Source organism: Talpa occidentalis, unplaced genomic scaffold (genome assembly GCF_014898055.3).
Source record: "Talpa occidentalis isolate TD23 unplaced genomic scaffold, MPIMG_talOcc4v2.1 talOcc4.9, whole genome shotgun sequence".
Taxonomy (NCBI): domain Eukaryota; kingdom Metazoa; phylum Chordata; class Mammalia; order Eulipotyphla; family Talpidae; genus Talpa; species Talpa occidentalis.
Window position 1 is genome coordinate 42,177,297 of NW_023605305.1, and position 144,179 is coordinate 42,321,475.

The window sequence follows — 144,179 nt, forward strand, 5'->3', positions numbered from 1 at the left end:
ATTTCATACTTGAGCTATCTTAGGGGTCAACTACTGTAAAGTTATTGATGGAGTAGAATTTGAATTGAGCAGCACCCTCATCAAAGGCTCTCCCGTGTGTGCCTCCCTTTTTCCCTCCCTCTCACCAAGTTCCTGCTAGATTTTCCTTTTTTTAAAAAATTTATTTATTTATACAAGAACTGGGGTACAGTCCAGATGTGCAAGAGGGTGAGAGGATTCACCAGAGGCAGAGCAGGGAACAGAACAGGCAGATGGACCAAAAACACTGCTGAGAGGAGCAGCGGGCGAGACACCAGAGGTCGGCCACGCCATGTGGGTATCTCCCTGGCTTGTTGGGAATTGCACCCATGCTGCAGAGGCTGTGGACAGCTTCACAGCGCTTCCCTAGATTTTCCTTCTTGTGCCCACCCCCCTTCTTGTCCCCACACTTCATGTGCCTGCACCAAATCCAGGCCTGGAAAATCATCCAGTTAATACCATTACAGTTTGTAAATGAGTGACTTGTGTCTACACACAGAATACTTTGCTAAAATTATCATTTTCATTAACTTCATTTCTTAATTTAATTGGTGCTTCAACAGTCATGTGCATAACTCCAGAATCAGGTATGCAATTAGGGCTCTTATTCACTTCTGCCTAGTCCCCCAGTGCTTAAGTTTGTCTCTGAATAGAATTGCTATTAAAGCATTTTGCATGCCCTGCAGCTGTGACTACCACTGGAAAAGAAGATTAATGATGGTCTTCCACACTCATGTTTTTTTTTTTATTGGTTTTCACGTTCATTTTATTTCTTTTTCCTCTAGCCGACAAAGCACTGTCAGGAAGAAAGATTCTGTTCCAAGGTTACCCACATACCATGTATCTGTGGAAACATTGTTTTATCACATTTTAATAATTTCAAACCATTATCATTTTACCAACTGCATGATCTGTTTAGATTTTATTGAACATTGTTGTTCTTATAACTGTTAATAGACTTGCCTGGGACACCTGTTTTCTCTCCTATCCTTGGTCTCTACTCGGGAAGTTCAGACTCATCCATTCTGTCTATTGGTTTCATGCTGGAATGTCCAACTCATCTAGAATATGCCTCCTTGAGTTACAGCGACACCCTCAAAGCCAGATGCAAAACCCTTAAGCTGGTTGGCTTGGGACAGTAGAAAAGAGCATGCGTTTAGGAGACATCTCCACAGAATTGAGTCAAAATCCCAGCTTACCTGCAGCTCTATGGTACAGAGTTTTTGGTACAAGTTACTGTGTACTTGCAAGTGATGATACTAAACCTCAAAAAACTGGGATTTAAGTTACATAACTCATGCAGATTCTGGCATTGATTGAAACCTGAGCTGTTCTTTCATTTTGGTTTTCTGTGAAGTTTGTAAATAGGTTCCATGGGGCCAGGAATTGAAAAGGTGAAGACCTTTAGTCTGCAGTCTGTCTGCACTAAGAGGGCAGACAGACTGTGTCTCCTTGGACAGCTCGCACTGGGCCTTGAGTTTCTTATCTATAAAATGGGTATTGAGAGGATTAAATATTGGAAAGTGTGCACCAGGAAAGTCATGAGTGTTCCCTGATATTAGGTGATCAAAAAGCTTTTATTTTATGGCCTCCAAGTGTGGAGACCTCGCACTGGGCCAGCCAGGGAGATCTTTATTTTGTAGTGAGTTTTCCCAAGCACTTGGTGGATTCTTTTCCTGTTTGGACTTTCAGTATGCAAACGTCACACATGCAACCCTGTCCTTGAGGCAATGATCAATTCAGGCAGGGCTGATATCAAAAGTTTACCTTTAACTGAGGTCGACTGGCCTGGGTAGCAGCCTAAATGCCCTGCCATTTGGAGAAGTCGTCAGTCCTGATGGGAGGATAATGGTCCCCAAGATGCACAAACTGTCACAGTCCCCAGTCCTTCACTCTGGGCCCTCTCTCCCTATTAGGAACCCACTGCCTCCACCAAATGTGTCAGAATGTGCAAAGTAAGTGTCATCTTGCTTCTTGCCCATTGCTAATCCAAAGTGGCAAGTGCAGAAGGGTGAAAGAAGGTATTTAGGAAAAACTCTTCAGGAGAGTCCAGTCACTACCTCCAACACCTGCTGAGGCCATTATGGCAACAGTGCTGGGCGGGTGAACTGCACAGTGGAGGCCTGGGCTCAAATGAAGCAGTACAGACTTCTGACCTAGAGGCACATACCAGTCACCTTCTAGTGCCTGAGGGCTTCCCTGTAAAGTTAAACTGTCCCGGGGGCACCGGTCACTGTTTCCAAGTTGCATATGCTTTTTGGCTGTTGGTCTCCTCACCTTTCCTCTCATGTCTTGCTCCCCAGCAATGAAGAGCTCATTTTCTGACTTTCCATTTAATGTTTGCTCCAGAGATACTGTTTAAAGTGGTTCATCCTTTAAACTCAAGTATGTTTGTCCCCTTGGCATGTGACCTCCAGCCTTACTCCATGAAGCTCTTGGCTCCTGCTACACATGCTAGACTTTCAAGCACTGCTCTCGGCAGCCATCAGCTTTCGTAGGAAGGGCCTACCTTTGAAGGGGAACCTTTAGACTTGTTGGACATGCTTTGTAGTGGAGTAATAACATATTAGCATGAAAAAGACTTCAAGGTGAACCAGAACCTGGAGAAAAGACATTTATGATAGTAGGGAAAACTTTACCTCTTGGCAGTTCTACCGTGGGCTCTTTGACAGCAAATGCTGCTGCAAATTCGTGAGTCAAAATGATGGTCAATGTTTCTCTAGGCATCTGTCTCTGCCAGAGGGCCAGAGTGAATGAAAAGCTAAATGAGTTACATAGGAACATTTCTACACCAACTTACATAACAAGGACAGTAAAATTCTGACTTCTTAAAGACCCTTGGGAGCTATTGGCAGTGGTGAATGGGAGAGACAATTTATTAGCATGATGTATGTTTCTTAGTTTCTAATGATACATAAATTATCCCATGAGCCATGATACATATGGCTTAAAGAGAATTTTAAATGAAAGCATTTTTTTTTCCCAGCAACACTAATTGCCTAGCAGCAGTAAATTACTCACCCCCTGCTGCCTGTGGGCCATGGTCATTACTCTCTCCTTGAAGTTGAGTGGATGTCCCCCAAGAGGAATGTTTTCTCTGACAAAGTGAATTTACATCCACCCTTGTGAGCATGCCATGCTAGGTCTACAGAGGAGCATGTATTAATAACACCTTTTGGACCCAGCACAGAGCATTTGTGCCATCTTGCTACCAATGATAATAGAACATCCAGTTGGGTCTTAGTAATAGGTTGCTTTGGGGGAAAAATCTGGAAGCTGCTATCAATAGTTAATCTTCCCCAGCAGGGGAGTTTGAGGGGTAGCCTTCACTGTAAGCATGGAAGTTTCCTAGGTGACAAGTTAAGCAAGATAAGCACCACTGATTTTGGGACAACACTAGATACCGACATGACGTAAGGAAGGAAAATGAAGATGCTCATGAACACCATTAACTCAATGAACATTTGTTGATTTCCAATACTGTGCTAGGTACAAAGGGTGCATGACATGCTTCCTGCCCTCAAGAAGTGCCCAGTGGGGGAGACAACTATGGAAGAAACAAGGATAATGCAAGATGCCTGAGCTCCTATCTGAAAGCAGAGTGGTGGTAGCTCCTGCCTCCCTGAACACTAAATTAAGGCCTCCTGAGGAGAACTAGACAATGTGACAACTGAGAATTGAACTATACATTGTGTTTGACCATGTGGTCAGGTGCGGGGTAGGAGAAGGACTTTCTGGATAAAGAAAAGAGTGTGGTATCTGAGAGAGAAGCCAATCAGTTAGGAAAATGACACTCTCAGGTGGTCAGAATATAGGTGATCTATTTTATCACAGGGGGATGATAGATGATAAGACTAGAGGAGTGACAAGGCATGGCCCAGGGACAGTTACCAGTGGGGGTTGGGGGAGAGCAAAGGGAATTCACACGTAGGAGCTACAGGGCCAGACAAGGACTGGGGTAAATTGGCATGAGTGGGGACTGCAACCTTCCAGATTTAAGACAGAGAAAGAGAGAGGGGAGAGTGAAGTAGTTGCCACTGCCTGTAATTTAAAAGAATAGCAAATACATGACAAATTTTCTTGAAACCTGTGTCCCTAAGGAATATATACCAGATTTCATATGTGTATTTTACCAATATATGTTTTCTCTTTCTCAAAAGATTTTTATGCTAAATATCCTGTCATTTTCATAGGACTTACGCTTTTGGATTATGCATTTTGAGATGAGGATCTCCTTTTGTAACTTCTATTACTGAAAAATATGTGACTATTTTAATACACACACACACACACACACACACATATCTTTAAATGGCACAGCAAAAGGGAATGCAATTCCACAAGTGCACGGCCTCAAGAGGAAGCACATTGTGATAAATTCCTTCATTAGAAAGGTTATCTTGGGGCCTCCCTGGTGGTGTAGGTGTTAAGTCTCAGTGCTATCACAGCTGTGGTCTGAGTTCGATCCCCAGCCAGGAAGCTAACCTACACATGGCACAGCAGACCTCTCCTGTCTCACCCGCTGCTCCCCTTAGCAGTGTATTTCAGTCAACCTACCTGTTCTGTTCCCCACTCTGTCTCTAGTGAATCCTCTCACCCTCCCTCTGCACCTCTGGCCTATACCCCAGTTCTTCTATGCATAAATAAATAAATAAATATTTAAAAAAAAGAAAAGAAAGGTTATCTTTTTTCTCACTGATATCACAGGCTAAATTATATATCATGTCATCAAATACAGTTGAGGCAATAGAATAAGTGTAGGGGCATCACAATGAATCCCACTCAATACAAGTAATTCACACAGACCAACACTTGTCTATAAATTAAGTTCTTTGACTGCCTATTAAATACAGTTTTAACTTTCAGAGTTTGACAGCTCAGAGTTTCTGAGTTATTTCATGCACATAGCTGAACTCAATGACAAGGTAATGCCTAACAAATCCTAGGGGCAATTTTTTAAAAGTAGTTTTAAACTTCCTCTTGCATGCCGAAGGTATTAAACTTCCTCTTGCATGCTGAAGTCATAGTACATAGAGGGCAAAGTTGGCGCTTTCATATTTGAGTTTATTCTTCAGTTAACTTGAAAACACTACTATGGTTGAATATTAAAACAAAAACAATTGCAAGTCGTGAGCATATTGATTATAGTCCTTCACCCATTCACTACTGTGTACTCATTCATACTGTGTAATGAGGTAAGAATTTTTTTTTTTCCCAGTGCACTTTTAAAATTTTGTTTACATTCTTAATTCTCTGGGAATTTTCATTTTTCGGTAGAAAATGACTTTTCTTTTATGGCTTATTTGCAGCTTTAGACTCAAAGCTCTTCTCAACTTCTTGGATCAGATTACTATTCATCTGTGTATAAAATGCAGCTGTGAGTGGTACTCACTGGCCCATGAAGAGGTCTGTCACTGAACACTGACTGCCCTGGGATGATGGTCATCGTTCTCGTAAGCTTCTCTATTAAAATGGCATCGTCTTTGCTGGTTTGGATCAAAATCCACCAGTTCTACCTGGTCCATTTCATCAGTCACTTTTATTTCCTTCCTCTCAGGTAGGAGTTTTTCCAGCAAAGAGAGTTCATCAAGAGACAGAAAGCTAATCTCGGGAAAGTTTACCTTAAATTCAGTGATTAGTCTACCTTTTTTATTTGGTGCATGATAAATTGGCATGCCTTCATTTAGCACATGCTTGATACCTCCATGCCTGCCAGTCTGACCTGGATGAGAGTTGATTACTATAGTTTGGATGTCAAGAGTAGAAATTGGCTTTGAAGCCATGTGATGTTTCAACCAGTTGTTTGTCCTTACCCAAGGTCTTCTCCTGGCCTAGTAAAAACAGTGTGGTCTGTCTGATCTAAAACAATTGTAATATCTACTGGCTCCATCCCTGGCTCTTGGCTTCCTTCACTGTGGAATGTTATTTTCTGGCCATCTTTCATGCCTTTGTCAATATGAACTTCAAGAATCTTCTTCTCTCAAACTATCTTCCTTTCCATTGTAGCTTTTACAACTATCTTTAGGACTGATCTGTTCCCCATAGCCCTGGCATTCCATGCACACAGATTGAATTTGCTGAACCATTTCCAGCCCTGTCTGATGAATTCTTATTTGCATCCCAGTACCTTGGCAATTGGGATAGCACTCTGCTGTTCCTTTCTTACCACCTAGGTCTTCACAATTGTCACAAATTATATTTTTTCCAGAGCTAGCTTTCGTGTACCATTTTATAAGTCTTCTAAGGTTACTGAAAGTTGACACACAGCATTTCTACTCTTCTGTCTCTTTACACCCTTCCCCCTCCTCCAAAAACATATCAAAGATGTCCATGGGGAAGCCAAAGCTGCCACCTGTTCCACTTTCTTTAATGGCTTGTTCTCTGCTTTTGTCATATAAATATTTTTTAAACTATTTTAATTTTTTAATTCTTTCAAGTATTTTATTTTATTAATGAAGAACCATTTTTTTTTTTTTTACATCTTTGTTAATACTTTGACAATGTAGGATTTCTCCCCTCAGGTGTGGCCATCAGAGCTCTTCTATCGCCAAAGCACTCAAGGGGTATATTTTAGTATGTGGTGTAGGAAAGTGGGCCCAAATATATTTTTCCTCCAGAAGGATGACCACCTGTAATATTACCTCTTGATCCTTGACATACCAATTTGAAATTCCTTTGCTTTGCATTGAAGAGTACTTCATAAGTTTGAGAAACCTGCTTAAACCTCTTTCTATTTGGATTCTTATCAAGGTGGTACTTCAAGGCCAGCTTCCTATAAGCCTTTTTCAGTCCTTCCTGGGTGCCATTGAGTGTGACCCCAAAACATCATGGTAAGTGGTTTCTTTTATCACTTTCTACAGTCAGCTCCACCAGCTTGTCCATCCCACAACCCATGGTTTGTGTCATTAGCCAAATAGTATATATATATTTAAAGATTTATCTATTTATGCATACAAGAGCTGGGGTGTCGGCCAGAGGCCAGGGGCGGGGAGGTGAGAATTCACCAGAGACAGAGTGGGAAGCAGAACAGGCAGATTGACTGAAATACACTGCTGAGGGGAGCAGCGGGCAAGTAAGCAGAGGTCTGCTGGGCCTTGTGGGTAGCTCCCTGGCCGGAGATAGAACTCTTGCTACGGTGGCTACTGATAGCTTCATAGTGCTGAGACTGAACCCTTTGTGCCGCCAGGGAGGCCCACCAAATAATATATTTTTAAAGTTGTATTTGGTTAAAAGCTTACTCTGTAAATATTACTAATATTCATCCCTACAGATTTAAATGGTATGTTTCAGGAGTTCCATTTTACAAAAGAGAAAACTGAGCACAGAGTAGGTAGTACAACTTGACTTTGAATACAAAATTTCTGCCCCCCAGGCTTTCTCCAGTCTTCCCTTTGTGTTGCCTGTCTTCAAAGTAAATGATTATTGAATAGAATTGAATGGCAGAAAAAAAAAATGTTTAGCTTAATGAGAAATGTGACTTTTTCTAAACAATACCTTGTCAGGCAACATTCCTTAAACTCATACAATGCTGGAGCTAATGGAAAACCATCTGCATCTTTGTGGATAGTTGTAAACACCACAGAAGGTCCTTGTTCTATCACTAAATTGCCAAGTGCTTTAGACAAGTTGTTAAGTTGTTCTAAGCCTTATCTGTAATATGGGGAGAATAAAACTGGAAGTACAGGGAGTTTAGGTATCTATTCTGGTGGGGAGTTGTTGCAGTTTTGGTGGTGGCATGGTGTGGTAATGTATACTTGAAGAGGTAAACCGAAACCTTCAAAACATATACAGTGTTGTAAATCAGCATTGTCTCAATAAAACACATTTAATTGAAAAAAGTATTTTGGGGGCCTCCCTGGTGGCGCGAGGGGTTGGGATGCAACCTATGAAGCTCTCCGCAGCAGCTGCAGCACAAGTTTGATCCCCTGCAAGGGAGGTGACCCACATGGCGCAGCAGACCTCTTCTGACTCGCCTGCCACTCCCCTCAGCAGTGTATTTCAGTCAATCCTCCTGTTCTGTCCCCTACTCTGTCTCTGGTGAATCCTCTCACCCCACCCCTGCACCTCTGGCCTGTATCCCAGTTCTTGTATGCATAAATAAATTATAAAAATTAAAAAAAAATATTTTGCCTAAGGCCACACACTAGTAACCAGCAGATTTGAGACTCAGACCCAGGAGCCCATCTTTAGAACTAGGTGACTCACAAGGTTGCTGCAAGGTCAAATATATTTTGGATATAAGCAAGATTTGAAAAGGTCAGGGTGGACACACTGGATGAATAGAGATAAACCTTAGAGTTATAAGCCTGTTTTTTGTGTATGTAAGAATTGTGAAAATCAGAGCTTGCTAGAAAACATCTCAATTATCTGAATGTGTGCTTCTTAAAGTAGTATCTAGTTTAAATTTCTATACCTTAAAATATATTCTGGCAAAAAAGATCATCCCTTCCCTTCCACTCCTTTATGTAAACAGTGCACAAGTTCACAGTTAGAATCTTAACCAACTTGCTCCTTAAAAAAGGAAGGTGAAAATGAAAAGATGACATAATTGCATCACTGGTGTGGAGTTACTGGTATGTGTAATAACAAATCACCAAATAGTCCATAAAACCTTGACTCAGCACCTCTTTCTTCTCACTGGCTGGAAGCCAAGAGAATTGGTGTTAATAATGTGTTTTAATGTCATTCATGTACTTTTCATGCCTCGGTGAAGTATTTGATCATTGACAAGTCAACAGCTGTACGTGCATCTCAATTAGCACACCTTTCAGAAAATGCCCTTCATATTCTCTCTCTTTAATTTATATAGTTTGTTTTTCTGAACCATTTGAGAGGAAGTTGCATATATTATGCTCCCTTATGACTTAAGACCTCAGTGTGTACCTCCTAAGATCATTGAATAGAATCATAGAATCATAGTATTATGATCAAATTCAGGAAATTTAGCATTGATATAATGCTTTTATCAAATCTGCATTCTGTAATCCAGTTTTATCAATTGTCCCAATAGTGCTCTTTGTAGCAGACTTCCCCTCCAGTAAAGGACCCACTCCAGAGCCACTGTGAAATTTAATTGTCATCCTTCCTACGTTTCCTTTCACTGCAACACTTCCTCAGATGACCCTGAGATTTTTGAAGAACACTGGTCATTATTTTACAAAGGGGCCCTTAGTTTAGATTAGTTCTCTTGACTAGATTCAAGCTATACATTTGGGCAGGAATATTACAGCAGCATTGTGGGCTCCTGCTCTGGGTATAACATCCACAGGCACAAAATTCTCATGGGTGATATTTAGTTTGGTCACCCTGTCAATATGTTGTCTGGTTTGTCCACATCCCGCTGGAAGGAGCAGAATGGGTGCCTGCCCTTACTGCTGATCTGCTGCCCATCTTCAAGGAGACCATGTTTTCCACTGAGTGCTCCCAGCCAGCGAGCCACCCCAACAGTGATCCTCAGGCAGCCCTGCTCCTGCCAGACAGGTTGCGCCTCGGCTGGGCTCCTCACCAGCCTGGCTGAACGCCCCTTAGAACTTTGCTGCATCTGAGACTCTCTGACCCAACGTTACATCTTTTACTTTCTCCTTCAGTGGCCCAAACCCCCATCACAGTTGGACAGCCCCCATTTTTTCACACAGAGGCAGTCTCCTCCAAATCTTCCTGCATGTCCAACTTTATCTTGGCATCTGCCTTCAGAGGGTCTGAACGAACACAAAGTTAACTGAAAGAGGCGGCTGAAAAAACGGGTAGTAAGTGGGAGATTTGGGATGGGTTACTGATCGCTGGAGGGCAAAGCGGATGCCATTGCGAGTGGCAGATGGCACAGAGAGTCCTTCACATAACATGGTGGCTCCGTTGCCTAACTTTCCACTGGTTGTGACTGGGGAGTATCCTGATGGTGGGGATGCAGCTATGATGACTCAGAATGATGCAGGCTTTTAAAAGATATGAGGAAAGGCTTGCTTACAAAGAAAATTGAGTTGACTCATTACTCATAAAATCACTTCTAAGGTGATTGACACTTTGCTGAGGGATGAGAAAGTGAGGCTCGAGAACAAGCAGTTAATGATGAAGTGTAAGCATTAGAGGTCTCATGGCAGCTTATACAGACCAAGCAGTAGAGAGGAGGCCCTGTTTAGCAGGAAAGACCCTATTAGGGAAGACCCTAATAGACCCCTATTTTATACCTGAACAAATGGAGATCAGAAAAATGAAGCAATTTGCCTTTATTCACACAGGTTCTTCGTAGATCTGCATACCTCCAGAGCCCTTATGATTTCTGCAGATATACTCTTTGGATCCCTGATTTCAACAAAAGAGAAGGCCATGTGTGGCCCTGGGGAAACATTACTTTACCACATCCACACTATTACATCTTATCTCCTCTCCACTACCAGTTTGACTGCATTCTTTTCTTTTCAGACCTGCCAGATTCATGCTCTGTATTCAAGGTTATCTAATAAAATTCAGGGTTATCTAATAAGAATTCAGGGTTATCTAATAAAAATAATGATCAAAATCTAGTAAGGCATGGCAGGACATTCTAGCACGCTCACGAGAGCTACAAAACCTATTATTAAAGAAAACATTTCTTTACACTAACCATGGAATGGAGTTTTCCTTATCTTTGGAAGAAACTCCAGTTATGTGTCCATCTAGTGAGAGGAAGGTGAATAATGAGGTCTGTTTTTACTGAACTGTACTTTGCTTATATTTGTGTAACTATGTAAATGGCAATCATCTTACTTTTAAAGATTAAATGAAGCACAATAACAGATCATTGAGATTTTACAGACAAGTTCAAGAAATAGTAGGTAAAACTTTTTAGTACTAACAATCCATCCCAGGACCATAGATTCATAATAATATCTTACATTTACACAGCACTAAAAGGTTGGCAAAGGGCTAACCTTATAATTTCATTTTATCCTCATAATAACCCTGCACTAGTTAGAGCAAATCTTATAATACTTATTTTATGTGGGAATTATATTCTTTCACAAACAGAAAAACTAAAGAAAGTTAATTGAAATGTTCATGCATTATAAGAAATGTATCTGAAACCTGGCATAAGAGGAACTCAGTTTCTGAAACTACCTACTGTTCTGCCTGGAAATTTTCATTTCTTTTACAATATTTAATATTTAATATAATTGCTAATATATTAGAGTCAGTGTTCCCAACCTGCAGAGAAGCCTCACTTAAATCCATAATTCCTTTCCTGCTCTTTGCAATCAGGATTTAATAAATCAAATTATATGAGCACTCAACTTGAATCCTTTTCCTTTGACGTTGCTGAAAATTTTAAATGTCTTTAAACCTTTTAAAATGCCATGGAGTTAATTAATAAGGAGAGAGAAAAGAAACAAACTTAGTAATTTTAGATCTGATTCATTTGGGAGGTGAAGGAGGAAGGTGTAATTTTTTTTTCCCCAGTAAGAAAGATTGCAATGGAAGTTGTTATAGAAGTTTTAAATGCAAAACTTCACTTTCTAGCAAAAAAGTTTCTTGGAGAATTATTTCCTTTTGTATGTGATGATCTTTTTTATCCCAAATAACATTTTGCCCTCAGGTCTCTTTTGTCTGATTTTACTACAATTACGCAGGCTTTCTTTGGTTCAGTATTATTATTTTTTTATCATTATGACAAATGCATTGCATTCAAATAGCTTATGACTGGATTTGTTAGGTAAATTGAAGTCTCTCTATTTACACTGAATAGCTTTTTTTGTTCACATTGTTGTGATAATGGGTATAATGGGACTTATTTCTAGAATCCATTTTTTGTATTTTCTATAAATCATGCTCTTTTTTTCTTTCTTCCTTATCTCTTTTTGCTTCTTAGTGGGTTCATAGTCTTTCTTTATTCCCCTCTACTTCTTTTCTTTAATATTTACTCTTACTTTTTACCTTATTTAGAAAAAAATCTAATACTAGTAGCATATAATCAATAATATAATAAACTTAGATCTCTGGCCTCAGATTGCCCTCATTCTCCATTTACTGTCTTACGTATTTTGCTTGTCTAGTACTTTAGTTCCTTTTTCCATCTCCCTTCCTTCATTTACTATTCTTTTTACTTATTGTCTGGTACAGGCAATGTTTTTTCAGATTTACTCATGTTTTTAGCACTTAGTAAAATGTTTTTTTGTAGACCACTTCTTATTTCTGAGTTCAATTTCCTTCTTTCTTTAGTCAATCTTTTACTGAGCCTCAGTCTTGTGAAAAACAACTTTGTTTTAGCACTGGTTTTCTATAATTCTTTAGTTGCAAAATATCTTTCCATTGCCCACCATTTTCTTTTGACACTTGGTTAATGGTAAGTTATTTTCTATTGGTCTCTGTTGTTGTTGAGACCTGTTGTCAGTCTAGTAAACTGTCTTTCTCATTGGTTGCTTTTAAGATTTAGTTTTTAATAGTCCATTGTGTAGGTGTGTGTGTTTAAAGTTTAATTGTTTGCAGTAGTTCTGTTCCCTGCATTATAAAATTCATGTCTTTTATTCTGAAACATACCAAGTTATTCATTCTTTTAAAAAATATATATAACTTCCTTTAGCTCAGTCTCATCTTGCTTTCTGAAACTTACTAGAAAAATGTGGACCTTCTCATTCTCTATCCTATCTCTTAAGTTCTCTTTCACATATAAATCCTCCTTTCTCTTTCTGCTAGTCTAATGAATTTCTTTAGACATATCTAGCAGTTCATGAATTCTCCAGTTATTTTGACATTTTTGTTTGTGGTTCATTGAGGTTTTCATTTTAAAGTTTCAATTTTTCATTTCCTGAAGTTCTTTTTGTTCTTTTCTTTTAAAAGTAACTTGCTATACATTTTTTTCTTTCTTTTTCTCTCCCCCGCCACCCCCCCCCAATCCCTATGATGATCTGGACTTAGTAAGATGTGAACAGTATATCAATTTAATCTTACCCCAACTTCTCATTTATTTATTTATTTATTTATTTATTTGAAGATTTATTTATTTATTTATACAAGCACTGGGTACAGTCAGAAGTGCGGGAGGGTGAGAGGATTCACCAGAGCCAGAGGGAGGAGCAGAACAGGCAGACTGACAAGTACACTGCTGAGGGGACCAGTGGGCGGCAGGAGAGGTCTGTGCACCATGTGGGACCCTCGCTGGCAGCCGGGGATCGAACCGGCACTGTAGAGGCTGTGGGCAGCTTCACAACCCAGCGCTCAACTGCTGCGCCACCGGGGAGGCCCCCCAACTTCTCATTTAAACCTGATATATGATCTGTTTTTTTTCCTTCCCTTTGGGTAAAATCTTAGGCAAGCCCCATAGATGTTCTGGTTACTAAAAGTAATGAGGCATCTTGGGATTACTTTTAGAACAAGAATAGCCTTGCTGCAGTAATTATAATGTCCTACCTGGTATAATAATTAAATTTCTGAATTACAATCAAAATTAAAATTTCTCTCCTTCCAAGGCTTGAGTTTTTCCACTGGGGAAGCCTGAAATGGGATTGGTTTTCTTGTTCCTTTTTATGCCTTAGTTTCCAGACTTTCAGGATCTAGTGCAAGAGCTAGTGGAATGGAAGAAAAGTCACACTTTTCCACGGCTGGTGTTTTCTTGATCTGACTTTGGGACTTTCAGAGTAGCAAATATTCAGTACCATCTCTTTCTTTCACAGTAATATTTTTTTTTCTGGGTTTCTCAGACATTATACCACCACCACCACCTCCATCACCACCTTGAGGATACTCCCCTGTGAGTGGGTAGAGACTTGTTTGTAGCCAATTGCTACTTCCTTGGTCTTGGCCTAGACCCGCTTGTTTGACCTCTTCCTCTCTCACCCTTTTGGAGGCTGTAGAGGACAGATTGCCTGTACTGGAAGAAACTGCTTCACAATCACTTATCACATGTGGCACAAGTTAGTATGTCATCTTAGAATACAAGGTCCTTGTATTTGTTTTATTCTAGACCTTTTTGGGACTTTAGTTTAATCTGAGATGCAGAGAAAACCATTAAAACAACTTAGTAGAGTCATTTCAATTTTTAGTAAATTAATAATTATAATATGGAAACTTTAAAATATACTCCAGTGTACGGGAAAAAACCATAATGAACGTAGACATTCAGTGTGAATATCAATGGCTTTTGAAAAATTTGGATACAGATTATTTCCATCATCTCAGGAAGCTCCTTCCATGCCTCCTTTGATGAAAACCTGTCCCTCTCATTTTTATCACTGTACTTGATTTCTTTGTTCTAGAACTTAATATAAATAGAATCCTATGTTATGTCTGACTTCTTTCATTACTTTTTGTTTTATTGCTGATTTGTATTCCATTGTGTAGACATACACTATTTGTCCATTCATCTATTAGTGGATGTTTATGTTGTTACCAAGTTTTAACTATTATAAATATAATTGCTCTGAATACTGTTGAACAAACCTTTTTCTGAACACATGCTCTCATTTCTCTTGAGCAAATAACTACAAGTGGAGTTGCTGAGTCATAGGGCAGGTGTATGTTTAAACATATAAGAAATTGCCAAATAGGTTTTCAACATAGTTGTGCCATTTTATACTCTTTGCAATGTTTGAGACTCCCAGCTGCTCAGCTTTTTGCCAACATTTGGTATTCTTAGTCTTTTTAAATTTTAGTCACTACAGTATGTGTAAGGAGGTATCTCATGGAAGTTTTAATTTGTGTTTTCCTGATGAATTTTGATCATCTTCTCATATACTTCTTAGCCATCTATTTATATACTTTTGTGAAGTATCTGTTCAAATATTTTGTCCACATTAAAATTGGGTTGTCTTTTTATTATTAATTTGTAGGAGATCTCTGTATATTGCTGTCACAAGTCATTTGTCAAACAAGGGAACATATATTTTTTTCCCAGTCTATGGATAGCACTTTCACTATCTGAGCAATGTCTTTTGAAGGGGCAGAGTTTATAATTTTAAAGTCTAATTTATTAATTTTTCCTGTTAGAGTATTTTTTTTTTGTTTGTTTCTTTTCTAATGAAACTTGTATAACCCCCTATATTTTTTCTAGAAGTGTTATAATTTTAGCGTAACATATCGGTCTATGATTAATTTCAAAATAATTTTTGGTATAAAGTTGAGGTGAAGACTGATAGTGATGTCCTTCTTTCATTCTTGATATTGGCAGTTTGTTTTTTTCTTTCTTACTTTAACCAATCTACTCAGCACATTTCAATTATTATATTTTTCCAGTGGATCAACTTATATTTTCTCTACTGTTTGTTTTCTATTTTACTGACTTCCATTCTGTGTGGCTTATCTTTTCTACCAAATTTAGGTTATTTTGCTCTTTTTTCTAGTTTCTTAAAGTAGAAGTTTAGATCATTGCTTTTTAAATTTGATATCCAACAAAAGCATTTTAAGGGCCTCCCCGGTGGCGCAGCGGTTGAGCGCTGGGTTGTGAAGCTGCCCGCAGCCTCTGCGGCGCCGGTTGGATCCCTGGCTGCTCCCCGGCCACTGGAGGAGGGTCCCACATGGCGCGCAGACCTCTCCTGCCGCCCGCTGCTCCCCTCAGCAGTGTACTTCGGTCCTTCTGCCTGCTCTGCTCCCTGCTCTGGCGCTGGTGAATTCTCTCACCCTCCCGTGCTTCTGACTGTACTCAGTGCATGTATAAACAAACAAACAAACAAATAATTAAATAAATAAATAAAAACATGCCTCTATAAAAAAAATTAAAAAAAAAGCATTTTAAAGCTCTACACACCCCTCTAAATACTCCTTTGGCTGCACCCTAGTATGTTTAGATATATAGTGCTTTTTATTCCTTCAGTTCAAAATATTTTCTAAATTTTCTTGTGATTTCTTCTTTGACTCATAGGTTATCTGTGTGTATGTTACTTAATTTTCAAATATTTGGCAACTTTCTAGATATCTTTTGCTTTTCAATTCTAATTTATTACCATTTTTTCCCAGAGAATAATTTCAATCCTTTTAGATTTTTTGAAGCTTATTTCATAATTCGGAATATGGTCTATTTAAAGACTGTTACATGTGCACTTGAAAACATGTATACACACATATATATTATCAATATTTATTTATTTATTTATTTATTGAGTAGAAGAGTTAGAGTGTAGGCCAGAGGTGCAGGGGATAAGAGGATTCATCAGAGACAGAGTGTGGAGCAGAACAGGCAGATTGCTGAAATATACTGCTAAATGGAACAGTGAGTGAGACAGGAGCCTTCTGCTGCACTACATGTGGGCCAGGGATCTAACTCAGGCTATAGCAGTGACAGTGCTGAGAATTAACCCCTAGGCCACCATGGGGGCCCTATATGTATTATAGTTGGTGGATACAATTTTCATAAATGCCAATTAAGTCTAACTGATTGGTAGTGTTATTCAAATTATCTATAACCTATTTATTTCCCTAGCTATACTATCAATTATTAAGAAACAAATATTAAAATCTTTTAACTGGCTGTCTAGTTCTCCCTTTATTTCTGTTAATTTTTTTCCTGTATTTGAGGTTCTGTTGTTTGAGGAGTTGATTCTTAACATGAAATAATCTTTTTTTTTTCCTTAGTTATAAACTCATTTTAAAATCACAATGTAGTATATAATTCTTATTGCATTTGTAGATAAATATTTTTCTTTTTTTTTCTTTTTTCTTTTTTTTTAAAGATTATTTATTTATTTATTTATACAAGCACTGGGTACAGTCAGAAGCGCAGGAGGGTGAGAGAATTCACCAGAGCCAGAGCGGGGAGCAGAGCAGGCAGAAGGACCGAAGCACACTGCTGAGGGGAGCAGCGGGCGGCAGGAGAGGTCTGCGCGCCATGTGGGACCCTCCTCCGGTGGCCGGGGAGCAGCCGGGAATAGAACAGGCGCCGCAGAGGCTGCGGGCAGCTTCGCAACCCAGCGCTCAACCGCTGCGCCACCGGGGAGGCCCAGATAAATACTTTTCATCCATTTAGAGTTGTAAAGAAGAAGTGAAACTGTTCATGGGTGTGTAATTAGCAAAATGGTCAAGTTTAGCATGCTCAAGTTTTTGAACTTAAATCTTAGAAATTATAGTTACTTTAATTAATACCATCTTCTATGAGAAAGCTCTATAGCTTGCCTTCTTTATTTATCTATTTGGTAATCACAAACTTTACTTGTATGCTTATTCTGACACACATGGGTCATTTACTCTTCTTACTAATTCTCATATTTTCTTCCCCTCATTGTTACTTGCCTCTGCTATATATGTTCCCATGCTTAACAATAAAATCAAAGTAAATCCTACTCCCACGATTAAAAGGAAATAGATTTGAACCTCGTAGAAAATCTCCTATTACAACAAGAAAATCATGTTTTCTTATTTGTAAGTAAAATATTTGTGATTACCAAGCTAGATACAAAGTTGTGTGAGTTAGAACACTATAATTATTATAGTGTTCTTTTATAAAATTACAGAATCCTATTTCATTTTATAATATATATTTTGGTTTCAATGATGTGTTAAAAAGAAGACTGAAAACTTCTTAGCTCTTGATATTACATTCTAAATTAATCCTCTGTTTTAAATGGACAAAAGGTTAATAGTTCAGATTGTTTTATAGTGCACCCTTGCCTTAGTCTACTGTCTCATTATTCAAATTATACAAAACATTCAATATTAATCTAGCCAGAATCCATCAAATCCAACTGAAAAAAAATCAATCCTTGAAATGAGAATGTTAGTGTAATATTTCAGTTTTCTTTTGCAAAACAAGGAAAAAAGTTTAGTGCATAGAATGCAGAAAATTCTAACAAGATTTATTTACAACTTCCTTTTTCTTTTTCAGGTTTACCAGAATAAATATTTGTGCAGCTGAAAGTGTTGCTAATAGCATGTTCTTGGTGACTGCCTCAGGGAAGGCAAATATCCAGTCATAGCTGGAGCATCAGGTTTGGGGGCAGAAGTTCCCTTATTATGTAAGGGGCTAGCTAGCATTGTCACACATGGCTTCAGCTCTTCCTATGTGGACCAGCAACACCCCATAGTTGTCAAATATATGCTACCTTCATGATGCTTATGTATGTATGTATGTATGTATGTATGTATGTATGTAGAAGAACTGGGGTGTAGGCCAGAGGTGTGGGGGGTGGGCAGTGAAGGAGGGTGTGACAGGATTCACCAGAGACACAGTGAGAAGCAGAACAGGCAGATCTACTGAAATACACTGCTGAGGGGAGCAGCAGGCAAGGCAGGAGAGGTCTGCTGCACCATGTGGGAAGCTCCCTGGCCAGGGATCCAACTGGTGCTGCAGTGGCTTTGGATAGCTTCATAGTGTTGCCACTTAACCCCTTGTGACACTGTAGAGAGGCCCAGCTTATGTTTTTAAGTAACACAAAGTACGAACCATTCCTGGTTTTTACCTTCAGAGAGGTTCTACTGTTATTATAACTGAGTCTGGGGTGTGGTGAGGAGTCAGAAACCTCCTGCCTGGAGCTCTCAGTTCCAGTTCCCCCTTCCCTGTCAGGAGGCCTTATCCAGTCCTCAGCAAGGATGGTCTGGGTCTTCCCCAATACCTTTTATTTGATAATTATTGAAAAAATTTTCTGCACTTATGTAAGCATATAATCAGTTTATATTTTATTCTTGTGTATCCATAAAACACAGACAAAAACCCTGGCTAAGATGTCCACACATAAACCTCCTTTTTCTTTAGTGTCACTTTTCAACTCTGTTGGTCCTTAGCCCATGTGCCATCAGAAGCATTGGGATGCAACATTTTAAACAAAATGCCACAATCTTTACTGCAGGATTTCCTCCAAGAGTTAATATCCATTCCCCAAAATGTGGTACACAGGTACAGGAAATGGCAATTAAGTCACAACTGCTGCCTTGCTGAGAGTGATCATAAAATACGCCTCAATTTAGAGATATTAAAATGTGAAACAATGTAGAGAATGAATGAAATATGCTGTGTTAGAAATTATCCACCAAACCCAGCAGATGAGCGATGGGCTGCGAAGCTGCCCACAGCCTCTGCAGCGCCGGTTTGATCCCCTGCCACTGGCGAGGGTCCCACATGGCACTACAGACCTCTCCTGCCGCCTGCTGCTCCCCTCAGCAGTGTATTTCTTCGTCAGCCTGCCTGTTCTGTTCCCCACTCTGGCTCTGAATTCTCTCACCCTCCCGCGCTTCTGACTGTACCCAGTGCTTGTATAAATAAATAAATAAATCTTTAAAAAAAAAAAAAAAAGAAATTATCCACCAAAAAAGTATTACCAATTTGTATTTCCACCAGCAGTACATGAAGTTATCCATTTTCCTTAAACCTTAGTATTGGCAATCTCTATAATCAAAAACTTTTACCAATTTGATAGGTGATAAGTAGTATCTTATTTTAATTTATATTTGTTTTCTTACTAGACCAGTTGAAATTTATTTTCATATATTTTTGTTCATTTGTATTTCTTCTTATGCCAATTTTTTATATATTTGGATTATTATATATTTTGATATTAATCTTTTAACTCTTAATGTTACAGGCATTAAGAGTTCTTTATGTGTTTCTCAATAAGTAATGTAAGAAAGGAAGGGTGTTAATCTTTCATCTACCATATGTTGCAAATAGCTTTCTCCCCTAGTTTTTTGTTTTTTATTAAATTTATGAGATAATTTTATTATGTGGAGATGTATCTAATTTGCATGCAGTCAAGTTAATTAATGTTTTCCCCTGCAATAAGTTCCTCCATTATTTGCTCTTACGTTTAAGTGAGTTTTCTCCAAACTTGAAATCAAATAAATATTAATCTTTATTTTCTTCTAATTGTTTAATGGTTCTTTCTGCTTTTAAACAAATTAACTCTTCAATTGCATGTAAAAATTACTTTGATAAACATCTAATTTTATTTCTCTCCCAAAGTCAATGAATTGTACCAGTGCCACCAAAGGAATTTAAAATGCCAACTTCTTTAAATATAAGCATTTTTATATTTACTATGATCTATATATAGGATAATTATTCTAGTCTAATGTTAATGTCTACTTTTGTACCAATGCCATATTGTTTTAATTATTAATTAAAGTCACCATATAATTTAACAACCAAAGTAGGATGTTTTGCAAGTGAATTACACCTGTATGACAGACACAAATCTTGGTCCTTGGCCATTCTAGCTACCTTATGGTTTTTTATTTGTTTTATATATATATATATATATATATATATATATATATATATAGTTTTTAGTTATGTCTTTTTGATGTATTTTCATATCTGGTGGAACAAGATTCCCCTCAAAACTTCTATTTACAAAATTGGTCACTCTCTTCTCAAGTATAAAAATATGCAGACTTAAATAGTGATGGGATGGATATCTAAGATGTATTTTTGGAATGATTCACACTCTTGAACCATGACTTGCTCAATTTCAATGAACTTAAGTTGATTTTGATGTTTAATTTTTTTGCATTTATGGACTATTTCTGTGACTTTCTAATGCTTTCCACTTGAAGTTATATGCAGTTGAGAACTAGTCCACAGAGTCATCAACTTATTCATGACATCTCTATTTTCCTTTTGTAACAGGGTGGTCCCCAGGAAAAGGGGAGGTTCCAGGTTTCCTGCCCCACCCAAAGGAGGGTGGAGCTGAGCAAGGAGGAGAAGAAGCTGGAGAGGAGACTGGAGAAGAAAGAAAACAGGATAGAAAACGAGGAGACCTGGAGGAGGCACATGGAGCAGAGAGGCATATGAAGAATTGTACTTGGTCCTGGGCTGTTTAAAACAGATGTGGGTGAGAGACCCATGGGGAGGTTAACAATGGCAGCTTTTATCTTTTGATTTTGCTTTTTTCCTCCCAGACTTGTCTGGCTGACCCTTTTCTATGGGCCCCAGCCTGAAGGTACTTTAGTCTTGTGGCAGACTTTTGGGCCTTGCTCTGGGCCAATCCCATTTGGGTGGACTTTCACCCACGAGGGTGACTTTGGGTGCTTGATTTAGAAACTATATTCTTTGTCTTTTCTGTATTGTTACTAATTGTATTAAATTTCCTTTCCATTAAAGGTCTTATATGTTTTATCTTGATGCAGCAGATGGCAGAACCTATTTAGAGAGGGCAGGTTTGGGGGCTCTAGCGTACCCCTCTCCCTGTCCTGTAACACCTTAGTTTCTATAGAGTTAACCCTTTGTTCAGTCTTTCCTCAGAACCTTCTGGCTGTTTTTTCAGATACCACTTCTATCTCTCACTTTAAAGCTACCATTCCACTGTCTCACAACATTCATTTGCTGTAGGTATCCTCTTTGCTAAATGAGCAAAATGTAACAGAAATTTGGTTTAGATAGTTAAGAATAACCAATATATGAATTCCTGCCCATTATCACTAGAGGTTGGGGACCAAGAAACATAGACCGATGGGCCTAGAAACTTGAATAGGCTTACCTTTGTGACAGAAATCCAGAGAGGGAGAGGTATTGCCTGAGTCCTGCCTTGCTTCTCACTGTGGCAGAGGCCAGCCTGTTTTTAGTTTTATCTGTTTATTTATTTATTTTGCAGCGTTTATTCCCTGCCAAGTAAATGCTGACTGACACAGTTTCTTCAAGGTCATAATTGTTCCTTTAGCAATCACAATTTCTTTCCATCTGGCACTGGTAGTGTCCTTTTTTCTCTCTTGCAGAAACAGTGTTACAGATCTTTGTGTCTCCGGGATCACAAAACACAACACTGTGTGTACAGGAAGCTGATCAGCAAATGTTTATTAAAAGTTTTGAATGACTTTCCAGCCAGTGACGTTTAAGGAGAGTATACTCTCAGGGTTCAGGTTTGTCACTTTTGATGATAATTTTAATTTGGTTTTACTAATAAAAAAAATAACATTTTGGTAGAAAAGTGAGACACATGGGCCCTGCAGGGAGATAAAGAAGGTTTTGTTTCTCTATATTCTTCAGATAAATGAAACCATTTGTTGTTTCTTCTCCTTTTCACTTCGCTTAGCATAATCCCCTCCATTTCCATCCAAGTTGTCACACATGGCAAGAGTTCATCTTTTTTTTTCAATCTTTATAACTAAGTAGTATTCAACCACCAACAAACCTAGAAGTCTGACTGTAGAATTGAGGTTACCAGAGGGGGACAGTGGAGGGTGGACACCGGGTATGGAAGCCCAAAGGACCCTGGTGGAGGACTGTGGATGCCTTGTTCGTGGGTGTGGGGTGGCAATATGCATATGAAGATCTGGCATTCTATACCTCTCAATCATACTCAGTGTCGTAAATCAATAAAAAATAAAAAAGGTTTTGGTAAATAATCGCTGAATTTCTTTCCAAAACTTAGTCTTGGACCATAACTTTCTTTTGCTTGTTCTTTGCCCCTTGTCCCTCTTCACTCTTCTTTTTAAAAAAAAAAAAAAATTATTTATGCATACAAGAAGTGGGGTACAGGCCAGAGGTGTGGGGGGTGAGAGGACTCACCAGAGACAGAGTGGGGAACAGAACAGGCAGATTGACTGAAATACACTGCTGAGGGGAGCAGCGGGCAACTCAGGAGAGGTCTGCTGCACCATGTGGGTTGCTCCCTGGCCAGGGATCTAACTCATGCTGCAAGTGGCTGCGGAACTTCATAGGTTGTGTCTTAGCCCCTGCGCCACCAGGGAGGCCTCTTCACTCTTCTTGCCCATTGGTCCATAGCTGGATGTTCTCCTGTTCCCTTGCTTCTGAACCTTTTCCCTAGAGCTCTTCTGTGTCTTCCCATCACATCTCACATTTGTTAAAAATCATCTGGCTAGAATTCATTTTTCCTCTTGCAACACAACTCACCATCTTCCCTTCTTCTTTCTCCTTCTTCTAGGACTCACATTAATGGTAGTCACATCTGGCTTAACAGAATCCCTGTTTTCCTCTGCAATGCTCAAGTTCAGGAAGTTTCCAAGTTACAACATAACTTTTCCAAAGCACTTTTGTTAGTAAGTTGTTTGGAGCTTGGGACAAATTTTCCATCAAAAGAAGACTCTAACTGATGTTTACAGTTTCTAATCCAGCCCACAATAACTTACTCACTCATTATACCACACATTTCTTGAGTCAAGCGTTGCTAAGTGCTAGTGGTTGTGAATCTGTGTTCACCAGGTTGCCCAATAGCACTGTACTGTTTGGCTTGAGCTGTTCATTCCCCAGACCTACTTCTGCATTACCATTTGCAAGGTTTTTGCTACAGCTTTACAGTTGTAGCCATTTCTACACAGCTTATTCATAAGATGTCACAGAAATTCTCTGAACACCCAGATAAAGCAATAATAATTTGCACATGTTGGCACATCCTTGTGAAGATCTGAGGCACAGCATTGCCTACCGAGCAAGATCCATTGCACAAGGAATCCATTGCACATTATTAAAACATTGTCTTTGGAAAGAGCAGAATTTCTTTGATGATGGGGATAGCTTATCTGACAGATTGTTCCTGGGATAACACTCCTAGTTGCCACCTAGAGGGGCCCAATATCAACACTGAATGAGCAATGAATGAATGAACTAAGGAATAAATGGCAAAGGACTACAGTAAGACATCTTGGCACTTGCTTTTAATGTTTCCCAAGGTTTGCAGGATGAATAGGAAGGACATTACCTAATTGTGTGAACACACCAAGCAGATTCAACTTTTAGTGTGACCCTAATCTCCTTTTTGGATAGTTCAGAAAGAACAAAGCCTTAATGGTATTGCTTTACTTTGTACCTTGACCAAAGATGGGTCAGCAGAGGCTTTTTATTTCACATTTGAACAACAAAGTACCTAAGTCTATTTAACCCAGAAGAAGCCTCTTACAAGAAGTCTCCTCCCAGAATTTTAATTATTTTTTAATTAATTATTTATTTATGCATACAAAAGCTAGGGTACAGGCCAGAGATGTGGGGGGAGGTGTGTGTGAGAGGATTCACCAGAGACAGAGTGGGGAACAAAACAGGCAGAATGACTGAAATACACTGCTGAGGGGAGCAGCAGGCGAGACAGGAGGGGTCTGCTGCATCATGTGGGTTGCTCCCTGGCCCGCGGGGGATCAAACTCGTGCTGCAGAGGCTGAGAATTGCTTCATAGTGCGGTGCTTAACCCCTTGCGCCACCAAGGAGGCCCTTGATTATTATTTTTGTTTGTTTCCTCTTTTAATAAAAAGATGTCTAGGAAAAGACTCAGGCCAGGTGTACATGAATATCCTTGGCTTCTCACCCGCTCTGCATCCTCGGGTCGATTTGGGGTTTAAATGTTACAACCCCTAGATCTGGTAGTGCGCCAGCCTCCTCAGGTGGTGGGTGAGCCACTTCAAACAACTCTCTTCCAGCAGAGTGAAGAGGTAGGGGATCGCGCTTTAATAGGGTGCTGGGCACTATGCTCTGTAAAGTCTGGGGGTGCTAGAAGTCACTTACTGGGCCCCCTCTCCAGGCGATCCGCTACCCTCACCGGCGATACTGCCTCTCCGGTGGGGGGCGCTCTCCCGTGGGAACTGACGGGCGGCCAGGGCTGGGCCAGGCAGGGCGGGACCAGCTCCTCCGCCTCCTGGGCACCCGCCCTCTCTCTTCAAACTTTCTTCGGGCTCTGGAGCTTCGCAGCAGCGGCTGGAGAGGAGGCGCACTGCAGCCCTCGCGTCTGCGCGTCCTCCGCTGCTCCTTGCGCCTGGCCGGAGCCCGACCCCCGGTCGCCCCGTCGCGCTCGGCCCGAGGGCATGCGGCAGCCGCGCGGGCCCCCGGCTCCCGGGCTCGGCGGCGCGGGCAAGTGCGAGCGGTGAGTGGGACGCCCGGCGCGGGGACGGCTCTGGAGCCCAGCGCGCGTGGGGAGGCCGGGGCGCACGAGTCTCCGCCGGGTCCAGCCCGCGGCTTCCCGGGTTTTTCAGGCGTCCAGACCGGGATGCATACTCACTCGGGCAAGACTCATTGGGGCAGGTGTGTGGCACATCTTGCCCTTGCAGTTTTTTCCTAGGAGTAAAAACAATCGGGATGCAAAATCCACGTTGCGTCCGCCCTCGCTGTGGGCAGGTAGGCGGGGCGCAGGGGCGCAGAGGGCGCCGGCTCCGGCTGCGCTCTGCTTTTGTGCAGGTGCTGCTTTTCCAAACTCTTGAGAGTTTTTCAAACTGTAAGAGCTCACAGCCGTCGATGCTGAACTGGGGTTGTCTACTGGTTATAGCATTTTCGCTTCCAATTACGCCCGGTGCAATGGGGTGTCAGGGAACAGTTTGAACTATGCCAGGCTCTAATGATCCCGGAAATAGTTGTTATTAACTAACTAGTAACACTTTTGGGGGTTGTGCTTTGTGAGTAAGTGAAGGTCCCCGCGATCCTTCTACCCCTGGGTAGACAAAAGTTCTTTGTTCTATAGTAATGTTACTTTATTGCTTTCCCTAGGCAAGTTGCGACTACCAAAACTGCTTAGAAATTTCTCAAGCATGTAATTTGAAGAGTGACTAAATATTGGAAACAATTTAGTCTTCTTGAGGTAATTATTAAAACGGCCCTCAAAAGCGTTTGTAGGTCAATTTTTAACTGAGTAATTTCCATGAAGTGCCCTTCTCCCCTGCCCCCTAATTTATTATTATCATTGTCATTTTTTCCCCCTCTTTTTTGCTTTATTGCCCAGAGTACGTTTTACCTGGCCTTAAAAATGTTGCTCTAGGGCAACATTAGTTTCTGACAGTTCCTATGTGTGTTTAAATTTGGAGAAGAACGTAAATGTTAATCACAAACAGAGCATTCCTTCTTTATAAGCAGGTTATCATTCCATGCAGGTCTCTGAATTTTATTAATGCACATTTGCCAAGGAGAGTTCTTGGGTTTTCTAGCAAACTGTCGATTAGATACTATTTTGTGTGATATAAGTCACAGAGACTTTTCTTTTGGTTTTTTTTTTAATATTTATTTATTTATTATTTATACATGCACTGGGCACAGTCAGAAGCGCGGGAGGGTGAGAGGATTTACCAGAGCCAGAGCGGGGAGCAGAGCAGGCAGAAGGACCGAAGTACACTGCTGAGGGGAGCAGTGGGCGGCAGGAGAGGTCTGCGCGCCATGTGGGACCCTCCTCTGGTGGCCGGGGAGCAGCCGGGATCGAACCCGCGGTGCAGAGACTGCGGGCAGCTTCGCAACCCAGTGCTCAACCGCTGCGCCACTGGGGAGGCCCTAGAGACTTTTCTTTTGTTGACCAGAAGTGACACAGTTTGAAACACAGAGGCTTGACTCTATTAAAACCATTCTTGTCAAAAGGTGGGCTGCTCTGAAAAAGACCAACAAGCAAAGCCTACAGTGGGGGTGATGTACTTGAGTCAGGCTCCTGGGGTGTCTCTTTTGCCTTGAGGTTGTGTGGACCTTGTAGCTAGGGATCTGGACACCTGACTGACTGGATGTCACTTATAGTAACTGTCGATATATAACTAGGGAAACAAATCATTTGGGCTTATTTTTCTTGTTTTCCTTTTCATCATTAGAATTCAGAATTTCACAACTTTGATTTACCAACAAATGACACACCCTCTTTCCTCAATCTGGCAAATACATATATCAACTACCAGACTTTTTATATTAGACTGGATCTATTTTAGGTATCTGGCTATTTTACAAAATGTTTGATACAACAGGTCTGCATACATTTATTATGAATGAAAACTAAGATGAAAACATTAAAACATGTCATCATTTTTCATGTGTTCTTCAAAATGTTTTTAGAATGTACAACATGTTCATTTGTTTTTCCAAAACACACATGCACAGAGAAACAAATACACATACAACTTGGTAGCCAGGTAGCAATCAAGACACACAGTCTTGAAGTCCTGCACTTGCGCCTCAGGCTGACTGCTTCTCCCTGAAGTTTTCTAACTTCCTGTTCAGAAGCAGTAATCCGCCGGAGCTTCAGTGCAACCTCTTATTTCTTTGGGCTGGGGTAAGGGGAATCACTGTAACTCAAACGGGAATAACTATTACTCAAATTACCCATTAGCCATTCTCCTTGGTGTATACATTAATCCAAAATGCTTTCTGACTTGTGATTATACTCAACAGTGTGGTTAAGTCTGATTGCAAGCTTCTAAATGGCAGAGCCCGGGCCCAGAGCATCAATAATGTGGTGTAAGGAGAAGAGCAGGGCTTTGCTGTCACCAGCCTTTCTTCCAGGCCAGACCTTGTGACTTGATACGTTACTTTACCTCTCTAAGCTTCATTTTCTCGTCTGTAAAAATGAAGATCATACCCACCTCCCAGGCTGAGAACAGAAAGCACTTAGTAGGGTCTCTGGTATTAGGAAGTACTCCTTAAAGACTGGTTGCCCTTTTTTGGTTATCCTCCTAAATAAACATTAAAATGTTGACAGTTTTATAAACATGGGTACAAATGCACATTGTTCCAGTGAGTGTGCAAAGACAGATTCCCAAACAGTAGGTGACAGAGATTTCTGCACCTTTTTAACTTGATTTCTGCTTTCCTGGCCTCGGTCCATTTGCTCTTTCCTCCATCAGTCCTCCTGCAGGTAGTGAGCTGACTCCTCTTTGGCCTTGCTTTTTCTTTGCCCCTCATCCTGGATTCTGTGTGTATGTGGTGGAATCCTTTGAAACAGTAATGCTGTGGATGGTAGGGGTGAAGGTAAGGGTTGGGGAACTGTCTGTTTTATTTTTTTGCAGTGCTGATTCAGACAGGCAACTAGAGTACAGGGGTTGGTCCTAATCCCAGGCCCCCTTTTGTGACTTCTTATGACCTTGAATAAATCATGGGTCACCCTTGAATCACTTTTCTCATTTATACAACAAAGATACTAACTCCTTTTCTAGTTGCCCCTCTGGGTTCTTGAAAGAACTTTGTACACAGTGAAAATCATATAAACCTTGGAATTAGAGTAGCAGGGCCTCCAGATTTGGGACACTCCAGGCTGGTGATACGGGGGTGGTAGGATCTTCATGTGGCTTCTGGCGTGCAAGATGGACCTTACTGCAGTCCCTCCAACCCCCTGTCTCCTGCCTTCTTATATGCAACAGGAGACTTCACGAAGGAAGTGCTGCCAATGGTGGAGAAACTGTTCTGGAGGGAGTATGAGGGGAAGGTACATTTCAGGACTGAGATTACCTGTCACTGTGTGATTGAAGGTGCTGGGCAAAGTTCCAAAGAAGCTTTAATTCCCTCTAGAATTATCTGTATTGTGTGTTCATCTCAATTCTTAGTGGACAAAAACAAAATCCCAGCTAACCAGCTAACCAGCGAGTCAGAGGAGTATGGAGATGGCAGTTATTGGGGAACACTGTACTGTCTTCACTACCCTGGGCCTTCCTGCTAACTTGGGTCTCTAAGATTCACTCTGCAAAGCACCAGGCTGATGCAGAACATTAAGCTGGTTATTTCATTGGGTCTAAAAGATGTGTGTTGCTCTCTGTCTGACCTGGTGAGTCAGAAGAGTGGAAACTGGTGAGAGGATGATTCTGACTTTCTGGATGTAACCATCTCCTTAGCACTCCCCAGGCTGATCTCCTTTCTATTCATCTTCCCTCATCATCTCCTACTTTTCTGTGCACCATCTGACCCCTGGCCTCCTGACCTGTCTGCCTGTAGTCTGAACTCTTCCCTTGCCTTTGACCTTGGCACTACCCCACTCCCATGGACCTTTGCCCCTGTCCTAAGATGTGAATTATTCATACACCTTAGGCTGGGCCAGAATGGGTGTCACACTGGAAAACAATCTGCCTGGTACAATCTGCCCCACCCTGACCTAAAGATGTTAGTCAGCCCCTCCAATTACTCATCAACCAGTCTTACATCTTCATTTTCTTGGAGACATTAGGCTGGAGGTCTGCTAGCCCTCGCCTTGACTCAACCATATACAGATTCAGATATTATCAAGGGATGGCTTTGTAAGTGACAGGGCTTGATTGGAGGGCTTGTCAGCCCCTGCATCTGTGCCACCAGTTTTTCTGAAGGTCAAATCAACTTGCAATCTGAGTAAGAACAATGTGCTTGCTTTGTGAATGCAGCTTTAAGTCAAGCACCCCCCTATCCTATCCTTCTCTTTCAGCTAAACAGCCCCCAAGGCATCTATTCTATAAAATCCTGGAGCTGCCCCTAGACAGATTTGGATCTTCTAAGTCAGAGATAGGCTTTGGAGTTAGTCAGAGGCATTCACTCTCCAAGAAAAACTAGAAATCCAACGTAAAGGCTCAGAGCTACTGGGAATAACTAATAATTGAAAACAAAAGCAAGGCATGTCACAGTTTATCAAGAGAACATCAGTGAACCATTTGCATCCTGCCCTGGTTGGTTATTAAGTGAACAATATAGGGACTCTTTCCGTGGACTAACCTGTGAGGTGGATCTTGTGCAGAGAAAATAAGTGTAATATTTTTCTGTGTCCTCAAGGAATTACTATTTGTCAGGGTTCTCCACAGCATCAAATCACTGGGTTAGGCAGAGCTAAAAATATAGTGATACATAGATTTAGATGCAGTTAGGGGATTTATTGTAGAAATTGACCTATGGGATCAAGCAGATTAATAGGTCCCATAATCTACTATCTGCAAACTGGAGAACTAGGAAAGCTGGTGGTAATTCAAGCTGAGTCTGAAGACCTGAGAACCAGGACCACTGATGTTTTGAGGGCAGGAGAGATGCCTGGCCCAGCTCAGGTAACGGCAAATTCATTTCTGCCCTTTTTGCTCAAATCAGGCCCTAGTGGGTTGGATGTTGCCTACCCACGTTGATGAGGGTAAACTGCTTTACTGAGTCTACTGATTCAAAGGCTAATCTTTTTTTTTTAAGGTTTATTTTATTTATTTATTTTTAAGTTTTATTATTCATGCATACAAGAACTGGGGTATAGGCCAGATATGCAGGAGGGTGAGAGTATTCACCAGAAACAGAGTTGGAAACAGAACAGGCAGACTGATCGAAATACATTGCTGAGGGGCGCAGCAGGCGAGATAGGTGAGGTCTATCATGCCATGTGGGGTATCTCCCTGGCCGGCCGGAATTGAACCCGTGCTGCAGAGGCTGTGGACTGCTTCACAGCGCTGCACTCAATCCCCTGTGCCACCAGGGAGGCCCTCAAAGGCTAATCTTTTCCAAAAACATCCTCATGGGCACACCCAGAAACATTGTTTTACCAGCTGTCTAGGCATTCTTTAATCCTGTCAAGCTGATATGAAAAATTGATCACAGCACCATCAAATCAGGAAATGGACATTGGTACAATGCTACCATCCAATCTACAGGGTCCCTTCATAATTCATCCATTGTCCCCCAAATGCTTTTTTTCTTGCCTGATCTAGGGTCCTTGGAGATGTATAAGCTGCAGAATACAGGTCTCAAATCCTATAGGGATACTCTCAATCTGGGTTGAGCAGGTGTTTTGTTACAGAACCAAATCCAGATCCTGTGTTCTGGGCTAGAATATTCTATCCTTCTTATTGTACCACACCAGCACACTGTACACTGTGCAAACCTATCCACCACTGGAATAAAGGCCTTAATCTCCAGGTTATATTAATGCCTGCCAGATCTCCTCCCCATCCCTTAAATTCATCATTTTCCCCTTTTGAATTTATTGGTGCTTATGGGGAAATAATCTGCGGTTATGTTAATAGCTGTTCCTCATTAAACCTCTCCCTGTAACCTCACCATTCATGGATGACTTTTGCCTGAATCAGCACCTCTGTGCATGTTGCCAAATGGTGATTCTTGATTTCCATAACTTCTTCTACATTCATTAGCAGAATTCTGCTATAAGGTCTAAGGAAAAATGAATTTTCTCTCTCATGTATTTATTCACTTATATTAGGAGGTATACTTGGATTCCTTTGTAGTTTATATATTGAATGTGTTACTTTCATTATTTACTGATGTGAAAATTGTCCTCAGTTTGGTCCGTGGGATAAGATATTCCGGGCTCATCTTGTATTTTCCCTGTCCTACTTAGCTCTCCCTTTTAGTCGGAAATGACATTTGCAAACCAATATATGGAAGGTTGATTCTTACCAGAGTTTTACGGCTCGATCTCCCTGAGGACAGAGCTTGGAATATATCTACACAAACATATACATTTAAACTTTTTCCTATATTCAACCAAGTATCATAAAATCATGAGTTCATACTTATTCCTCAAATCCCAGTCTGACACCCAGACACCTTTCTGTTCTTCCCCATAATCTGTTTGTACATATATTCTCTGACAGTTAAAAACTTGACTCCCATTATCTTCAGTATTTTCACTTATTTGCTCAAAGTAGCCCATCTTCCAACCACAAGGCATTCTGCCTCTTCTGTGCCTACCTCCCATCCCAATGTTTCTTGTCCTTGGCTGCTAGGCCTGCTGTCATGCCTCTCAGCAGCTACTTTGTCAGTGTCCAGTCCCTCTAGCTCGTGTTCTTTGTGACTGCCAAACTTGCCTCTGTTACTCTCCAGATTCCCTCTCATCCTGCTGTATTAGCCACATGCTGACCCTCAGTTCTGGGAGCAAAGAAAAGAGAAGGCAGAGGGAGATAGAAGAAGATGGGAATGGAAAGAAAGCAATGATAGAAATAGTATGTACATTTTTATTTTTTTAAAGATTTATTTTATTTATTTTATGTTTATTTATTTATTTGTGCGTACAAGAACTGGGGTACAGGCCAGAGGTTTGGGAGGTGAGAGGATTCACCAGATACAGAGCAGGGAACAGAACAGGCAGATAGACTGAAGTACACTGCTGAGGGGAGCATTGGGTGAGTCAGGAGAGGTCTGCTGCACCATATGGCTATCTCCCTGGCTGGCTGGGGATCGAACTGGCCCTATAGAGGCTGCAGACAGCTTCACAGTGCTGTGCCCAACATGCTGCGCCACCAGGGAAGCACCAAAGATTTATTTTATTTATTTATGCATACAAGAGCTGGGGTGTAGGCCAGAGGTGCAGGGTGTTGGGGGGGTAGGGGGTTGCGAGGATTCACCAGAGACAGAGTAGGGAACAGAACAGGCAGGCTGATTGAAATACACTGCTGAGGGGAGCAGCGGGCAAGACAGGAGAGGTCTGCTGCACCATGTGGGTAGCTCCCTGCAGATAGCTTCATAGTGCTGAGACTTAACCCCTTATGCCACCAGGGAGGCCCATTTGCATTTTTAAAGCTTTTAATGTGTATGGTAAAATTACCCCCCCCCAAAAAAAAAGTTATATTGATTTACATTTCCACCTGTATTTTATGGGAGTGCCATTTTCCCTGTACCCTTGCCAACACCAAGTTTTATTTACCTGTTGAAATGTTGTCAGTCTGATAGTACATCACTTTTGTCTCTATGTCAATACATACCATTCCCAATCCTGTATCATACAGCATCTCAGCTTCCCCTGAGAACAATCAGGGTTTCTCAAACTCAGCACCACTGAGTTTGATAAGTTTGGCTAAGTCTTCACTGTGGAGGTCTGTCTGTGCCTTGTGACGGGTGTAGAAGAATCCCTGACCTTGGCCTATGAGTTGCCTGCAGCAGCCCCAGTCAGATCTGTCACTAATGTCTCCAAATACTGAGATGTGGAGTGGGGAGTGGAGGATTAGCCTTGACCGAGATCCCACTGTGATATATTATGAGCTTCCTTAAGGCAATTTACATCTTTATACATTTTTTTATGGAGGGTGGGGAGGAACATCTCTTGTTTTTCTCCTGCCTATCATGAACAGTGAGGAAATGTTAACTGCACAAGATGCGAGGAATCAGTGTTTGGGTAGATCCACTGTGACGGGACCAATGAGATTTGCCCATTATGTATGTGACTTTCCACATGTGTGAAGTCCACACACATCCATGGAGGGACATGTCAGCAAGGTCAGATTTCCATGGATTGCTGCTGCATCATTACCAATCTCCCCCATTATCACACCGTGTCCACCTAAATTTATAGTCCAGTAATTGAAGCCTATGACCCAGTTCAACTAGTAGACTCCATTTTGTTGATTGGGAAAGAAGAATGCTTGAGGAAAAGATATTTCTTCAATTGCACCCTCCACTGTGCTAGAAGTAAACCAGGTTGCTTGCTCGTCTGAGCTTTCTCCGCAACAGGCAAGCTGATTCTAGCTTGTACTGCTCTTTTCAATCATGTCTTTAGAGTTTTATTCTGTCATTTTCATTTGATTATATAATTTTTCCCCATCAACTTTTCTCAAAAAGTCTAAGGAGAGAAGCACTTACAACTTAAAAAAAAAAAAATGACCACAATCATATTATATTTCTTCTAGAGTCAGTAATTGTTTGCAAGAGGCATTAATGTCATTATGCAGAACAAATCTGCATGTTTCATACTCGTGAGGGCACAGTTAACTACCAGAGAGAGACTCCAGTGGTTAGTGTGGTGAAAACACCCTGGCCAGAGGATGCCAGCTGGTCAGAGTAGATGAATCTCTCCAGTTTTAGTTTTCTTCTCTGTGAAATGAAGACAGCTGCACCGTCTCACCACTCAATCAAAGGGGAAAAGAAATGTGAAATTGCTTTCAAACCTCTTCTGTGGTATATCAGTGAATGTATTCTGTTGGATTACTCTAAGATCCAGTATTTATAAGAAGCAGAACAATATAGTTAGGTTAAACATCAGGTTTCAAACTAGTTGTCTAAACTCCTCTTAGGCATATTCATCCGGGGCTAAAAGTTTTCGATGGAAACACAAATTTTTTAAATTATTTCAAACAACTCAAACATCAGCTAGTAACTCTGGACAGGGCAGTAAAGGATAGAAGACCCTGGCTTTTGGATTGTTATGCCAGTGAGGCACCCAATCTGAGGTAGGAGTTTTCTCCTTTGATCTCCCCTCCCTCATAAAGTTAGGTCCCACTCTCCAACACCCATGGGGAACAGGCTTGCCTTGAAGGTAACTGGTCCTGTCTAACTCCTCTGTACCTGGAAGCGGGCTGAGGGCTTTACTTTGGCTATTTCATTTACTTTTTCCCAGTAACCTGATCATGCAACAAGTTAGAGCTTGTTGCTCTTTTATGATAAATGAAATTGAGGTCTGAAGATGTTAAGTACCTTTCCTCTGGATCCACTAGTGATAACAGCAATAACACTCTGTGTCAGAGACTGTTCTAAGCTTCTCATTTAAATTTCCCAAAAGAGATTAAGAGTCCCATTTACTGATGAGGGAAGTAAGTCACAGAGAAGTCAATTGACTTGCTGGTAAGTAGGGCTTCAAATTCCGGCCAGCTGTCTCCAGAGGCCAGGCTATCAGTTTCCCAATAGCTTTTGTTGAAGAAACTCTTTCTCCATTGTGTAATTTTGTTGAAGGTCAGTTGATCATATATTCATTGTCTTATTTCTGGGTACTATATTCTGTTCTACTGGCCCATATGTCTATCTTTATGCCAGCATCATACTGTTTTAATTACTATTGCTTTGTAAGATGTTTGGAAATCAGGAGTATGAGGTCTCCAATTTCTTTCTTTGTTTTGATTATTTGGGATCTTTTGTGGTTCTTAATGAATTTTAGGATTGTTTTTCTATTTGTATAAAAAATCCCACTGGGAATTTCTTAGAGATTGCTCTGAAGCTGTAAATCACTTTGAATAGTTTAGGTATTCAAACAATATTTAGTTTTCTGATCCATGAACAAGGCATGTCTTTCTATTTATGTCTTCCTTGTGCTTTGCAATTTTCAGTATATAAGTCTTTTGTTTCCTTGATTGAGTTCATTTCTAAGAATCTTATTCTCTTTGATGCTATTATAAATGGGATTTTCTTAATTTCTTAATTTTCTTTCTGGAGTATTTTGTTAATGTACAGAAATGTGGTTGGTTTTTGTATATTAATTTTGTATCCTGCAACTTTACTGAGTTCATTTATTAGTTGTAATAGGTGTGTGTGTGTGTGTGTGTGTGTGTGTGTAGTCTTTAGAATATATTACATGAAAGTTCATACCACTTGCAACCAGATGTCATTTGTCATCTTTTCTGAGTTGATGCCTTTTATATGTTTTTTTTTTTTGCCTAGTTTCTTTGCCTAGGACTTCTATTACTATGTGGAATAGAAATGGCCAGAGTGGGTACTGTGGGAGCCACGCTCTTTAACTGTTCTGCCCTCCCTCTTATCTGCCAGTATTTAAACCAGAACTTGAAGCCTGTGTTCCTCTACCATACCCTCTGGTCTCTCTGCTGCCTCCTCCTTACCCTCTTCTGTCTCTCCATTTTGTTTCAAGCAGCAGAAGAGGGAAGTAGAGTCTTTGGCTAAGTTGCTGTGGCATGTACTCTCAGGCAGTGAGAAAGTCCTTCCAGGAATGTAGTTATTTTAGTGTAGGTATAGGGTGATTTTGTCATCTGTCCTTGCTAAATTGAGGTGTTAAAGTTCAAGCAGTTAAACTTCCAATTGCCAGCCAAATGTTCTAGAAACTGAGTTACCTGGCTTTCTGGGGAAGCGCTATTTAACATTTATTATTTCCTATGTGCCAAGCATATTCAGCAGTTTAAAAACATTGCTTAAATTCAGTCCCTTCAATGAGCCTCTATGGTTGCCGTCGTCAGTGTCCCTAGAGAGGAAAGGAAAGGCTCTGGGAGATCAGCCATGTGTCGGTCAGAGCCATTGCTGAAAGACATGAGCCAGCACTTGGCAGGTCCAGCAGATTCCAGAGCTTCTGCTCCTTTGTCCTGGCCACCCTGCCCCTCCCGTGTGTCACAGCCTGCCTGCTTTCCTTGACAGGGTTTGATCTTCTCTTCACTAGCCTCTGTTTTAAACACCCTGCTAAAATGTTTGATTCTTTCTTTGTTCTGACTGACAAACATCCACTCTACAATGGAGGGATGGAGACAGGACACCATAGAACAAAACAGAGGGAAAAAAAAATTCAAAAGAATGAGAGATGTGAAGCAGTGACAGGTGCATACAAGTGATGAAATCCTGCTGGGCTGGAATTATGAAGGCCTTTCTACCCTGGCATAGAGTAAGTTCTGTGCTTGTTCTCTGCTTCTGCACTCTGGGAGAGGCCTCCCAGGGGCCTCTGTCCCCTGGAATGTTTATCCTTGTCCATTAAATCCCTCTGTGGCTACATAGGAAATGGGTGTTAGAAAGTGTGTGCTCCTTGGGGCGAGAATGAACATAGACCTTTCTAGGCCAGCTGTGGCTTCCATGGCAGTGCGTAGAATTACTTAAAAACATCATAAAGCTGCTGGTGTCTGCATCTAGTTGGTTCCACCTGCCAGTTACCACATCCACATTCTGTGCTGGACCAAGCTCTTGAGATTGCCTTATTTCCCAATGTCTGTGGCTGGCCCACTTCTCTTTTCCTCTCTGCATGGTCTCTACTTTGAGGTCCTCTAAAACATGAGCGTGAGCAGGAAGATGCACTCTTATGGCTATCTTTACCATAGATGTGTCTTCCTTCCTGTAACATTTTATTGAGGGGACTTTGAGAAAGGTTGGATCCTTAGTATGATGTTCTGCTCTTTGAGGTCACACAAGCAGCTAAGTTTTCTAATCCTCCCCAGTCTGTGGGTATTCTCTGTTCTCTTCTATCTTTGCTTATAAACTTCAAACAGCTATTTTTTAAAATATTTATTTATGCATACAAGAACTGGGGTGTAGGCCAGAGGTGCGGAGGAGTGAGAGGATTCACTGGAGACAGAGTGGGGAGCAGAACAGGAGGACTGACAGCAATACACTGCTGTGGGGAGCAGCGGGTAAGACAGGAGAGGTCTGCTGCGCCATGTGGGTCACCTCCCTGGCCAGGGATCAAACTTGTGCTTTAGTGGCTGCTGATAGCTTGATAGTGCTGACTTTAGCCACTGCACCCCAGGGAGACCCTACAAACAGTTCTTGCCTGAGCTCATCTTTTCTTGCAGTGCCCGGAGCAGCCAGTACCTGCTCACGGTTCTGTTTCTTCCCAGTACCTTCCCCTGGAGCCACAGACCTCTTAGGCAAAGAAGCCCCCAAACATGGTGGCTGGAAGAAAACCGAAGTTTATTTTTCTCTCTTATGAACAGTCCTGAAGTGAGAGGTTAAAGTTCAATGGCTTTCTTCCATCTCATTTCTCTGCCCTTTGCTAGGACTCCGCTTCTCCAGCTCCCTTTGTTGAAAGACTGGTTTTCCTTATTTCCAACCTGCCAAAGACCAACACTTTTGGTTTACACTCTGTTCAGAGGTAAATCCACTGGTCATGCACTTGTCTTTCACAGCGGTGTCAGGGAGTTGTAAACATGTCTAAATGTCTATTGGAGTTTCTGCACCTTATCACCTCCTCGATGGAACTTCCTTGAACTGTGCGTCTCTAAGAAACTTCCCTGATCTGAACACTCGATTCTGCCTCACAGGCCTGTTTGTGTTCTAACTTGCAGGAAGATGAAAGAACATGAGGCGCACACACTTGTGGTTTAGGGCTAACCTGGAAGGAACACACTTCATTTATGCTCACATCCCTTTGGCAAGAACTTCCTTACGTGGCCACCCTAACTACAAGGAGACTGGAAATTGGAGTTCATTGCTTTGTAAGAAAAGATAAATACAATTTAACAGTCTGTGCTATAGAACTTTAAGATGAATAATGATACTGGGGAATAATTGGGAGAGAAGTCCCAGGGCAATAAACAGTTATAGGCCCGTGAGCTAGAGGAACGGCTGTGAATTTGGTCTCATAGCACAATGAATAGGACTTTTTAGAAATGCCATCTGGGCATCTGGGTCCCTGCTTTGATGCAGCCTAAGTCAAATATTTGTTAGGTACCTAGTACTGGGCATCAATGCACAAACATGGGGAAAAATCTGCTCTAGCACTTAAGAAGCTCACAATCTGGTGGTAAAGACTTACAGCACGGCAGAGAATGTCTATAAGACAATCTTAGGGGATTTTCCCTCCAGTGGCTAAAAGGGAATTAAATGTAGTCAATGAAAAATCTATTTTAGGAAAAATCACTGTATGTTTTAACATTCCCATTGTATAGATTTGTATAGGTTCCCAAGTCAAAAATTGCTTCTGATTTCCCCCAAACTTGTTTGTATTTATATTTGAAGATTTTGAAGCACAGGGCCTTCCTGGTAGCCTAGGGGTTAAGTCTTAGCACTGTCACCACTACAGCCTGAGTTCAATCCCTGGCCAGGGAGGTGACCCACACATGGCGCAGCAGACCTCTCCTGTCTCATCCGCTGCTCCCCTCAGCAGTGTAATTCAGTAAATCTGTCTCTTCCGTTCCCCACTCTGTCTCTGGTGAGTCCTCTCACCCCCTGCACCTCCAGCACCCCAGTTCTTCTACATGGAAAAAAAATGTTGGAAGAGCAGAGGTGAAGCATGCTAGAAAATAAGCCTTTTGATGAAAAAAGAAAGAGCTGACTTCTGATGGCTTCCCCTCCCAGCACCCTGAGCCCTGAATTTCGTTGTCTACTCAGGGACCCTGTCTGGCTTGTGTCCCTAGGGTGTGAAGGTTGGCTGTGATTATTGCCTCTCTACCAAGGCTGCAGACTCCAGAGCCTCTCAGAGAGCTGCTCTTATCTACTGCCCGCCATGACTGGCTGTGCCACTATAAATGCCACCTTGGTGGATAGACTGTGGTGACCCCCAAAATGTAGTCTTTGCAATGCCATCTGTGTTGCTGTTGCCCCAGAGGTTACAGTGCTTCCTTGGCTTAGGTATCACTGAGCTCCCCCTTGCCCCCTCACAGGCATCGTAAGGAAAAGTCTAGTGCTTCCTTCTCTCAAGTGTCTGGTTTCAAGTCTGGCTTATCATAGGCTCAAATTAACATTTAAATCCACATTATTTATTCCCTTGTTGTACATGACTGGGAACATAGATAGAGCTGAAACCCACCTTGGATGAATTAAAGAACAACTAGGAGGAGGAGGTAAGGCAGACTCCATTATAGTCCTCTTTGTTTGATAGAACTCTTGTGACCATGGGTCAGTCACATGTTTACTGAATCACTGCCTGTGTGTAGAGAAATTTATTAGAGTTCAGGTACATATAAGGGAATGTTGAGTGCATCGAATGAATTGTGATACTGGACCATATTCTTGGGAACATAACTTATTTCTCTTTCCTTCTCAGAGTTGTTATATTTAGAACCAGAAAATGTTGTGTAGATCTTTTTAAAAGATTTAAGAAATCCATAACAGATTATAACCTTCCCAGAATTTTTTTTCTTGTATTTCAGTGTATTTTAAATGACATCTGTCTTAGAGTTCCATAGGAATGAGGTGACACAGTCACACTAGGAAGGAGGATGTTAACTAGGTAACTAAAGGGATACTCTTTTTTTTTTTACAGATTTTTTTTTTTTATACAAGAACCAGGGTACAGGCAAGAGGCGTGGGAGGGTGAAAGAATTCACCAGAGACAGAGTGGGGAACAGAACAGGCAGATTGACTGAAGTACACTGCTGAGGGGAGCAGCGGGCAAGACAGGAGAGGTCTGCCACGCCTTGTGGGTATCTCCCTGGCTGGCCAGGAATTGCACCCACACTGTAGAGGCTGTGGACAGCTTCACAGTGCTGCACTCAACCCTCCGCGCCACCCGAGGACCCCGAGGGATACTCTTTATAAAAGGAAGACACAGTTTGTAGAATCCATCAAGAGATGGTGTAGTGCCCAAGAGCTGGGAGCAGCAAGGAGTAATGAACATGACTCTACCTGAAAGCTGGAGAAGAACAACAGAGGCTTCCTGTAATAGAAGCGCCCTAACAGGAGTAGAAGTAACCACATAACACGGCAATCTGGCAAGGAGGGAGCCTCACCCACCTCCCTCCTGCCCATCTCTTGCCATACCTCTCAATGGCATGAGCTGGGGGCCCAGGAAGGCTGTGGAAGCAGTCCCTAGGTTCCTGTAGGGTACAGAGACAGAGACATGGAAGAAATTGGAGAGGGAAATTGGAGAAACTGCGGGATGTGATCAGGCACAGCATTCAAATGCCTCTTATATGCTTTTCCATGACCTCACTACCTTTACACAGATGTGCTATTTCACTATCAGACAAGGGCAGAGTGGGTGAGGGTGGTAGAATAGGCAGGGCCATGAACCCCCTACTTTAGCGATGAGCCCTACTTCCTGCTCGAAGCTTAGGATTCCTTCAGGAATCCCTCTGACTTGTTTGTTTAGCAATAGCAGTGCTTGTTTTTGGAACCTCTGAAGCCTTGCTTAGGAGAACTGTTTCCCACTACAGCCACGTGCTTTGAAAATGTGATTTTCCTTTCCATATAGAGTTTTGGCCTTCATTTAGGCACTATCTGGGGACTGGTGTCATCTCTGGAAGCATGCCTGGGCCACCACAGCTCACTGCTGACCGATTACTTGTCATAGCCCAGGATTATTTAGAATAAACTTCTGCAGAATGAGAAGCTCTTGAATGTGCTTCTCGGGACTCAAGGTGAAGATGGAGAGAGAGTGAGTAAGGAATAATGAGTAACTTCAAGGTTAGGTTAGGACTAAAAGTTTAGTTATGACTAAACTTTTTCCTCTTGAAAATTTTCTAACATAAAGACATCTTATTTTCTTCTCATGGGAAGTCATTTGCTGTGAGCAAGCACTTTGAGATTTCTCAAAATACATTTCACAGAGCGACAGGGTTGTTTGCACAAGAATCTCTCTTTTAGCCATGAATGGCCACGATTTAAATTTTGGCATTCTCTTCTCCCTCAACAGTAAAGCTACAGACATCCCATTACACAATGGTCCAAGGATTGCTTGCTCTTTCTGTAACAGACCATATGGAGTTATATTACATATAAACATTAATTTTACCATTTTGATTAGCAGTTTTGCTTTTATAAGGGTCAAGGGGCAAAATGTTGTTGCCTTCTTTCTAACCTAGTGAATTGGATGAGATTAAATTTGCTTTTATGAGGGTCAAAGGGCAAAATGTTGTTGCCTTCTTTCTAACCTAGTGAATTAGATGAGATTAAATTTATCTAAAAGGTAAAGCAAACACCATTAAGCATTAACATTACATTTGGATGAACTGAGTCAGAGAATTTGCCGACCATATGAAATCCATGTCTTACTTTTATTTGGTTTAGTTTTGTATGTTTTTGGATCTGCTTTCCTGTTTAATCAAGAGGCTTAAGACAGTCTTCAGTCATCAGTGACATCCGGGGAACAATACATTTGATGACAGTTGTTTACTAAACAAGTCTTAGAGTAGACGCTGTGTGTATATACCCTGGGCTCCTGTAAATTCACCCACCTGATGGAGAAAAATTTGTAGCTGAACCAGCTGACACACAGCAGGCGATCCTCCCTCGCTCAAGGGCCTGCGAACGTGCACTGGCAAAATTATCCTGTTTATTCTACTAAGCTCAAGCTGCAGTTTTCCCTGCATGTCACCACCTCTGAGATGAATGAAGATGACTTGAGGCACGGAAGTTTCTCTGTTTCTCAAGTGCCCCCATTGTGTGCCTGCCCCTCCTCTGTATGACCCCTGCTTTGAGACCTTTCGAGGGCCTAGGTGTATCAGAGACCTTATTGCTATGTGGAGAATAGAGACTCTGAATCAGAACAATTGCATGTACCTGAGTTGATCTGTCCTTCTTAAGAAACAGAAGTTGAGTTCAGCTTTCTTAAGAGAAGTGGTCCAGGGCCTCCCCTGGTGGCGCAGCGGTTGAGCTCTGGGCTGCAAAGCTGCCCACAGCCTCTGCAGCACCGGTTCGATCCCCGGCTGCCAGCGAGGGGCCCACATGGCGTGACAGACCCCTCCTGCTGCGTCCACTGCTCCCCTCAGCAGTGTATTTTGTCAGTCTACCTGCTCTGCTCCCTACTCTGGCTCTGGTGAATTCTCTCACCCTCCCGCGCTTCTGACTGTACCCAGTGCTTGTATAAATAAATGAATAAAAACTTTAAAAAAAAAAAAAAGAGAAGTGGTCCAGTGTATTAAGACAAGGTAGCAGATTGTAACAGCCCTACGGGTAACAGGCACCTCCAAAGGAAATGAAAGGTTCACTCAACAAGATTTATCCAAGAATATCAGAGAATATAGAGTAATATACTCTATTACAGACAATAGCCGTTCAAATTGAATCTCAAACAAATTGTTACTCCTCTGTGTATTTTATCATAACGAATGAAGTAACCACTTATGAAACATGAGAGCCTTATTTATTTTGAAGTTATTATAGTAAATAACATTTTTCCCCTCTTTAATATTTATTTAAAATATTTACTTATAGACCTGTTTTATATTTACAGGAAAACTGAACATAGAAAGTTCCCATAGTAACCCTCCCCTACTCCTATTGAGTAGTGGGGTGGGGGGGGTTACTACTAACATCTTACATTAACTTAGTACATTTGTTACAATTAATGAACTGATAGGGATTTACTGTTATTAGCTGAAATCTCTGTTTATTCAGATTTCCTTACTTCTTACTTAATGTCCTTTTTTCTGTCCCAGGATCCCATGTGGAATTGACATTATATTTAAAAGCTCGTTTTTTTGGTTTTTTTTTTAAACTTTTAAAAAAGATTTATTTATTTATTTATACATGCAGTGGGTACAGTCAGAAGCGCGGGAGAGTGAGAGAATTCACCAGAGCCAGAGCAGGGAACAGAACAGGCAGAGGGACACGGCAGGAGAGGTCTGCGCGCCATGTGGGACCCTCGCTGGTAGCCGGGGATCGAACCGGTGCTGCAGAGGCTACGGGAAGCCCCGCAGCCCAGCGCTCAACCGCCGCGCCACCAGGGGAGGCCCCCAAGAATTGACATTATATTTAGATGCAATGTCCCCTTAGCTTCCTCTTAACTGTGATGGTTTTTCATATTGTCCTTGTTTTTGATGTTCTTGATGATTTTGAGGAGTTCTGGCCAGCAATTTTATAGGATGGAACCCCAGTTGGGATTTGCCTGGGTTTTCCTGATGATTTCACTGGGGTTTTTGGGAGGAAGATCAGAGACCCATCTAAATACGTCACATCAAGATTACAGACTAGCATTAGGATCTGCCACTGTGACGTGGCCTTGCAAACCTGGCTGAGGTATGTTTGTGAAGTTTCTCCTCACAAAAAAAAAGGGGCTCTTTCTTCTCTGTTTCATTCCTATCCTATGGAGGAGGCAGTGACTATGTTCAGCGCACACTGTGGTAGTGGAGAATTCTGTTGTCCTCTGGAGGGGTGGAATTATTTGCTTCATTTGTTTGGAATTCTTCTACATTGGAGATTTGTCTCTTCTTCCTCATTTATTATTTTACTCAGTCAATCATTTACATAGTATATACTCCTGGGTGTTCATTTTATATTTTGGGTTTTGTTCAACATTTATTTTGTTGCCCACATTGTCCTAGCATTGTCCAGTAGGCCCTCCTTTGAAGTTATGTTCAAAGAGGAGTCGTAGTGTCTGCTCTCCATGCCGACTGGAGACAGGCCTCTATTGTGGGGAGGCCCTCCAGGCCACCCTAACTTGTCTGCTGCAGTAAAGCACCTTTTTTAAAAAAAATTAATTTAATTTATTTACATATACTTTACATCATTGATTATTTTTGTACAATTTTTGCTTTCTCCTCTCAGGGGTTTGCTTTCTCCTCTCCCCATAAAATTCCCTTTTAAGGCTGGAAATTCCACTCCTCACACCTCTCAGGAAGCAGGGTTGGGGGCCAGGTCGACAGAGGGAAATGAAAGAGTTGCAAAACCCAAATTAAAGAGTGTGCAGAAGAAGAATGTAATAACGCTCATTTTGGGTAAAAGGTTAGGGGGCATGCAGGCTTGTGTACACAGTGGTGCTTTGCTCCATTCCACATTTAACAAGTATTTACTGAGAGCCCCTTACATTTTGGGGCTTGTTTCAGGCAGTTGGTGGGGGGCAGGATGATAGGCCTTAACAATAGAAAGCCCCTGCCTTTCTGAGTGCATGGGAGTATAGACCTTAACCCCAGGCAGATCACAGTGAGAAACATGTAAGGAAAAAATAAGCAGGCAGAAGTGCAGCAGGGAATGGAGAAGTGGTCACTTAGAGAGTGGTAGGGAGGGGACCTTGATGAAATGACATTTGAGTGGAATGAAGTAGACAGATGAGCCCTGTGGGTGTCTGTGGGAAGAGGTTTCTGGGAAGAGGGCCCAGCAAATACTAAGGTCTTGAAACTAATGGCTGAGATGAACCTCAGGGATCATAGGTGGATAGAAATCTCCCATACTGCCCCAATTTTGCCATTAACGTGAATTATTAATAAGAACTCAGTGAGCAAACATGATTGCTTATGCAGGTGAGGTCTCTTTAACAGCCATTAGAGTACCAGCTAACTGGACCTGCAGCTCTCCTCTGTCCAGGGTTTCCAGAAAGGAGAAGGTCATTCTGCATTTGTGGGCCACAGGAAGAAAAAATAAGCCAGCACCAATCGATGTTGTTTTGGATGCATCTCGAATCTTCCTAGGTGAGAGAGGAGAGTGTTACTGAAAGTTGGCCGAAAGACCAGCAGCAACTTGTTTGGCAAGACGTAGCTAGAAATAAAAGCTGCTTGAGTGGTTTTCAAATGTCTTAATTTTCATAATTGTTTCCATATTATGGGCCGGCTGGACATTTTTTCAGAGATTCAAGTTTGGGAGAATCTAAATGAAAGCTTTGCTCGTGAAGTTTTCATTTGGATTCCACATATAGACTTTCTAAACCATCATTTTATGAAGTCTTAAATTACTGAAGTTTGAAGTTGCGGTAATAGCTCCAAAGTTTAACATCTTTTGTTTCTGGGTCAGAACTATTCAAACCCCTAAACCTTTTGTATTAAAAATAAAAGAAAAAAAGAGAGAGCGAGAAAAAACCAGCTTGAGATTGGGCAGAATTAATTTAGCAATGTTAAATTCGTCTTGAAATTGACCTTATTGAGGTTTACTTCCCATAACATTTGAAAATATATTTTCAGAACTATGCCTTCCCACATGTCTCAGGATTATTAAAACAAAGCAAAACAGAACTCCAAAGCTATTTAGAATGCCCCCATTTTAAAAGAGTGTGTGTGTGTGTGAGAGAGAGAGAGAGAGAGAGAGAGAGAGAGTGTGTGTGTGTGTGTGTGTGTGTCAGAAGACAATCGTAGAAGGTCATTTGATTGGATCATTCTATTTTGGTAATTTGGTTTTGAAGTATGACTATAGCGTTTGGCTCTGCCTGGTGTTTTGTTTGTCTCTATAGAGAGAGTGTAGAGTTGTAGGTCACCATGAGAGTCCTGATTAGGATCCAGGGTCTTCCCCTACTTCTTATGTGACCTCAGGGAAGGGTCTTCAGTTGCCTGGAACTGAAATGCACGGAATCATAATATCTACCTCACTGTTGGGAGGTTCAATGAGATTCTCTATAGTCAAGCACCTGGCACAAAGTAATCACTCAAATATGAGCAATTAAAAATAGTCATAATGAAGTAGAAATATTAAGTAACTAATCTAGGAACACGTAGTTCGTAAGTGAAGTTCATTGTCATGTCATTCCCACCAATGGACTGCTGAGTGTCTAGGCCTACTGGATCTCTAGTTCTCCAGAGAATTAAGTGCAACCTCATCCCTTGTGAGGGAGCCCGTGGGCATTCTCCCCAGAAGCTAGATTTCCTGGCTGTTAGTCCCAGTCTCCTTTGATTAGACCTTTATGTCTGTGACCTGACCACTGTGAGTAAGGACACCTCATCATCCCACTGAGAACAGGTAGGTCCCACCTAAGAGTCCCAGCCCAGCCCCTCATTGGCGACACTCCCTTACTCTTGGATCCAAGATGACTTGTCCTGATACTCCACTTAGGGGTATATTTTCAGACATGTGTTCCTAGAACTTGCCCTCAATTGACAGGTATGTTCTGATATCGCCTGAGGTTGGATGTCTGTGCAAACTCCAAATCTGTCTGTCGCCCAGAGGCCTGCCCTTCTACCACCTGCTGTGTAATGGGAAGACATTGATTTGAAGTGATTGGGTCAGAAAATTCAGTAAACAAATTCACTTTGGTACAGTTTGTTTTAGGAGACTCCAAGGAAAATGTGAACAAAGAGATAAAGAAGGGGTGTTGAGACCAAAGTCTCCAACACTGAACCATACACTAAACAAGTGAGTGTTGCTGTTGTAGCTTGAAACCGAAAGATGGCAAAAGGAGAGTCAGGAGTGGAATCAGAAGTGGTAGAAAATTGACCCCTTGGGGAAGCATTTTGTTGTGTGAAGAGTAATTCAGCTCTGTTCTTAGTGTGGGGCACAGACAATAGTTGTTCATGTGAAATAAACGCTGTGATGGGAGGTCAGAGGTGAGTGTCCTGGAGAAGGAAGAGTTATAGAAGACCTTCAGGAATAACAACAGTTGGACAGAAAAAGGGGCTTAGCAGTGGCAATTGGTGTTTTAGTGAATGATCTTGCAAACTGTGATGTTTGTTTCTTCTTTACATTTCTTTCTAGGATGTTCAGTTCTTCTCCACAATGAATGAGTGTCACTATGATAAGCGCATGGACTTTTTTTATAACAGGAGTAACACTGACACTGCCGACGAGTGGACAGGAACGAAGCTGGTGATTGTTTTGTGTTTTGGAACGTTTTTCTGCCTGTTTATTTTTTTTTCTAATTCTCTGGTCATCGCAGCAGTGATCAAAAACAGAAAGTTCCATTTCCCCTTCTACTACCTGTTGGCTAACCTGGCTGCTGCAGATTTCTTTGCTGGAATTGCCTATGTCTTCCTGATGTTTAACACTGGCCCAGTTTCAAAAACTTTGACTGTCAACCGCTGGTTTCTCCGCCAGGGGCTTCTGGACACTAGCTTGACTGCCTCCCTGACCAATCTGCTAGTTATTGCCGTGGAGAGACATATGTCAATCATGAGGATGCGGGTCCACAGCAACTTGACCAAAAAGAGGGTGACTCTGCTCATTTTGTCCATCTGGGCCATTGCCATCTTTATGGGGGCAGTCCCCACACTGGGCTGGAATTGCCTCTGTGACATCTCTTCCTGCTCTTCCTTGGCTCCCATTTACAGCAGGAGTTACCTCATTTTCTGGACTGTGTCCAACCTGATGACCTTCTTCATCATGGTTGTGGTGTACCTGCGGATCTACATGTATGTCAAGAGAAAAACCAATGTCTTGTCCCCACATACGAGTGGGTCCATCAGTCGCCGGAAGACACCCATGAAGCTAATGAAGACGGTGATGACTGTATTAGGTAAGAGGAACCACAGGAGCCATTATTTCCATTCATTCAGCAAACGTTTATTGAGTACTTACTAGCACCTACTGTATACAAGGCACTTACAGGTACTTAAGAATGCAGTGAAATAGAATGAACATGAGTGCATTCCTATGTGTCTGGACCTGACACTCAATAGGGGAAGACAAAATAAGTATTTTTTTTTTAAAAGATCTATTTATTTATTTATACAAGCACTGGGTACAGTCAGAAGCACGGTAGGGTGAGAGAATTCACCAGAGCCAGAGCGGGGAGCAAAACAGGCAGACTGATGAAATACACTGCTGAGGGGAGCAGTGGACCTGGCAGGAGAAGTCTACGCGCCATGTGGGACCCTCACCGGTGGCCGGGGATCGAACCGGCGCTGCAGAGGCTGCGGGCAGCTTCACAGCCCAGCACTCAACCGCTGCGCCACCAGGGGAGGCCCGACAAAATAAGTATTCTAATGGAGATAAATACAATTTTATCATAGACCTTATGGTGAAAGTTTAGAAAGTGGGATGATATTAAGTCTCATGGAGAAAAATTAAGCAGGAACAGAAGGTTAGGAGTGCTAAACAGATGTAGTTCACCCAGGTGCCTTTTTAGAAAAAATGTGAAGGTGGTGCTGTATGAAGAAGAATTATGTGGGTAACTGGGGAAGGAAGCTCCAGGCAGAAGATTCAGTAAGCATAGGAGCCCTGAACAGCAAGGAGACCAGTTGTGACAGAATGGAGAGAGCAAGGGAAGAGGAGGAGGAGAGATGTAGGATGGGGGCAGGGGGCAGCTTATATAAGGTCATATAGCTACCATAGGGCTTTGGCTTTTTTTTTTTTTTAAGATTGATTTATTTATACAAGAACTGGGGTACAGAGACCAGAGGTGCGGGAGGGTGAGACAATTCACCAGAGACAGAGCAGGGAGCAGAACAGGCAGACAGACCAAAGACACTGCTAAGGGGAGCAGCGGGCGAGACAGGAGAGGTCTGCCAAGCCATGTGGGTTTCTCTCTGGCCGGCCGGGAATCAAACCCGTACTTCAGAGGCTGCAGACAGCTTCACAGCATGGCACCCAACCCGCTGTGCCACCAGGAAGGCCCGGCTTTGGCTTTTCTGTGTGAGATGAATATTGGAAGGTTTTTAACAAAAGAACAATATAATCTGACTTACCTTTAGTGGTATGTCTCTGGCTGCTGTTTTAGGAAATTCCTGTAGTAAAGCAAAGACAAACGCAAGAAAATTGGTTAAGAGGGTATTTAAGTACTCAGGAGAGATGACAGTAACTTGGACGTCAGGGCAGCTGGGAGGTGATACTGTGTGGTGGGACGCTGGATATTCTTTGAAGGAGGAATCTGACTGGTTAGGGGTGAAGGAAGATGAGAGTTGGTGGGGATGGTGGGGAGTGTCATCATGAAGATGAGGAAGATTGAAAAGGATGAGGTTTGGGAGAAAGGTGAGGAGTTTGCTTTTGGAAAGCTAAGTTTAGGATCCCACTAGACATCTGAGTGGTTATTGAAACCAGCAACTAGATGTATGAATTAGGAGTTCAGGATTTAGGTCCAAGTTGGAGAATTTTTGAGAATCATTGGGAGAAGAAATGATATTTTAAACTCCAAACTGGGGGCCTCCCTGGTGGTGCAAGGGGTTAAGACACAGCACTATGAAGCTATCGGCAGCCACTGCAACACGAGTTCAATCCTCAGCCTGGGAGGTGACCCACATGGTGCAGCAGACCTCTCCTGACTCGCGCCTGCTGCTCCCCTCAGCAGTGTATTTCAGTAGATCCTCCTGTTCTGCTCCCCACTCTGTCTCTGGTGAATCCTCTCACCCTCCACACCTCTGGTCTATACCACAGTGCTTGTATGCATAAATAAATAAATCTTAAAAAAATAAAATAACCCCCCAAAATAAAATAAATCTACCATGGAGGTGACTCTAATAGAGAAGAAGACCAAGGAAGGAGCCTTAGGGCACAATGGAAGGAGTGTGGGAAGGGAAGGAACAACCAGCAAATGAGCCCCCACAGGAGTAGCCAGAAAATTGGGAGAATATGGTGGCCTAGAGGTCAAGGGAGGGAAGCCTCAGGGAAAGGAGTACCAATAATGTTAATCCTCCGCAGAGATAGAGTCACACAAGGTCTTACTGGATTTAACAAAGTAGTTCTTTGGTGACCTTGAGAAGAGCAAATGTGGTGTAGCTGAGAGCCTCACTGGAAGAAAAGGAGGAGAAGCTTTAGGACAATGAGTTTGAACAACTCTGAGGAGTTTTGCAGATGCGTTTGGCATGGTAGAACTTCCCTTCATTTGACTTTCTCTATGACAGATGGCCTGGGGTCCCCCAGTTGCAGTGTTGGGTCCCAGGTGGAATTTGTGACTTATGGGCAAACGAGGACTTCTGTAGTTTCACAGACCTAGCTGTCTGTCTTAGAGGGGCCATTTCTCAGGGAGGTAGCTGCAGAATGGAGACTGCTAGAAACTGAGGAGTATATCCTTTGCAAATCTTCATGTGAAGGAATTATAAATTATTGGGAAACAATAATTAGAGGGTGCAGGGTATAAATATGTGGCACAGAAACCATCTCAAGGTTTCTAGGTCCTGAATCTGCTAGTAATACTTAGAGAAGAGCAGACACATGGTAGGATTGTTTAAATAATCTCAAATTGAGGATTTACTTTAGTTCGCAAGTATGTGTGTACTGTCTAATATGTGTCAAGCATTGTCCTGAGTGTTTTATAGATATTAACTTCTTTAATACCCTGTAAGAGGGGTGTTATTGGTATCTCCATTTACCAAATGAAGAAACTGAGAAGAGTTTAAGCACTGTGTCTGAGGCACGCAGCTGTTAATAATGAGCCAAGGCTGATCGGTTAGCTTTTAATGTCCACATGCTTTGACCTTCTCTGTGGTGCAGGGGATTGAGCGCAGCTCTGTGAAGCTATCCACAGCATCTGAAGCGCCGGTTCAATTCCTGGCTGGCCAGAGAGCTACCCACATGGTGGTGCAGACCTCTCCTGTTTCGCTCGCTGCTCCCCTCAGCAGTGTACTTTGGCCTGTCTGCCTGTTCTGTTCCCCACTCTGGTGAATCCTCTCAGCCCCCGCACCTCTGGCCTGTACCCCAGTTCTTGTATAAAAATAAATAAATCATTTTTTAAAAAAACTCCACATGCTTAATATCCTACTCTAACTAATTTTGACTTGTTTGGTTTTTTTTTTTTAATTGGTTTCTTTGTCCTATCTTCTGCTTTGACTAACTCATTCTTCTTTTAGTACCTTAACAAGAATGCAGACAAAAATAAGATCAGAGGGGTCACATTAATACATTTTCACTCTTTTTGTGAGCTAGAGAGGACAATGATGTTTTAGTAAAGAGTAAAGCTTGGTATTTATTGGCAGTGTCAAGGAACTCTGCAGCTTTCTCTGCTGAACTTGCAAGTATAGTCATTTGCTTGGCTATATGTCTTGAGAAATTACTTGCCTGATTAGAGAGAAAACTTTCTTCTTTCAGCACATTGTGTATTGTGCACAGCATGAAATAAAATAAAAGGTTTCTGTGAGCCTAGGTGGAGAGAACAAGACTGTGCTATAATCCTTGTCATTAGCTTCTGTTTTGTATGTAACTTTGTCTGGAACAATATGTAAGGGTTTAAAAGAAAGGAGCTGTGTGGTTTTGGCAGATGTGATGTTAGATAAAGAAAGACCAGAAAAAGTGAAATTTCTAAGTAGGATAAGAGAAGTTGTGGCATTGAAACAGAACAGCCTGGGGGAATTGGTTAATGACAGGAAAACAGTGTGGTGTTAGGACCTGAGGAAGTTCTTCAGTGGTGAGACAGAGTGCTCTGGAAGAAGATAGGAAGTTCGGAGACAGAGGAAATGAAACTGAAGAACGAGGTGGTATGAGGTTTCTAGGCTTCCAGCCTCTGATTTCTTGATAGCAGAAGGTCTGATTTATATAAAAATAAGTTTTTTTTTTAGATTTATTTATTTTTATAGAAGAGCTGGGGTACAGGCCAGAGGCATGGGAGGGTGAGAGGATTCACCAGACACAGAATAGGAAACAGAACAGGCAGACTGGCTGAAATACACTGCGGAGGGGAGAAGCAGGGAGACAGGAGAGGTCTGCTGCACCATGTGGGAATCTCCCTGGCCAGCCAGGAATCAAACCTGCACTGCAGAGGCCGCGGACAGCTTCACAGCACTGCGCTCAACCCACTGCGCCACCAGGGAGGCCCACAACTGTTATTTTTTACAAGGATGATCTGAAGCACACAGGCTCACGTTTTCTTGGTTAAATTTTCTCATTTGAGTGGGAATTGACTATCTTTAAGTTCTTCACAAGTTGTAAAATTAGTGATTTTATTCTAACAATAAGTAACCAGCATTACAGAAGGGAGAGAGAGAATGTGGTGTGTGTGTGTGTGTGTGTGTGTGTGTGTGTGTGAGACATTATGTAAGTGTTTAAAAGAAAGGAGCCAGCACTGAGCTCTGTGTAGCTGTGTATCAAAGCCAAGTCTCTGCCACCGTACCTCCCGAGGGAGAAAGCCCCCATTTGCTCTATCTGATACATGTAAAAATGCAGTGGCTGAGACTAATGTCTCCCAAATGACGGTATTAGATAAAAATCAATAGTGGTGTCAACTACCATCCGTGTAGTCACTGGCCCGAGCATGTAGAAGTTAATGGCTTAATGTATTTTTACAATGATTACCTGATTTAAATATCTTCATGATAAAACACTAAGCCTTTCTATTTACTCCTTGACATATATATTGTAGGAACAGTTAAGATTAATTTCTTGTAAACCACCTCTTTCAAACATTAGGAAGTCAGTTAATAAATATATATGACCTATCATGCATCTAAGAAGCAAAGGGTTGCAGGAATTCAGTGTGCTGCATCTCATTATAAAGAAGAAAGAATAGCCAGGTGCTGTAGAGCTTGGAAAAAGCTTCTTAGAGGCTGAGGATATGATCTGAAAAGATAGATAGGATTTGCATGGGCTGGAGGGAAATATGCTCTAAGAAGGAGAAATAGTATAATCCAAAGTGTTGGTAGAAACATCTAGAACTTGTACAGTTGCACCACAGGGAAAGCCCTGTGCACACAGATGCATGTGGTGGTATAACAAGAAAGAGCTCATCTGTGAGCCAGAAAAGGTTAGCTCCCTTCTTTGGAAAGGGAGAAGTAGACCAGATGAGCTTCGGTTTTCCAGTTTTAGGATATTTATTGAACATAAAAGTGTACCAAGCTGCAATTTTCCCTTGTTGAGGAAGGTGGTGGTGATAATGGCCATGTGAATTTTAAACCTGTGCGTGATTGGAAAGGCATCTAGACATCACGTTCTCATTACAGCAGCCCTGAGGTGGAATGCTCACTCACTTCTAGGTTGAGATGTGAGATGGCCCCTTTAATGAAACAAGTCGCTTATTGAATGTTCTCAAAAAGATATTGGGGATGTATGATCTGACTTTCCCCAGGGCAGCAACATCCTGCTTAAGAGAGGGTCCTGTGTTTTGAAATCCTACTTGTCAGCAAACTTAATGGACTGTAGCAAGCAAACACAATAGAAACCCCACATGAAAACCTCTCGTTTGTCAAGCAACATACCACATGCCCACAGGGGTGCTTTGTTTCCTGAAAAATGGGCTAGACTGTCTTCTATTTTGCAATGTCTGAAATGCAAAAGAGAAGAAAGGTTGAAGGGATTTGTGAAGCATATTTGAAATCTTCCATGAACTTTCTGGTCTCTTAAGGTGATGTTTTTCAGATTGCAGGTTGAGACCCTCTAGTCAGTAGTGAAATCAACTAGGAGATCATAACTGACACCCTTTTTGAAAATAGAAAATAGAAAAGACAATCAAATATTAGAGCACAGTGCATGTAGTAGGTATAAATATTGTTCCATGACCTTTCTCTCTGCATCTGCTGGATTGTGCTATAAAACGTATTTCTTTCATGAACCTTCCAAATGTCATGGTCTTAGAGTCAATGTTTCTTTGTTGGCCAATGAGATATGAACTCTTTTAAAATAAAAGAATGTTATAGTTAAAAGACTTTGAAAGGTTTATAGTAATTGAGACAGAGTTGACTATTTTTCTTCTCATTTCTCCTTCACCTTTTCATTTAGTTCAATGCTAAACCTTCCTGGCCTTCTCTCAGGGGACTGCAGAGGGAGTTAAAGTGGTGGTAAGAGAAGAAGCAACATGGATTTCTCTGCTAGGGGCAAATGGGTGAAAATTAAGTAGCCTTGCTAGAGTACTACTAATAACCACACATACCGTGATGTAGCCCTGGCCCTCTGTCTTGTTCTGTGTTATTTTTTTTTTTAATTTTTTAAAAGATTTATTTATTTATGCATACAAGAGCTGGGGTACAGGCCAGAGGTGTGGGGGGTGAGAGGATGCACCAAAGACAGAGTGGGGAACAGAATAGGCAGACTGACTGAAATACACGGCTGAGGGGAGCAGCAGGCGAGACAGGAGAGGTAGCCAGGGTAGCTCCCTGGCTGGCCGGGGATCAAACTCATGCTGCAGAAGCTTCGGATTGCTTCATAGTGCGGTGCTTTACCCCTTGCACCACCAGGGAGGCCTGTTCAGTGTTTTATTTTTTTTTATTTTTATATTCCCCATACTATTGCCACCCCCTTATTTTGACCCCAGTCTCTCCTTCCCCCCACCCCATAATGTGTCTCTGGTTCATAGTTGTTTGTTGATTTTGATTTTTTTCTTTCTTATAGTTATTCTTTTTCCTGGTCCCTTATTTAGGTTTTCTAGATTCCTGCTATGAGTGAGACCATCCGGTATTTTTCTTTTTCTTTTTGGCTTATTTCTCTGAGCATGATCCCTTCCAGCGCCATCCATGTTGCTGCAAGATGCATGTGTTTTGTTCAGTGTTTTAATACACAATTTTCATTTAATTTTGTGGAAATCCCTCAAGATAAGTGGGAAAGATACAATTACCCTGTTTTCCTGCCACTCCCTTAGATGCACCCTGTAGTCAGCTATAATTAATCATTTGTTATTCCTGTGTATCTCTAAGCTCTTGCATATCCTGGAATACTTCTCATGTTCTACCTGGAAAACTCCTTTCATCTTGTAAAACTCAACCCAAGGACCTGTGTTCTCTGAGTCTTTCCTTGCCTTACCAGGGTAAATCTGATTACTGTCTCCTTTGGGCAACCTCTCCATTTGGTCCTACCTCAATCATTAAACTTATGCTATGCCTTTCTTTTGAACTAGAGTATATGTTTTATATCTTTGCATACCTCACATGTAATATGCCATCTGGCTCATGCTTGTGGAGATTATATATAATAGAATGAATAAATGAGGAAGTCATGGTTTAGGGAACTTAAGTGGCTTTTCAAAAGCTGGAATAAAAGCCACATTTCCTCACATGCAGTCTGACCTTCAGCCGACTGTGGCTGTGACAAGCCTGTGAGGTAATAATGGCAAGGGGGTGAGGATAGCATTTTATAATACTGGAAACTGAGTCTCAGAGGAAAAGAGTGCTGTCTTGGAAAAAAAGAAATCAGAAAAGCATTAGTTGAATGTGTCCAAGGAGGAAGTATGTGTGTTTGATGCTTTTAGGATTTTATTTCACTTAAACCTCGTAACAACTTTATAGCTCTGTTTTGTAGATAAGGATGGACATAACCACCTTACCCATGGACTCATTCTGGAAAAGTAGTAATAGTTAATGTTCATGGTGTGCCATACACATGCTTTCTTTCATTTAATCCTCATGGCGACCCTATGAGGGAGGTGCTGTTATTATTACCAGAATAGGAAACTGAGGCCCATGAGAGGTTCATTATCTTGTCCAAGATCAGTAGCAGAGCTGAGATTCAAATCTAAGTTTTGGCTCTAAGACACCACTCTTCAAGGTTAGTCAACAGCCTCTATTAAGTGATGGGGCCAGAGTGATGTTGACCCAACTTATGAGGTTTATAACTTGCATCTCCCTGGATTTCTAGCTGAATTTATTTCTGTAGATCCTTGATCTCATTGTTTCACTTATTCTTGATTTGCCCTAGAGATTTTACAGCAAGATAGTGACAGGATAACACCTCCTGGGAATGATAGCTCCATCTGCTCAAACTTCATGCTCATTAAAATAGATGGCAAGATGGGGTTCTTTGAATTAGGAAGGGAACCAGGTTGAAATCCTGGCTTACCTGCTTCTAAGTTGTATGACCCTGAACAATTCACCTAACCTCTCTGTGACTTAGTTTCCTTATTTGTGAGCTAAGGAGAATATTAGCTCTGAAATGGCCAAGTTTGGAAGATACAATGAGAAAATGGAGGTAAAACACTCAGTGTGTGCTTGCACATTGTAGGTACTGAGTGAATGTTTGCTACTCTTCGTAGGCCTTAGGTTGACTCTGAAGAGCCTTGTACTCAAGCAGAGTGCCCTTTTATGCCTATTAATGTTGCAGGTGCTGTGGAGACAGGGACTGAGGCCTCCTGCTGGTGCCATCATTATGGCAGGTTCTGTCATGTAGACTAGGACCAGGAAGGAGCTGACTGGTTGTGCTTCGCAGAGGCTGCCCAACAGCGGGCAAGTGGAACCAGCTGGGTTCCTGCTTGAACTGAGGCTGAACACACAGTCACCACAGACTGAACAGCTCTGCGCTTCTTTTGCTGGTCCCTATAAACACCCCTCACGCCGTGATCGTTGGCTAGTGATTCCTACGTCTGACAGATGATCTTGGCAATAAAACATTAATAATTCATTTCACTTTTGCAACATGTATGAATAAATCATTAGAAACAAGACCCTGACCATGGAGTGTTGGCTTAATAAGAATCCATAACACAGTCCCAACAACTTGTTCCTAGATCTCTGAGAGCCTCCTCATAAGAAACTGTCCCCATTTTGCTAACAAATCCTAACAGGATGCCTAGTTGGGCAAGCACTGTTACCACCTTTACTAGAATTGGGGGATTTGCGCTTTGGAAAGCACAGGGACCAGGGCCTCCCTGGGGGTACAAGGAGTTAAGTATCAGCACTATGAAGCTATCACCAGCCACTGCAACTTAAGTTTGATCCCCAGTCAGGGAGCTACCCACATGGCACAGCAGACCTCTCCTGTCTCGCCCACTGCTCCCCTCAGCAGTGTATTTCAGTAGATCTGCCTGTTTCTGGTGAATCCTCTCACTGCTGCCCCTCCTCCCCACACCTCTGGCCTATACCCCAACTCTTGTATGCATAAATAAATAAGTCTTTAAAAAAGAGAAAGAAAAGCACAAGAACCAGAAACCAGTACTTTTGACATTGTTCATGGACTTTACCAGTGAAATATCCTACTTCTTCATGGGGGGTGTGGGGGAGGAATAGGAAGGAGGGAAAGAAAGGTGTCCATGCATTCTTATTCAAGAGAAACTCATCAGCACTCACAGAAATTCTGAATCATTTGATTTCCACTTTTTTGGCCTATTACTATGGCCTCTGCATCACAGAGGCCTGCTTTTAATGTTCACTGCCTGCATGCCTTAGTAATCAAATACCTTAAAAAATAAAAAGGTTAAAGCTTTGCCTTCAGAAATGCTGAGTGAAATTATTGGCATGCAGGAGCTTTGTGCTGCTGTGCAGTCAAATCAGATGGAGAATGACTAATTCTTTTCAGTCAAACCATCCAGGCACTAATACTTAGGACACTGAGTTCAGAGAGCCCCAGAATACAGGAGGTTTTGTCTTCAAATAGCTAACCCAATAGGTACCTTTGTGGCAATGCTTCTCTTGTGAGCTTCAACCTTCAAGTCCTGACAGCAGGGACCACGGAGGGGGTTTTGTGGGGAGGTGAGTGAGAGGGGAGAGGGGAAGAGAGGCAGCAGAGGGATGCACTTGCTTCCAAGACAGGCTGGAAATGAGTGAGTGCAAAACTGTGATGGCCTCTCAGTTTCTGTCCCAAGCAGTCCTTTTTGGCACACTCCTTCCATTCTGAGGGACATGTGGCAATAGAAACCTCTATCACGATGTTACAAAGAAGACAGCTTTCTAGTAAAAAAAAAAAAATCCCATCTGTATCCCACACCATCCCACTTTTTCAAATTACCTTGACTTCTTGACACCTGTTCCTCCATGGCATTTTTAGGAATCTGTCCCCTTCTCTCTCTCTCTCTCTTTTTTTTTAAAGATTTATTTTTATTTATTTATTTATTTATTTATTTATTTATTTATTTATACAAGCACTGGGTACAGTCAGAAGCGCGGGAGGGTGAGAGAATTCACCAGAGCCGGGCGGCAGGAGAGGTCTGCGCGCCATGTGGGACCCTCCTCTGGTGGCCGGGGAGCAGCCGGGGATCGAACCGGCGCTGCAGAGGCTGCAGGCAGCTTCGCAACCCAGTGCTCAACCGCCGCACCACCGGGGAGGCCCTCTCTCTTTTTTTTTTTTTTAATAGATTTATTTCTTTATTTATACAAGCACTGGGTATAGTCAGAAGCACAGGAGGGTGAGAGAATTCACCAAAGACAGAGCGGAGAGCAGAACAGGCAGACTGATGAAGCACACTGCTGAGGGGAGCAGCAGGCGGCAGGAGAAGTCTGGGAGCCATGTGGGATCCTCCTCTCGTGGCCGCGAGCAGCGGGGGATCGAACCAGCGCTGCAGAGGTTGTGGGCAGCTTCGCAACCCAGAGCTCAACCGCTGCGCCACCGGGGAGGTTCCTGTCTCCTTCTGTACCTCTGCCTTCTGTAGCCCTTTGTTTTCTCAAGTCTGGCTCTTCTTTCTCATTTTATCCCCCCACTTTGCTGTTTCAGGTTGCCTCACTTTGTAGTCAGTTCAAAAGTCATTTTCCGGACTCATTGTCCTTTTTGGTATAATCACTGTTCTGCCTCTTTTCCCTTCAGCTCTGTTACAGTCAATCCTCTCAGCTTCTTTTATTATCTGTCACACACCCTCTTTCGGGACTTTTCCCTGACATTTCTTCTCTTTAGAAACCTGAAACCTTCCTCTTTGGCTGGAGTCAAGATTTATTTAATTATTTCCTGAGAGCAAGATACAGAAACACTTCTTAAATTCTACTTCTTCCCCTCCCCCCCAACTGCACTGAGGAAGTTGATGAACATAATTGTATATATTTAAAGTGTACAACATGGTTTGATGTACAGTTACATTGTGGAATGATTACTAAGATCTAGATAATCAGCACATTCATCACCTCACATGGTTAATTAACTCATTGTGTGTGTGTGTGTGTGTGTGTGATCTACTCTCAGAAATTTTCAAATATGCAAAACCTTATTATTAACTGTTGTCACCATTGCTTTTTTTTAGATCCTTTGAAATCATAACTTCTGTAAGTGAAAGTTTGTGCCTTTTCATCAATGTCTCCTCATTCCCCTCCTCTCAGCTCCCGGCAGCCACCATTCCATTCTCTGTTTCTATGAAACTGGTTTTTGTTTTTAAATTTTCCACTTGTGGGCCTCCCGGGTGGCTCAGTGGTTGAGCACTGGGCTGCGAAGCTGCCCGCAGCCTCTGCAGTGCCGGTTCAATCCCTGGCCACTGGCAAGGGTCCCACATGGCGCACAGACCTCTCCTCTGCCTGCTGCTCCCCTCAGCAGTGTACTTCGTCAGTCTGTCTGTTCTGTTTCCTCCTCTGGCTCTGGTGAATTTTCTCACCCTCCCGTGCTTCTGACTGTACCCAGTGCTTTCATAAATAAATAAATTTTAAAAAAAAACTTAAATTATCACATTAAAAAAAAAAAGATTCCACTTGTAAGTAATACCATAGAGTATTTGTCTTTCTCTATCTAGCTTATTTTACTTACCAGAGACGTTCCCTTATCCAACTCCATCCAACTGTCTTGACAACACCCAGCGTCCTGGAAGGTTTAGAGATCTAGAATAAGGAATATTCTCTCACAGGGCCTTGATTTCTACCAAAGGAGAATGTGGATGTTATCTGTTTTTCAGGTGTCACACCACCAGACTAATTTAAAACCTAGAATGACATTGTCCCTACTGATCCATGGGAGAATTATATCAATTCATGTTAATATTGGTTGTCCCATACAAATGTCCTCTGGAGGCTGCTGCATTCAGGGTGAAGTTAAAGCAAATAGGTAGAATGGGACCTGGCAGTCATAGGTGTTTGCTGGAGCCATGGGCAGTCACGGACAGAGGGATCAACACCGCAGCTGATAAAGGGCAGGAAAACCAAGAAACATTGGCTGGCAACACCAAAAGTGAGCCGCCCTTCCCCCTGCTCTGAGGATTGTCCCCCAGTCCAGTCACTTGCTCTCCCTCACTACTGGATCATTATCATAGCTCTGTAGAGTGTGACGAGGAGGGATCCCATTACCTGGAAGAATCAACATCTGTTGAGAGATTTGCCCATGCTCACCTTGCCAATCAGTGCTAGTGTAATGGACTTCCTAGTTCCTGCTTCTTCTGTTGGGTCTTTCTCTTTTTAAAAAGATTTTGTTTATTTATTTTTGCATAGAAGTGAGGTGCAGGCCAGAGGTGGAGGGGGTAAGAGAATTCACCAGAGACAGAGTGGGGAGCAGAACAGGCAGATCTACTGAAATAAACTGCTGAAGGGACCAAGGGTTAAGACAGGAGAGGTCTGCTGCACCATGTGGGTCAGCTCTCTTGTGGGGGATTGAACTCATGATGCAGAGGATTGCTTCACAATGCTGTGCTTAACCCCTTGCACCACCAGGAGGCCCAAATTTTTGTCATTTTCTTGTTCCCCTGGCTGTTAGGAATTAAACTATTTTGTTAGGTTGAAATTAGCCAGTTTGAATTTGTATCAGCTCTCAATTGCTCTGACACAAAGAATCCCTTTGTGGGCAGTGAAAACAACTTAGTGGTGTTGTCTGAAGGACAAAACAATATTACTGAAGCTCTTAACGCCAGGGGATTTCTTGTGACCTCTCCAGTGACCTCCAAATGGTACTTCCAACTGTATTGCACTTCTGAGGTGAGGAAGCATGAAATGAAAGCTTGCCCAAAATATTATAGAGAATACTTCACATGGAAAAGTCATAAAAAGACAGAGACACATAAGTATCTATAAATGAGAGGGGAGAAGGGACTTCTACAATTAGCCAGATGAAAAGGTTTGCTGGTTCTAAGCAGCATGTCTTTAACACTGGTGTGTCTGTATTGCACACAGGAGCCTGTGGCTGTAGCTTCTTGAAGATAAAAATTGCCTGGGGTTCTGCAGTATTGTGTTTTTGAGATTCTCTGATAGAATTGGAACTTTCAGGGAAGTGCAAATTAGGCATAGCGTTTCTAACCTCCATTCCCCATGCCAGGAGAACCCGTTTGAAGCATCTCGTTCATTTTTATATTGCACAATACGCTGCACCTAGTTGGGCTTAAGAAATGTTTGTTGAATTATCTAAGCAAAATAATCTAAGAAGATGGTTTTTTATTGTCATGAAACACCTTTCGATGACACCTCCAAGAAAGCAAGAATAATATGTATTTAAATTAAAATTTGCTTGTGTGAAGCTGAGGGAAGTGGAAACTGGCCGCTGTATTTAGAAATGAGTCCTCTTATTTGAAGCCTTGGTGAAGGTAATAACTTTTTAGCATCATGGCTATGTAGAACTGGTAGAACATGTTGTCCTGTCCTCCAGTTTGTATGCCTTATTTGTATATGGCAATATAGGAAGGAATGCCATTAACAAGCAAACTTGTAGAAACTTCCCAGGGATAAAGTATCCCTTTCTTCAGCCTGACGGAATTACTGCCCCTGCTTTTTTCTGCATTTTCGCTTTTTTTTTTTTCTTCATTCTTCAATATTTATTTTGAAATGATCCTCCTGGCTTCTAGTTTGGGGTACGTAAAAGCGTTTATTTGAGCTTACTTAAAATGATTAATTGGACTTGATGATGATGAGCCCAGAATACAGATTTTTCACTGCAGTTCTGCTTTCTTTTATAGTTCTAAGGGTACTTATTACTGCTGCTGACTAAAACCAGTCCCTTTCATCTTGGAGGGACTTCATAGTTTCTGGTATTCACGTTCACCCACCTTCTCTCTGGGTAACCCATGGGATGCAACAAGGATTTAATGGCAGAGCATTTGATTCTAGTTCTGCTCTGTGAGGGAGAAATTTGATTTCTCACCACCTAAGTTTTCTCACCTGTAAACGTCAATACACAAATCCCTTATGGAATGTGCTCTTAGGAATAAATGAAATATAATCCTAACAAGAAGTTAAACAATACACATAATGGCTTCTTGGAATTTCCTTAGTGATTTCAAAATGTTTTCTATACATGTCCCAAGAATTTGATTTAGCCACCCAATAACCTCAAGCAGTAGATGGCACAAAAACTCCTAGATTCATTTTATGGATCAGGAATAAATAAAGCCCAGGAAGGTGACAGAACTTCTTAATCTGACTGTTGAGACGAGAGCTCTGAAAGTAAGTAACTTTATAAAATAGTAAAGTGGTTTGTCTCCAGAATTTAAATGATGTTTAAAATCTTTATCTTTTTTGTTATTTATGAATGGGATACTTGTTTGATATTAAAATTTACACATCACAGAAATTCATGATTTTGAAAGTGGAAGTCCCCTTCAGTACTCTCTCTAGAGATCAGAAGCACTATTAACAAATAGAAGTGCCGTGTCACAGACACTTTCCCTGCAAATAGTCAGTGTGTGTACTCATTAACACACACACACAGTGATTTTTGTACAGAAATGTGTTCTTAATATTTGCAATAGGTCTCCAGCTTACCTTTTTCACTTGGCAATATAGCTTGGATTTTTTTCATGTCAGTATTAACATATCTAATTCCTTCAGTGACTGTCTAAGTTTTCATTGTATTTCATATTGACTTGTTTTTCCATGGGCTACTTCTAATTTTTCATCATTACGATTAATGCTGCAAGTGTCCTTTAAATATTTGCCAAACATGGGCCTCCTCGGTGGTGCAACGGTTGAGCGCTGGATTGCGAAGCTGCCTGCAGCCTCTGCAGCGCTGGTTTGATTCCCGGCTGCTCCCCGGCCACCGGAGAGGGTCCCACATGGCCCGCAGACCTCTCCTGCCGCCCGCTGCTCCCCTCAGCAGTGTACTTCTGTCCTTCTGCCTGCTCGGCTCCCCGCTCTGGCTCTGGTGAATTCTCTCACCCTCCTGCGCTTCTGACTGTACCCAGTGCATGTACAAACAAACAAACAAACAAATAAATAAATTTTTAAAAATGCCTCTATAAAATAAATAAATAAATATTTGCCAAACATTTTAATGGACTATACTATTTGAGAATTAGTAGGTCAAGAAAATGCCCATTAAAATTTTTATTAGGGGGCCTCCCTGGTGGTGCAAGGGGTTAAGTCTCAGCACCATGAAGCTATCACCAACCACTGCAACATGAGTTTGATCCCCAGCCAGGGAGCTACCCACATGGCACAGCAGACCTCTTCTTTCTCACCCGCTGCTCCCCTCAGCAGTGTATTTCAGTAGATCCATATGTTCAGTAGATCCACCCCAGTTCTTGTATGTATAAATCAATAAAAATAAATCTTTAAAAATAATTTTAAAATAAATAAAATAAAAAATTTTATTAGGTATTTCTAAGCTGTTCTCCAATAGGTTGTATCGACCCACAGTCCTCAAACAGTGCAATATGCTTTCTCCTTACGCTTTCCATCAGACTGGGCTTTTAATTCACATACCTTTCAAGGAAGCATTTTTGCTTTACCACAAGACATTTGAAAGGGTGAGAACAACCCCATCTATCAACAGCTGTCAGCAAACCAAAGGCAGAAAGCATAGAGGAGTAAATTAAAGTTGACAGGGAGGTGAACACACATGAAGCTAGAAATTGAGATATTTGCTTTCCATTCCTGTTCATTCATTCAGGTAGCATTTAGGCCTGCTTAGGCCCTGGGAATAGAGTGATAACTAAGACAGAGTTCTTGCCTTCATGAACTTACATTCTTGAGTGGGTGAACCATAAACAAATAAATTAGAATGTAATGTCAGATTGTGTTTAGATCTCTGATGAAAAAAATGGAGAGAAAGGGACAGAGTGGCAGGTCAGAGTGGGGTGAGCGGAGGCTACTTTAAATTGGGTGGAAGTTCTTCTGCTGATGTGATACCTGAATAGAAACCAAAATGCAGTGAGGACTGAATCCCATGATGTGGTGCAAAGTTCCACCTACGCAGAGCTGGCAACAGCAAGAGCTGATGCCAGGGGAAAAGGAACGATTTGGTAGGTTCCAGAAACAGCTGCAAAGTGTCACTGACTTTTGATCTGCCAGAAGAGAATAATAGGAGGACTCTTACTTTCTTTTTTTTTAATTTTTATTTTATAAATTTTTTTACATCATCTTTCATTTTTTGTACAATGTAAGCATTTTCATCCTGGTTATCGTCCCTGTAAAATTCCCACCCCCCCTTGTTTTGATCCTACTCCCTTCTTCCCCCCTGTAGTGTGTCTCTGGTTTATAGTTGTTTGTTGATTTTGAACTTTACTTTATTATAATTAGTCTTTTACCTGACCCCCTTATTTAGGTTTTCTAAATTCCTGCTATGAGTGAGACCATCGGTATTTTTCTTTTTCTTTCTGGCTTATTTCACTGAGCATGATCCCTTCCAGCTCCATCCATGTTGCTGCAAATGACATGAATTTATCTTTTTGATGCTGAGTAATATTCCATTGTGTATATGTACCACATCTTCTTGATCCAGTCATCTATTTTTGGGCATTTGGGTTGTTTCCATAGCTTACCTATTGTAAATAGTGCTGCAATAAACATAGGGGTACAGGTGGAGGACACTTACTTTCTATAGAAGGCCATGTTCAGGTAAATGAACTTAGGAAATGCTATGTCTCTTTAGAGGAACAATGAGTTTAACCACTAAAATCCATCAGTGATGTCTGGCAGATGTGAAGTTTCATACAACCCTGCCCCTTAGCAATAAGACAGTTGGTAATGAAATTTACAAAGGTACAAAACAGACCCAGGGCACCCCCAGACTATAGAAGGCTAGACCAATATACTCCTATGACCAACAGACCTTTCTTCCTGCTGCTTGTGTCTTAGGAACCCATTTCATTGTTAAATGTGGCTTCATACAATTAGAGAGAAGAGATCACAATTAAAAAGGAAGTTTGTTGGAAGGTGCTCACAGAGAAGGTTCCACTCACCAGGCCTGGTGTCTTAAGGGTGGATCACCACCTAGATCTCCCTTACTTACGGGAACCTGCACAGGCTGAGAGCAGCAGCCAGGAGATTAGCAGGTAGCTGTGTAGGAGAGAAAAGGGGACATGAGGTGAATGAAAAAAGGCATTTTAAAAAGTGAGGATGAAGATAAGAGTTAGAATTTTCTGTAGGCCAGGGCCTCTGCAGGCACTGGACTTCTGACTGGGGCCTGTGGCCTACCCCAGAGTTGAAAGTTCCTTTTAGCAGTATGAAGACTAAGATAAAAGGAGTTTGCATTCTCTTACTTAGTCCCCTGCTCTTAGACATCCATCTTTTAAGGAAAGGATGAGCTTGATACAAAGCTTATAGAGCTGAAGCATTGCTTATTTATTGGGTGGTTTCTATTTCCTGCACACTAATTCCTCCATGTCTCAACATGTAGTGAATCTATTTTTTTCCTTTGCTTTACTCCAAGAGTCTTATGCAAGAGGACTCAAACAAGAAAAACCTCCTTGTGAACAAAACAGCACCCCTGGAAGACTTTGAAATCTATGCCAAATGTGATATTGAACTTGAAATTCAAACATAGGACTGTTATTATAATGCCTCTAAAAGGAACTCCCTAGTCTACCCTCATTTACCTACGTAAAGAAAAAATGTGCTTACTCATAAGTACTTTAACAGATAATTTTTTAAACAACAATTTTTCGAGTGTTATGAATACACAGATTGATGCGGTTTATGAACTGCACTAAATCGTCCCATTTTATCAAAATGAAAACTAATCCACATAAGTGCATTTCTTTAATGCATTACTTCAAATGTAATTTATGATGCTAAAGGAAATGCAAAGAAAATTATTTCTGCTAGTTCATTTACATCATTAAAGTCACTTGCACAGCTGTATGTTATGGTTGGTCTTTTTTATTTCAAACTCTGGGAACTTTTTGGCTTTTAACTAGTGACTCTACTTTTGTCTGAGACTCTAAAATTACAGCATATAATTGATCTGATAGCAGTGATTATGACACATCTGGAAGAAACTATATATTTCAGTTTCTTGCCCTAACTTAAACATAGAATCCCATTTATATATTAAGTGTCCTTTTGCTTAAACACAAAAATACCAACATGTCAGCTTAAGCCAAATAGGAGAGAAACAGGATTATCATGGAACACAGGGGCATACAGATCACCAAGCCTAAGGAATAACCTGGAACCAGGCATTGGAAAGCTGTGCTATCAAAGAAATTTTATCCACTTCTAATCTGAGTTTTTCTCATGTGCTTATTTTATTTTTTTAAAGATTGATTGATTGATTGATTGATTGATTGATTGATTGATTTATACAAGCAGTGGGTACAGTCAGAAGGGCGGGAGGGTGAGAGGATCCACCAGAGCCAGAGCAGTGAACAGAAGGCAGATTGACGAAGCACTGCTGAGGGGAGCAGCGGGCGGCAGGCGAGGTCTGCGCGCCATGTGGGACCCTCGCTGGTGGCCGGGATCGAGCCGGCGCTGCAGAGGCTGCGGCAGCTTCGCAGCCCAGCGCTCAATTGCTGCGCCACCGAGGAGGCCCTGTGCTTATTTTATTTTCATCCCTTCTGTAAACTGCTCCTAACCCCCTCCCCCATTTATATTGTCTAAAACATGGCTGCCAGTAGGTCCTACCTGTAAATATCAAGGTATCAAGGTCTGTCTTTCTCCTATTACAAATTTTTGGGGAAGGGACGCCACTGGCTTAGCCTGCAATCAGATGTTAACCTACGGACCATTCATGTCAAACAGAAGCTGGGATCTAGGGAGTGGATTTTGATTAGTGCAATCTGAATCAAGTGTTTCAATTTTATTTTTTTTTTTTAAAGATTTATTTTATTTATACAAGCACTGGGTACAATCAGAAGCGCGGGAGAGAATTCACCAGAGCCAAAGCGGGGAACAGAACAGGCAGACTGACGAAATACACTGCTGAGGGGAGCAGCAGACGCAGCAGGAGGGGTCTGTCGGCGCCACGTGGGACCCTCGCTGGCAGCCGGGGATCGAACCGGTACTGCAGAGGATGCAGAGGCTGCAGAGGCTGCAGAGGCTGCAGAGGCTGCGGGCAGCTTCGCAGCCCAGCGCTCAACCGCTGCGCCACTAGGGGAGGCCCTCAAGTGCTTCAATTTTAATCAGGAGTGGCTTCAGGGTGCTAGGAGCCTCACCTATGTAAACATGTGGCTGGAGCATGTATGTGTATGTGTGTGTGTGTGTGTGTGTCTATGAGTGGTGTGAAAGAGATAGGCAAAGAGAAACAGAGAAACAGAATATTTTAGAGAAAGGGGATGTGATATTTAATTACTCTTAAGTCCTAGAGAGAGACTGAGACAAAATTTAATTGAGAAGGATGTGCAGGTGGAAGCAGTTGCCAGAAAAGAGGGCATCTTAAAAAAAAAAAAGAAAAAGAAAAGAGGGCATCTTTGACTTGTAGGTACCCATTTGAATCCCAAAACATGAGGCAATACACACTGTATGACCTGAAAGTGTAGAGGTAGAAGCTTGGAGAATGACAGAGGAGCCCTGGAGAAATTCCTGGAATTGTATGGGGGCTTCATCCAGTTTTCTAAAGGACAAATTCCATTTCAGTGAAATGCAAAGACTCTCCAGATTTTTCAGATTTTTAGTTATAAGGGGCTTTTGTTTAAAAAATTTAAACACTGAATTAATGAGTAAAACAAGCACCACTTGTCAGAAGGAGTCATTGGTTATCCTTGCAAATCTCTTAGATAATAAGGATTTTCATTATTATGCTGTATATTTTAAGACGGATTTAATTTCTATCACAGAAATCAGAAATGGGCTTCAAAATTTATTTTTGACCTATGGTCTAGGGGAAAAAAGATAAGAACATCAACGAAGATTATTTTCAATACCAAACATTGCCAAAGAACAACTCAACTGTTGAGAACTGAGGGATTGGATAAATTTATATAAAAAAAGTTCTGATTGCTGTTTCTTCAAAAAGAAATTCCAGTGAACATTTAAATGGGTCACAGATGTGAGCACCAAGACTTTGGATTGCTCGGTCAACAGTGAATGAAATTTTCTATATTTCTGTGTTTTCTTTCATGAAAACCAGCCACTGGTTGAAGCATCTAGGGGTCTCCATGCCAATAATCTCTGAGCAGAAGACAGTGAGTGTTCAAAACAAGGGGTGCAATCCTTAATCAGTGTACAAACCCCTGGCATGGAGTTCATTCCTTTGGTTATATCTTTGTGTTAATAAGACATCTGCTTTGCTTTTAAGAGTATACTCAACTAACTCCTCTATCGAGGTCTGAGGATACATTTTTTTTTTTTCACTGTCATTGAATAAATTGTTCAGGAAATTTTTCCCATAAAATAGAACTATGGTTCTAAACATTCTCACAAGTCTGCAGTTAGTCTTAGGAGACATTTCCTTGCAATTTCCTATACATTTTGTCCTCATGTATAGGAGTTCATCCTTGAGGTGAATAGGTGGTATTCTCTGACACCTTTGGATCATCTGCTCTCAGAGTTGGTTAGGAGCTCTTCTGTTTTTTGTTTGTTGTTCCAGAAGCCTCCCAGATAGGGTATTTTATTTTTTAATAAATTTTTTTGAAAGATTTATTTATTTATGCATACAAGAGCTAGGGTATAGGCCAGATATGTGGGGGTTAAAAGGATTCACCAGAGACATAATGGGGAACAGAACAGGCAGACTGACTGAAATACACTGCTGAGGGGAGCAGCGGGCGAGACAGGAGAGTTCTGTTTCACTATGTGGGTTTCTCTCTGGCTGGCCAGAGATTGAACTCGTGCTGCAGAGGCTGCGTTTTGCTTCATAGTGCAGTGCTTAACCTCTTGTGCCAACAGGGAGGACCTGTATAGGGTATTTTAAAAGAACTTCTTAAGCTACTTCTTGTATGCTTTGTAATAAATCCTTGGGAGATGATGTTTAATTCTAGGATCAGCATATACTTGAGGATTGTCACTTTATCTTAGTCAGTTCCTCTTGCCTGTAAAATTGAGCTAAATATATTCACCCCTTTTTACATGTGCTTATAGTTTCTTCGTTAACATGAATGCTAATAATCGAAAACACTCACACAGTCCTTACATGTTCTAAGAGCTCATCAAAGGACTCCACAGATATTCACTTATTTAACTCTTATATGTATTATCATTATTCTCATTCTAGGCAGAAATGTTAAATAACTTACTTAAGGTCACACAGTAATACTGAGATTTAAATGCAAACAGTTTGGTTTTAGAATGTACTCCTCACCCATACTCCTCATGGAATATGTCATCATTTATGTATTCATTTGTTTATTTATTTGTTTATTTTTTTCTTAAGATTTATTTATTCATGCATAGAAGAACCGGGGTACAGGCCAGATGTGCAGGAGGTACATGTAACTTGTGTCTCCAGGAGTTGACCTGATGTTCAATTAGGCCCCAATACATGCTAGATCTGTGTCTTACAGAGTTCTGGTGTTCACACTGTATCATACAAGTAGAGACCATAGAAGCATCCTGTTCAGTCATCCAGTAGGGTGTTTCGCAAGCAGATGTGATTCGTATTGAATTATGTATATTGTAAGGATTTCATTTCTGAATCGTATGATTTTTCTTTCAGTTCTGTGTAATATTGTTTTCACCCAAGTTTTGTGCAAATAAGAACATAAGCTTCTACCCCGAGGCTGAAAACGTATCCCCTTTGATTTTGCTGTGGCCCACAAAGAAGTGGTATGTAAAGGAAAGTGAAGTTTGATTACAATCTATACAAACTCTCCCTGACCTTACTACCTTCCCCTCCTATTTCAGTATCTTATTACCACTGTTAGTATTTCAGCACTTCTTTTCAGTGGCAAATAGCTGATATGAATTGTGTGTGTTTATATGCATATGATAAAGACATTGCTAATGGACCGTATTTGTCTGTTTTGTAATGAGAAAATCCTGTCTAAGATTGTCATTTCATGCACACTCTTTTGACTCCATTAGTTGACGTTACCTTGGTTTTTTTCTAGACAGGGAAGGATCCCACTTCTCCTTGTTGACCCCTAACCAGCTCAGAATCTCCAGGGAAGCACATCTGCTGACTGTGTGCAATCAGCCTAGGGGAATTTTCTATCTTTCTTTAAATAATTAAAGTGCTGTGTTCATGCATAGTGAGGTTTTTTTTTCTTTTAATAAGTGGTAAAATGTTTTTCTTTCAATGATGGAATTATTACTTTTTTTCTTAAAAATATGAACTTTAAATTTGTAATATGAACCTGCCTTATTTATTTTATTTGCTAACAAGATTTACTTAACCCTTCTGTGCATCAGTTTCCTCACGTATAAAATGAGATAATTAGAAAGCGTAGAAATGACTGTTAATTTTGAGACTTTAAAAAATTTGTTTAAAAAATTTGTTTGAGTTTTTTAAAGCAGGCCTCATATAAGTTATTATGGTTGATTGAAAATGAAATGTTATTCTTTCTTAGGACACAGGACACAGTATATGTGTTTAAAAAAAAAAGAAAAATAGAATATAACAGTTTTGACCTTTGGAACATTTAGGTTTCCTTTTCAGATCATGTTTAGACCTTGAATATTTAATAAATATGAGCAATTTTGTATGGTCATAAAATAAATTGTGATCATATATTGCTTAATTGTTTTAATGCTTGACAATCATATATTTAGCAAATTGTAGAAAGGATTTCCAAGTAAAAAAATAAGAAATGGTGATTATAAGGCATCACATAAATTAAGTAATAAATTAATCCAATTTTATTTTATGATAAGGTTGCTAGGTAAGCAGATAAGGAAAATGCTATACAGAGTATGTGAGTAAATGTCAGGAGTAAGGTCGATGTTAGGTGACACTGAACTTTGATAATTGGACATAGATTTTGACAATCAAGAAGCACTTTGGTCAGGGGGATAGAACAGTCAGGAAAGTATAGCTAATAATTTAGGGAGGAGGTTCCAGATTCAAACAACTGTCAACAGAGTAGGATGATAGGTTAAAACAAGGGAGAATGGCATTTTATAAGAATAGCTATGATCGTTAGATTTATGTAGATCCACACATCATAAGCACACAACCACAAGAATGAAGCAGACCTTCTTAAAAAAAACAAAACAAACAACAACAAAAAAAAAACAGTGCCTATTTCGGAGTGGAGAGGATTGGGGAGAAAGACTAAAGATCTTTACTGACTAGAGGTGCTGTGGTACAGAGGACATCTGCTGTCCCAAAGGGGAATGCGATCATGGAGATATTAATCAAACCTGAAGAAACTGGAATTAGAAAAGAAATTGTGCTGCTTTCTCTGCACACAAGTCAGTCCTGTGGGCACTGTAAGGCCATTTCTGAACATCACCTTTTGAGAGGAATATTGTCAATGTAGACAGGACTTATGGGGTGAAAGGGATGGCACCTGGGGTTTAGAAGGATGCAGAGCAGATGAAGAAACTGGGGAAGTATCACTTGAGAAGAAATGGGGACAGTAACAGTGATCTTAAAATCTTGTAAGAATTGTTACCTGGAAAAGGAATTCCATTTCACGGATTCAGAAATTAAAACTATCATCAAGGGGTAGAAATTACAGAAAGTGTATTTTAATGCATAATCAGAAATTATTTCCCTCAAAATCAGAGCCGTTGTCCCATGAATCTAGTTGCCTAGTGCAGTGGGGTGAGCTCCCCTCTTTCAGGAGTGAGGTCAATGTTAGGTGACACTGAACCGTGGTTGCTTAGGGGTTCTTTCACAGTGGGAGAGGATAGACAGACTTAGAATTCTTGCAAGCCTCACAATCTATGATACTGCAAAAAATGTTTTATCAAAAATACTTCTTTAGATATATGGGAAGATGACTTGATTGCACTTGAACTGGGTACAAACATTAAATACTTTCATTGCCATGGGTGTGTATCATCTGCATAAAGCAAAAACAATCTTGCCAAAAGCCCTGTGCAGTTTATTAGCTCCATCTGGGTTAATGAGAATTGCCAAACAAACCAGAGGATTCATCAGAAAACCTGGTATGGTAAAAAGAACTGTAATTTGAAGGTTAGAGAAATGCCACCCCTGTTCATCCATCTTCTGGGTTGCTGCTGGCTCCTACCTATTGACCCAGCAGTCAAATTCTGCTCTATTAGTATTAAAGGATCCTCTTCTACTTCAGTAGATAACTACATTTATCCTTAGATCTCTATTTATTGACTCTCTTGAACATTCACTCATTAATAAATATTGACTAAGTGCCTGCTTTCTGTTAGATACTATGCTAAGAACTGGGAATACAAATGTAAATTCATGTATACCATTTTAGTGTTCAAGAGTCACAAAGTCTAGTAGAGAAAACGGCATGAAAATTAAAAAATATTTGTAGCGTTGCTAGCTATAATAGAGACAGCTGACTGGATGGGTTTCAGCATGTTGCTTCTGCTGCCAGGCCTTTTTCATTTAGTTTCATCTGTATAGCTACATGCTAAATTTATCTTAAAACATCATTATCCTTCTGGGATTACTTAGAAAACAACAGCTAGTTTCTGCCTCTCAAGTAACTAGTTTCTTCATATTTTTCCAACCCTTTTCAGACACTTGAGTCTGATTCTGACCATCTTCCGCCTGGGGAGCAGGACCAGCAAATGCAATGAGTCATGTTCTGTGCCCAACACTGTCAGTCATGTATCCCCTGGAGGATGATGCTTATTATTATTATCTCCATGCTACAGACAAGGTGACTGAGGTACAGGTGGGCTAAATTGGTTAAATAAAAAGTAGTCTGGGCCTCCCTGGTGGCGCAAGGGGTTGAGCACAGCACTATGAGGCTGTCTGCAGCCTCTGCAGCATGAGTTCGATCCCCTAGCCAGAGCTGCCCACATAGTGCAGTAGACCTCTCCTGCCTCGCCTGCTGCTCCCCTCAGCAGTGTATTTCAGTCAGTCTGCCTGCTCTATTCCCTACTCTGTCTCTGGTAAATCCTCTCACACCCCACACCTCTGGCCTATACCCCAGTTCTTTTTTTTTTTTTTTTTATAGAGGCATGTTTTTTATTTATTTATTTATTTGTTTGTTTGTTTATTTATACAAGCACTGGGTACAGTCAGAAGTGCAGGAGGGTGAGAGAATTCACCAGAGCCAGAGCCGGGGAGCAGCCGGGGATCAAACTGGCGCCGCAGAGGCCGCGGGCAGCTTCGCAACCCAGCGCTCAACCGCTGCGCCACCGGGGAGGCCCTATACCCCAGTTCTTGTATACATAAATAAATAAATCTTAAAAAAAAGAAAAGTAGTCAAGGTTACTCAAAAGCAAGTAGCAAAACCTAGATTTGAGGGCCTCCCTGCTCGCACAGCGGCTTAAGCACTGCACTATGAAGCAATCCACAGCCTGTGCAGCACGAGTTCGATCCCCAGATGGCCAGGGAGCAACCCACATGGCCCAGCAGACCTCTCCTGTCTCGCCTGTTGCTCTCCTCAGCAGTGTATTTCAGTCAATCTGCCTGTTCTGTTCCCCACTCTGTCTCTGGTGAATCCTCTCAACCCCCACATCTCTGGCCTGTACCCCAGTTCTTGTATGCATAAATAAATAAATCTCTAGGAAAAAAAAAAAACAACAAAAACAAAAAAAACAAAAAATCCTAGATTTGAACCCAGCAATGTGACCCTAGAATGCAAGTGGTTAAGACATTGTAAACAGAGCATCTTGGTCTGACCAGTGCTGTTCCCAAATATCAGATCACAGAAGCCTTTTAGGAGCAATATTAAGACCTGATGTTGATTGCCCTGTGCTAATACTGTCTCTCTCTCAGGCCTCCCCAAGCCGAGGAGGGAGATTTCCTTATCTCTTTGACAGATGAGGACACATAGGTTCTAGAATTCACGTACCCAAGTTTACCACTAGTAAATCCTTTAGTACATGTACACCATTTGGTTACTCAGTCGTTATACATACAAACACATTTGCTTGAGGAAAATACAATGGGATATGTTGAAAGAGGAAGTATTTAATGCTTTTCCTAGAGCAGTTGGGGAGCTATAGAAAGATGGGCTTTCTGCCACTTGTGTATTGCGATGCCTTTACTTCCACAGTTTGATGGAGAGTGTATTCCAGACTTGTTTATTTGCCCTTCATTGAACATAGGATGTTTGATGTGTCTCATATCCTGGACTGTAAATAGGTGGTCTCTAATTCAAACACAGATTCCTTTAAACTTTGAACAGTCTTTTCAGCATCTAAATTTATGTGATTTGTATGTTTCTTCTTCACTGATTAACAACTTATAAGTTGTTTATTGTTGTTTACACATAGTAACTTACTAATCTCATTTGATTACTAGGACAGTAAAAATAACCTTTTAAACAGAGGACTCTTTCAATCTATGATGTAATGTGGTTTAAGGGTGTTTAACCCAAATGTGGAAAGAGAGGGACTCGAAGAGGCATCTCAGACTCTTCTGTTCTAGACTACAGTTAATCATCCCAAATCAAAAGCGGAGTTCTTGGCTTCCCAGGTACCTGTGGCAGCACAATGTACCTTCCTTAGATGAAATATGCACTGAGCGGTACCCCAGTTTGCTGTCATTAGCACCACGCTGTGGTGCCTAACCTCAAAGAGTTGGTTTATTTATAAGTTACATGCTTGGCCAAGGGGTCAAGGGACCTATGAGTGTCCTTCCTTCCTAATAATTCAATTCCTGCATTTCCTTCATGACCCGTCTCCCCCAAGCCCCATCTTCTCCATCTGGCAACCTGCAAACATTTTTTCTCTGAGTTCCTTTATCATTCGCCCAGTCCATTCATCTGCTACCTGTCATTTGTTACCTTGCCTTCCTTATTTTTGAGTTTTCCCTTTTGCCTTATTACTTTTTCTTTTAAAGATTTATTTATTTTTATTTATACAAGCACTGGGTACAGTCAGAAGCGCGGGAGGGTGAGAGAATTCACCAGAGCCGGAGCAGGAAACAGAACAGGCAGACTGAACAGTCTAGAACAGTGTATACAATACAATGCTGAGGGGAGCAGCGGGCGGCAGGAGAGGTCTGTGCGCCATGTGGGACCCTCACCTGGCGGCCGGGGGATCGAACCGGCGCTGCAGAGGCTGCGGGCAGCTTCACAACCCAGCACTCAACTGCTGCGCCACCAGGGAGGCCCCCTTTTGCCTTATTAAGAGGAAAACATTCTGAGGGCAGAAAATGTTTCCTTTTTTAATTAATTTATTTATATGTATTTTACATCATTGTTCATTTTTAAACAATGTTTGCTTCCCCCTACCCCTTCAGGTGTAGTCCCCACAGAATTCATCCATGCACCATCACCACAGTCCCCTGTGCTTCGCCCTCCCACATTCCGATCCCTCTCCCTCCCCCTTCCCTGCTGGGTGTCTCTGGTTTATAATTGTCTGTTTGTTTTTGTTGTTGTTGTTGTTGTGTTTTGTATTGTTATTATTTTTCCCCTGATGTTTGATTCCCCTATATTCCTGCTGTAAGTAAAATCATCCAGTATTTTTCTTTTTCCTTCTGACTTATTTCACTGAGCATAATTCCTTCTAGCTCCATCCATTTTGCTGTTTATGGCATTAGTTTAACTTTTTTGATTGCTGAATAGTACTCCCTTGTGTATATATGCCACATCTTTTATCTGTTCAGTCATCTATTCAGAAAATGTTTCTTAAGCCATCTTATTTTTTCCAACACTTATTATAAAGATGAATAAATGTTTATGACTATGGGGAAAAAAACGAGGAAAAAAGAACATTAGCCTTTTGTATGGGTGAGCTTAGGTAGGGAGAGGGTGTGTTTACCATGACCACGAAGACTGGACCCAGGAGCATCCCCTCCCATCCACCTCAGGAAAGCATGATGTCTGGGTGGCCCCGGAGCCCTTAGCACAGGCAGTCCTCACATTTAAAGGTGGTGCTTGCTTTCCCAGGATAAAGTGATAGAAATTGAGTTTAACTAAGTTTCAATAGAAACAATGTCTTAAACGAGAACTGTGTTCCCACCCAAAGGGTGGGGATGCTCAGTATTTCTCTAAAGGGAATTTTTACCAATACCCTGTTTTATCCACTTTAAATATTTATGACATAAAGCAAGGGTATGTATTTAAAGTGTGCATGTTTATGTATATGTGTGTAGTATTATGCAGGGTAAGTAATTACTTTTTGTTACTAATTACTTACCTTATGTTTTAAGGTTTAATTTTGTTTATTTGCACATACAGATGTAGAGAGGTATATGGAGTGGAGGAAAGGACTGAGGGGTGTTGTAAGAAACAACTTGAAGAAACTGAGATAACCTTTAGCACCCTTGGCAGGGGCTGGTGAGGCTTTTGGCAAGGGGAAGCTCACAGTTTGGAAGGATCTAGTCGGATGTTCTTTCAAACATTAACAATAGTCAGAAGTGTGCAGTGGAGAAATAGTTTTAGGGAGAATTTTCTGGGTTTTTTTTTTTAAGGACATGTTCATGGCAAAAAGTTAAGACAACAATATAAAGTGTTGTAAGGTTTCTTACTAGAAAGAAGTAAGGAACAATTTAAAAATCACTTGGATCATGCTGATTGGGATAATATTACCTGCTAGAATATAGGGACATGTGTTTGGGGCTCTTTCTGTGTGCACATGTTTGCACACAAACACATACTTTATTTATTCTTTTTAATCAGAATGGAGCCATTACTATTCATAATTGGTGTTTTAAAATTTTTAAAAACTCCCCAACCTAGATGAACACCCTTTGTACTAATATTATTGTCTTCAGCGGTCACTATTGTTTTCAATAATATTATTTTATATTAGTATTATTTTAAATATCACTTTCAATTATTTCGATGTTGATTCAACAGTATATCTCTAATAATCTCAAAAGTTTTGTTTATATTAGAAGCCATATAATGATAGTTGTGCTGCCATAGCTATTCTTAACATTTCTATCCTTTTGGTGACCTTGGAGAGGCTGATCATTCTACTTCTCATGGAGACCATTAGGCACTATGGCCTTACAGGGTCTTTGTACACCCTGCACTATTATTTATGCCTCTGTCTCCTTTGTCTCACTATTCATAGTGATTAGCACAGTGTCTGACACTTAACACATGTTCACATAACACATGTTCACTGTATAGATAAATGCTGAGTATCTGAAAATATTGTGGGTGCCCATCTCCAGTACCAATTTCTGCTGAAATCATACCCCCATCCCAATCCCAACTCACAAGTTCTCTTTCTCTCTCTTTCTCTCTCTCTCTCTCTCTCTTTCTCACACACACACACACACACACAAACACACTAGTGTTTGCCTTTCTTCTCAGTTACTTAAACTGTACATAGGCCATGACCAAAGGAAACTATGAGACAAACCCAGAATCATCAACTGTGGGAGCTAGCAGGAACCTTACTGGCCTACCAGGAACCCACCCCCACCAGGGAAGTGACCAGGTTTTCCCAGGGTCTTAAACCAGGACTTTAGCTGCTGGACCTCAAGCTTAGCCTCTTTTTACCATAACAGTGGCGATAAGTGAGTTTCATCTCAGGATAAATTCCAATTGATTTCTCAAGGCTGCTTGGAGCCCTGTTCTGTGAAGATTTTCAGCCATAATCTGGACTCAGAAGCAATAGTGTGGGGGATTAATGATGACAACCACGGCCTAGAATAAAAGCAGTGGTCTAGCTGGCAGGACTCATACATTCCCTGAGCTACACTGTACCTTCAGTAGTCCAGGTTCAACTCTCTCTAAATCAGGTCCTCTGACTCCTAATACTTCCTTTTCCTTCCTCTGAGCTCAGAATGGTATTTAATGCTCTCTGCGTGTTCACAATCTTGTCTCCTACTCAGGTCAGCTTCCCTGTGCAGCTTCCCATGCCCTGTCCAAACCTCTCTCTTCTCCCACCCGCCGCCCCCCCGCCCCCAGCAAAGATGCTCCTTTTACCTTTCCCAGGACCTTGATAGGTGCTAATGACAGTTCATGTGATCAAATACTATATAAGCTTACAGTTTAATGTGCCAGCATTTCCAGGTGAGGTGAGGTGCAGTGCAGACCTTTCTAATCCAAAGGAGTGACTACAGCAGGGGGAATTTCGGATCTTTGCAGATCCATCCATTTTTGACGTTATGTCAGATAAATAACTGCTACAAACCAGGGCATACAGCTACCCTCACACCTTTTCTTAGATGTTGGAGAGAGCCGCCCTTGATGTAATAGTTACTGAGGTATCGTTGGTCCATATATATGATGCTTAAAGAGGAATCTGGAGGTGGAGATGGTGTTTTCTTCCTTATGCAGTTATGGTTTCCAGCTGTTACCCAGAGTTAAACTCTAGAATTAGGGCTAGGCTGTGGTTCTTGCTAGTATGGCTCTGCTTTAAATTTTATCTCACAACCCCTTGGCACCAAGATTTTCAATTTTCCAAAGCTGGCCACAAATTTGAACCAAGTGTCTAAAACCAGTTGTTAGAGTCAAAAGATCCGACTGTAATAACAATAGTGTGAAATGAATCATTTGTGGAATGCTTAACTGCTCATCATCTATTCAAAGTGTCAGCGTTTTCTTGGATTCTGCGGTAAAAATAAATCAGGTTTACAAAAGGTATATACTTTCATTCCTTTCGCATATGTGACAGTATGTTTTCTGAATTATTGGACTTCTAAAACACTGGGTAAACCAGCATGAATTTGAACGCAAACCACATCTAGAAGTGTAAGTTACTGAACAAATTCTCTAATACCATAAGAGCATTTTCACTTACCTATCCCACTAATGTTTAACTTATGCATCGTAATGCTTCAAACCAGGAATAGCTATATACTTTAAAATTAATCGTTTAAAAAATTATTTTCAAATAAGAAGAGTGCTTCCCTAGGATAAAGTTCACAGCCTGATCTTTATGTAGAGTTATAATTTTCTATTTTAGTAAATCAGACAGCCCTGTGGCTTACTAGGTTAGCATTATTGCTTGTGCCCTACCACTTTTTCCTGGACTAAAAACAAAGAATCACAGAGTGGACATATTTAAAATATATCCTCCTGTTGATGAAATGAGTAGTCCATGTGCCAGCATCAGACACTCCTGAGTGAGTGATCGCTTTTATTCTTACAGATGTTTATTTATGTGCCATTCACATACCATTTTTTTAAAATTGCATGTGTGAATTTTTAAACAGATGAAAATATGCCTACAAGTCTAGCTAGATGGAGTAACAAAGTCCTGAAGAACAGGTTTCCTGCAACTTGAAGTCTCAATTTTCTGCACATCCCGTGACCACAACCCCAAGAAGGTGACCTGTCTGTCACAGATTCTAGCGAAGCGGCCTGCTTCCAGCGGGACAGTGTTCTCCTTATCTCCTTTCCTATAATGTGGGGATGAGGCACTAGCCTTATCAAACTAAAAGTCTGAGATATTTTGGAAACTTCTAAGTTAGCAGCAAGACTGTAGGAGATTATAACATATATGTATTATATTATAACATAATATCTACTAGGGACTTTGAAAGATCCTTTATTTCACTTGTCACAAATATTTTCATGGGTGCTTATATCTTCCCAAGTGTTAGGCATTCCTTAATTTGATGTTTCTGATTACCTTAAATTATAGTCATTAAATATCATTTTGGTTCTGTAGTTGAATATTCTAGTACATGATTCACTGTACTTTAAAAATGAACATTTGTGTTTTGAATATAGCGCTGGAGCTGGTTTATCTAATTACTGGAGAAAAGCTCAGTTATAGTCTAATTGGACTATTAGTGAGCTCTTGAGCAGGTACTGAAAGAATATAGAACATGATTAATACAAAAATAATCACTTCTCATCAACATAACTGACCTGTCACTCGACAATAGAAAGAAATAAAAATGTTATCTGAACAATCATAATGAAGACATTCACTCATAGTAACTGGCACATGGAAAGTGGTTGCTTAGTAAATATTTATTAATGGAAGACATAAGGCTTCGTTTCCCGCTTAATGCTGATGACTCCCAAGTCAGTGTTTCCATGTGGAGTGCTAAGAGTTCTCATCCTCACTTCTGGCTGCTGTCGACACAGCTCTGCCTGGAGGAGCCAAGGAGGCTCTAAGGCCATGACACCTAAGCCTGAAACACAGTCTCCTCCTTCTAAACTTTCCCCTTTACCTCCCACTCTGGTGATCAAAACCACACGCTACCAGTCACCCTGGATTCCTTCCTCTCCCTTCCAGATCCACGTCTTCCTTTGGTCTTATAGTCTCTCCTCCTTGCTACCCCTTAATCCATCTACTTTTCTCCACCTCCACCTCCACTGCTTATTCAAATCCTTATCATTTCAGCTGAATTTTTACCAGTGCTGAGGCAAGTCTCCATGTCCCGACCCCTGGTGTTCTCACTTTGCTGTAGTAACGCCATCGGTTTCCCACTTGGTAGGTCTGGGTGGGACCCAGATATCTGAATTTTAAGCAGGGACCCCGAGAGGTTCTTATCTAGGTAGAAGCCAACTTCAAACTTCCCATAACAGAGGTATCCAGAGCACTCAAAGCTTCACTCTAGAAGGCATGTCCATACCCCTGATTAAAAAATCTTCAAAGCACTTAGCATTTCTATAGCAGTCATTTTTTCAAAGTATGGTCAGTGGGGTTTCCAAAGGTTCCTCAGAGGTGCCTGTTGGGGGGACATGGGGGAGGTGGAGGTTATAGTTTGAAGATGAGAGTGAATTCTGCTATGAGGGGCTTTAACTAACTCCCCTTACCCCCTCCCCACTCCCTGACTCTTCGGTCAGAGCAGCTCTAATTTTGAAGTTTGACAAGAGATTTCCTTTAGGGAAGTGTTCCTTTACTTAAAAAAAAAAAAAAGGGCCTCCCCGGTGGCGCAGCGGTTGAGCGCTGGGTTGCGAAGCTGCCCGCGGCCTCTGCGGCGCCGGTTCGATCCCCGGCTGCTCCCCGGCCACCGGAGGAGGGTCCCACATGGCGCGCAGACCTCTCCTGCCGCCCGCTGCTCCCCTCAGCAGTGTACTTCGGTCCTTCTGCCTGCTCTGCTCCCCGCTCTGGCTCTGGTGAATTCTCTCACCCTCCCGCTCTTCTGACTGTACCCAGTGCATGTATAAACAAAAAACAAAACAAAACCAGCAAACAAATAAATAAAGCATGCCTCTATTAAAAAAAAAAAAAAAAAAAAGATTTTAAAAAAAAAAAAACACTGATCTTTAGAAATGGATTTCAAACTTAAAAAAAAAAAATTGGAACCCACAGTAATAAAGAATGTATTCTCTATCACAGCCCAGTTCACATCATTTTTTTGTCCTAATTGAAACAAGTTTTAGGAAGCCCATCCATACTATGTTTGATGCATTCTGATGTTTTCTGCTCTGTTCTAATTCATTTTAAGAAAATTGCTAGTTGTGAGGCAGACCTCTCCTATCCCCACTGCTCCCCTCACCAGTGTATTTCATCAGTCTGCCTGTTCTGTTCCCCACTCTGTCTCTGGTGAATCCTCTCACCCTCCCGCACATCTGGCCTATACCCTGGTTCTTATATAAATCTTAAAAAAAAGAAAAAGAAAAAAGAAAATTGCTAGTTGCAACCCACTAAATTAATTTTCCACCTACTAATAAGTTGTAACAGAGTCTGATAAACCTCTGATCTAGCCTTTGTCAATGGGGTTCCCTTGTGAACCAGGAAACAGAAATGTTTTCTTAATCCTCCCAAGGATGGTGTGTGACTCATAGCATTCTAGATGTTTGGGAGAGAAGTTAATTCCTTATAGACAATGGATACCTGAGGGCATGCAAGCTTAATTCTCTCAATAAACTCCTGGTTGAAAAGTTTATGGGATCTGATGTGTATCATAAAGTCATACTCCTGCATATTAACCACAGGGTTCCTCCCTGGCTGACCTGTGCTCATCTCCTGGACTATCTTACCTTCTCAGTGACCTGGCTCGGTTAAAACCATCCTGAACTATCTGGAGTACCCCTAATGCAGCATGCAGGTTCTCAGCTGCACAGCCATCTTTGACCTCAACTCGCAGCTCAGCTGAGTGTCCTTTCACCCAAGACCTTCCTTGATAGTAGTGAGAACTATCGCACCCAGGTTCCATACCTGTCGATGCCCGAAGAGCAGGACGGTCCACTGTTTACGTCAGCATATGCTGCAGCTAGCAAGCTGCCAGGCCTCCTGTGAGCTCTTAATGACCTTCAGTTACGTTCAATGGACTTTGTGCCTCTGCTACTGGGTATGTAGCTTGACACTTAGCTATAAGGACACAGTCAGGTATATGAGGCATGACCTGCATGTTTAGGGAGGTTTTAACAGGCCTGCAGGATAGGACATAGGTACGAAAAACTAGCTCTAGTAGATCACAATACTCAGTTCATATGGGTTCAAATTATGACTCTTCTAGTTGTGGGTTTCTGGACCGAGGACAGACTCTAACTTGAGCCATTCTAGGCTTCAAATCTGTCATATGAGAAACTGAGGGTAATAAGTGCAGCACCTCATAGGGCTGTGGGTTTTAAATAAGAGGTACACATAAAGCCCTGTACACACTGCTTTGCCCAGAGCTCTCAGGAAATGTCAGAGTGGAATTAAGCAGGTGACATGGCCCTTGCCACGTGGATGCTGTAGGTGGAAAGTGTCACTGCTGTTAGAGGAGGGAATGGTCACTGTGGGTTGGACAGACATTGGAGGCAAACTAGGAGCTAAGCTTAGAAAGAAAAGTAGACCTTAGACTAGGAGGTGGGAAGGCATTCCTGGCAGGGTGAGCCAGCGTGCCAACAAAGGCCAGACAAAGGACGGTGTGTGCCTCGCCTGCAGGCTTGTTTTACTGCTAATGTTTGTGCATGTATTTATGCTTCTAAATAACATTTTCCAAATGGATGCTAAAGGTATTAATCTCTGGAGATGCTTATTTTCCCGTTTTAAGGCACCCTACCCCCTTTCTTCCACGACTTTTCACTGACTGTATACTGAGCCTACAATTTTGCTGACAGGGTCAGCTTGATTAAATCATTTTGGGTCATCCTAGAGATATGATTTACAAAGTTGGTCATGTATCATAATCACCCAGGGAACTTTTTAATCCCACAGAGTTCCAGGTCCCACCCTAAGGAATCTATTTGGGTTGATGATCAAGCAGGCTTGGTAATTGCTAGCTCCTAGAATTCATCTTCATCAGTTTTTAGTCTTACTGCTTTATAATCATGTCTGGGCAACAGGAAGTCAAATTTGTTTGAATTTTAGAGAGAGTTGAAACTCAGTGTTTCATAAAATTTAGCAATTTTCTACTTGGAAAAGACCTCGGAAGTCACTTAACCCTATCTCTCATTTAGGAAAAAAAAAAAAAACCCTCGTCTCTTTATATATCTCAGGATGATCCAGGCAAAGAAATACCCTGCTCCAGGGAGACTCTCTGCCCCGTGAATGACAGGTTCCTCTTCCTAATAGCTTTTTCTTTATTTAAAAAGAATTCATCTCCAAATTCAGCCTCTTGTTCCTTTTCTGTTTGTTCCAAGGTAACCTTCTGGAATGGCCCAGGATAATTCAGTGCATCCTTTTCAGGTTTCTGGAGCAGCACATCATGCCTTTCCTTAACCTTTTCTTCTCAAAGGGGAACATGCCTGCTTTCTTCCACTGGGTCCCAGAAAGACCCCCTTGAGTCCACTCCTACATGTTAATGCCTGAAGAAAACATAAGTGATGCAGGCTTGATCAATGTCATGACTTGAGCATTGAGTGTAACTATGTAAAAAACATTTGCCTTAGTTTTTCCTTCTATGATTTATTGGAAATTGATAGGGGGCTGACTAATACATCTTTCCCAGGATCCATTGTCCACCCTTCTTTTAAGAATTGGGACAGTTGCCTATTTCTGTTTCTGACATCTCCCATATTCTCCAAGAATTCTCTTTGATTACAGGTTCCTAAGGTCAAAGCCATTCGTGACACTTTCTTCTCCTTTAAATGTTTTGGGGAGGACCTCATTATCTAGCGGCTGATATACAGTATAATTTCTACCCTTCCACTCCCAACGAATGAACTGTTAGATAAGCTGCATCCAGTCTGAGATGTGTTTGGAGGGAGAGCATGGCCAGGGATGGAGGAGTCCCAGAGGGGCGGGTCTCGCCATCACTGCTGGGTGTGATCACCTCAGACAACGTGGCCTCAGCGCCTTGTCTAGTTTAGCAGCATAGTGTGTTTGGGTGGTTCTGTCAAAGAGACTTGCCTTCTGTTGTTCTTGGAAAGAGTATAAAGGTCAGGTCAGCAGATTTTTGTTTCTCTTCTCATCCCATAGAACAGGAACTTAAGACCAGAAGTAGCCTCTCCCACCCTTTCCCTTGACTCACTTCAGTGATGAGATCTTCTGTGGTCCATGGTGAAACAGCCTAGCAGGAGCCCAAGCACTGCTGGTAGCCTGCCTGGCTTCAAAGCCTGGTTGTTTCCCTTATCAGCTGAGTGACTCTGAGCATATTACCTAACTTCTCTGTGCTTCATCTTCCCCAGCTTTAAAATGAGAGTAATAGTACTTATTGCCAAGGGTTTCCATGAAGTTAAAAAAAATTAATTTACACATAATGCTTAGAATAGTGCCTCAGTGCTGCTAAACGAGTCATGATTGCTCAATGACAAGTTTGCCAAATGTTGATTGAGTGAATTATTTTATGTAATTCAGTGCAGAGGAAAAATACTCATGCACTATCATATTACGACAAACAGGGCACAAATTTGAAGATTTATTTAGTGTAGTTAACTCTGACTAATACAAACCAGAGTTTTATGTCAGGGGGGATATTTTTATAATTAAAAAATTGCAGGGCCTCCCCTGGTGGTACAGCGGTTGAGCGCTGGGCTGCGAGGCTGCCCACAGCCTCTGCAACGCCGGTTCGTTCCCCGGCCGCCGTCGAGGGTCCCAGCAAAAAAAAAAAATTGCAATTTTAGGAAAAAACATACTGACAATTTACTTTTATCCTTTTTTGATGAGCATGTGAAATACATCATTCAAACAAAATTATGTCAGATATATGTAGAGTGTGAAGAATAACACTTAAAAGAATAAGCAGTTGAATGTTTGAGTTTATTTTCAGCATCTTATTTTTTTCTTTATATGTCCTACTTTCCCTATGTTTCTCTCTTCCTCCTCCTTTCTTTTGTCTTGATATCATTTTTACTTTCCTTTAGTTCTATTTTCCCCTCCCATGGGTTTGGAAGTTATAGACTTTATTAAATTTTGACATGCCTATTTAACAGAATAGAGTTAATGTGTTTTCTTCCTTCCCATTAGAAAAGGAACTTGGAACGCTCCCACTGGAATTTCTTTGGAGTTATAAAATTTCACACAGAAAGGACTCTTCACATCAAAGTTGGTAGCTACAGCTTTTGATGTCTGGTTTGTTTAGTTCTTCCCTCTTCACAACATAGTAACTTCTCTCTTGGGAATACCCTAGCAACAGAAGCGTTACTGTTAGCTGAACTACAGACCAGTGGATCTGGATGAGGCCTTAAAGATTCTGTAAACTGGTATTTTTCAAACTTTTTGTCTAAGCCCAATGGTAAGAAATAATATTTTACTTCATAATCAATACACACATAAATCCAGTTTGTAAAAACAAAACAGAAGTTTCATGAAACAATACATCTCTTAGCTATTTCACTCCATTCTGTTTCTACATAAAGAAGGAAAAACTTGTACAAACCCAATAAATTGATTGCACAGAAATCTCAATCTAGCAGATGCCTGTGACTATGTCAGGGAGAATATAATGTTACATAAGCAGCAATATGGACTTCTGAAGACTTAATTTTTTGAGGTGACTTTGTTGGAAGACTAAGAGAATGCCATAGATGCAATGTCTTATTTTCAGGAAAGCATCTGGATAAACCTATTTAGAGAATGGCTGAGTGCAGGCTTAAGAGTTCGAAGCTTCCTCAAATAGGCCCCAGATTTGGGCCTCAATTTTCTCACCTATAAAATGTGGATAATAACCACAACAGCCTCCTAGTGGTCCTCAGAGAAATCACAGAGGTACCATAGCTATAGTGCTTAGTAAGCTCTTAGGAAGCCCCTAATTACAAGACCTGGGTAAGCAGACAAGCAGGTAAAATGGAATGTGGCTAATAGTCAAGGAGGCTTTCAGGTGTGTGCCTCCAACAAGCCCAGGTCTCAGAGGCCCAGGTGAAAAGTAGAACTCTGCCTTGGAGTTATCAAAACAAATCCTGAAGCTCCTTAATGCCATTGAAGATGACTGGGTGAGAAGTAAACCTAAATAAGTGACCTGAGTAGTCTGAACACCTGTTTCTTCCTTTGTTGTCCCTCCAGGGGCCTTCGTGGTGTGCTGGACCCCAGGCCTGGTGGTTCTGCTGCTCGACGGCCTGAACTGTAAGCAGTGTGGTGTGCAGTACGTGAAAAGGTGGTTCCTGCTGCTGGCGCTGTTCAACTCTGTCATGAACCCCATCATCTACTCCTGCAAGGATGAGGACATGTACAGCACCATGAAGAAGATGATCTGCTGCTTCTCTCAGAAGAACCCGGAGAGGCGCTCCTCCCGAATCCCCTCCACTGTCCTCAGCAGGAGCGACACGGGCAGCCAGTACACAGAAGATGGCATCACCCAGGGCACCGTCTGCAACAAGGGCAGTTCCTGAGCTCCTGAGTCCTCTTCCCCGTGGCCCAGCGGGGCCTTCTCTGGCAAAGAGCTGTTACGAATGGTACCTGCCTCTAACAAAACCCACACACAGTGTTACTCCAGGTCTGAATTAGTCATTCTAGGTTATAAAAAACAGTTTTTACATAGTCTAAAAGCACAGGTAGTAGAGAGGACACACTGCGTTTAGAGAAAACGCATGGGGTGAGGGAAGATGGCACAGGGGATTCCGCTTGATGTCCTGAGGGCCCCTGGCGGCACCACGGCCCTGCTATTCACTTTGAGCTTGGCCACCATCTTGTAGCCATTCGCTTGGTGTTTTTAAAGGATGTTATTATAGGGCTTAGGTCAAAATAAATAATAATGTTACTTGAGCCACTTTATGTAGCTATTTGGAATGCCTGTGTAGTTCTTTCTGCATGCAAAGTTTTAAAAAATGCTTTGGCAATGATATTTTCATCCTCAAAGAAACCTGGCCACTAGTTATGTGTTCAGTAGGAATCTCAGAAAAACAAATCAATAAAGACTCCAGACTGAATTTGATTTTTAACTGAAAGAACATGCTGAGGAAAAAGATTTGATGTAATAACAAAAAAAGTAAATATTAAATATTTATTTTGAAATGAAAAAGAGACCTTGGCATGGTCCTGTATGCTTATGGATTTGGGCCTATTTATTCATTTCCACTTTGTATTCAAAGACACAGAGGACAGTGATGGTGAAATAAATTCAGAGGCCACCTTGACTCCTACTCTCGGATAATCGCTGTAGAAATGACTGGTTCTGAACAAAGGGAGAAAGATGTGATTCCTTTGCAAACAGACATACAGCAGAGTAAAAGGTATATGGATAATCAGGCTGATTTCCTTCCATATACGATTAAATGGAGCTCAACACGAAGCTTTATTTTCAGTTACCTCCCTACCCCTAGTGACTTGTCAGATTTAGTATGTGGAATAATTTTCACATCTCTATTTTGCCCACGGTTATTGACATACTTCTAGTACACTTTGCCTTACTTTTGATCTGGGTTCTTTCAAAAATGTTTCTCCTTCAAAGAACTAAGTAGACAACATGAAAGGCAAGTCAGTAAGGGAAAAAAAATGTTTCATACACATAGGCTACTGACCAAAGTTTTCTATGTAAAGCATTTAGATAGTATATTCTGATTTTAAATAAGAATAACTTCAAGGCAAATATAGTATTTATGTTGTTTGCAAAAGAAGTTTACATTTTTTTGGCTATTGTGATGTAACATTTATGTGCAAGTACTACTTGTAATAAAAGAATTTGAAAAGTCATGCTTTTAAATATAATGGCCTGAAATAGAGTATTATGATTTGAAGGTGTAAATTTCACAAATTCTGTATAGTAAGTCATCTATCTGATGCTTATGTCAAAGCTCTATATAAAATAAAATTTAAAAAAAGAATCCATTCTCTCTTGTTGAGGTGTATTATTGCTTTGTGTGTTTTCTAAGTAAAAATATGGTTTGTGGTAACTAAAGCACACATTTCTATTGCACAAGAAAAATCAGATTTGCCATGAAGTACATACTCTCAATGTTTTATGTAAGCATTTGGAATCTACAGCTGGCCAAAGGGTGGAGAATTGAAATTGAATTCCAGTCCCTGAATAGCTACTAAGGGATCTTTAAAGGTTTTATTTTGAGGAAAGCACCATTTTTAGTACTCTGCAACAGAATGTCATATTCAGAATGGTGTCTGGAGGGGATCCAAGTGTGGAGACTCGGGTGGAAATATATAGCTTTTGTTTTTATGCACACACATATCTCAGCGATGGTGCGAGAGTAGAGAAGTTGTATATATTTAGAAATGACAAGTGCCAGAAGTCTCAGGCTCACCAGGAACACAGCAAACACATCTTTTAGTCAGAAAAAAAATGAAGAAAGAATGTTTCTCAAGTCCTAGGACCCTGAGCTTATCTGCAAGCCATTGAGATGATGGTTCTAAAATTTAAATCTTTTGAGACGAGACTTTGACTCAAATATTGGGTTACTCCCTAGATAAACAAGATTTAATTTTCTTGGATTTGTAGCACCATCCAAGGTGTTCTGATAAATTTGTATTGGTGGTTGAATTTAGGCCTTTGTAAAGAGTAACTCTGCCTTAGGAAAGAAATATTTATTGGAAATAAATTATTGAAATCTCATGGTGAAATTTTTTCAAATGAATGGTAAACCTGGGCCCATAATGTGACTAATAGAAGCTCTAAGCACTGAAATGATCATGCCATTTGTGTAATTCCAAATAAGAGCCATACTAAGCCATGTTTAAAGCGCCAACAAAGCTATAGTTTCTCTCATAATCAGCATTTTGATGTTTTTTTGTAAATACAAAATAAAAATTTAGAAATTCCAATGTCTTTGATTCACAAGCACCCTAAGCACATGTGCAGGCCATGGTTGGATGGTCCAGGACCAGAAACTGATTGAAGTCAGCTACAGCAGCATCAGGTGGGGGTGGGGTACAGCACTCTATCCTCATGTGCAGACTAACTTTAGGGCAAGCCGTGTTTATAGGTTGATTTCCTCGTGAGGTTGAAATCCCTTTATGTTTATTAGGTCATTAATCATCTAATCATCCAGGGAGGTGGGCAATAAGGATGTTTGGTGCTCTTTTTTAATTGATTGAATAGATATGGTGAAAAATAGCCGTGTTGCAGGGTAAGTGATTTTCAGTCTTTTCTGCCCTCCCACCATTAGGATCGATGATGGATCCTTGCGGTCCTGAATGCATGCCTGATGGCGGGCATCTGGAGTAGGGTGTGGGCATGCGTAAGTGGGCACACCTGGGCTAAGACTGCGTTTATAAGGGTGGCGTCAGGGGGACGCCAGTAGAGCAGAGAAGAATAGAGAACAAGAATGAAAGGAGCAGAGAAGAAATGGCCGTGAGAGAATGCCAGAGAGCCCAGAAGGAGTGAAGACATGCTGGGGGCTGGGAGTCCTGCCAGCCTCCTGGCTCCCCGGCACCCCTGCCTGCCGTGTGCCTGGTAAATCCCAAATAAAGCCTGAAAAGCCCTGAGGGCTCCAGGACTTCTCTTTTACCCTGTCTGCTCGATCATAGAGATCCTGCTCTGTGTCCTCCTGTCCTTACACCTGTGAAAACACCAATGAAGGAAACTCAGGAATAAACTCAAGTCCTGGAATAAAAATAACTAAATATTCTACACAATGATGATCTCCAAAGAATTTAAAATGTGCCAAAAATATATCTGACTTCTGGTATGCTAACAAGGAATTATGTCTTCTTGGTGAACCCCTAAGTGTGGTATTAAATTGAAAACCCCTAGAGCTTTTGCCAGTTTTTAACATTGTCATCCAGGCATAGGAGTTAGGATTAGAATCACTTAAAGATGTGGAATTTTTTTAAAGTAAGGGAAGTTGTATTTTTGTGTGAGAGATGTGCTCCCGAACACATAATTTAAAATACAATTCCAGACTTGTTTACACAGGATTAATATTAGGTGGGAGATGCTGTTGCTGTGGGTTCCTCCCCACCATGATATATTTTATTTTTAAGGCATCCTCTCTAGTGCTTTTTAGAGTGTGCTCTCTCCTAAATGAATAAATGATAAACTACTGATAGAAGTGGCTAAGGGTCCAGAATGTTCTATGTATAACTTCTGAACTACATACTTATAGTGCAAATAAGAACACACTGCTCATGAAATCAAACATGGAGGTTCTGGTGGGTGCCACTAAGAACTGAATGACACTCCTAGTACAGAATATAACACTCTATCATACATAGAATGCAGCACATCTGCATGCCAATCTGTGAACACAGTTTACTAATCACTGGGTCAGCCAGTTTTATAATTTGCTATTCTTGACAACTTTTTTAGAATTGCAATTTTATGCAGCAAAACTTTATAAAATTTTTCTATATCAGCAAATCCATGTCTGCATAAATCAAATGCCATAAGCTGCATCAGTATTGTATTTGTTATTGAGATTGGAAACTGCACATTCTGTATGAGTCATGAGGGAAGATAGAAGGAAAAGGGGAGCAGGCTGTCTGTCCTGGGTCCATGCTACATCTTTGTGCCTATTAGGAAATCAGATCCTTTCCTCAAGAATGTTTTACTTACACTAATTGGAAAATTATCTACTACACCAATTTAGTTAGAATTGTATTGCTACTTTCTAGAAATGTATACTAATACTTATGCATGTCTACAATATTCCTAGTATACATTGAGTTGTTCAGGTCACCACTCACACAAAGGGACATGACAAACATCTTAAGAAAGCACTGTATATACACAATGGAATACTATTCAGCAATCAAAAAAGATAAACTCATGCCATTTACAGCCAACATGGATGGAGCTAGAAGGGATTATGCTCAGTGAAATAAGAAAGAAGGAAAAAGAAAAATACTGGGTGGTTTCACTTATAGGAAGTATATAGGGGGGTATCCTCTGGTGGCACAGCGGTTGAGCGCTGGGCTGCAAAGCTGTCCGCAGCCTCTGCAGCACCAGTTCGATCCCCAGCTGCTGGCGAGGGTCCCACATGGCGCACAGACCTCTCCTGCTGCACCCTCTGCTCCCCTCAGCAGTGTATTTCGTCAGTCTGCCTGTTCTGTTCCCCGCTCTGGCTCTGGTGAATTCTCTCACCCTCCCATGCTTCTGACTGTACCCAGTGCTTGTATAAATAAATAAATAAATCTTTTTTTTTTTTTTTTAAAGAATATAGGGAAACCAAATAAGGCAACGATAAATCAGAGACATTCTGTGGGGAGTGGGAGGGGGACAGAGATCAGAACGAGGGAAGAGCACAGGGGACTATTGGGATGGTGCACAGGTGAATTGATGGTGGGAATTCTATGGGGACTACTACTGAGAGGAGAAAACAAACATTGTACAAAAATGAACAATGATGTAAAATATATGTAAATAAATTATATCCAAAAAAAGCACTAGATTGAAATTCAGGCAATCTGGGTTTTGATTTCTGCTCTGCTCTAAACAGCCTGAGAAATTCTAGACACAATTGCTGATCTAAATGAGGGGCTTAAATGTCCTGTAAAGACTTTTTTAGATGTACATGTACTTCTGAATATCTGCAGGGTAAGGTAAAAAGTATCAGGCTTTTCTGCCCTCCTGCCATTAGGATTGATGATGGATCTGCCTGATGGATCCGCCTGATGATTGATGAATGCATGCCTGATGGCAGGCACCTGGAGTAGGATTGGGGTTGGGGGGGGTGTGGTATGTAGATGGGATTCACCTGGCCTGAGAGACTGGGCTTATAAGAGCGGCGTCACGGGGAAGCCAGTGGAGCAGCAGAAGGAATGAAAGGGAGAGAAGAGCAGAGTGAGAGAGAGCAGAAGGGAACCAGCAGTGAACCAGAGGCCATGAGAGAACGCCTGAGAGCCCAGGAAGAGTGAAGAATTGCCTGGGACTGGGTGGCCTGGCGGCCTCCTGCACCACCTGCGCCCCTGCCTGCTGTGTACTTGGTAAATCCCAATAAAATCCTGCAAAAGCCACCCAGGGCTCCAGGATTCCTCCTTCATCCATCTGCTCGGGTCATAGAAAACCTGCTCTGTGCCTTTCCACCGCTACATTATCACCTACCAAATGTGAATCCTGGAAAACACTGTAAGTCTTCAAATTTTTTGGATATCACTCTTTGTAGAGTTTTCAGAGAATAGAAGCTCTGTTTTCAATTATTGCTAAAGTTCTTAAGCTTTAGTGCGTGTAAGAATCACCTAGGAAAACCATAGAAAATCCACATAAGGCACATGTGAAATGTGTCATGGTAAATCCATGATCATGAAGGGGAGAATGGACTTCTGGAATAAAAGGGAACTGCTAACCAAAATGGAGACCCTAAGAGCCTGGGGAGCTGCCTGTTTGCCAAAATGAATGTACGTTTGAAATGTGTGAGCTGCTATTTATTTCATCAAATACAAAACAACACATTTCTTTTTTTCATTTAATTTAACCATTATTTTTGAACATTTCCTGGGTGCTGGAGAACCAACAAAAAGTCCTGTCCTTAAACAAATGAACAAAACTATAAATATGGTAAAAGGGAGCTGACGATATTGAGTGTGGACATGTAGGGATGTAGTTGTCCTCTAGCTACATCGTTGTCACCTTGGAACACTGGTGACATTGATGTTGTATTTTTTTTAATCTTTGTCCTCTATAATTTTTGACATAGAATTCTCCACCACATGAGGAAAAGAAAAAGAAATCGCCTAACAGGGTTACTTTTGGAATTAAAACCAGCTTGTGATTTATGAATTAGGGATCTGGTACAGATCATCTAAATTAAACTTGTGTTTTTCTGGGTTAGGTGGAGGCCTGACCGCAGCTTTACATAAATTAAAAAAGAAACATATCAGTCTTCAGTTGGAAGAACAGAAACTGAGTACATGAAACAGGATGGTATTTAAAATAAGCAACTAGGTGCTTGGCAAACATTTGGAAAAGGGAGAGGAGCAAAGGAAAGGGAAGCACATACTTAGCTCTCCACTTTGCTGCTAACTTTTAGGGAAGTGTTACCACACAAGTCAGGAACTTCTGGCAGCTGCTTCCTGAGGCAGGTGGTTTGTGGAGGAACACCAGAGACCACTGCCAAACCCCAGATGTGCTGCTAGGGGGAGAATGTGGCTTCTGCTTCCCTTCTGTCCACCTCATCTTTCAATTATCTGGAACCAGCAGAATCTAAACTGAGATATTTGATGACTTTGTATTCTGCGAATATAGTCCCTAGGCTTCTGGCCACCTGTCAGATTCAGGGGAGAACATAGAAAAGATCAGAGAGTCCAGCCCTTGGAGAAAGAATAAATGAAGGGGAGGGGTCTTTTTGACTTCTGAGACCTTACCCTTTATGAGGTCCTTTAGTTTCTCTTGCTTTGAAGATGGTATAAATAGTTCTAGAATAAGGTCTGAAAATTCTCAAAAAACCAAAGTGTTGGCACATGTAATTTATACTTTCACATTATAGTTATGGCTCTTCTGAGGGTGAATGGGAATGAGACAAAAAGGAACGTAAGAGTGTAGCTCACTTATCATTGACTGGTCATTGTCCAAATCTGTGATATCAAAGTTAGCATCAGAGCATAAGAAATAAAATGTGTGGTCACAGTTGATAATACAACCTTGGCAAATACAACATTACCTAATCTTTCCTTTAGGTCCAGATGGTGAATAGAAGAGCATCTTGAAACAAAAATGAGTGAGCCAAGGTAAGTGTAAAATTCAGGTGTCCACAGTTATTTAAAAGTCAGAATTGAGAGTTTGTGACCTTTAAAAATGCAGTGGATCAGACCTATTCTAGAGTGGAATGATAATAGATGTAAATTTCAGAGTTTGTGGTTTGCTTGGAGGGGAAGTAACACATTTCTTCTTTTAATGAAAACAATGGTCCAATTCAGGCATCATTGTGAAGTTGTAAATCTTGGGGATATCTTGATTTTACAAATAAGGAAACTGAAGACCCCAAGAATTAATGAGTATTTAAGTAAGTAACTAAATTAAGGACCAAACTTATTTGCTATTTAAGTTTTTCTTTAGGCTCTTCTCTATTCAGACAATGTCTCCTAATAACTGTATATAACTATATTTCAAAGAGCCAATAGTGTTTATTAACATTATGTTAGCCCCTTTACTGATTAAGAATGCTATGGTCTTTGAGCAAGTCTCCTGAGAATGTATGCTAAAGAAATTATTCTAAGTTAGGAAAGGGTTTCATACACAAAAATGGCTAAAGCATGAGATTTATAACCCTGAAACTTCTAAGCAATGTGTACATTTGCTGCCTCACAAGAGTGGCAGCTTTGGGAGCAGCATGGGGAGAGGGAATGATTACTCAAAGTCCAAGTGACTCGGAGCAAGGAGAAGCCTCAAGGGGCTACATGGCAGTAATGGGTTGCCCCGACCCAAAGGCAGTTTCTTATTTATTGAGAGTCAAGCACATAGGGAGTGTCATGGTATACATTAATGGGGGATGCATTATGGGGCTGTAAGACAGGGTGGAGTGACCTGGGCTATTGCCTGGGGGGGCTCCATTGTTCCTACTAGTCAAAGCATATTATCTCTATTCTCTATTTTTACCTAATTGCTAATCTTTAAGGTATTTTAGCTGATCTTGCTAATCTGGTCTTAATATGTGTCTGCTGTTTTCAGCAGATACTGGTTTCCCAGTGTGTTCCTCATACCAGGACTTTTGTCCTTGGTGAGAGGCCTCCTGCCTGGTGTAGCTGACCAGCAAGAATTCTGGACACAGAGATAATAGCCCCAAGGAAAAGGAGGGCTGGGGATCCCACATGCACTGAAGCATGTGATAAATGTAAAGTATTACAGTTAAAGCAGGTGGACTCTGAACTAAATTTCCTGGATTTACATTTACCTACTGGCAGTGTGACTTTAGGTAAGTTCTTCTGTGCCTTAGTTTTTCACCTCTAAAAATAGTGATAACAGTTTTGCCTACCTTATAGATTTGCTTGGAGATTAAATAAGTTCTATGTCAAACACTTAGAGCAGCAATGGGCTTTGGTATGTGTGACTACTGTTACAATTAAAGTTATGGGCAGATATCTAATGCTATTGAAATTTTGTGTTATTTGTATAGTGTAGGATTTGTGTTATTTGTATGGTGTAGGATTTTCTGATGACTTGGAACTGGTAGCAAGAGATGTGTCTTAAGCAGTTTCTAGGGTTTTTGTCCTGACTACAAAGGTGGAATTTCTTTTTACTGAGATAGAAAAGAGGCAGCAGATTTGCAGGTGAATAGGAATCAAAATTCAGTTTTAGGGGCCTCCCTGGTGGTTCAAGGGTTAAGCACAGCACTATGAAGCTCTCCACAACCTCTGCAGCATGAGTTCAATCCCCAGCCAGAGAGCTACACACATGGTGCTTCAGACCTCTCCTGACTTGCCCGCCACTCCCCTCAGCAGTGTATTTCAGTCAGTCTGCCTGTTCTGTTCCCCACTCTGTCTCTGGTGAATCCACTTACTCCCTGCATCTCTGGCCTATACCCCAGTTCTTGTATGCATAAATGAAAAAATCTTAAAAGAAAAAAAGTAATTCAATTTTAGTGTTGCAGATACAACCAGGTGGAGATGTGGGGAAAGCAGCTAGATAACAAATCTGCAGTTCAGCAGGAGGCCCAAGCTAGAGATATTAATCTTGGAGTCACCAGTATATGAATGGTATTTAAAGCAATGAGGCCAGACTAAATTATATGGAGAATGAGTGCAGATAGAGATGACATCAGGCCCAAGAACTAACCCCTAGGAATTTGCAATGTTTGAGCTTAGAGAAATGAGGTGTCAATTGAAGAGGCGAAGAAGGAGCAGTCAGTGCTGTAGGAAGAGAACCAAGAGTCGCAGGAGGCTGGAGTGATCATCTGTGTCAAATGCTGCAGCCTGAGGTATAAGAATTGACTATCTATTTGGCCTTGGAGGTTTTTTGTGACCTTGACAAAACTGTTACAGTGCAGTGATGGGGATGAAAACCTGATTGGAGGGGGTTCAAGGGAGATTTGAGAGGAGAAGACTGGGGATGATGAGGACTATTTTTAAATTGTGCTTCTGTTTCTTTTCCTAAAAAGGGGTGAAAGAAATGGGGTGGTGGCTGGAGGGACATGTGAGATCAAGAGAGGTAGGGGAATTGGGTTTATTTTTAGATAGGTGGCATTATAACATATTAGTTGCTGGTGGGGATGATCTAGTAGAGGGGGAATAAGTGATGATTGAGGACAGAAGTGATAATTGCTGGGAGGAATGGACTCCAGGGTGGAAGTGGAGGATCTGATCTCCAAGAGCCTCAGTGACATTCCATCCCTAGCAGCAGGAGGGGAGGTGGAATACGCAGACAGGGAGAGTGAAGATGTACTTATCTGTGAGTGGATGCTCCAGATCCTCAGCTGAAAGCAGTGATAAGGTAAGAGGGGCTGCAATATCTGAAGTGATTTCCATATATAGCCAGAACCATGGATTAAAGCAACAAGACGGAAAATTTGACACAACAGCCTGAGATGCAGAGCATCCTGCTGTGAAAAATTCAGTGTCTATTTAATTACAAGGGTGTGAATTATAAATTTAAGTGAGAAAAGGCACCGAAGATGGGGAATTCACATTAACTGAGAAGTTAGAGCTTCTGTCCATTTTTTGATTGGGTTCTTTGTTTTCTTTGTGTTAACTTGTGTGATTTCTTTATATATCTTGGATGTCAGCCCTTTTTCAGATCTATGGTGTGCAAGTATTTTTTCTCATTTGCTTGCATGTATTTTTGTTTTACGGATAATTTCTTTCACTATGCACAAGCATTTTTGGTTGATGTAGTCCTGTTTATTTATATTTACTTTAGTTTTTTTTGGTTGTTGGGGACAGTCTATAAAGACATCCCTGGAGCCAATACTGTGGAGTGTTTTGCCTAGGTTTTCTTCTATGTATTTTATGGTTTCAGGTATTACATCCATGACTTTAACCCATTCTGAGTTAATTTTTGTGCGAGGTGTGAGATGATGATCTAGTTTCATTCTTTTGCATGTGGCTGTCCATTTTTCCCATCACCACTTGTGGAAGAGACTCTCCTTTCTCCAGTGTATACTTGTGACTCCTGTGCCGCAGATTAATTGCCTATAGGTGTGCAGGTTTATTTCTGGGATCTCAACTCTATTCATTGTTCTATGTGTCTATTTTTGCCTTGGAGAGAATTTTAACCTCCCTTTGTAGTAAATAAGACTCAGATGATGTGAGTGGCTTTTTGTTCTTCTTCTAATAAGCAGTAAATCCAGGATTTGGATCCAGAACAATGGACTCTTAAGATTTTGTGAGGATCTGAGACTTGAGCTGCGTGTTAAAGGAGTAAGTGGATTCTGATTTTGGTGATGCAAGAGGGTTTCCCAGCTAGAGGGCTACTCGAATTAAAAAAGGCATGGAGGCAAGAAGAATGTGTTCAATACAGGGAATAGTCAGGGAGAAGGATACCTCCCATGGCTAGGTAGGCTGAAGTAAATGAAGGAACAAGTGATTCAACCAACCAGCCTACAAATAAATGAACTGGAGGAGTGTCTGTCCTCAATGGCCAAACAGCTAGCTGGGCAGCCTGCCAATGTATTTGGACCCGAGGAAGCTGCTTTGCCAAACTGCTAAGTAAATGTTCCCTGCATTGTTTGTACAATTCATTATTTTTAAAAAATGATAGCTGCTGGGTTCCATTGAGATAAAAGATGGCCTCTGAGTATAATCTCATTATCATCTGTCACCATGGCTGGGGAGCTTTATGTGTCCACAGAATCTCAGAATCTATATTTCTCTAGCTTTAATCTCAGGGTCGATATCCCAACACAGCACTGCTCATAATAAATAGCTAGTAGTAAATGATAAAGTAGGCTACTGTGTTTTATTTTATTTGACTTTCAAGCCAATCAATTTTATAGCTGTCTGAGAGCTGAAAAAAAAAATTCTGGAGACAGCAAAGAATCATATGAAAAACTAGAACGCGCTGACAAAATGAATCTTTATCTCTCCCGTTTCCCCCACAGAAAGAGGCCCTAGGTAGACTGTTGATTATGCATATAATAAGGCGGCTAGTCGTGGAAATGGTCCTTTTGATTGGTTTGCAGAGTGACTCTATTATATGCCCCTTTGGCTAGTGATACAGCTTCTCATTGTACCTGTGTGGCATACTCAACAATGATATCAGTTAGCTTGCCTTTTCACAGATTTTTTCTTTTACCTTGACAATACAGAAAATCACAATCTTGCAATGGTAACAAAAAAAGATATAGGAAAAATAAAATAGCATGTGTCCTCAACAATATTGTTAATTAGAAAACTGACTCTCCCCCTTCTCTTTAACTATTCCTTTCAAAAATATATGAGGTTCAAATACAGTGGAAAGTATCTTGCCTGTCTTGGAGTAGAAAGCCTCTGTTTTTTAATCTTTTTTAAAAAGTGTAAGCAATCCAATCAAAAATTATGTAATAATTCAATGTTAAAAGCATTTTCCAAGTGTAATTGTTATGCTTATTTGAGTTTCACATGAAGAGTCTTTGTAGTCCAAACCATTCATTAATGCAGTATGCACTATACATTCATTCATTCATTCAGCAAGCTGATATAGAGTATCTGTGAGTCAGACAGTGTGCTGGGAATCGAGAAAGGTACTGAGGGAAATAAGGTCAACCCTGAGCTTAAAAAAAGTTTACATTAGTTATTAAGGTTCTTCTAGTAGACATACATGGCTCAAGAAAGTTTTCCTAAGAACTAGTGATTGCAAGGACATTAGCATGGATGTGCACATCTTATATAGATTATATGAACTAGTTCTAGCACGCTTTTTACAAAATTATTGTTGTAATCCTGAGACATATATTTTAATTTTTATTTTAGTTATTTTTAAATTATTAATATCCATTTGACCCCTCTACAGAAGTCTGTATAAAACAACTAAAGATGATTAGCTGGAAAGGTTTGGTAAAACTGAGAGGGAGGACTAAGAAAGAGAGAACCTGTACCACAGAAGGCTCCCTGTCATTAGATAGAGGACACTCCCACAATGAAATGCAAATTCTAACACCACTGAGGAAATAGCTTTTTGGCTTTTAGGAAACCACATCTCCTTTTGTCCCTTCTTAGTCTCCTTTGTAGGTTTGCTCTTCTCCTGACTTCTTGATGTTAGAGGAATCCACTGCTTGTGTAGTTCTTTTCTATCTCCCTTTATTCTATTGATCATCTCATCAAATCAGATGTGTCTAAATCTATAAGCTAACAATTCCCACATGTTTATATCCAAGACCCCTCCATCTCTCTTAAGCTCCAAATTCATATAGCAAATTCCTCTTGAAGAATGGTGGATTCATATGTCCAGACTTCAAACTATTCTGCAAAGCTATAATAATCAAAACAGTATGGTACTGGAAGAAAAACACAAAGACCAATGGAATAGAATTGAGGTGCCAGAAATAAGCCCATACCTTTCTAAGCAGTTAATTTATGACAAAGGAGCCAATAATATACACTGGAGCAAGGAAAACCTCTATAATAAATTGGGAAAACCAGAAAGCCACCTGCAAAAGGATGAAACAGCACTATCTCACACCATACATAAAAATCAACTCAAAACGGATAAAAGAATATAAGAACTGAAAAAAATACATAGAAGAAAACAAAGGCAAACCATAGCATGACATTGGCATCAAAGATGTCTTTGTGGATTCATCTCCAGCACAAGAAAAATAAAAAGAATATAAACAATTGAGACTGTATCAAACTAAAAAGCTTCTGTGCAGCAAACAAAACCATCATTAAAACAAAATGACATCCTACCAGAGGGAGAAATTATTGGCGCACCATATATCAGACAAGGGGCTGATATTCAAGATATATGTAGCACTCATTCAATTCAACAAAAAGAAAACAAGTAACCCAATTTTTAAAAATGGGCAGAAGAGCTAAAAAGGCACTTCTGCAAAGAAGACATACAGTTGGCCAACAAATGCATAAAATTTTTCATTATCACTTATCAGGGAAATGCAAATCAAAACCACAATGAGATATCATCTTACACCTGTTGGAACAACCCATATCAAAATGACCAGAAACAAGTGCTGGTGAGGATGTGGTGAAAAAGGAATGTTCTTACAATGTTGGTGGGACTGTAGACTGTTCCAGCCCTTATAGAAACAGAGTGGTGTTTCCTTAAAAGATTAAAAATGGATCTGCCATACAATGCAGCAATTCAATTCTCATCCCCAAAGAATTCAAAAACATTAAATTCAAAGGGAGACATGTTCTCCATGTTCATTGCAGCACTATTTACAGTAGCCAAATATGGAAACAACTTAAGTACACAAGTACAGATGAGTGGGTCGTGAAGATCTGGTATATATGCACAATGGACTATTAACTACTCAGTGATCAAAAACTATTTCTGGCAACATGGGTGGAGCTGGAGAGGATTATGCTAAGAGAATTTAGCCAGAAGGTAAAAGACAAATGCTAGATGCTGCCACTTATATGTGGAATACAAGGGAACCAAACAAAGGGTCAGATAAAACCAAATTAACAACAAACCCTAGAAATCTGACTGTAGAACTAGGCTGCAAGAAAGAGGAGGGATGAGAGAGAAGAAAGTGGGAGAGGGAACACAACATACTATGGTGGTGGACAATTGGTGTTTTGGTGATAGGTATGGTAACAACACCCAAAGGGGGAGACTCTGTACCGCTAAAATACAAACAATTTTGTAAACCAATGTTACTTCAAATTTAAAAAAGGAAAAAGAAAATTCCCCTGGAATAACTAATTATTTCTCTCTCCCCAAACCTACTCTGTTCACAGCCCTTCCCATCTCAGTTGATGGGAACACAATCTTTTAGTTCGTTCCTGTCAAAATTCTTAGCAGCTTCCTTTAATTCCCTTTTTTCCTCACACCCCACATCCCGTATGTTAACAAATTGCCTTGACGCTCCTTAATCTCCTGACTGAATTCCTACACACTCCCTGATTGGCCTCCCTGATTCTACCCTTCCCCTTTTACAGTCTATATTCTCCACTCTGTGTTCCTTTAAAAATTCAAATTAAATCATGTCATCCCTCTGCTCTTAACCTTGCACTGGCCCCCCATCTCATTAAAGTGATGTCAATGAACTTTCTCTAGCCCTGTCACCTCGCTACCTCTTTTCCTTCTACTTTTCCCCCTTGAAGATGTTAGCTAAGCTTAGAAATCAAATCACACATTATTCAGACTTTCAAAATAGTATTTTTAAACATAGGACAGCTACATATAATATGCAAAGAACAATACGATTTCATTCAGAACTTAAAAGCATCAGGAAAAATTAGTTTTTTTAACCTGTAGCTTTAATAAATTGGATATTAATTTTTAAAAGCATTACTAGCCTCTGAATAGTTTTTACTGTCCTCAGAACCACTTGAGGGCACCGAGAAAGCCCACATTTAATAGAAACAACATAAACAAGAATTTCCAACTATGCCATCCTTCAGGACAGGACCAGAGGAGGCAATGGGCAGGAGTGAATCAATACCAGATAGCGTGAAGGCAGTCGGTGCTATAGGGGAATAGCAGAAGGCCATGAACTTCTCTGGTGAGTGCCTTTGTTCAGAAGAGTCAAAGTCAACATGTAAAGGAATACCAGGTCCAGAGGCCCCTAGTGACTGAGCAGATAACTGAGTTCCATCAAAAGTTGATTCTGGGGGGGCCTCCCTCGTGGTGCAAGGGGTTAAGTCTCAGCACTATCAAGCTATCAACAGCCACTGGAGCATGAGTTCAATTCCCGGCCAGGGAGCTACCCACATGGCTCAGCAGACCTCTCCTGACTCACCCGCTGCTCCCCTCAGCAGTGTATTTCAGTAGATCCACCTATTCTGCTCCCCACTCTGTCTCTGATGAATTATCTCACCCCCCTCACCTCTGGCCTGTACCCTAGCTCTTGTATGCATAAATAAATCTTTAAAAAAAAAATTGACTCTGCTCATCCTCACTTCTCTTCCCCAAGATATTTTGGTGAGTGTGGCATTCAGACCCATGTTTGATTTTTTTGATCTCTTCGTTAGTATCACTGTCCCCACAGATAAAACCACAGAATGATGATTTTGAAGTGGTAACCATTTCTGATTTTAGTACTTGAATTCCTGTGTATTGCTGTATGTAACATTGATTTCTTTTTGTGTGCCAGCTGGTCCTATAGTTTCTGTTTGCTAATTTGACCCATGGCCAGATTCAAGTGAGAGAGCCCTTAGCAGGTGCTGGAGACCAAAAAGGACATCATATTGGTATTAACTTTGCCATTATCAGCCCTTAGAAGAATCATAGTGGATGACTTAAGGCCATTGGCATGGAAACCATAAAGAAACAAGTGGTGTTGTGTGAAGAAAAACTTGAGAGGAGACTTGACAAAGATCTTAAACATATGTAACCAGAGTTAAGAATGCCCTTGGTCTTATCTACTTCTATCTACTTATCCTGGCTTCAAAACTCTCCAGGGGCTTGTAGGTCAAGCAAGGTGGTAAGAGGAACATGTGTCTACAGAAATGGCATTTGTCACAAGTTCTGCAGGGAGGTGGCACCTGAGTTGGATGCTGTCCCTAGCTGGACTACAGGGAACTTAGAGCCGTTCTTCTGCTCTGGGTCCTAATTCCAGTTCCAGAAAAATAGGAAACATCCCACTTGCTACCTCCCACGACCACATTAAGAAGACAAGGATACTCGTTTTTACTGGGGCGAAGCAACAGGGTAGAATTTGTTTTAATTTTTTAGATGGGTTTTTTTTTTTTCATTTTAGGAGAACTAATTGGCATAAATCTAGTCCATGCTTTGGGTGTACAGCATAATGTTTGATTTATACATTATAAAATGATTACCACATAGATTCAGTTAACAGTCATTTTGTTACATAGATAACACAGTGTTATTGTTTTTATCACCACAGAGATTGTTCAGTAGGAAACCAAAGCACAATAGCACAATAAATCAATACTTTTATTATATCTTGTTGGAAACTGTTTCTGAAATCTCTTTAAGGAAGTTCAGTGTCCAGCTAAAGCCCAGTAACAAAGAGGAGCATACATGTGCCTCCTGTATGAAATCTTCCTCATACTTCCTCCCAGCTCCCCTAAACCAGCTAGTTGTGCTACCATCTTTCTTCCATTTATTTGACAAACTCATTTGGTATTTGCTCTACTGGGGATATAGAAATTAAACTTTCAGTCTCTGACTTCAAGGAACTTTCAACATATAGTGAAGAGAGAGATGAGTAAACAGATAACATGATGCAGTGTTAGAAACACTAGGAGAAGGAGGCTTGCAGGTTGTGGATGGCATGACACTAGATGGGGCAGGCTGATGAATGTGCCATAAGTGCATGCAACAGTCTGGTCATGCCAGAGGCAGGTAGCAGGGAAAGCTAATCTGGACAGATGAAGCAGAGTCAAGGCTGGTGTGGTCTGCAGACACTCTGTGGCTCCCGTGTGTCCCAGGTCCTGTTTTCTCATCTCTAACCACTTCCCCTTTGAATGTGGCCAGACCTTAGAGACTTCATTCTAATACATAAAGCTGATCAGATGTCCTTTTGAGATTATGTTTCATGAGGCTGTAATGCCCCTCTCTAGGAAATCCTCTCCTTTGCTGACTTTGAAGAAGTCGGCTGCTGCATGGTGAGCATCCCTATGGAGCTGAAGGCAGTAAACAGCTGACAGCCATACACAGTGGAGGCCCTTAGTCTGATGCCTGCAAAGACTGAGCACTATCAGATACCACAGGAACTTAGAGGCATATCCTGCCCCAGCTGAGCCCTCAGATGAGAACTCAGCCTCATTGATACTTTACGGCAGTTTTGTGGGTAACTCAATCAGAGGATCCAGCTCATCCAGTACTAGACTCCTGACTCCACAGATTATGTTAGAAAATTAATATGTGTTGTTTTAAGCTGCTAATTAGGTGGTAATGTTGTTATGCAGCAATAGAGAACTAAAACCAGTGGTAAGGACAGTTCTCAGGTCACATATGCTATGTCCCCATGATACTTTGGAAAATCTTCGGAACAGTATATTGTAAATGTCTGTCTCCACTTTTGAAGACATTGGTCATATTGTATCCACATCTATTTCCTCATCTGTTAGGATAATAATAGCACCACTGTAAATTAGATAATTTAAGCAATGTGTTTACCAGTGTGCCTGCCTTAGTAAGTGCTCATTAAATGCTATCACCAAATCTCCAAGGCTTAGCACAGAACCTGGCACATGCCCTATAAATGTTTATTGAATGGATGATTAAACACAAGAATTGATGGAGAAGGCTAGTGTATTAGTATCTGATGTCAAAGAAAAAAGTGTCAGAAGTTTGGCCATTGTCCCTCAAGTTCTGTTGGAAGGAACCAAAGATATCTACACAGCAGTGCCAGGTGACAAAGCAAGTGTAGGCAGATGCAGACTTAGTTAAAGTGACATCTGTTAGGAGCTTCCTTGGTGGTTCTGCTTGTTCTGGAACCAGGTTCTTGGCTAGAACTGTTGTATGGCTCTACCCCAGGGCTTCTTTTAATTCAGGACTTTGTGAACCCACACTTTTTATTGAGAACAGGAAATATGTACTTATAAGTGATGAAATGTGTAAGAGAGTCAGCAGATTCTGATTTGAAGTTTTAATTTCTCCTTTCTAAGGATCTGATAATAACTAATATTCCCTTTTAAAGTGGATTGCATAACACACTACACTTTCAGGCACCGGGGAAGGAAGGTGGTCTTATAGACTATCTCACAGATTCCAGTAGCTGCTATTTATAGTGGTAGGGTGGGGAGGTGGGGGTGAAGTAATCCCCAGGGGAAGTACAGAGAGGGCAATAAGGAGAAAGCACAGCTGCAAAACTCCCCAGGAGGGCAGGGACGAGTAGCACTTGACACCCTAGCCCAACAACTGCTTAACTGCTTTTTTTTTTTTTTTTTTTCAGTAAAAAGCTTTGAGTCTGCCAAGTGGAGTTATAGGCAATGACAAGCTTGTTTCAAAGTTTTGTTTTGCTTTGTTTTTTAATAAATAGAACAATAAAATGAGCAGTGATAAAGCTAGCTCTCAATTTAAGAAACAGAGCATAATAAATATCACTGGAGCGCCCTGTGCTTAGGGTTGCCAGATTAGCCAACAACAAGAAGACAAGCCTATGTTGGACAAGGATGCAGGACGATGGGTGCCTTGGTAGTGGGTGTGATGTGATGACATACATCTGAAGGGTGTGACACTATACCTCTGAATCATATAGGGTATTGTAAACCAGTGTTAGCTCAGTAATTAAAAGAAGGATGCTCAGCTAACTTTTATTATTATTATTATTTTAAGATTTATTTATCTAAAAACCGGGGTACAGGCCAGATGCACGGGAGGATGAAAGGATTCACCAGAGACAGAGTAGGTAACAGAACAGGCAGACTGACGAAATAACACTGCTGACCAGAGCAGCGGGTGAGACAGGAGAGGTCTGCTTCGCCATGTGGGATTCTCGCTGGCCGGCTGGGATCGAACTTACACTGCAGAGGTTGTGGACAGTGTCACAGTGCAGCGCTCAACCGCCTGTGCCACCAGGGAGGCCCTCAGCTAACTTTCAATTTCAAGTAAACAAATAATTTTTTAGCATCAGCATGCACTCCCTGGGACTTACAACTTCAAAGTAGTCATTGCTGGTGCAGCAGACCTCTCCTATCTCACGCGCTGCACCCGTCAGCAGTGTTTTTCAGTAGATCTGCCTGTTCTGTTCCCCACTCTGTCTCTGATGAATCCTCTCCCCCCACACCTCTGGCCTACACCCCAGTTCTTGTATGCAGACATACAAGATCTTTAAATAAAAAAAATTTTAAAAAAAACTTTGCTAAATTAAAAAAAAAAGTACTCATTGCTTAAATTCAAAGTGATCTGTGTCATCTGTAGTTTATCTGGCAAAACCACCTGTGAGACCCCAGGCAGTCACTGCCCATGGTTCCTTCCTGACAGATAACCATCACCTTGAATCTGACTTGATCATCTTGATCATTCCTTTGCTGTTGTTTATAGTTGAGTGCACAGGTGTATCACTAAACAAAATATTGCTTTCTTTGCTTGTTTTTCAAATTTATTAAAATGTCATATTATTTTCTTTCCCGCAGTCTATTTCTGAGATTTTTAATTGACCCATTTTTACGGCTTCCACCATCTTATGCATAAACCACAAATGATTTGTCCATTCTCCTGTTAGTGAACATTTAAATTGTGGGGCCTCCCCGGTGGCGCAGCGGTTGAGCGCTGGGTTGCGAAGCTGCCCGCAGCCTCTGCAGCGACGGTTCGATCCCTGGCTGCTCCCCGGCCACCAGAGGAGGGTCCCACATGGCGCGCAGACCTCTCCTGCCGCCCGCTGCTCCCCTCAGCAGTGTGCTTCGGTCCTTCTGCCTGCTCTGCTCCCCGCTCTGGCTCTGGTGAATTCTCTCACCCTCCCGTGCTTCTGACTGTACCCAGTGCTTGAATAAATAAATAAATAAATAAACAAACAAATAAATAAATAAATAAATAAATCTTTAAAAAAAATAAATTGTGTACAGAAAATTTTTGTTAAAATAAACAATGCCACAAACATACCACCTGGTGCTCACTTGTAAGAGTTTTTCTAAAGCGTATTCCTAGGATGCATAGATTGTATCAGGTCATGTCAAATTGTTTCCCAAAGTAATTGTTTCACCCCTTACTAGAGTTCAAGAGAACCTATGGTATACAGTTTTGTCAAAACTTAAAATTGTCAGGCTTTAAATTTGTTCCAATCTGGTAGGTGTAACCACCTTTTGGTCTGATTTCATTTTACTTTATTTTTATATTATTTATGAAATTATGCTACATGTATATATTGATTAGTCATTCTCATTTCCTCTCCAGTCAAAAGCCTTTTCATTCTTGTTGCTTATTTTCTATTATTGTTTGTGCTTTTCACACTGAATTTTAGGAGTTCATCATGGATTTTGTATACTAATTTTTTGTTAATTTTATGTGTGAAAGCATGCCCTTTCAATTTTTGCCTGTTTTCACTCTCTTTACAGTGTCTTTATAAAAAGAAATGAGTAATTTGATTTTCTCTAATTTATCCATCTTTTCCTTTATGGTTTGTATTTTATGAGTCTCGTTTAAAAATTACTTTCTCGGCCTCCCCCATGGCGCAGCGGTTGAGCGCTGGGCTGCGAAGCTGCCCGCAGCCTCTGCAGTGCCAGTTCCATCCCCAGCCTCCAGGTGAGGATCCCAAATGGCGCAGACCTCTCCTGCCACGCCTGCTGCTCCCCTCAGCAGTGCATTTCGTCAGTCTGCCTGTTCTGTTCCCCGCTCTGTCTCTGGTGAATTCTCTCACCCTCCTGCGCTTCTGACTGTACCCAGTGCTTGTATAAATAAATAAATAAATCTTTAAAAAAAATTACTTTCTCAAATTCATTGAATATTCTTCTGTATTGATGTATAAAGTCTTAAATTTTTTGCCTTTAACATTTCAGTTTCTATTTACTGTGAATTTCATTTTATATTTGGTGTGACAGAGGACACCAAAATAATTTTTTCCCAATAGTTTTTTTTTTCCAGAAAGGTCTTGCTCTCATTCTATTATGTCTGTGTTTCTATTGTAATGATATCTTTTAAAAATTATATTATTATAATTTTTATGATAGTTTTATGGAACAGCAATTGGCTTTTGTATACTCAGTCACTTTGCAAAATTCTCTTCTTAATTTTAACAATTAAACTAATTTGACTATATATAAATTCTTCTGTATATTCTCTATAAGCAATGATGTCATCTGATAATAATGATTATTTTATTCCTTCCTTTCCAATTTGCTACCTTTTACTTTTCTATTTTTATAAATGAGCATCATTAGACATTGGACATCCTTAATTCCTGATATTAAAGAAAATGCTTATAAGTTTTACCAGGAAGAATGTCATCTGCCACCAGTTTTTGTTTTGGGCTTTTATCCTCTTGAAGGAATTACCTTTTTAATTATAATTTTCAGTTTCTATCACAAATTAATATATCTCAAATGCTTTTGCTGCATTTATTGAGAATGATTATCAAATGGTTTTTCTCTTCTGTTCTTTTAATCTAATAAATAGCATTAAATTTTTAAAATAATGTTGACCCAACTTTGCATTTCTGGGATAAACTCAACTTAGCATTATGGTTATCTTTTTCACATGCTGTTGGATTTGGTTGATGATTGTTTAGAATAGTTTGGTTTTGCAACTTTGCTTATCAATAAGATTGACCTATAATTTTCCTTTCTATTCCAGATTTGTTTTATTTTAGGATCAATGTTATACTAATCTCATAGGATGAACTGCAAGAATTTAAGACTGACACCAGAGGAAGTTAAATTAAGTTTCAACTGAAGTACCAGGATTCAAAAGATACAAATCCAAAGTGAGATGCTAGGCCAACATAACCTTTTCAAAGAAAATCTCGGGGAATTAGGGCCCTCACAGTAACAACTCATCCTCTCAAGCATGTGGAGTAGAGTGTGATGGAAAATTTTCAGTTTTCTTTGGGAAACATTACTGGCATGAATTGAGCCATTGAAAAGATATTCTGTAGTTCCCCCTTGGAGAACTCCATGTGTGTCCTCTGTGGTTAGGCAGAACCAGGGACTTGTGTCTGGCTCTTATCTAGAACAGAGGAGATGAGAGCCAGGTGCTAACTGCTTTAGTGTTGGAGGGAAAGAAAGATCTGCTGGGCTTGAATTAGCATGACTTTCCAAAATATGATGGGGTAAAGAATGCATGAGTTTTTCTTGGCTTAGATACAGTTAGACATGCATACAAGAGCTGGCACGGGGTCGTCTTACCTTGTCTCAAATAGACCAGTTGGAGAGGTGAACAGACTTTGTTATGGGGCATCTGGAGGTGAATGCTGCTTTTAGTAGTCACTAAATGGGGGTTCATAAGCAACTTGCAGAATACAGCATGTTCATTTGGATAAAGCAATTGACAGAGACAGAGTAAGAAAATAGGTTCTCCAAAGTTCACATGAAAGCTCTCCATGAGAGAATCAATTTCAGATACCCCGTAGGCCCAGTGAGAGCAAAACACTCTAGGACAGAACAAGTTAAATAAGAACTTTCTCTTTCCCTCCTTCCCCATCTCCCAAACCTGGAGAGGGGCAGACACAAAGTGTGTCAGCTATGATGTTTTTGCATATCAGCTCCAAGCCCACACCATTTTTCTCTGCTCTGTGATGCCAGGGTCCACGACCCTGCAAATCTCCCTTCTGTGTTGCCAGTGACTCCCTGTTGGGCTTACAATCAGAGGCTCGTTCAGGGAGGTGCAGAAGGGATGTGTGCACCCGCCTCGTCCCCCTCCTGTGTCTTCCTTTCTGCTCGTGTCTCCTGTGAGTGTATCTTCAACCCCGTCTCTTCACCTCATCAGGCAGTTCCATCCATAGCTGCAGCTGATCCAAAGTATGCTTCCTACAAAGCTAGCAGCGCCAGACACATCACATCTACCCTTCCATCCTGAGACACGGTTACATGCAAGCTAGCACCCCCTCTTCAGAACCTGGCTCCCAGATTTACAGGTTCTTTCCTCTGAGCTCAGAGACAGCAGCGCCTGTCAAGCCTTACTTCCTCCTCAGCATCTCAGCTCTGAGGATCCTTGTCTAAGCGCTAAAGTCTTAAGAATCTCTTTTTGTTCCTTCAGCCATGGGGATGGTAGTGCCTTCTTGAAATTGCTGCATTTATGGTACACAAAGGCACACAAACCTCTTCTTGTCTCCTTAGTTACCTGGTTAGTAACTTTACATTTAGTTAATGATTCTTTGTATTAAATTCTTTCTCAAATAACTGGTGAGTCTTCTGTCTCCTGTTGGATGGAGGGTGATGGAGAAGCTGAGAGGCAAAGACTCCAATTCCACCCCCCCCAAACAGGTCCTCAGCCTGCCACATCTTCTAGTTGGGGGGTGAAAAGGAGTGGAGAGTTTTAACCTTTAAATTGAAAACCTTGCTTATTATATTATGCTGGACATTTTAAGTTACTAATTTGAGTCTGGGTTTATTATGTCTAAAATAAATACAGGCATTTTAATTACTCAATGATAGTCATAAAATCAAGGACTTGCCCATTTTCATCTAATAGCAGGGAAAGGATTCTCTTCACTGAGAAGATTTAAAGGGACAGCAGGAGGCTAAAATATAATAACTTTCTTGATTACATCCTATGAGTCCTGTTTCCTTAACATACAGGTTATAATCTAAGACTATAATTAAATGTTACATAGAACTTACAAATAAAATTCTAGAAGTCTAGGATTTCTTCATGGGAATATTTTGTTGCTGAATATGCTCCTTATTTCTTTTTTAGTCAACTTTCATAACTTATATTTTTCTAGGTATTTTCCACTTAAAATGGACATTTTCAAATTTATTAACTTGAGGATTTCAATCTTATATTTCTATTATCTTTTGGACCTTTGTACATTCTCCTTTATCATTCCTGATATTATTTGTGCCTTCACTCTCTTTCTATTTGTTTTTTATTTCCTTATTCAAACTTCCCAGGGGTTAGTCTGCTCCAAGAGCTAAATTTTGCCTTTTTTTGTTTTTTTTTTTTTTAAATAAATTTTATTTTTGTATTCCCCATACAATTGCAACCCCCCATTCTGACCCCAATCCCTCCCCTCCCACCCTCCACCCCCCAAAAAGTGTCTCTGGTTCATAGTTTTTGTTGATTTTGATTTTCACTTTCTTATAGTTATTCATTTTCCTGGTCCCTTATTTAAGTTTTCTAGATTCCTGCTATGAGTGAGACCATCTGGTATTTTTCTTTTTCTTTCTGGCTTATTTTGCTGAGCATGATCCCTTCCAGCACCATTCATGTTGCTGCAAATTGCATGTGTTTATCTTTTTTGAATGCTGAGTAATATTCCATGGTATATATGTACCACATCTTCTTGATCCAGTCATCTATTTTTGGGCATCTGGGCTGTTTCCAAAGCTTAGTTATTGTAAATAGTGCTGCTATAAACATAGGGGTGCAGGTGCTCTTTGGAATTGATGTTTCTGTGTCCTTTGGGTAAATACCTAGGAGTGGAATTGCTGGATCATATGGAAGCTCTATGTTTAGTAGGTCCAGAAATCTCCACACAGCTCTCCATAGTGGTTGGACCAGTTTGCACTCCCACCAACAGTGCAGAAGAGTTCCTTTTTCTCCACATCCTCGCCAACATTTGTTGTTGCTAGTTTTTTTAATATGTGCCATTCTCACTGGTGTAAGATGGTATCTCATGGTAGTTTTGATTTGTATTTCCCTGATTACAAGTGATGTTGAACATTTTTTCATATGCCTGTTGGCCATTTGCATTTCCTCTTCAGAGAAGTTTCTTTTTAGCCAAGAACTAAATTTTGTCTTCGTGAATCATCTTTATTGCATCTGTTGTCTGCTTCTTTAAGGTTATTTCCTCCATTTTACTTTCTTTGGGAATTTTCTGTTGTTTTGTTCCTATGTTCTTATGCTTGATGCTTAACTTATTCAATTTAAACATTTCTTCTTTTTCAATGCACATTTAAAGCTGGTTTTCTTTCATGGGTACTTTGGAGAATTCATTATTATCATCTGTCTTGAATGTTCTCTATTGATCTGAATGAATTCCATGCATACAATGAATTTTGAGGGTAGTGTCATTCAGTTTTTGCCTTTTATACTTTTATATTTTGCCTTTGATGCATGAGGAATTAATATGCTTAAAAATATTTAAGCTCTTTATTGAAGCATAGTATAGAAAATGAAAATGTGTACATATAATAGAAAAAAGTGCACATTCATAAGTGTGTAACTTGAAAATGTTTCACAAACTTTATACACTCACGTATCCACAGATTGGGATTTAGTAACACAGAGGTGATGCACACATTATTTCTATTGTGGTGAAATTCACATAACAAAGTTGACCATGTTGAAATCTAGTACATTCACAGGGTGTGCAACCACCTCTTTCTAGTTCCAACACATTTTCATCTCCTCTAAACAATACCCCATGCCCATCAAGCAGTCACCCCACATTCCTCTCTCTTTCCAGCTCTTGGCCACCAAAATCTGCTTTCTGTTCCAGATTATTTGAGTACTGTGCTTTTAAGTTTCTCAATGTTTAGAAGTTTTAAGATATAATTTTTACTGTTTTGTAACTTAGCTGTGATGGTCTCGTGATACTGATTCTTTGTTGGAATTTGATATCTGCTTAATCACCTAATTCATCATCAGATTTCATAACTGTAACCTGTGACTTTGGAAAGATTATGTCTCCTCCAGTGGTTGACTGCAGCTCTTCACATCAACCTTGTTAAACATCTTGTTCAAAATCTTTATAACTTTACTGAATTTGGGGTAGGGGGAGGCTGTTTGATCCATCAATTACTGAGGAAAAAGTGTTAACTCTTCTGCTCTGATCACAGATTTGTCAATTACTCCTTGAAGTACTGTCAGTTTTTGCTTTAGTGATAGACTTTTCAGATAACACAGAGAGGCACTAATCAAAGCAGAAACTTCAAATGTGTTACATGTGCAAAATGACTGTCAGCTGCCTCTGTCTTTTCTCCCACTTGAGCCCAGTTTGGTCAAAGTCTTCCCAGAACAAGGGAGCTTTTGCTCCCCTCTATCTCCCAGTCCCTTTCTTTTTCTTTTCTTCCTTCTGTTTCAGAAATGCATATATTAAAAATCAAAAGAAAGGTCTAAGAAGATGTTAAACAAAAATACTCTAGATCCTTGGAATTTATTTCATTTCAGCAATAAAATCCAAAACTTTAAATTATTGTTTTACCCTGGACCATATAACCTTGTAGTTTTCCATTTTCCACAAAGGTCTCTGTGCACCAAGGACAGTATTGTACCAAGGGAGAACTGAATGCCGCTGGCATCTCTTGTCTGCACAGTTTCCCGGGGTGCATACTCCCTCTTTGTCAGGCAGCAAGTGATGAAGAGTGACTCAGTCCATTTGTGGTGGTTGTGGTGGTGGGGGAAGCCCCTGTCATCCACAGCTGATTCACTGTTTATTTGGCTACCTTAGCAAGAACAGGAAGAGAAGCATATGCAGTGAATCATTTTTCTGGCTCCAGCATCTTTATTCCTCATTATCTTCCACATTGAATACAATTGCTAATGAAACAATTACTGTCTTTACCTGGTAGCAAACTTGTATTTTGCTTATAAGATAGCTGCCTGGTATGCACTGAAAAAGCAGCACAATGTCTTTCCCTGGGCTTGGATTCATTTCCCTTAGCAAATGACTTCAGTAACTTATCATTTTTCATCTGGCAAGTTAAGAGGAGCCAAGCTTTGAGAGAAATAAAGCTTGTTCCTTGGAATGGAACAGTGCCACAGAAGGTGAAATAACTTCATTTTCCAAGCAGACATGTATGCCACTCCAGTTTTTTGCAGGGAGAGGTGTCTGGATTTGCTCAAACCAACTTTTGGTACTCTTACTAGTTGGTTGCTTGAAATGGGTTGCCCAGCTGGCAAGTGCTGAGACCACGGAATGGCCTTGGGGTTGCTGATTCATTTCTCTCCCCAAGACTGAATGGCCTATTATTTGAAATGGGCAGATGGAGCCAATTCAGTTTGCCACAACTTGTTGCAGATGACCTAGGAAGGGGACCGCCTCTCCCCTGCTTCTCCTGAATTTTGAAGAAGCAGTTTGCACCTTAGCATGGTGAACAGCCCCAGGGAACTTGTGCTGCTTCTAGGTCCCTTGGGTCTGGAGGTCAGAGAAGGTCACAAGTTGTGTTGGTCAAGCGCATAGTATGAGGAAAGGAGACACAGTGATAAGCTGGCATGTGCCAACCCATCAATCCACATACTTTATAGTCTTTTGGGAACATTACCCCACCCCACGACCCTCACCCTGTTTATTTTCCTGTGGCAGGAAGTTATGACAAAGAAAAGGAATATGAAGCAGATATCTCTTGACAAGTATTGTGGTGTTAACATTTATTTATAGTCTCTGCCCCTAGTCAATCGAGGAATATTTATTGATCATCTATTACATACAAGGAACAGTGCTGAGTGCTGTGAGCAATATAAAAATATAGAAATCTAATAAGATCACTGCCTTCAAGCTCCTTATTGAGAGGATAAGACAAAAACATAAAATAAAGAACAATACAAGAGCTAAATGAGGCCAAAATATTGGAAATCTAAAAGATGCCCAACTCATTTCTCACTAGAGATAGATAGAGGTGAAGTGACTCAAATCTTCAGTAAAACTATCCCTCTTAAGAAGAACGTAGGTAGGCAACACAATTAAGAACTGACTATAGATAGGGCATTTGTGAGCATTTTACCCGCTATTTTCTTAATCTTCACTAAATCTTCACTTACTGTCCACTTAATCTTTACTAAATTAGTTTATTTAGCAAAAATCAGAAAGAATGAAGCATGATTCAGGTTTAAAACTAGATGTTATATTGTAGTAAGTCCCAATCCTTTGAATTTCAGTTGTGACTCAATTTGTGGCAGAGCTGGGAACTAAGATTCTCATTTTATGCTGTGTTATGTTGCACATAACATCTGAGAAGCTGAACCCAATTCAGGTTTAACATTGTGACCTAGACACACTGGTGTGCAACTAAGACTATTTGCTCTGATGTGTTCCCAACTGTGGCACTGGGAGGAGGTACTTAAGATGGGGGCAGGGTCAAACCCTCCTGAATAGGCTAACTTATGAATTCTAATTTCCATTGAAGCAAAAGCTCTCTCTGCAGATTAGGAACTACACTAGATGTTGAAGATTTCACCCTAGACACTTTCAACCAAGAATTTCCATGTTAGATATCCAGTTATCAAATTTGTTTAATAAAGGAGCAACTAAGTGCTAAAATGGTAGAAGAGCATCTTGAAATACCAGCACATAAACCTGTGATTGCTGCAGCTCAACTCTTCAGCATTCTCAGGAGGCTTCAGTAGCAAAGTAAGTAGCAAATAAGATGTAAACTGGGGGCCTCCCTGGTGGCGCAGGGGTTAAAGACAGTGCTATCAAGCTATCGCCAACCACTGCAGCATGAGTTCAATTCCAGGCCAGGGAGCTAACCCACGTGGCGCAGCAGACCTAACCTGTCTCGCCTACTGCTCCCCTCAGCAGTCTATTTCAGTCAGTTTGCCTGTTCTGTTCCCCACTGTCTCTGGTGAATCCTCTCACCCTCCCACACCTCTGGCCTGTACCCCAGTTCTTGTATGCATAAATAAATAAACCTTAAAAAAAATGTAAACTGACCATGTCACCCCTTTGCTTCATCCCTTGGAGTGTAAGTCTCATAGGAGAAGGCCTGGCGTACTAGGGCCCTCGTCAGTTTTGGGTTCTAGGCCCTCTTCACAGCCATCTCCCAGTGTGGCCCCAAGTTCATACTCTAGGAGCACAAATTGGTTTCCCACCCTTTCCCTCAGCCAGCCCAGTGGTGCTGTGCACTGTGCTTGACTTGGAGCCAGAGGCCAGGATGCATCATGCCGGTGTCTGGAACAACCACCCCCTCCCCAGTGCTTGAGAACCTACATGTGTCCCAGAGACCCAGCTCAAGCTCCATGGCCTCTAGGGAGACTGGGTTGGGCCATGCACCCTCCTCTTCGTTGAAATTATTGGAATTGTGTTTCTGAGTGTGACTTAATCCCCTACTGAATACTTTCTAAAGGTAGAGGCTCATTTATGTCATATCCCTAGTACTTAATATCATGCTTGGCACACAGTAGGTTCTCAACAAAGTTGAACTGAACTTAAGACCAAAGTTTAGTGGGGATCGCACATGAGGGTTGCATATTCAAGGCCCCCAGGAGAGCTGGGGTAAAATGGAGTAGTATGTGTGTAAAATGACTGGAGCATTTGTTTTTCCCAGGGAGAAGGAGGGTGTCACAGAGTTCTTGGTGTTCCTTTCTGTCCAAAGGAATTCTGATTTCTATGGGCTCTTTTCCATTCCCACTGGAGACATGCCCTTCTCTAGAAGGGGAGGTGAAGAGCTTCCCTGACACTGGAGGGGTGTGTGTGACAACAGTGACCCCCTAGTGTGTGACCTAGATTGACCCCTCATGAGGATGGGCAAACAAGAGACATGGAGGTTTAATTGACAATCCAAGATGTGATAGCTGTTAGTATGCTGACTTGGCTAGCAATTGTTGTCAGGAAGCCCAGGGCGGAAAACTGGAGGGACAGAGCCCCCCAAATCCTTTCTGCCATCAGTAACAACAACCACAAAGAGAAGCGCAAAGATTTACAAAGGGGTTACATAATTAAGAGGCTGTTCTACGGCATTCTTATATTAACAATATCAGGGAGGGTGTCCAGGTGTGTGAAAGGGGCCTGCGAAACACACCATCCTCACAGAGCAGAAGGAGTTGGCCCTTTTCAAGCACCTCCTCAGGGAAGGTCGGGATTAGAGTGCAGGGGAGAACATGTAACCCTGAGGTTGGTCTGGAAGAATTAGAAAGCCTGCCCCCAACCTGGCCCAGGGCCGAGCTTCCAGTAGGGAGTGCTTGGGGTGGTGGTGGTGGGGGGGCTTCTGCAGCTTTTTTTGCACCCCTCATGAGTTCAGGGCGGCCCCTTTGGCACAGCCTTGCCAAGCCCTGGCCCCCAGAATCCGCCAGTCAGGATTACACTCCCTACTGGGAGGAATATAAATATGGATGGAGCAGAGCATCTTTAAACAGTGTACAAGAACAGAGGGACAAGCAGGTCCAAATGATAATATTTTGAAAAGCCACAGGGAGCCTCTGCTGCTGTTGAGTTAGAATTGCTCCTCTTTCATGTGATTAAAGAAGCCCTTGTGGGTTTTTTCTTTTCCTTAGAGATAGACCATGGTCGCTGCCCTCCTACTGTAGCACTGAATGATTTTTAAGGTTTCTAAGTGCACTGCATTTACATTTACTACTCATTCTCTAAATGAAAGGCAGGCTGAAACACATTAATGAGCCTTCTGATTACTGCAGCCCTTGAGAAATTAATTAACAACAATGCAGCATGCACTTAACATTCCTCCAACTCTCCACGCCCGGAGAAGCTGCACTTGAATCTGCACCAACCAAGAGCCACCACGTGCAGTTGCTTTTCCTGGCCACATTTTGGATGGCTTCTCCTTGAGAATGCCATTCCCTGTATTATAAAATGGCAACATCTTTCTTGTGACCTAGAATGGCTTTTCCTTTAATGAGGATTTTTTTGCTGGAAAATCCTTGAGCCTATCATTTTGTTTCTTTTTTTCTTTTTCTGATTATTTTGAACACCAACATCAAGCACCAGCACTTATCTGGTACCTCACTTATAATAATAGCCAACACTTAATGTTGTCAGGAACTGTTTGCGTGTGTATGTGCGCACACACTTACTTCTTAAATCTCACAACAACCCTGGAGCAGGTGCTATTATTTTACAAAGAATAAAATAAAGGAACAGAGATGGTAATTAAGTTGCTTAAGATCACACAGCAAGTAAATGGCAGAGTAAATGGCAGAGCCATAATCTAAACTCTGAGGGATTGTTTCAGATCCAAAAACTTAGCCAGTAATCACATCTACAGTTATCCATGTGCACATTTGTATTTTTGGATCCCAGATTCTTGAAAGAGCCGTTTGACTTTTTGGCACCCCTAGGAAGCTCTAAAGTAAGCTGGGGACCAGAGTTGCATTCACTGGTATCCTGGTGGTCTTACTGAAGGATCCATCAGCAAAGATTTCAGGAAGCCACCCCTAGAAACAACAGCTTTGGCTGAACAAGGTTTCCAAGTAAGAGAGAACAGGATCGTCACAAAGAAGGTGGTTTGTAAGCATCTTCCAAGCAACATGCAGCTTCAAAAGTATTCTTTCTTAAAAAGAAAAATACAGGATGGTCTCACTCATAGCAGGAATCTAGAAAACTTAAATAAGGGACCAGGAAAATGAATAACTATAAGAAAGTGAAAATCAAAATTAACAAAAAACTATGAAACAGAGACACTTTGTGGGGAATTGGGGGGCGGGAGGGGAGGGATTGGGGTCAGAATGGGGGGGTTGCAATTGTATGGGGGAATATAAAAATAAAATTTATTACTTAAAAAAAAAAGTATTCTTTCTTCCACACAAAGCCCTGGGGGCTGGGAGTGTCCTTGACAAGGCAGCACAGAACGCTGAATTTGGATGTTAGGAACATGTGGGTCTGGACTCATGCTAGACTGGAGGATTGCCTTGTCCTGGCTATGCGAGCAACCAGATCATTCTTCAGTCCTTCCCATCATCCTCCCACCAGTGATATGGGAGAATAATTGTACCTGGCTTATCGGAATGTCATGACAATTGAATGGAACAACGAACATAAGGTGTGCAAAGTGCTTACTTACACAGAAAGCATTTAATTATATCTGTCCTTTTTACAGTCCATAGTGCTCTTTGCCAGTCTTCCTTCAACTGTGTCCTGCTGGTCCCTCTGAAATGCCCTGCAACAGGCAGCTTTGGGGCTTTGCTCCCTTCTCCATTCAGGACTCTACCACAAGGGCAGCTCACCAACTGACCTCCCCTGACCAGCTCACATCCTCACCCACCTTGCTGTATGTTTTTCATAGCGCCTACACCACAGATGCTATACCATATCTCACTGCATGGTCCAGTGTCTGTCTCTTCTCCCAGAACATAGGTCCCAGTATGACAGCAGTTGTGTTGGGTTCACTGTCGGATTCTTGCAGCCAAAGCAGTGGCTACGATGTCGAGGGTACCAAGTAAATACACATTGAACACTTGTAATTAAAGGCACCTCTGTGAGTAGACCGTGATCCCATACGATGTTATGAGACCTAGACTGGGACCATAAGTGCAGGAGCTGTGGTGTATGTCAATGTCAGGCAAGGCTTGGGTTTCAGAGCCTCCAGCAGAATGCCCAGGAAGGCCTGACCCACAGAGACACTGAGCCATGCTCCAGTGAGTCCTACAGCCCCGAAATGCAAGGCAATCACTGCAGGCTGGAGGGGATCCGACTGCTCAGTCATTTCTTTGCTGGGAAAGTTATAGCCTGAAGTGAAGAGGCGGGGAGCTCCCTCCCTAGTAAGCGTCCCATCCCTCTGCCTCCCACTCTCCTCCAGGATTCATTACCCCCTAGTGTGACTTCCTGAAGGACAAAGAGTGCGTGTCTTCAAAGTAACCTGTGGCAATGGATAGCTTACTGCTTTCAAACTCAGGAATTATTTTTTAATGGCAATACATAGTCCGGATTATGGTTTTCAGTGAATAACAGCTAGAATAAGTTTTGCTTCTGGCTAGGAGGCCTGACTTGGTGCAGCTACCTGTGTCCCTCACATCAGGGATCCGCAGATGGCACCTGGTGGGAAGAAGAGACAGGGTGGCTGTGGGGACAAAAGAGCTGCTTTCTCACTGCTGCAGCCCGGGAAGGCCTTAGCAGCCCAAAGGCTCAGGGAGCATCAAACAATTCATCTCTGCCTCACCCAGGTTCCTGGTTTAACACATCCAATTCAGATCCAGAGACAGATTGATTTGGACACAACAATGCATCTCAGAGCCAGTGGCATAGATTGATTTAGAGGCACCTCCAAAGGGCATGGTTTTCTCTAAGGTACAAGACTTGTAAATTCTTTTTTTTTTTAAAGATTTATTTATTTATTTATACAAGCACTGGGTACAGTCAGAAGCGCGGGAGGGTGAGAGAATTCACCAGAGCCAGAGCAGGGAGCAGTGCAGGCAGAAGGACCGAAGTACACTGCTGAGGGGAGCAGCGGGCGGCAGGAGAGGTCTGCGCGCCATGTGGGATCCTCCTCCGGTGGCCGGGGAGCATCCAGGGATCGAACCGGCACTGCAGAGGCTGCGGGCAGCTTCACAACCCAGCGCTCTACCACTGCGCCACCGGGGAGGCCCCAAGATTTGTAAATTCTAAGCACTTTCAGAGGTAGTGATGAACAGACTGTGGTTCCTCAAAGTCTCTTCATAGAGCAGAGAGATTGAGCGTGAAGTAAAAATAAATAAGATGCCAAATAGCAAAAAAGGGGAACATGCTCTGTGAACTCTAGCATGACTTACAATGCCAATAATTCAGGTTAGAGTAAGTTTCTGTGTCTATGATGAGTTAAGATTTGCAAGATGAGGAAGAAGCAGCTTTTGGGCCTTGACTATAGATAACATAATACAGTAAATACTTCATACTAACACAATATATAAGGGGACTATGACAGTAACTCTGCTGTCAGGTGCATAAATCATTAAGAACTATGCTACCCTGAGTCAAGGATTTGGGTGAAAGAAGAACCCAAATTGACATGTCGATATGGTGGGCAAGTTCCATAACTGAGGAGCAAAAATGGTTTCCTTAGTCATTCTGGGTAATATGATCTGTGCTCACTGGACAGACCTTGCTGGATTTCTGGACAATATTCAGGTCTCTGGCCATGGGTCAGTTGATTGTACTTTTACTTTGATTTCTTTATTTTCTCCCAATTGGAGTGCTTCTTAGACTAACATAGCTCTTATTGAAGGAAATATCTACTTGTGATTTCCTGGGTGAGATTGTGCCACAGCAGGAATTCCATTCTGAAGTAGCTATTCTATGGACAAATGCAGTTACCGCTGTGCAGAATCCATGCTCTTAACCTGGGGACTTGCACAATTCCATCCATGCCCCAGATGCTGGTCCCTACCAAACAGGACAGGTAGACAGCTCATGACCATCGGGACCTAGCCTGGCTAACAGATCTAAGAGGATATGGATGAATCCCATGTTGCAGTTTTCTTTCCCAAAACAAATCCAGGCGGTGGGAAACTGTCCCACCCTCTCCCCTCCAATTATCTCCTCACAGAGGAAATCACTGTCCCAGCAGTTTGTCCCACTGAATCCAAAACTTACTCATCGTAGCACCTATAACATTTTATTTTATTTATTTTTTTGCATAGAAGAACTGGGGTATACGCCAGAGGTTCAGGGGGTGAGAGGATTCACCATAGACAGATTGAGGAGCAGAACAGGTGGATCTACTGAAATACACTGCTGAGGGGAGCAGTGGGTGAGACCATATGTGGGTTAGCTCCCTGGCCGGGGATCGAACTCAGGCAGAAGTGGTGATAGCGCTGAGACTTAACCCCTAGGCCACCAGGGAGGCCCACCTGTAACATTTTTACTGATTCATTTTCCCATATCTGAAAGCCTCTTGAGGACCCAGAGCCTGGCATAGTGCCTGGAACATGATAAATATTCAAATAGTTCTGAGGATCTATCTTCCTGAGGGCACAGGAAGTGAAGTTACACGCACGTGCAGCCTCAGTCTTACCAAAATGCAGAGAAGATGAATCTGACACAAGGTGTAGCCAGGCATGTAAAGAAATTTCACGAGATAGCTTGGGTCAGAAATCCTTACAAAACTTTCCTTATCAAATCCTAAAGGCAAGTATGCTTTGAGTAGCTGGAATTCAGCTTGGCCGAACAACGGAATGTTTCTTCCTCTCCTTCAGGATTCTCCTTAATCCTTGGAGACAGAAACTTAGCCCCATGTCTCAGCTGATGGATGACAAGCTCACCTTTGAGGGTGCCATGAGGCTCCTCAGGACACAACGCACCTACCCTGTGGTGACCATCAAGTTGTAGAAACAATCACTCCTATGAGTTGCAGTCTTTTGACCTCTCAGAGTTTCCTTGATTGAGGAGTATGTGCTGATGGTGGCAAACGAACAGCTTTAGAGCAGATACAGCGACAGCAACTGTGTTCCTTTTACACATGGGCTTCTGGGTGCATCAGCATCAGGGCAAGTAAAGGCTATTGCTTTGTTAGCAAGAATCTGGTGAGTGTTCGTTGGGACCTGCCTGGAATCAAATCCCCTTAAGGCTAGGAGGAGCATGCACAGAGAGGATGGAAAGGCCTTGCCCCAAGGCACTGACCAGAAGACTCACAGTTTCTCAAAAGCAGGGCCTTTCCCCAACCAAAAGCCAGGCTGTCTGGTGGCTCTGAGTCTTGAGGTTAGTCATCTCTCACTGTGAAAATGCCTGCCTACAAAGGGAGGTGTATGTCAGGGGAATTTCATCCACACCAAGGGCCCGCCTATGGCCCACAGAGCTTAAGGAATTCCACCCTAGCGGCATGTCAGCTTCACGTCTTTCACCTGGTATTTTGGCAGCTTTTTAAAATGGTAGATTTTATTTCATGGCAAATAAAAGGGCATTCATGCTCCAGGGCTCTGGATGGGCCCCAGAGTTTCCCATGCCCAGAGGCCAGGCTGCCTTCTTCACCCAGGCAGCATCCTCCCTCCCAGGGTGGCCTGACAAGAAGGTCCCTGCACATGCTCAGGACAGCCTGCTGCCTTCCAGATGAAGGAGAAAAAGACGGATGGACCGCCGCAGGCAAGCCTGCTCTGTGGGAACACAAAGCGCAGGCATCTGCTCAGGGCAGAAGCTCCAGGGTGCCCCATGAGAAAGCCATCAGGGCCCTCGGGCGTGCAGTCAGGGGAAGCTGATGGGCTGGGTACTCGCTGCCAGCCAGGGAACACAGAATGTTCCTTCACAGTACAGCGAGTCCATCTGGGCTGGGAGCCCCTCCACAGGGGCCTCTTAGGGGCTGCGCCTTTGCCATTTGGAAGGCCAAGAGCCATCATTTTTCATTCAGATGCCCCCTGTGAGTCCTAGAAGGCCTGCCCCATTCCCTGCCACATGCAGCCTGGAAGATTCTCCCTGGTGCCACCTGTCAGTTGTGCAAGGCTATTTTAGAAGTCTCTCTTGGGACAGGCCAGGAGGAGAAAGGCATGTATTCATGGGGACAGGAGTGTTAGGTGCATTCATTGATGTCACCAGGTAAATCTGTCAAGTTTGCAGAAAGGAAGAATCACATGTGTAAGGAATATACAGCTGCTGAGGGGGCAAGCAGAGCCTGCTCTCAGAGCATCATCAGTTTCATCATCACCACCATCACCATCACCCTCATCTCTACCATCATCAGCATCATCCTCAAACAGCACCTTCTAAGTACTTGATTGTCACATCCTCCAATTAAGAGGGAGACCTGGATGGAGACAGCTGAACCTGAGGGAGGAAGTCAGCGTTCCCATCCCTACTCTGCTTCTAAATAGTTCATGCCTTTGAGCATGACATGGTTTCCTTTGTTCTTCTCACTTTGCCCTGCTCTTCTAGATATAGCCCTGCTCTATTTCTCAGCCCCTACCCACAGCAGGCATGACTAATTGATCACTCTCCCATGGAGTCTTAGAACATGGCTTCAGAAACCTTAACATAGAGCTCCTGACAGTCAATGTTCACTGATTTGAAGGGCACTCAACTTGAAACCTATTTGCCGACACTGCCCTAAATAACTCTATAGGCTGGAAGTAGAATTTTGTACCTAGAACAGGCCTTGTCATTTACCAAAAAAAAAAAAAAAAGAGTTTAAAAATCAATAAAGCAATAAACCCACCCGACTAATCTAGACTGACCAGGTCGGTAATACTTATCTACTAGACAAAGATGTCTTCTCTTGTTTTATTTGAGTAGGGATATTGAAGCACAACCCAAGTCAGTAATTTCCTTCCCACAGATGGAGTTCCCACAGGAGGGAAGGAACTTCAGTCTAGCCTTTCATTCCACAGAAGAGCAAATGAAAAATATAGTGGGTGTGACTTCCTGGGCCCCCAACCTGGTGGTGGCCACTTCACAAACCCCCAAACTCCTGGTCCTAGTCCTCTCTCCACCCACTGACTACATAGCTTTGCCTGGCAAGAAACAAAAAGCAGGGCTATTTAAGGCACTGGAAATGAATGGTTTTCAATAATGTTTGTGGTGAGAATTAATGAACCCAAGGTCTTCTCATGGATATATTAAAAAAGCAAATCCCCAACCCTGCATAATTGAATAGCAAGTCAGATTCCTTTGTTCTATTGTAATTCCACCACTCCCTGTTTGGAGGATTGAGAGAGTCACCTAACCTGTTTTTGACCTTGGTTTTCTTGCCTGTGCAATGGGCACCAGGGATGTTGTCTGTACTTGCTTTACCAGCACATGGTAACCAAAAGCAAAAGACTTGGAACTTTTGACAACAGGTGACTGAACAGCTGTCATCATGAGGAGTGATTAGCAATCAGGTTGTAGTTGTCATTTCTGGATTAGTGGCAACATTTGACCAATGCCAATATGTGTGAGCTAAATGCATCATGACTCAAAAATGACTTAATGTAATTCAAACTGGAGGTCCGCCGGCTTCAGCACTGACCTTTATTTAGATGGAAATGTCAGGAAAAGGAAAACTCTGAGGGACCTTCCAAGGATGAAGGATTGCTTCAGGTCAGCAGGAGACACAAAGGTAATCCTCGATTTTTTCTGCTTCAGATGTCTGCAGGCAGGTTCTGCCAGCAGGGCTAAGTCCGGGATAGAAGTCCTGCATGCATGCTTAATGAGTGTTAACTGGGGAGCAGCTGAAGCATTAAGGACCAGCGTGTAACAGATTAGCACACAGGGAGTAACCCAAACACATCTCTTCCTGCCTGCATTTATCAGGGCTCCTTGCTGGGTGTTCCTGACAGTAGGAGTCCTGGTTTGTAATCACATGCCCACCACACCAAGGCCTTTGCCATAGGAAGTGGCAGGGTGTTCACACAAAATATCTTCCCAGGACATGAATTAAACATATGTTTCTCCCAGGTCTGGCAGTTTGCCACACTCCTGCAAAGGAAAGACTGGGCTGGCTTTGTTCTCTAGCTTGACTGAGGCGAGACCATGAAGCAAAAGGCATTTGGGGGAGAAAGTAGTCTCTGAATTGGCCACTAGGTGGTGAAAGAGCTCTACCAATGAGACAGTGGCTGCCGAGGCCACTTTTAGGGAAACTGGAAGTGAATTTGAAATTTCCAAGAATTTCAGAGCAGGATTGGGCTCTACGGGCCATCTAGTCCAACTCTGCTGCTTTAAGGTCAGGTAAGTGGAGCTCAGGTTGACGAAAGCTCTTGACTGCTGTCGACAACCAGGTGGAGCGAAACTGGAATTAGAACTCAGATCTCCTGCTTCTGGAGCCCTCTCTATTCCATTAAGCCACCATGATTTCCTTTTTCTAGTTAAGTGCATCCTGTGTTCTCAGTCACTACTGGCGCAGAAGGAGGTGTTGGTGTTAAGGACTAAACACAGGAAAGACAGGAAGGGAGTGAAACTGCTGAGTGTGACTCCAGTGGTATGGAAGGGACAGCACCCAAGGTCCTAGTCTGCAAGGACAGCAATTTCTCCTGCGGTCCTGCCCAGGCAGACTCAGATGAAGGGATTCTCCCTGCTCTGTGCGTGGTCAGATCATGAGGGTCAAAAGCAGCTGGTAATCCAGCCTGGAGTCATGGGTTCTAGCTTTGATGGGCTTGCCACTCTCCAAGTGCAAGTTGCTTGCATTCCTAAGCCCTGGTTTCCTGTCCCACTAAACAGCAAGGCAGCGGAAAGGTAAACTCCCCAACTGAATTTCCATTCCAAACCACAGAGATCCAGAAAGTGAACCCTGCCCTTGTTTTTTCTTTCCTATGTTCTTTATTATTTTACTTATGCTCTATCTACATGTTCCAGAAAATAATTAAAGCAATGCTAAATAGTGAGAGTATATCCCAGAGACCAAGAAAATATATGAGTCTACTTTATCTAACATTCATTCTGCAGAAACTGCATTTATCTGATAGATCTGTACTTTTTCTGCCAAGCAGTAATTCAAAATTATAATAAATGAGGCATTTGTACTTGTGGAGAGATTCAGAGTGCAGGCTGCCCTGGTTTGGACTTTTTCTGCCACTCCTGCCTTGTGTGCGAATGAGTAATCATATAACCTCGCTAATCCCTACATTTCTCATCTCTAACATTGGAATCATATTTTATGTTAAATTATCTTATACGGATATGCCACTTAGCATCCAAATCTTGTTTGTTTGTTTGTTTGTTTTTAATATCATTCCCCAATCAAAGGTCCCAGGGCTCCTGAGCAAATAGCTGACTATAGAACAGAGATAGGAAAAACCTACAATGTACCTGGAATACTCTGGTAGTGCCAGAAAGTAAGGAAATACCCCTCATCAAATGCAATGGCATGTCAAAAGGACACAGAGATAATATGAAAAAGCTCCCAATGACCAAAGCTGGAACAATTTGAGCAGCAAAACAAATCATGATAGTATTAGATTATAAATCACAGAATAAAACAAATATCCATGATAAATAAATGGTAGGAAAAGGGACAAATCTTCACAAAGAATTACAATTAACAAATGAAGAGGAACATATAAAATCACTGCTAGAACATGCAAAACTCATAAGTGAATGCTAACATTAGTGAGTAGAGGTTTGAAGGCAAGAGGTTATTTGAACAGTCTCAAAATCTCTCCTCTCCCCCAAGATACTTATTAGTTACAAAGGGAAAGATAACAATTTTTTTGTGGGAAAACCCAGCGACATCACCTTAACCAAATGATCAGGGTCAACATAACCAGCGTAAGACATATGGACCTGTCAGTTCTAAGCATCCTAGATAAAAATGTATAATCTCAATCTAATTAAAGATAATATCAAACAGACCTAATTTGAGAGGCAGTGTGTGCAAACAGCTGACCAGTACTATCCCAAAGTGTCAAGGTCATGAAAGCGTTAGGAGTTGTCACAGACTCGAGGAGACTAATGAGACATGACATCTAAATGCACTGTGGGCTGCTGGATTGAAGCCTGGAACAGAAAAAGAACATTAGTGTTCCTGGCAGAGGAGGCAACAAGAGAAAAAAACGCCATGGAGTAGTCAAGAGGGGACCTCTCAGACTCTAGCAGGAGGGAGTCTGGTTCAGCTTCTGTTACCCCCATGTTGTACAAACATCATATTTTATTTGTGCCTTGATGGGAAAGAAATTAGACAGCACTGAGGCTGAGGACCACTCAAAGCTGTGTGATCTTAGGCAGCTTACTTAACCTCTCTGATCCTTGGTTTCCTCATCTATAAAATGAGTATTAGTAATGTCACTTAACTTTTAGGACTTTTGACTGGATTAAATGAGACATGGTAAAGGCTTGATTAATAGGTTTTTTGCCTCTTTCGGCACTAGTGTCCTTGGTGGTGCTGGCAATTGATAGCAGGTTATCCTGGAAGTACTTGGCTTCTGTTTAAAGTGAGAGTACAGCCTGGCTGAATGGAGCTGCTCAGTCTGTTCTGGTTGAAGTGCACCACTAGCACTGCCACAAATGGCCCTCTTTATGGAGAGATAATAAACATTAAGTGCTAAACACTGATTTAAGGGAGAAAACAAAAATCAAGCAGATCAGAGGTCAGAAATTAGATGCATCTTAGGAATGAAAGAGGCCCAAGCAGAGCAGATGGGACAAAGCACATACTGATTATTTCTATTCAATAATCATTCTTGTTATTTTTTTAAATATTTATTTATTTATACATACCAGCACTGGGTACAGTCAGAAGTGCAGGAGGGTGAGAGAATTTACCAGAGCCAGAGCGGGGAGCAGAGCAGGCAGAAGGACTGAAGTATACTGCTGAGGGGAGCAGCAGGCGGCAGGAGAGGTCTGCCCACCATGTGGGTGGCCGGGGAGCAGCCAGGGATCGAACCGGCGCTGCAGAGGCTGTGGGCAGTTTCGCAACCCAGCGCTCAACCGCTGAGCCACCAGGGAGGCCCTTTTCTTGTTATTTTTTAGCAGTGAGCTCAGTTTTATGCATTGTGGCATCAGCCAGCAAGAGACTGCAACCCAGGGCTCCCTTGTGGACAGAGATGTCCATGTGACTAATTTCAGGCTCATTAAATGGATGTTAGGTGTTAGTTCCAGGAAGGCCTCTTAACGGGGAAAAATTGTTGAGACATGCTCTTTTTCTCTTTTTCTCTTCTTTTTCTCTGCTTCCTGACTGGAAGCTGGGCTTTATGGCTGGAGTTATTGTGACCATATTTGCAACATGAGGTGGGGTCAAGGTAGAAAGCACATGCCAAACAGACAAGGGAAGAATGTGGGCTCCTGATGACACTGAGGAACCACTACCCCAGGCCTAGACGACCTATTGCTAAATGCATATTAATTTCACAATATTTCCAGTGTGTTGTCAGTTGCTGGTAGAAACCTCCTAAAGTGTCTGGAAAGACATAAGATAGAGTGAAAATTGATGATTGACACTGATTTTCACTGTATAATGGTGAGAAGAAACCTGTTGGGTATTCTTGACCTGAAATTTCAAAGCATAAGGAAGAGAGTTTAGAGGTAAGAATGGACAGAAACATGTACATGTGTGCACATACACACATGTGCACACATGCACACACCATGATTTGTTTGCATTTGTTTGCATTGCTTAATAGGTTGTTTGCCTCTTTCTGAACTAGTGTCCTTGGTGGTGCTGGCAATTGATGGCAGATTATCCTGGAAGTTCTTGGCTTCTGTTTAAAGTGAGAGTACAGCCTAGCTGAGGGATAACAGGCTACAGAGGGATAACAGGCTACAGAGAAGAACACGTGATATTGCTGAGTTAATTGATCAGAAGGACGGTACGAATGCCTTGGATTGTTCCTCAAGTCTTGCTTCAACATCCATTCCCAAATTTAACAATCTCATTAGCAAATGGGAGAATAACTACAGTCATTCAAACATCAGATTGTCTTGGTTAGGGGAAACCCAACATAAATTGGTTAATGCAAACAGTTTTTTCACTGGGCTCTGATGGTATAATAAAAGCATCATCACTTTTTCTTTACAGTAAGCAATTTTCTTAAATCTCCTCTGTGCAAGTCATCTCTTTCCTCTCTCAGACAAAAAAGGCAGATTCTATAAAGGTCTTACAGCATATTGAGATGTTCCATCAAAGCAATAGGCAGGTTGGCTCCTGCTGGGCTAGGAGAACAGGCAGTTGTATTCTTAGTCAGTAGAAACCTCCTTGGGGAGACTATAAAGCAACACTGGTGAGGGTTTTTTTTTTTTTTAAAAAAAGTGCCAGATTCAAAAAAAGTCTGATTTTGATGTTCATTTTTGGGTGTTATATAGAATAAGAGACTGCCAGCTGTGTCTGCTGGGGAAGAAGGAATTCTGCAGAGACTGTGGGGTTTAGTGCACTTGTTCAGCCATCCCAGCCGTCCATTCATCCCCCTGGCCATCTGCTCGTGTAGCTGGCCACCTACCCATAAACATCTACTCAGGACCTGCTCTGTGCCAGGCCTGGACACAACCCCTGATCTTGAGGCGCTCCTGTTCCAGGAGCCCCAATGCAGACATAAACCACTCAACAAATGTAGTTGATCCTATAAGACATCTCCTCATTTCCCAGCAGAAGCATAAATTTGGCGAGCTAGTGATATTAAAAAGCAGGGAGTTAAAAAGCAAATAAGAGTAGGTGCTTATTTTCTGCAGGCATTAATAGTAATTCTTCTAGATTATCACTTATAGAACTACAGCTTTGTGTCAGGCCCTTAACAGGCACTATGTCAGTTCATCTCTCCAATGATCCCCCAAAGACAGAAATTTGTATGGGGTAGAATGCTTTCAGTGGCAAGGATCGGAGAACTCAGCTGTCAGTAGCCTAGTTACTAGCTGGTCATTGAATCATTTCACCCAAAGAAGAGGTGACCAGTTCCAGGCTAGCCCAGCAGCTCAGTGACGCCAGGATGCAAGAGAGCATTTCTGTGTCTCCTTGGTCTTCCCTTCATGGCAACATGGGTTATGTCAACCCCAAATATCACATTCTCACATGATACCACCCAAAACAGGAAGACAGAAAAGTGAGAGAAAGCAGAAACTCTGCCATGCTTTTTCTATTATAGAAGAAATGATTTCCTCTGGTTTCCCCAGCAAATGTGGGCTCCCAACCCACTGATTGTCTTCTGTAGCTGCACAAGAAAATGGGAAAAAGCATGTCTGTTATGTTCAACTTCCAGCATGAAGCGGGCAAGGCAGACAGGCTTGGGTAGGTACTATTGTTACCTCCCTTTTACAGACAAGGAGGCTGAGGCATGTGGTAGTTACTCTTAGATTTGCCCAAGTCACACAGCTAGAAATGGCAGGATCAGGATTAAACTTCAGGAAGGTCTGATCTTCAGCCCAGACCCCATCTCTGCGGGGGACCTCTTTCATCTGCCTTACCAGACTTCACGTCGATTTTACCACCTGCCCATTAACTGTATTTCCCTGCTCTTCCCATTAACCTTACATTAGGTCTGGGGTGTCAATTCTTTCTGTAAGACAAAGAGACAGGCATAATGTTTCCCCAGCATAGTGAGGGAGCTCAAACTACCTCTGAAATAATAAAACTCCTAGGAAAAGAGCAATTTTACAGAGCAATAATGGAGGTATGTGCGTGGACTTGGAATGCTGTGAAATAGTATGTTCAGCACAGGGGCTGGGAAATTATCATTCAATCAGGGGTGGCTGATGAATGTTGGCTGTTCAGTGGCATTTTGGCCACAGAAATAAAGTTGAAGGTGAAGGGCAGATCTGTCAGCCAACAAACTTGTTTATCACATAATGTACCATCAACATAGTCCAATTTCAGCCATTTTTCTCCATGATTTTCAATACTGTTTTCATTGGAAAAGGCATTTTTATTTTCCCACAGGGTCAGCTAGGGCTCAGATGCCCCTTTGTATCATGGTAATTCAAGGGTTTCTTCTAGCAAGTGAGTGAGGAAGATTGGATACTGGAAGTGACTTATTCACTCTACACCGGGCAAGCCCCAGGTCAGGATTTGCCAAACCTCAGGCATAACCTGAGTTATGGACTCCAAATTTGGGGCCAGGGCAGAGAGGCCCACACTCCAGGTAAATTGCCCACTTGAAAGGTAGCAGAAGTTTCAGGCTGTCCAGGTGCTATGGTTCAGGAACCAGGGTGATAGTGAGCCAGATAGGACCAGTACCTGACATGGTTGCAATAAATAAATGCTAGTCACGTAATCCAACTGGTAAAGAATGCCACCATGCCGTGCCCCACTGCCCCCAGCTCACTGTCCCCCCAGACCCTGGGATAGCCTGGCACACCCGCCACTCTGGTTGCTGAGCTAGGGCTGCAGGGGGCCGCCAGCAAAGTCCAGCCCTAACCCCAGGGACCTGTGACTATGGTGCCTGACATGACAAAAGAAACTTGGCAGAAGTGCTAAAGTAAAGGGTCTTAAGTTAGGAAGATTGATTATCCTAGGTTATTTGGCTGGGCTCAGTATAATCACACACATTGTGACTAGGGAAAGGAGACACCGGAGGGTCAGGGAGAGATTTGAAATGCTATACCTTTGACTTTAAAGACAGGAGAAGGGACAATGAGGCAAGTAAAGGAGGTGGCTTCGAGGAGGTGAAAAAGAGAAGGAAATGGGGCCTCCCCAGTGGCGCAGCAGTTGAGCGCTGGGTTGCAAAGCTGCCCGCAGCCTCTGTAGCACCGGTTCGATCCCCGGCTGCTCCCCGGCCACCGGAGGAGGGTCCCACATGGCGCGCAGACCTCTCCTGCCGCCCGCTGCTCCCCTCAGCAGTGTACTTCGGTCCTTCTGCCTGCTCTGCTCCCTGCTCTGGCTCTGGTGAATTTTCTCACCCTCCCGTGCTTCTGACTGTACCCAGTGCTTGTATAAATAAATAAAAAAATCTTAAAAAAAAAAAAAAAAGGAAATGGATTCTCCTTCAGAGCGTTGAGAAGGGATGCGGTCCTGCTGACATCTTGATTTTAGCCAAATAAGACCCATTTGGACTCCTGACCTCCAGAACTGTGATACAATAAATGTGTCTGCTTGAAGCCACTCAGTTTGTTGGATGGCAATAGTAGGAAACTAATGCAGGGCACAGGTGCCCCGTTGAATGCCCACAGGCAAGGCCGAGCTGGTCAAGAGCATGATCAGGGAAAGGGGAAGAGGTCTGTGTGTGGACACAGCCTCAGTGGTGCTGTGCTCTCCTCCAAAGCAATCTGTTTGTATACTGTCCCCCACCCCAGGCCCCTTCCAACAAAACGGGAAACTCCTTTCTGGAGCTAATCATCTGCCTGTATTCTCTGCGCTAGAAATACACCAAATGGTTTGCAAGGGCTAAAAGGTTGATGACAGTCCCTTGATTTCAGGGGCACCTGCCCATTTCCTGGGTTGCGCTGAATTGCCCCACTGTGTTTCTCTTGCAAAGTATTTTCCTTGCTCTCATTTTAAAGGATTCATCTGAAAGGACTGCTTCTCTCTCTCTCTCTCTCTCCCTCTCTCTCTCTCTCTCTCTCTCTCTCCTTTTCCCTGGGAGTCTTGGTTCATTACACCCATTAGCACTTCCCTGTCTCTTCCCAGCAGGAGATTTTTAAAAAGCATTCGTTCAAATGGCAGCCACCTCCCCTCCAGCAGAGTGCTGGCATCCTGGCTCTGTTCTGGTTCTCTCACCAGTCCCTGGCGGTGGAAACATCCCAGGAGGCCTCTGCATTGTGAGATGTGTTTCTGGTTAGAAAAACCCCAAGTGCCCTTGGGCTTTCAAGGACTGCATTCCTTTGCAGTGGTTGTTCCCTGATTGGGAAGATAATCACTTTCAGTCACTATGGAGAAAGTAAAGAAAATACCCAGAGTGAATAAATCCTCCTTGCAGCTTAACCCAGACTTCCTTGTTTTACCTGAAATGCCTGTGATCACAGGGCACGCGTGGGTCACCTGACTCAGGTTAGAAATCTCATTAGTGAGTGTCTGCGCAAAGACAGGGGACCTGTCTCAGACTTCCAAAGCAAATTTCCCGGCTTTGGGCACCCAGTTAAATCAGGATGGGAAGGCACTGGATGAGTATGTCTGGTCTTTGGCGAGAGTATTTTGCTCTGCAAATTGCTGGATGAAAATCAGGCTGTGCTTCACCGTTAAGCACCCAGAACATGTTGTAAATTGCATGTAGAAGACAGCGTTAGGTTGGATTAGTTGTGCAGACAATCAGTAACATCAGAAGCTCCAAATTTTGAAAACCAGGACTCTACAATAATGCCTTAATATTTCCAAGTATCAGTGGAAGGTATTTAATGCAGCTGCATTTGGTTTCTATGATCTTTTTCTGTTATTTAGCCAGAGCTGCAGAACTTTTCTACCAGTCTGCAAGAATCTACAGGCCTAATGTGGATAAAATCAATGGGAGGGGCAACAGACAGCGAACACCTGACTCATAATCACCAAGAACGTATTAATTATATTCATAATAAGAAGTCATAAACAACCAGGCCTCTACTATAATAACAACAACAGAAAAAGTCTGTGCTCTTTGGAAACTTCTTGTATAATAAGAAAAAAAAATCATGCCTATTGCCAGCCCTTCCTTGTGATGGTGGAGACATCTTTGATCAATCACCATACTTTCCCTGCTAGATCATGTCTGTGTAGTCAGAGGATAAAACTCTAGTCTATAAATTAGAGTCACCCATTTACCACTCTGTTGGCAGGTAAGGTGAACACAGATGAGCGCTAGAGGTGCAGCGTTAGTAGACAGACTGATGGAGTGAGATCCTAGTATAAAACACACACCACAGGGCTGGTCCTGACAAGGGTCTCAAACTGATTGTTTTATTGTTGTTTGTTTCCAGATGCTGTGGCCTCTGCCCGAGAGGTCACCCTTCAATCTTGAAGGATCCCAGAGAAAGCTGGGTGGGGGACTGGGCTGTTGGCTGCAGAAGAGAACTCTCATTTCTAAGTACCAGCTCAGAGCCAGGGACAGTGCCAGCAATGTCCACATCTCGTTTATTCCTCTCAAAGCCAAGGCGGTTAGCATTCTCCTCCAGGAGAACTTCATCAATTGCTATTACCTCGGAGCCTAGTTGTTAATTATACACTACAGGTCGGGGAAATTGTTAATTTTGTCTTGTGTTCATTTTGCTTGTTTTTGCATTATGCACACTTTAAAAACATAAATCATTTGCATTAATGGGTTTCTTTCTGTAAAACGGGTTAATAATAGTTCCTACTTAGCACTGTGGTCATGGGAATTACATGAGGTGATGCATATAAGACGCTGAGAACGGTGACTGACATGCAGCACCCACTCAATTTCTTTCTAAATTGCACTTAGGATAATGATGATGATGTATTTAGTGTCACATGTTTATTTCTTTTTCAAAATGAAGCAAATATTTTTCTAACAACAAAGGTAATACATGAAAAACAGAAAACAGAGACTAGAAATAAATATTAAACATTTTTAATATCTTGGCTAGATTATTTTAGATTCTTTCTGTACGCCTAGGCACATACTTACAAATACACACATATGCACACATAAAATGTGTTTTCAAAACACATTTTTTTCAAGACATGTTCAGCTATCAAGTGTTTATCTAATTCGAAAAGCAGTCATTTGTTTAACCACTGTTCATTTATTTATTGAGAATTGATGACTTGCCCAGCACTGCGAGGGTTGGACAGTGTGAGCAAGTCTGTGCTGCCTTCTTGGAGCTTTCAAATGCTTTTCACAGCTTGAAATGAGTGACTTTGAGAAACCCGTAGGGTTTCTCCGAGAGGAACAAACCTGGCTGGCTGACAGCAGAACAGACCTGTGGGCTCCTTCACTTGACAGTGTTTTCTCCAGAGCCTTGAAGTCGTTGAGTCCAGGCCCTGCACCCTTCTGCTCACGCTCCACCTCAGCCCTCCCTCCAGTGCCTGCACTGGCCCGGATGGTGGAACACCCATTGCTCCAACTGACTTTGGGAGATGATTTGGGAGTTGTGTGAAAACGAACATCTTCATTCTCACAGGGAAGCCTGACTGCTTCAGCCAAAAGCTCACTCACTGATTAAATAGGAGAAGAGCTAGAGGAGCACTATTTACTCTTGGCAATTAATCAGACTCGGTCATGGGGACCAAGATCAGCAGGTACCCAGCCATGGTCAGGGAGCAGCTCGGGGCTCACAGCAATGACTGCCAGCAAGCGCTAGCCAGACGACTGGGGAAGGAGAAGAAGGGGTGTTATCCATGTCCTCCCTCAGCACAGACCCAGCAGAAGTAGAAAGCCCCTATCAGCTGGCAGTGGTAGCAGCTCCGGCATATGGCGCACCCCGGTTTTCTCTGCTGAAGAGTGGGTGTCCGGGCTGCATGGAGGTGCTGCCCAAGCCATCTGCTGAGTGCCAGCTCCTCTCACTCTCAGCTGAATTCTAACTGTGAAGCAGGAGCTCGGGAAGAAGGGGTGGGAAGAGGACTTGGAGAGAAGACACGGTTTTGTTATGGAGGAAACAAGCCACTTATCACAGGTGGTGCAAGTCCAGGCACCTGGAGAAGGTGAGAAGTTATGTGTGAGGAGGAGGGAGGTGTAGGGCAGGGGGAGAAGGAGAAGGGAAAGGGAGGGACAGGGCGCATAGGCGCTGAGCCACACACGAGGAAATTTGTGGGTTCCAAGTCACAATTCCTTTCTAAAAGATATTTGACACGGCTAACCTTTCTCACAAACGTGGATGAAAGCGGTTACAGTCACAGCACCCAGAGTGGGTGAAACTGTTTTCAGGAGTGATTTGGGTCACCAAATGAATGCTTAGTAAAATGTGACCCAGAAAATAATCCTTTTGTGCTCAGGGGTTCCAAAATGAAAGACATAGGGAGAATCCATGCCGGGCTGGTGGCCTGAGGGGGGCTCCCTGCTTTTGTGGCCCTGTGATCTGACATAAAACAGGGTAGGGGGCAGTGATGGATGTCCCGGAGGTCTGAGCTGGTGTGTCCCTGTGTGTGCACGAGGCAGCACAGGTAGAAATGGCATTTCTCTAAGTGAAGATTTTCTTCTGCACTTGAAGGGGAAATAGGGAGACTTTTTTTTTTTTCTCTTGCATTTTCTTACATTGTTGTTCATTTTTGTACAGTATTTGATTTCTCCCCTCAGGTGTAGTCCCCATAAATATCCCACCACCACATCGCCTATAAACCATCATCATGGTCCCTTGTGCTCGTCCCACCCGTTTGGATACCTCTCCCTCCCTCTCCCATGCTGTAAGCCTCAGATCTATAGTTACCTACAAGTTTTATCTTTTTTTTTCCACCCTTTGTTCAGTTTTCCTGTATTACTCCTGTAAGTGATTATCACCCGAAGTTTTTCTTTTTCCTTCTGACTTATTTCACTGAGCACGATCCCTTCTAGCTCCATCCATGCTGCTGTGAATGGCATTTTTGTTTGTCATTTTTGTTCACCGAGTAGTATTCCATTGTGTATATGTACCACATCTTCTTGATCCAGTCATCTGTTTTGGGGGCATTTAGGATGTTTCCATATCTTAGCTATTGTAAATATTGCTGCAATAAACATAGCAGTGCAGGTTTCCTTTTGAATGTTTTTGTGTCCTTTGGGTAGATTCCTAGGAGTAGAATTGTAGGAAAAAAAGGAACCCTCTTACATTGCTGGTGGGAATGCAAACTGGTCCAAACACTATGGAAAGCTGTATGGAAGACCCTCAAATCACTTTCACATTCTTAATGGTATTTTTCTTTTAAAATAAAAATATTATGATGACCCCTGGCCCTACCTCTGCCATCTTCCTGATAGGCATCTCTAAGGATGATCCAGGAGCTGTGGGTCTCATATGTGGATGCCATGAGGAATGTCCCATTGACACAGGTGGTAGACAATGGGGTGGCTAGATCACACACCTTATCCCTGATGTTTGTCTCATGGAGTTCACTGAGTTGTCTTTTTCCCCAGATAATGAATAAAATCTGAAATTGATTTTTCAGAAAGAAGGAAATAAAGGGGGGTTTACTATATGGTGATGCACAAAATAAGTGTATATAGATGATGATATATAAGTTTGTGCCTTTAAAACTTGTATAATGCTTCAAACCAATTTAAAAAAAAAAAAAGAAGAAGAGAAAAAGGAAACCGCTATTTGCAGGTCCTAAGAAGCGTCACCCAACATGGGATGGCGTCTTGTTCTGGAAGCTGCCTGTGTCCTTGCAGGACTCGTCTCCACAGTGAAGGGGTTTGCTGTATAGCTGCTGATTGAGGCCTCATCAGAAATGAGGTGTGCTTCAGATCCCAGAACCTCTGAGTTGGGAAACAACAGTCCCTTAGAGCAGGGGTCGGCCAACTTTTCCTGTAAAGGACCAGATGGTAGACATTTTAGATTTTCCAGGCTGAGAGGAAAAATTGAGCAACTGTTCTCACTGAGAAGCTAATAGACCTTTGACATTTTACAATTTACATTTTAGAATGCAGAAACCATTCTCAGCTGTCAGGCTATACAAAATGGGCAATAGGCCGACATTTAAAGCCCCTCAGCAGCCTCCTTATAAGTGGCTGTCCAGACTTTGCTTAAATACCTCTAAGCCATAGGACACTCACCACCTCTCAAAGTCGCCAAATCCATTTAGGGACAGCTAAAATTGCTAGAAAACACTTCTTCAGATGGAAGTAGAATTTTACCTCCTGCATGTCATTACTGAAGAATGACTTTAAGGACTGATTTAAATCATTATATAAGAACGGATTTAAATATCTGGAAATCTTTTCTGGTGGAAATCATTCTCTATTACCTATTCCCCCACCTGGCAGCCGCATTGTAACCTTTTGTTAGCATGTTAGTCATTATGAAAATAAATTATTGTATTGTACTGTAATGCAAAGAAACCCTGAGGGGCTGCTGGGGTTTATAGAGCTCTTTGCCCTTATTCCACATGTCCCTGGACTGCCGTGCTCCATGGATTCTTGTTGTTTTTTTCCCCAGTGTTACTACCTGATCCCTTATTATAAAAATGTCACCTACGTCCTTTCTCACTGTAGTCTTGTGCCAACTGAAGCGGTTTATCCCTCCTAATTAAGTGCTTCTAATCTTCCTGTGGACTGAAAAAAAAAAAAAAAACTAGCTCACCACGAGAGAGAACAGACCGTGGAGCCCTGGGGCCTTTGGTACTTGACTCAAGTACTTTCATCATGGAAGTATTTAAACCACTCAAGGCAATTTCTTCCTGTCTCTCCCTCCCACTCCACCCCACCCTAATATAAGGTTGATTTTTGAATAAATGTGATCACTTCTTAAAAGTCATTACAGACATTTGTGTGGTTTACTGATTATAAATCCCTTGAGGGACTTTACAGCATTGCCTTAGATCCTACTTCAGTGCTTCCCCTACAGTAGGAGCTTGGTGCTTCTGAACATTTAAAAGAATGAGAGGTTCCAGGGTAGGGCTGCTTGATTTATTTATTTTTAAGATTTATTTGTTTATGTATACAAGAACTGGGGTGTAAGCCAAAGGTGTGGGTGGTGAGAGGATTCACCAGAGAGAGTGGGAGCAGAACAGGCAGGTCTACTGAAATACACTGCTGAGGGGAGCAGCCAGTGAGACAAGGAAAGGTTTGCGGTGCCATGGGGCTTGCTCCCTGGCCGACTGGGAATAGAACTCGTTCTGTAGTGCCTGGCAGTAGCTTAATAGCGCTGTCTTTAACCCCTGTGCCACCAGGGAGGCCCTTGATTTCAGTTTTTAGTGGCAGGTTCTTTTGTTTGTTTTATTAACAGTAAAATCAGGACTATTGATGTGATTTAGAAATCGACCTTTAGTGATATGAGTGTTTTAAATGGAGAGAGACAACTTCTAGTGTGCTGTCTGTCTATTTCCACAGGGCTGACACTGGCTGTCCTTAAACAGGAATCCAGGGGGTCTATGTGTGAGCAGGCTATGCCCTCGGTCCTACCACTGTGTTGAGGGCTGGCGGCTGGGCTGTGTGGAAGTCGGCTGTGTTTGTAGTTCTGGATGCTGGGTGGTAACAGTGAGCTTTAACTAATTACACCTCACATCACCCCCAGGAGGTAGGTAATGATTATAGACGTGCTTGGCTGAAGTAACTCAGAATGTCTTAATAATCACTTAATAGAATCTTATCAAGAGAAGCAAATTGCATTAAATGGGCAAATGAAGTTGACTGTGAGAAGCAGAGTTAGGAAATAAAATGCTATGGGGGGTTTTATATGGAAAAAATCCAATTAACACCTTTTTAAAAGAGTTGGCCCCGTGGCTTTTTCATATCCCTTGCAGTGCCTGTCACAGGGTTACACCCTGAATAAATACTTTCTCAATCTATGTGAAAGAAATTACAGTAAAAATAAAGGCTGGGAAAAGATACCTGGGGGGCGGGACACATGGCCGCCCCAGAAGCCATCGGATAGCACAGTTCCACTTGGCAACAAATGGCAAAAGGATTTGATTGTGAAGCTACTGTGACAAACTTCACAATAAGGACATCCCCCCCCCCACACACACACACACTTAATTCTTAAGGAACATGGCCGTCACCATGCAGCCATTTTGTCATGATGTCAACCAGATAGACAGTGTGTATCATGGATATGCCCTCCATTTATCCAAATCTGGGAAACCCTGGATTCTATAGATCCATGCCCAGTGTTAAGGCAGCAAGATAACAAAGAGAGTGCAGGTAGTGTAGTACCCTAGGAAAGAGAGTCTGAGTTTTGAGTTACACCCAAAGATAAGGGTGTACCCTGGAAGCCCCTGGAGGACCTGTGACATTGAAGGTAAAGGAGGGGAGTGGACTTTACTCAGATGAAACTATTCTGGAAGCATGGTGCTAAGTATTGGAGCTGAGCTTAAAAAACAAAAAACAGAGGGTGACACAAGGACTTGGACAAAATCCAGACAGCATGTCCAGGACTCACAGATCCAACATACAGGGACAGGGGCATGATGTATATGGAGGCTAGCATGGAGTGGCAGGGGGCTTGGGTGGGATTCTGGGGGCAAGCCAAATTAGCATCAGAACAAGCAGGTGTACATCTGAGACTGGACCAAAATTAAAGCAACAACAAAAGCTGTACAGAATATAGCATGAGGGGCCTCCTGGGTGGCCTAGGGGTTAAGTCTCAGAGCTATCACACTATCAATTCTACAGCCTGAGTTTGATCCCCAGCCAGGGAACTACCCACATGGAGCAGCAGATCTCTCCTGGCTCACCTGCTGCTCCCCTCAGCAGTGCATTTCAGTAGACCTGCCTGTTCTGTTCCCCTCTCTGTCTCTGGTGAATCCTCTTACCCCCTGCAACTCTGGGCTACACCCCAGTTCTATGCAAAATATAAACTAAAAAAAAATCTTAAAAAAGAAAATAGCATTATGAGATAATTGAGTCCTAATGTTGAATTGTAACCTTCATTGTGTGTATGTGAGTGTGTACACCCATGTATTGATATGAATATATAAATATATACTTATGTATGCAAAACTAGACACCAAACTGCTCCAAGAGCGCCCCTATGGAGGGTAAGAAGGGGGTAAAATAGAGGAGCAGTAGTTTTTTTCCCACACACAGTTCTGTGTTACTTGCTTTCCCCCTTCTATACATATCATGCATTGGGGTAAATCAACTACCATATATTTATCACTAAAAATAAAGCGTGAGAGGTAGAAGCACATACCACTTAAGCACAGAAGGGGCACAGAGGGCTTTGATCTTTCTTCACTGGAAAAAATGCCTCCCCCACAATTTTTGGAAGGACAGGATGGACCCTAAAGCTGTTTAATGATGTTTAAGAGAGGATGTACTTTTCTCTACAATGCAAGGGAATGTTATCTTGGCTTCTTCCTGGAAGCTCTTGTAGCTCTACCCACATGCGCAGCCGTTCTGCAACCGCTGTCTGCCTGCATTTCCTTTGCTTAACATTTCCATTTGCCTGCCTCAGCGCAGCTGGCCTGCACTGCGCAGCCTCACTAAATCACCCTCATTTCCCGGGTGCAGAGACTGCGAGGCGGCCCTGGCCATTACGCCTAATGGCATGTTCTGCTGCTTATGTGTGTCGCCTATCTGTGATGAACAGACCTGGGGATGTAGTTTAGCGCCATTCTCATTGAGCACTGAACGTTTTGTTTTGCTGTCTTGTGGGGATGACTAATGGGCGAAAACAAACAGGGGTGATGGGAAACCAGTGTACTCTTCTTGCACTGAGGACCAGCAGCTACAGAAAAGAAGGCTCTGTAAAGAATGAGGAGCCCAAGCAGCATTTTCCAGCATCACCCTGACTGGGGTGCCTGCTGCAGCTGCCAGGCCAATGCAGATTCTGTCCACAACGCCCAGCAGTAATACCCTCCTAGGCTTTTAAAACCTTGTAAGGGGTGCTCAGATGAGAATCAGATCCTTCTAGAATTCATTATGTCTCTCAGAGCACAAATTCCTGCCGACTCCTTGGAAAAATTTAATAACATGTCATTTAACAAATTAGAAGGTGGAGTAGATTAAATATGGTAAATCAAAGCAAAATTTAAAATGCAAAGTAGAAGCAAGCCGTCCTTCTCAAAGCATGCAAAAAAAGAAAAAGAAAGAAAGAAAAAGAGTAAGGTTTCCAAAGCATTTGAAAAGGGAAAAGTTACCATAAAAATTCCTGAAGTCAGTCTAGCTAGCTAAGCTCCACCTATTTTCAAATGCCCCGCTCTGTGAGGAGAGCGGGATGGGAGATGTTTGAGGACAGGTTTTGGATTTTTAAAGTAAAGGAAATAAATAAGAAGATCAATTTAGTGGATTAAGATTAACCTTTAACAGGATCAACCCTGTACTGCCACTATCACAGGAGAGAACAGACGTCGTGGTAATGGTGACTTGACCACTTGGTGGCGCTGTTGTTCCACTGCTGGGTTCCGCCGAGCCTTTTCCCTTGCTGGTAAAAGACGTCCTCCCTTTGCAAATAGGTGCTTTCTCTGTGAGCCGCCCTAACATTCATTTATTCGAAAAATATTTATAAAGCATGTGCCAGAAACCATGTGAGTCTCTGGGGATAGACTTGCGAACAGAATAGTTTGTGGAGCTCATAGGCTAGCAAGAGAGACAATTAAATCAAATGAAATAATTGCACGTTGTGATTAGATCTGTGAAGGAAATGATCAGGTTCCTGTGATAGAAAATAATGGCAAGTTACTGCCTTTATACAGGGTTGCCAGGGAAGACCTTTCTGGGGAGTTATTAAGCTGAGCCTGAAGCATGGAGAGTCAACTTCCCCCAGAGAATGAAAGGAGAGTGTCCCAAGAAGCCACCTTAACTGGGCATAGCTAGAAAAGAGAGACACAGAGAGGGTGAGCAGGAAGAACCTGCAGTAGTAGTATGACTTCTGTGCAGCTTTTATTCTCAGAGCAAAGAGAAGCCTTTGGATAGTTTAAGGAGTAAAGTGAGGTTACTTGCTTAAATAGTTTATTCTCTATACTGTATTGTAATTCCCCTTTTATCATCTTTGCTTTAGATACACATAAATGCTTTGAAAAATAGTATCCAGCATTAGGACAATGTTATATTTTTACATGGCTTTTGTTTTCATAATACAAACTGAAGGATATAAAACTTTAAAAAATTATATATACATAGAAGTTTGCTGGAGGGCAGTGTTTAACAAGTCTGAGAGAAGTACAAAACACAATGAGAGAGCACCGGATTGTATTGTGAGTCAGGAAAGTGGGTTCACTGCTCCTTCTCTTAGCACTTCTCATACCATGTTGCCCTTACCCCAACCTTGTCTTCTGCCATTCTAGACTCTGGGATCAAAAGGCAGGACTGTCTTAATCCATATTAGTAACCACTATGATGAGCATATTAACACAGTAGATTTGCAGTAGGTTTGGATAGATAAATGGCTATGTGAATTGAGGGATGGATGATTGGGTGGAAACTGGATAGACAGCTGCATAGATGGAACAATGAACTGGATGGATGGATGGATGGATGGATGGATGGATGGATGGATGGATGGATGGATGGTTGGACAGGTGATCAGGCAAGAAAGAGGTGTGGAAGTGCCAATGCTGGATAATTGAGTCTCCTACGGAATTTTAGTGACACTTTCTCAAAGATAAATCATTTTCAACTTCTAAGTATAAGACAAAACAGGCCTCTTTGTGTGTATGTACCAAATATCAATTGAGTACCTACTATGTGCAAGGCACTGTGCTAAATCAGGGTCACAAAAATGGTTGAGATATCACCAAAGTCCTCAGCTGCTTATAGTCAAAAAAAAAAAAAAAAAAAAAAGAGATAAGGTCCCATCATAATAATCCATAGTTTAAAAAGTGTATGTGTGCAACGTCAGATGCAGACTACATGTTGCAAGTGTTGAGAAAAGGTAAAGAGAACTTTCAAGAGTGAGAGGTAAGCAAAGTTTTGTGAAGGTGACACTTGAGTTCCTCTAGGGATGGCAGAGCTCAGAAGTCCACCGGCAGCTAGGAGTGGTGGCTTGTTCTCATATGGAAAAAGGAACACAGGAGTGTGAAGACCTGTCCCATCTACACCCCCAGCAAATCCAGACAACCCAGCTTCCCAGACCATGAGCTCTAGAACACCATTGCTGAGTGTGTTGAGGGGCTGGATATTCCCAAACCTCAAGCAGCCAGTCTTTGTGGCTTCCTGTTAGAGTTTTTACTTTGGGGACACTTCATTTTTCTTTGGCAGTATTTTTCCAACTGCAGATCACAGTCCATTAGTGGGTCAGGTAATCGATATGCTGGCCAGGATGTGACCAGCATTTACAAAACAAAAGGAATAGAGTAGAATGAAAATGAAGGTGCATTGCCCAGTAAGGTTTCATTTGGCAAAGATTTTGTCAGTGTAATGTGGTGGCTCCCTGTTTGAAGATAATTTCTGAATGCCCCAGGGACAAGTTTCCTGGCCAGAGTATTCTACTCCCATGGGGAGCTCCCAATTTAAATTTATGTCTCCTTGAAGACCCACAGAACTGGAAATTCATGCCATCACTTAGTAGAATCAGCATTTATGCTAAATATTACAAAATATATTTTGAAAATGGGTATTGTTTCTGGATTGCCACTAAAGTATTCTCAAATCTCCATCTTCTGCACACATGTACGTGCCTTTCCTGACTCCATGACAGGCCAGAGAAGGTTCCTGTCAACACTCTGCAACGTGCCTCATCAAACAGGAAAACCCGTCCAAGTATCACAAAATGTCTGGGCCGGGGAGTCGCAGGGGCCTCACAAAGCCATGGAGCCTCTTAAATGTACCTTTATTTTGTTAGAATTGTTTGCAAATTATGATTTCTGCCACTCAGAGATTTTAGTCACTGTTTTCTCTTCATGAATGCCTCATAGAAGCTTTGCATTATTGGTGGAATCTAGGGCGTGCCTCCAACTCTCACCTCTAAATGTAGGTTGTGAAACCACAGAAGCACAATTAAATTTGAATAGAACTAAGTAAGTCTTTAGCGAGCCAAGCCAGCGTGTCTTTAGTGGATTAATTTTCTTATTCAATTAACATTCACAAGAGCCCAGTCAGAGCAAAGCGCTTTGGTGGGTGCTGGAAATCCATCAAGATAAGCCTGGGCTCTGGTCTCAGCCAGCAACAGTCACACTGAAAATTCAGTACTTTTCCTTTGGGGGATGGAATTATAGAGAATTATACATTTGGAAGAAAGAATGAACCTCCTCCCTTTCTAAACAATGAAGGCATTTTAGTGACTGTGTCCTGGTATCAGCAGTACAGATTATATCACATGGCCATTTTATAGTGGTTGCTCCTCTTCTATAGAACATCCAAACCAACCTCAAGAATTAACAAGTAGAGGGCCTCCCTAGTGGCGCAAGGGGTTAAGGCTCTGAAAGTTTCGGCAAGGTAAAGGAAAGGAGAGGCAGGCTAAGCTTTCCCAAAGGAAGGGAAAATTTATTGCGCCCCGGGTGGACATCATGGACCCAAGGTGGGGGTCAGTGAAGCTGCGCACCTTGTAGGGGAAGGCAGACTTTTATAGGGTGAGGAGAGGTCAGGTGGGAAACTGGGTTCCTAGGGCGGGAAAAATTTGTAGGACGGGAAAAGATTTGGGGGGGGGCAGTTTTTTTGTCTGAGAAAAGATTTGTGTGTGGGGGAAAGGTTCATTGTCTGAATTCTCTAGGTAGGCTTCGGCATTCCTGTTCCCAGGTGGGCTGCCTGGTGGGTTTTTGCAATCCGGCTTCCTGCATGGACCTTTCAGTCTCAGCACTATGAAGCTATCTGCAGCCACTGCAGCACAAGTTCATCCTTGGCCAGGGGGCTGACCCACATGGCACAGCAGACCTCTCCTGACTCACCCGCTGCTCCCCTCAGCAGTATATTTCAGTAGATCTGCCTGTTCTGCTCCCCACTCTGTCTCTGGTGAATCCTCTCACCTCCCGCACCTCTGGCCTATACCCTAGCTCTTGTATGC

At 41.8% G+C, this 144,179-nt stretch overlaps 1 protein-coding gene, 1 long non-coding RNA gene and 1 pseudogene across 3 annotated transcripts; 1 reads left to right on the forward strand and 2 right to left on the reverse strand.

Annotated features, from left to right (window-relative positions):
• Window positions 1-5,429: 5,429 nt before the first annotated feature.
• Window positions 5,430-31,366, reverse strand: LOC119236774 (dnaJ homolog subfamily A member 1-like; annotated as a pseudogene).
• On the forward strand, window positions 24,269-87,099 carry LPAR3 (lysophosphatidic acid receptor 3). 2 transcript variants are annotated; one of them, XM_054691455.1, is made up of 3 exons: window positions 24,269-24,285; window positions 46,217-46,973; window positions 85,351-87,099. In XM_054691455.1, exons 2-3 carry the CDS (start codon window positions 46,238-46,240, stop codon window positions 85,674-85,676), a joined length of 1,062 nt encoding a protein of 353 aa, XP_054547430.1. In that variant the 5' UTR covers window positions 24,269-24,285; window positions 46,217-46,237; the 3' UTR covers window positions 85,677-87,099. The 2 variants fall into 2 exon arrangements, with proteins under 2 accessions (XP_054547430.1, XP_037354598.1); XM_037498701.2 differs by lacking the exon at window positions 24,269-24,285 and adding an exon at window positions 24,518-24,713.
• Window positions 52,593-59,535, reverse strand: LOC119235379 (uncharacterized). Its single transcript, XR_005122828.2, has 3 exons — window positions 59,317-59,535; window positions 58,742-58,795; window positions 52,593-52,643 (listed from the first exon to the last, which is right to left on the reverse strand). It is a non-coding gene; the product is annotated as an uncharacterized LOC119235379 (long non-coding RNA).
• Window positions 87,100-144,179: the final 57,080 nt, after the last annotated feature.

Coding starts and splice junctions, on each gene's coding strand:
- LPAR3 (XM_054691455.1), top strand. CDS start 46,238: ATGAATGAGTGTCACTATGATAAGCGCATGGACTTTTTTTATAACAGG. Junction 46,974..85,350: donor GACGGTGATGACTGTATTAG/GTAAGAGGAACC, acceptor TTGTCCCTCCAG/GGGCCTTCGTGGTGTGCTGG.